Raw genomic sequence first — 144,179 nt, forward strand, 5'->3', positions numbered from 1 at the left:
ATAAACTCAAAAGGAGATATTTCCTACTAAAATACTCCGAATACCTATTGACTAGCAATACATGCCAGCATATTCTCACTCCATATCTCATGCCAGGATAATTCCCTGCTTTGTATTCTGCCTGCTACATTCACCAAAAAGATGGATGATTAATATTTATAGATGTCCTGTAAAAGTAAGAATCCCAAGTGGATGAGTTCATTATTTGCTGTCAGCTGCACCAAGGCTGGTCCTGCCCCCTAGCAACATCTCTGCTTTGCCCCCCCTTCCCCTCATACAGCACTCTGTACACTACAGATGCTGAGTGGCATTTTTAGCTGCTGCCTTCCTTGAGGACACACATTTGCTTTTTGGGAGCAGTGAGGAGCCAAGCTCTGCTGTTTGGCATCTTTGCTGCCACCTCCTTGCAGCAGCTTCAGTGACTTCAGCTCTTTGTTCACGTGACGTAGCTACAGACTCTGCCTCCTCTGGAGATGGCTTGTGCAAAACAGGAGGGGTTTGGCTCATGGTCAGAGGGAGGGCATTCCTTGTTCTCCAGAGGTTTTCAAGACATGACTGGACAGGGTCCTAATCTCATGGAGGCTCAATGTCCCATGAAAGACTGGACCAGATGATCTTTGAAAGAGACTTCCAAATTCTGTGGTTGTTGTAGGATGCAAAGTCAAGAGTCTGCGCTCACTTTTAGGATTTTCTTCTTTTTCTTTCAGTCCCCTTATTTTTTTCCTTACAGGCTGCTGTTCTGTAGTTTTCCACGCAAGATTTTAACCTTGCTGTTGGAGATGAGAAGTAAGCTTTCTGTTTTAACATAAGCAGTGAAAGGTTTGTGAGCACAGCTTCCTTACAGGGATCAAATTCATGGAGGTAATAGAAGAATTCCATGTTCAGATTTATTTTTTTCAATCTCAGCTCTGAAGATCCTATAGTGACTTTTGAAGAAACCAACAATATTTGAGTAACTGAGTTTACTGAAGTTACTCTGAAAAGTTATGCAAAGTTACTTAGAAAAAGTCTGAGAATGTGGGTTAATTTCTAACATTATTCTACTGCAGACAAGGTTCTTACTTGTTCAGTACCTTAATAAAAAAAAAATCTGAATAAACTGTTTGGTGCATGGATGCAGCCACTAGATGGGAGGCAAGAGCTGGTTAGGAACTGGGAGCATGAGCTGGGGCTGCACTTAGGGAGCTCCTATCAGCTGCCACTGCCGGCTGTGACATGCCACCCTGGAGCTGCACACTAACACATCTGGCACCACTTTGATCAGTGTACACAGGGAGGTTATTCACTGAACTGCAATTTTTAAAATTAATTGATAGCAGTGGTGATGAACTGTTGAGGAGTGGGATATTTTAAAATAACTGTATTAATTCTTTGCCTCTAAATGGCTTTGCCATAGGAAATTCTCCTCTTTAATCTGCAGTGCTGATGGAAATGAACACTGTCCACATTAACTGATCTATGTGTGGTCTGTTACAAATAAAACTGCCAAAGGCTTTTATTGGGCAGGAATGGTATTAACCTATGTGCTAGGAAGATGGAATTCAAGTCCTTCCAATGTTGCAGAATTTCTGTGTAGCTTTAGGCAAGCTGATTTTTTTCCTCTGTACTTCAGTTCTTCCTCAGCTTCTCTTTTTTTCCCTATTGAAATGGCATATAATGGAATTTCCTGTCTTTCCCAGTGGAGATTAATACTGTGTTAATAATAAGACTGTGCCATCATAATACTACACAATACAGAAGTGTCTTCCAGCAATTTGTGGATACATTTTTTAATAAGAAAAAGTCACAATTTTTCAAAGCTTTGTTTGGCTTCTTATATTTAACTTTAGCCAGGATAACAGGAATCTGATCCAGCCAGTTACATAAAACTATTTGTAGAAGCTAAAATATTTTGACAAAGTAAAATATTAAGAAATGGAGTAATTTGAAACAAAGAGACATACTAATATTAGCCAAAAAGGGTGTGGTTTGAGTAACCAGAGGACTAAGCTCGTAAGGTAAGAAATTAAGAGCTCAGATGAAGAAAGTAGGAAAAAACTCAGTTTAACCCTAGACCCTTTGCTGAAGCTTTTAATATAGTGACAGAAACAGTAAAATTTGGACTTGTGACAAATGACTTCTGTAACATCCTGGTGGGATGTGGAGTGCAATCCAGTATGAGTGCACTGGCACATCCTATCTTGGGAGTTAGAATAACTTTCCTGAGACAGACAGAGGGAACCAAAAGATCCCTCATCTCCACCTTTACCAGCTTTGGCAGTGTCTTAATATTAGATCTGGTGCTCCTTTTGCCTTTTTTTTTCCTCCTTTAGCCAAGAAAGTGTGTTTAGTAATGCTGCGGACAGAGTTGGTCTGTGCACAGAGCAGCTGACTAGCATTGTTCAAAGAAAGAACAAATAAGAACACCAAAATCAGAACTATACACCAAGTCCTTGTTGGAGTCTGGCTGCCTGTGCTCAAGGGCAGCTCTGACGTGGCCTCATCATGCTCAGGGCCTTGCCCTTGGCTTTTTGTGGATCCTGCCCTGCTGACTTGCTGGCCCTGCTCAGCTCTTCTGGCTGGATGCTGTGAGATGAGGCCATGTCAGGGGGGCACTGTCCTGTCCCTCACTGTCACCTGTACCTTATGTCTCACCTGCTCCTGCTGCTCCCTGACACTGTATTTTCCATCCTTGCTGCTTCCCTTGCTACTTCTTTTTTCTTTTGAAAATTTGTCTTGCTTTATCCTCAAGAAAACAGGACAGCAACACTAACAACTTCAGACCATCTCCCAGTGAAATAGTCATTCATCTTCTCCCTACAAAAGATGATCTAAATGATGGCCAAATGTGGAAAGCTTCCATAAAAAAACCCTCTGTTTTACAAAAGAGAAAGACATTAACACCTGTTGTCAAAATTAAAACTTAGTCAATATTGTCACTATTTCTCCTTCAAGAAGTTTTAATAATGTTTACCATGAGAAAAAGCAAGCACAGATCTCAAATCTTGGCTCAGATCGTCCTATAATTTAATATTCTAATATTAGCCTCGGGCTGAATCTTACCAATGCTTTTAACTTCTGTACCCATTTGGTCCACCAAAAATACCATAAAACTGATTATTTATCAAAAAAAGCCCCAAGCACTAAGCACTTTTCCCTGTGTGAGGAGGTACTTTAACTTTTTCACACTGAAAAGATTGGTAATGGATCTTGCATACCTGTTGCTGAAATTGTGCTTTAAATATGCTACATGGAGAAGGTGGATTTTGCTTGGGAGATGTAGGAGCATATTCTGGCATACATAAATTTGAGCTTCCAAAGTTTAATCCCTGACATGTACAGTGTAGTCCTCCACTCCAGATATTTTAACAGTTGCCCAGGTGCAGTCCAGTATTAAGAGTAAGGGTTGGCATCCCTGAGATCACCCCTTCCACCCCTGCTGTTCAGTGCCATTCATTATTTGCTGCTGCCCAAATTCAGACAGGTGTGTCTGCACCCCCAAAAGGAGTAAGTGCCTTGTCTGACCCTGGAGCTCCAAACTCAAATAATGCTGTAGAGGTTAGAGCCTGATTAAGGATATATGGAGATGTCCCAAAGGAGATGCTGTCCCCTGTTGTACCTGTGATACCTAGGAAGGATGAGGCAGACACTTCTGTTACATGACCCACTGTGCTGCTAACACAGGAGCATCAGCCTGTGTTAAAAAACCTTCTGTGTCCTCAGCACAGAATTTTAAAATCTTCATGGAGGACTAAATAGCATTTTAAGCCCATGTACTCTTTGACTAGGCATTCAGATATCCTTTCTCTCTCCTTCCAGATTCTTAAACCAGCTTTATTATACAGTGAAGGGAGGATTTGTCCAGGATAGTTTCCTATCCCAGCAATATTTGGTCTGCTCCTCTGCTTCTGCCTCCTCTTTCCTACATTAACAGCCTTTCATTAGCAAAATGTTAGAATCATAGAGTGGTTTGGGCTGAAAGAGACTTAAAGATCATCTAGTTTCAATCCTACTTCTGGCTAAAATTTGACAAACTACCACATACCTAGAATACAGATACATAAATAGACATTGCTCATTTGCTTCTCTCCCCTCCACTCTGCAAGAAGTGATAGTCTTTCTCCATGGAGTCTCAGGGTGTTCCTTGGCCTGGATTATCCCTTAAGAGTAGAAGTGTTGTGCTGAATATGGGAACAATTTACAAACACTTTAATTTGTGAAATGCAATTGAACTGGTACTAATTATAGTGCTGTAGTGTACAGAGGGGAAGTTGACTCAGACTGAGTGAACTGAGCAGAAATCACATCCAAACTTTCCTTCAAGCATCCCACTGCAGTGCCACCAGAACCAGCTGGTAAATGTCAGCAGTTAATATTTCTGTTTTCATACCGTCTTAATTTGTCTGAATAAGCCAAGGAAAAAATAACTATGTCTCATTTTCATCACTGGCTATGATGCTGTGGAGCAAGCTGTGACTGAAAAAGGATATTGCAGGCATTTTTATTCAGAGTGGCAGGGAGAACTGGACTCAAGAAGATTCTGGCATTCATTTCTGTGCCCATTGGCTACACCAGACATGGTTGATTCACAACATTGCTTTACACAGGAAAGAAGCACCTTGCACAGCAAACATCTGCTTTCTCTCTCCCCCTTGCCCATGCTCTGCTCTTGTTCCAGCTACAGACAAGGGAGATTCTGCAACTTCTTGGCTCCATCAGGAACCAGATGCTTGTTGACCCCCTCTTCAATGCATCTACACCACAGAACAAATCTGTACTTGCAACCAAAACAGGGCATGATCCTTTTTTTTTGAGCATGAGGTAGGATCCCATATACTTAAGGTTTACCACCCTCCAAAATGAGATTTCCACATCCAACCTTGTTGGGAATAGTATGTGTGCCAGTTGTGCCTAGGAAAGTGAAAGCTCAGCTCTGAATTATACTAGGTTTTGGATTGTAATTTAATATAGATTATCACAGAACACTGATTTTACTCACCATCTAACAAGCTTACTGGTATAGTCAGTCTATATGCCTATTTTCTGGGATATTCAGCTTACCCACAAACCAGGACTGGCACACATGCATCAGGATATCACCTTTTGAATTTTGAAGTCATGCTTGCCCTTTGCTAATCAATAGTAGTCTCCACCAAAATTTTCCTATTTAGAATATAATTTGGTGATGCAAATTGGTGGATTTCCAAACATATATATATACACACACACATACACACACAAACTCACACACACACACACACATATACATATATTAATTATTTCCAGACTATATGTAATCCTTTGATAAAGAATGCAGTGTCTCTACACTCTTACCAGAAGCAGAGATCTTACTATGAGCAGCCATGGCTTCCATGAAGCAGCTCTTTGTCCCCTCAGTCCCTCTTTGTAGTCACACCTTTATTTAACTGTTAAATGCTTTGCTATTTTTGCTGCTGACATCACGCTTATCTCAGACTTTTCAGCTGAGAAAGGAGGAAGAAGGAATAATGAAAAGGGTTAGCAAAAAGGGAAAAAGGGATAAAGTTAATGGTGTAATTTCTTTTTATGCTACATACAGAGCTGTAGCTGTAAATGGGTACCAGTACCCATTCTATTGTTAGAAGTCCACAGCCAAATATAATACTCAACATTAAATCAATATGAATTATTATTTACCTCAGTCTAAATGTGCAGCACTTGTAAAAGATGGATATGCTGATTATTTTGAAAATGTCTTTGTGAAATAAAGAGCAGAATGAACTTCTGTGTAGAAGGGGAGGTGTTCACGGTATTGATAAGTACCATTCAAAGTCAGTACTCCAGAAAAAGACAACGTTGTCAATGCATCCTTTAGTTCTGGTAAATGCTTTATTTATGGGGTTTAGGATGGAGTTTTATGCAACTGACAATTCAAAAGCAAACATGGCAGTTAACAAAGAGTTAGATCTTTAAGGAGAAAACTGTTTTTTCAGGTTGTATTAAGATTGGCTTCTAATTACAGTGTAGCAGAACTTCTCCATGAATGGAAGACACTATTCATTGTGTTTAAACAGAAAGATGAAACAATGGCTGATAATTTGTGACACTGACACTCCATGAATGGAAGTAAGTGAATTTTTTACTCCTCTCCTTTACCCTTGTCCTGGGAGTTGAGTGCAGGAAAAAATGAAGGCTGGGAGAAAGGTGGTTTTAGATTTTTTTTTCCTTATTTCTCATTATCCTGCTCTGTTTCATTTGCATTAATTAAATTAATTTCCCCAAGCTGAGTCTATTTAACATGTGATGGTAAAAATTGAGAGCTCTCTTCCTGTCCTTATCTCAACTCACAGACCTCTCATCATATTTTCTCTCCCCTGTCCAGGTGAGGAGGGTAGTGATAAAGTGGCTTTGGTGGGCATCTGGTGGACAGCAAAGGTCAACCCACCACAGTGGGCTGAGCATTACCTCCAACGTGTGAAGCAGAGCAGCTCAGAAGAGGGGCAGAACCTGAAACCATGCTTATGCAGCTCCAGTGGGCAGGAGGCTGCATGCAGGGGGGGAAATGGCGCTGCTCTCAAGCACAGCAGCCAAAGTGCAGCTGTCCAGATGGACGATTGCTCACTTGCACATTGAATACATGAGACAGACAGAAACAGGCCATCAATTATTTTCTAAACTACTCACATTGGGTCTGGCTATAAAGAGAGTGTGTGTCATTGATTTTATGCTGCTCTACAGGGTGGCTCCTGTGGATGAAAGGACAGCTTCTAAATGCTTCCTGAATATGAGTGGCTGACCTGAGTTTCTAAGATAAATGCCAAATGGTACACTTTGTTTTCACAGACATTAAATAAAGCTCAGAGCAGATGAGAAAGAGCTTGATTACCATGTTTACTGAATAAATTATTACCAATCTAGGTACTTGTATGTATACAGCAGTTGCAAATTTCAGAGTAAGAAACTGATCCTAGGAAAATCCTACAGATGTCCTTACTCCAGTGCTCAATTGTCTGAATGATCATAGATTTTCTAACATCTCATGCTTTCTAACCCTTTCCAGGAGGCTTCTTTTTTTTTAATTGGATGTGATTCATCCTCTGAAGTAAATTGAAATTAGCTAGGCAGCTATTTTTAAATTCCTATAGTTAATATTACCTACAGCTTTAAAAAGTATTTGCAGTTATCACCTTTTAATCACTAACTGGCCATGGTTTTATGGTGTCCTACAACTTCTTTTACCTCAGGAAGCTCAAGCAGGCAGATGATCATCCTCCTCTTCACACTCCTCTTTGAACTGCTTCATAGGAATACAAGGGCTGTACAAGCCTTGCAGCTGGTAGAGGGAGAATCCTCCCAAGACACATGAAAGAAGTCCCTGCAGTGCATGCTGCAATGTGGATTTTCAGGGCTCTGAGCTGTGGTTCTCTGGAGTTTTCTCCTGAATTAGAGCAGACTTGGGAGTAATGCTTTGTGCCATGGGCTGTACTAGTTTCCAAAGCAGATGTGAATCATAGGAGTGGGAGGGTGGCTGACAGCTACCTCAGGGCTCTGCTGGTGGGCCATGACTTTTTGTGATATTACAGCTATGGGCACCAAAAGACCTATGCCAATGGATTATATCCAGCTGTGAAAAACTATGAATGGTAGAATTTTTAAAACAGGAATGGTTTGTCTTACACCATCAAAGTTCTTCTCCCCTCTCCTGTCATCTGTTTTCAGTTCTTGTGAGTATACTAAATGCCCTAGAAATGTTACATGAGGATACATGAGCTGTTTGAAGGTGTAAAGACTGCTGGAATACTGTGGGGGGACTGTGGAAATGGAGGAAGACAGATTTTATACATTCTTGTCCACAGTGCTTTTTGGGAGCTGATTGAAGAGGCCTGTTTCCTGATAGTTCTGGGATATAGTCTTGGAGAAATCTGACTAGAAGTCCAGAACAGGGCCATGACTAAAACCTCCCTGATCCTTTCATTTGAGAATACTCCAGGACAAGACACAGCTGACCATAAGCTGGAGTGAGATATCAAGATTTGACAGTGTCTCTGGTCATGAGCAGAACTACAGACATCTACCTAATTTCACAAGCATCAGGGTATGTCTATGCAGATGCTTAAGAGCATATGGAGAGTTGTATTTCTTGGACACCCTCAGAATTCAAGCACTATTTTTCAGATTGTAGGACTCGTGAAGTTAGGAGGACAATATGGAAAAGTGTTGTGAATCTGAGGCACTGCCCAAAATTATCATATGATCTCCTTTAGTGCAACTTGGTATGTTTATCATGCAGTACATCTGTTTTTTTATTTATAGATAAATAAGAGCAGACAAAGATTCACAAGTATCTGAACATTTGTGACATTTTCTCAAGTGACCTACTTATTGAAGGGATACTGTACTTTGACTTTGAAATGTACTGAAAGAAAGTTGACACTGGCAGCCCACCAAATTAAACAACAAAAGCAAACCTTGATGTTGGCAATGCTTGAATGATAAGTCCCAGCACATGCAGATCTATATGCAAATAAAGATATTTTATTTTCATTAAGTGACAGATAAAATATTTTACTTTACTGACATGATAATGATTCATGTTGGGAAAAATCCTGTCGGCTTTCTCAAATGTTTCTGGTATTTTAAATGTGCTGATAATTTCTATTTGAAGTATGAACCACCACCAGCACTTTTGACAGCTGCAGTATCTTTTATAATCATACTTACTCTTCATCAAAGCTTAGGGAGAGTCAACACACCCCAAGCTTTTAACATTTTGTTACTAAACAGCTATGTTTTATGAATTCCTGTGGGGGCCATCCAACATTTCTGTGTTACAGCTGTAGCAATCAAACTTCTGAGCAGCAGTTTTGGAGGTTGAAGCATATTTGTTGAACACAATGGGCCTTTTATGATCTGTGTTCTTAACTGGTGACACTGACAACATGCCTGCTGTCTTCAGCCACACACCTCCTGAACAACTACAGGCACCAGGGGATGCTGGGGGCCACCCAGCTGGAAAGCAGCTTGGCAAGAGGGGAGTGGGCACCTGGCTGGACACCAAGCTGAATGGGAGACAGCAGGGAATTCTTGATGAAAGGAGGCCGGTGGCATCCTGGGCTGTACTGGGCAAAGTACTGACACCATGGCAAGGGGGGTGACCAGTCTTTCCCTCTGCTCAGCACCAGTGTGGCCTCTCCTGCAGTGCTGTTTTCAGTGCTGGGCTCCTCAGAGCAAGAGAGAAGTACACAGACTGTAGAGAGTCCAACCAAGGGCCACAAGAATGAAGTGAGTGGAGCATCTCTTCCATGAGAAAAGACTGAAAGAGCTGGGACTGTTCAGCTGGGAGAAGAGAAGGCTCAGACAGATCCCATCAGTGTCTACAAATAACTGAAGGGAAGTTGCAAAGAGGATGGAGCCAGGCTCTCTTAACTAGCATTTAGTGCCAGAACCAGAGGCAATGGGCACAAACTGAAACACAGGAGATTTTCTCTGAATATCAGGAAACACTATTCTGATGTGAGGGTCACCAGGCACTGGCACAGGCTCTCCAGAGGCATTGTGGAGTCTCCTTTGTGAAAATATTTAAAAGCTGCCTGGATAGATACACATGGCCATGCTTTGCCAGGGTGGTGGGACCAAATAATTTTCAAAGATCCCTTCTAATCTCATCCATTCTGTGATTCTAGGAAATACAATGGAAATCAAAATCTGGACCTCCTTCACAGCAATTTTTTCACAGCAAAGAAAGGCGAGCATCGCATGAAACTTCATATCAAGATATTACAAAAGAGTTCCCCATTTGATATACATCAAACCAAGTCCTTCTAAAAGCTTGAGTCTCCTTCTGTCAACTGCAATTCTTTAAAGCAGCATTACAACACTGAGTTTTTAACCACAATTTTTGTACCAAGAAAAAGAAGGAAAATAAGAACCCTTGGGAATGGGCTGTTACAGACCAGCATACGGATCGTAAGGAACTGCTGCGAAAGGAAGCACACACTTGTAACTAAGGAAATGAAAAGAGATAAAGAAATATATACATGTTTTCAGGTTGCATAATCATAGACTCATAGAATGGTTTGGGTTGGAAGGGACCTCAAAGTTCCAACCAAAGCAGTGATATAAATCTTAGAGGAATGTCAATCATTTGCCAATCAGATAGAATTATAGTCTACAGGCAGTTGGATGGCAACATAATTGAGGCCTACCAATGGCTCATTAAAATATCATGCAGAGTAATCACCTTGCAAGGTACTACCTGAGTAAAAGTTAAAATACAAATTGTTACAAAAAACAGGAGTGAAAACCCCTCAGACGTAGGCAGAAGGGTTTTAGTGCCTTTGTATGGCTGCACTTTTGGCGTCCTCAACTGCAGCTGAACATGGGGGATCCAGAACTCACAGAAGAAGGGAACAGGAATTAAGGAAAGATGGAATGGCATCTCTATGAAGGGAGATTTAAATAAATTAGGACTCTTCAGCCTGGAAAAGAGACAGGAGAGAGTATGGCAGCGATCTGTCAAGAATGACTTAGACAAGGTAAATGCAATAATTATTTTTATGCTGCAAGACTAGAGATTATCACGTAGCAGGCTAAAAAGGCACATTTTTTTGTACCATGCATGAGCAAATTATGGAATTCACTGCCAATGGAGGGTCTGGAAGCCAAATATATAGCATCACAAAAGGAAGATTCCATGAAGAAATGGAAGTCCCTCAAGACTTTAGCAGCCCCAAAGCTAAAGCCCACAGGCATCTGTATAGTTGGATTGTATATTGAAAATGTATTTCTGTATATTTAATTGGTCCTTGTATTTTTTTCCCTAAAAAAGTGTGGAAATTTAGCTAGAGTATAATTTGGGTTCAGATAGACCTAGCAGAACATCTATTCTAACAAGGGGGATTTAAGCAGACAAAAAAAAACATTACTGAAAATGGCCCTTAAAGATTTTGGGGTTAGCTTTTAATTAAAAAAATTAAAAATGGAAGAAGTTGGGTATTGTACTCCATCTAGCCTTGTTGATCTGAAACAACAGAAACAACATGAGTTGAATTCATGATTTCTAAGAGAGATGCTGTAAATGCTATTCAGAAAAGGAGGCCTATGGTAAACAAGTGTTTGGTGTCTGCAATATTCTCATCATAAAGTCATTTTGCTTTGATGGATGGATGCCTAGAATTTAACCAGATGCAGACATTACAGCAAATCCTTCTATTCTTACCAAAGAGAAACAAAATGCAGATTACAAAATCACTAATTTCTATCACATTACAGTATCTCCCATGTGTTTTTGAATATTCATTGGTCACCACTGGTTACTCACATGCTAGATATAACTTTTGGAGCATATTAGAAAAATCTCTCTAAGCACACAACAAACTTGCTCCCAGAAAAAATAATTTTTATGGAAGTAGCAGCAAGTAGTAGAAACAAAGTTTTCCATTGGGTAGGATGTGAAATAAACATGTATCATGTCCTTAACATCTCTTCAATGTCTACACAGGATTTAGTGAGTCAAGTCCTGAGATGCAATGACAAGGTAGAAAGAATGAACACTCAACTCAATACAACTTTAAAGATCTGGTAATTTTATATTTTCTTGAACAAAGTTTGGCATTGTTATAAACAAAGTAGAATATTGCATAAATGCTCGACACAAATATTGTAATTAGTGAGTCAGTTCCTTAAATCAATAACCTGCAGTCATGGATAGCCTACTGGGAACCCTTTTCTAAAATAAATTTGATGATAATAGCTCATGCACATGGCTCATTTTTTTAATGAAACTTTGGAGGAGTATTTGGAATACACATAGATTTGACAATTGAAAATGGATGCTTTCCCCACTGGAAATTCTTCATAGTAGATAAATTAATTAATGATGTATGTCTAAAGATGACTGAAGTTTATGAGAAGCATCAGAAGACTGCATTTCGCATTTCTCTTGGGTAGAAAAAAAAAATCAAATTACTTTATCCTATATTCTCCCTAAAAAAAAAAAAAAGTTGTTGTAGGAAAGCAGCAGCTGGAAACGTTATTACTTTAGTCAAATCAGCCATAGATATAGGTAGTTCTGCTGAAGAAATAGTGGCAGGAAAGAAGAAATACTGGAAAGCAACTAGCAAAACAGGTTAAGGTGGGGAGGTTAGTGGTTAATCTCCTAGAGTTCCAGATGCCCAGCTCTGCTGAACTCTTCACACTAATCCCTGTTTGCCGTCTTTGCCGATTAATTATGGCTCGAAGCTTGCAGTGCCCCATCCAAAGCCGGGCTCTCCATCCCTGCCAGGGGCACCGCTATATGAGGCCAGCACAGCTGGGCCGCAGCAAAGCCAAAGAGCATCCCTAAGGATGGCAATGATGTCATGGTTAGGGAGCGTCTGGACACTGCTCTTAGTCACACGCTTTGGCTTCAGGTGCTCCTACATGGAGCAGGGCTTTGAAGATCCTGATGGGCCCCTCCCAAGTTGAGACACTTCGCGACTCCATGGGCTGGTGCTGCCGCGGGGCAGGAGGCCGAGGCAGACGGCGGCCCCGTACCGGGAGCGGCACCGCCTCCCTCAGCCCGCGCAGGGCCCGCCTGCCCGCCCGCCGCCCTCGATGGTTCGCTCCCGCCGGGCGCATGCGCCGCGCCGGCCGGCTCCACATCGGCGGAAGGGCGAGCGGAGCCCGGTGGGGCGATGGCCGGCGCGGGCAGGGAGGAGCTGGGTGAGGCGACCCGAGCCGTGCTGCCCGGCGGCGGCGGGGGGGCGGCTGGCTGCGGGGCGGGGAGGAGGGGGCTTGAGCGCCGGGACCGGCCGGCCGGTCCTTACCCCCCCTCCGCTTCGGGAGAGATGGTTCGGCCCACCGGGGATGCGCTGCGGCGCTCGGCGCGCCGAGGCGGGCGGGATGAACCATCCCACCTGGAGTGGGGGTGGCTGCTGCGCTGCGATGTCTCCGCCTCGCTGGGGCCGCGGCGGCGAGGGCTGAGTTGCCGGGACCGGACCGGCGGGACCGGACCGGCGGGATCGGGACCGGGACCGGGGCCGGGCGGGCTGAGGGCAGCGCAGCCCTCAGAGGCTCTGCGGGACGGCAGGGGCCGCTCCCCAGGGCGTCAGTCGCACCTGGCTGGCGCTCGATTTCTTGGTGAAGTCACGGCTTCCGTAGAAGTTCATGGAAATACGTTCTCTTTGCATCGGTGATGCATTTATCTGCCCTGCAAGCTGGGTTGGGGTTTTTCGGGGCATATGTGTATGTGTTAGCGGTATTTATCGCATTTACAGTCTATTACTCTTACCACCTTTAAATCTAATTGATGGAGGACACCTAGATGTTCATCTCTTAGTTTTTCTGCCCATGGGTGGACAAGTTAGCTCGTAGTAGGCTTATTTATAAAGTATAGTTGTGGCTGGGCTAGACACATGGAAGATCTCATCTCAGAGCTGTGTTTTCAGAATCACAGAGTGGGTCCGGTTGGAAGGGACCACAGTGGGTTCATGTGGTCCGACCTCCCTGCTCGAGCAGGGCCATTCTAGAGCTCATGGCACAGGATTGCATCCAAATGGGTTTTGAGTATTTCCAGAGAGGGACAATCCACAGCCTCTCTGGGTTACCTGTTCCAGTGCACGGTCACCCACACTGTAAAGAAGTTCTTCCTCGTGTTCAGAGGGATCGTCCTGTGCATCAGTTTCTGCCCACTGCCTCGTGTCCTAGTGGTTGGCACCACTGAGCAGAGCCTGGCTCCATCCTCCCGGCACCCCTCTTTAAATGCTTACATGTATTGGTGAGGTCTCCTCTAAGCTGCTGCTTCTTGAGGCTGAATGAGCCCAGCTCCCTCAGCCTTTCTTCATTAGAGAGATGCTTCAGTCCCCCAGACATCCTTGTTCCCCTGCTAGGAATCTGAGGATTAATCTGCAGATTTTGTCCTGTCCCATGGCAATGATAGGACTTGGAAGACATGCTTCAAATTTTGTTGTCCCCAAGGCTGATCCATCTTGCATCGAGAGATTTTCACTTTGGAGGAACGGTTGCTGAAAGAAATTTTAGAGCTTTTTTCTTATTTTTTCCCCCAGAAGTTCACATATAAGACAGTTTTTCCTGTCAGAAGCCCTAGAAGCTGGATTTTCTGTGTTATTAATGATTTAAAAATGCAATTCCACACCTGATAAGAATTCCAAAATCTTTTGCATGGTTCAGTGCTATTTAATACTTAATAAAGCTGAAGTCTTGCCAATGTGTTGTCACTTAAGAGTGTGTTAATTTTAGAAATGTGTGGCTTGGTCTAGACAGGTTAGTGGATTATTTAAGACTAGTGTCTGTCTGGATAAATGATCCATTGTGGGTTGGGGTAAAATTGCTCCTCGGTAAGTGTGCAATAGCTATGCAGACCTGTGTGCACTTTGGTTTAATAACTGCAAGTGTGCCCATTTTATGAGCCTTCTGGATCCAACAGTTATGATGCAAAAGCAAACACTTCCTCCTGCTTATTGTGAGGCGTTATTGACTTTCAACATTTGCTTAGAAATAACCATTCTCAAGATTAATACAGTCTACCACAAAGCTGAATAAATCTACTTTATTAAGTTACGGTCTGTAATGGAGAGAAATAAATGATCCGAGATTTATTTTCCAAAGAGAAATAAAAAGGGATGCAAATAACTGCATGAGGCATAGCTTGGAGTTCTTGACAAACAAACACAACAAAAGCTGATGCTCACTTTTACTGTTTTGGAAAATGTAATTATTAGTATTTAATAGTAATTTTTAAACCAGATGAGATTTTCCTTTTCAGTTTTCAAACTGAATAATATATTTTATTTTGAGCATTTTGTTTGTTTATTTTTATCTCTCTTATATTCAACAGGAGTAGCTGTAGTGGAAAATAAAAAGGCAGCTGGCTTGTCTATGGTTTAATGGTGTTATCTGTTACTTCCCCCTTGAGCTAGGAAAATTTACCAAGGTTTATCCGTCTGGGCCAGCATGCCTCTAGCAGTACCATTCATAGTCGCTTTGTCTTGCTCTGTAATTTCTTTGGAGGTGGTGGAAGCATGTGACTTAGCTGATCATGAGTGCTTTGTGGACAAAGCTGTACTGTGCAGTGAGATGTCTTCTGGAGAAGTGCTGGGAGGGTTATTTGTAGGCTAAAGTACCTAAATACCTAGGCAGCTATTTCCTTCTGTGGTTGAGGGAGTAACTGAGCGTTACTTTGAAAATAATTAGTCACAATGTTTCCTTTGTAATTAAATTGTCTTGAGAGCCCTGGTTCTGAGTGTTGGATTGAAAAGCCTCTCTGCAGAACAGAGGTAATACATGGATCATCTGGCAACTGAATGCACTTGCTGGGAACACTGAGCCTCTCCTGTTGTCACAGGTGTGGCTGCTGCCAGATATAAATGTTTATTCTGTGTTAACACTGCAGTGAAGACTCCTTGAATGTGTCTGCTTGTTCATAATTCAGTCACTAACTTTGTCCCATAAGAGCAGCCAGCCCTGGTTGGTGACAGAAGGTCTGGGTATGTCCCCAGGATCATGAATATGACTTTTCATAGCCTGTGGGAAAATATTAGCATAAACCTGCATTTTAGGCTTGTGTAAAGATGATGTGGTGCTGATTTTCTCTTTTATGGAGCATGCTGGCCTAGTCAAAATAGCTGCTTGTTAAATTGAATCTTTATCCCAATTACAGAGGCACTGGGTCACCCTCTGTTTAATAAACACAGTTCACAGTTTGTGAATCTTGGGCAGTTTCTGGCCCTGTGGGCATGTTCTTGTGTAGAAGCTGACTGAGCAGTGAAGTGTGTGCAGGACCTCCTCTGCCTACTGCTTTTTGCTAAGCACTTAATATACGTGTGAAGTGTTGCTCCAACAAGACCTGTGTGTTTCTCTCCCATAAATGAGTAAAACCAGCTGATGCAAACAATGTTATGCTACATCCTGTCCCCCAGATCTTTACAAGCTTGTATGTCAAATCCACTTCATTCCATTTGCTGACACTGACTTCAAAAACCTGAAGGGACAAAAACCCCAAGCAAATGAAAACCAGACCATATTGCTAAATTGGATTTGGAAAAGGGGTTTTAGACATGAATTTGTCTGGTGCGTGACCTTCTCCAAAGGAATATTAGAGGATCAAACTTGGCTTTTATTTTTAATATCTCCTTTAGCTTGCTATGCCTGCCTGGCAAACTCCTTTATTCTTTTGTCACTGTTTCTTCCATAAAATGAAAATGATGGAGATCAGTTTTATCTCCTATGGTGCTGAGTGGTTCAGTTAAATTTGGAAGTGTTAATTGCTTGAGTAACATAGAAAAACTAACTAAAGTTCTTGGTGAAAATTAATTTCTTTGGTGAACTTTTGAACTAGAGGATTTCTTCAGTGTGCTCGAAAAGCTTGAGAATTAAGTAAATTTAGTAATAGTTCAAAGGTTTCTTTGGCAGTATGTCCATAAGTGTTGGCAAGATGCTGGCAAATTCTAGGGGATAGAAAAGTACGTGTGAAGACACAAAATTGGGAGTAATAGTTGTTACAATTTTAACACTATGGATTTACTCTCTCTGTGTTACTGCCAGCTGATTAATGATTGAAATTTGGGTCTTTGAGGATAGAGTGTTGACATTTATGCATGATTATAGTGTGATGTGCAGCTGTAATGGATCAGAGATTTATCTCTCCAGTGGCTTAAGGAATTAGTTTCAACATTGCTGTGATAAGGCTGGAGAAGATGAAATGCACTTTGTGTTGCCTTGGTTGATAGCGGTAGATGCAGAGCTTTTTGGCACCCTGCTTGCATGGATGTTCACAGAAGAAAGCAGAAACAGTGTCAGTTTAATTAACTGTTAAAGACAATCAGAAGACAGCATTTGATCTGAAAAGATTTTTGTGGTGGAACGAGGAGGAAAGAAATTCATATTGGGTGATGGAAGGGCAGGGCTGAAAATTGTCTGGTTCTTCGTCTAAGTGAAAACAAAAGGGTGTGCAGAAATGAATTTCCTTATTTTTAGTTGTGCTGAATGATGATAATGCAAAATTTTCAGGGGCTTCTGTGGCTGATCACTGGGTTGGATTATTCATAGTGTGTTTGGGTGCAGCCAGGATAGTTTGGTGGAGCATGGATCTAATGTTGGCTGAGGTGTGCTCTGTACCATGTGCTTTGTGAGAGCAGCAAGACACCTTCATCTCTGATTCAGGTATGACATGCATATGCTGTTCTTGTGCTGCAGTTTGAGATTGTGTTTAAATTGCACATATTGGACCTTTGTAGGAAGGAATCAAAGTAAATGTGGGGGTATTCAGTGCCAGTTTTCTGGCAATGACTGTGGATGTTCCAGAATAATTAATTTCAAGCTAGATCCAAGTATGGAAAGCTAAAGCTTTTTTTGTCTCGTGCTACAAGTTTGGACCCATTCAGTGTGGATGTTACACAAACCTGGATGTCGCTGTGGGTATGGACTGTGGGACACAGCCACACTATTCCAACAGAGATCTGTTATCAAATGAAAACCTGTGCTTAGAAAGTTGCTTGATCCACACCTCCCATTAATGTCTCAGTACCATTACTGTTAATGGGTTCACATTTTTAGGCCAAAGCTGTACATCATGGGATGAAGGAGGAGTGATGAGGAAAAGAAGCAATTCAAGAGCATTTTTATGACTAGGATAGAGACCAGATAGCATTCTTGGAATGTTTTATATAATGCAGTATTGCAGAGGAAACTGTACTAAGTCATAATCTGTATAGTTATGACAGTGTGAGTTGATGATGTTGCTGTAGCCTGTGTTTTGAAACTTCTAATGGAACTTATTCTCAAATGCATTGTTACATTAGAATAGGAACAGCGAACTCCAAGCCTTAGTGTGCATATTGGAAATGGATATTCTTGGGTCTAATTTAAGCCATTTCTGAGAAGGTGGGTGAATGGGGCAGTGGGACAGTGATAACAATAACCCTGAGATGACTAGATGGCTTTATGCATGGGGACGTGACTTTTCAGAAGAAAAATAGCTTGTGTTAGGAAAAATTTAATTACTTGAAAGATGAGGGGAGTGCTTGAGTATATCTAAATCTATTCTTTAAGGACTACCTTTGTGATCATAAGATGGGTCAGGAAGTTCTGAGAGAAAGTAAAATGGGATGTCTAAATAAAGTTCAGAGTCTTCTGTGTGTCATCTAGCTACATGGTAAACAGTGTAGATGTATGTATATGCCAGACGTTCCAGTCTCAGGTTGCAATGAAAGAAGAAAATTTTACTTTTCTCCCTTGATTGAGCAGTTGCTGATACTCACCAAAGCTGTTGGTTCTGTGGGTCATGCTGGTCCTGTGCTACTGCTAAATAAGAGCCTGACTTGCTGCTTCTTGTCATTATTGTTTAGCATTATGAAGAGTATCCTACAAAATGTGATGGAGATAAAACTGGAAAATTAATTTAAGTATTATTTCTTTTATATGTTGTTGAATTTCATGTGATCACAGACTTGCATGCTTGTAGTTTGGCTTGTTCCTTCAGATTGTTAGTTTAGAATCAATACTTTAAAGAATGAAAATCAGCCTAATCAATTGCTCACTGGGTGAAACTTCCTGCTCCCTGTGATTCCTGAGGAGGCAAACTTTTACTCCAGAGTATGCAGGTCTTTGTGAGCATCAAATGTGCCCAGCAGGGACTCAGAGCTGAAGGGGAGGATGGTGGTGGCATCCTCAAGAACTAGTGAGCACAATGCTGTGGGAACAGAGGGAGGGAACTCTGGTGATCCATCTTTTGATCAATTCATAGACTATGTGCCACGTACAGAAATGTGGTGAAGTCCACCCTGACTTGTATAATTAGAATATTGCTGAGTATAAATTTGCTTTACAGTGTACTTTCTGGTTGAGTCTCTGACCTCTGATTTTTGCTCTTGACTGGACATCTTTGCTTCTGTCAAGTGCTTTCATTACTGGCTTTCAGCTTTTCAGACATGAAATTTTGACAACCTTTTGGTGTTTTCAGGAGAGTTTGAGCTATATGATTTAATGTTAATACTTGGATAAGCTGCTTTCTGCTTTGTGGGATTTTTACAGTTGTTCTACAATTTATCTTTAGAAGTTATTTAGCATTGGCTTCAGTGCTCTGCTGGTGGGTTAGACATCTCCAAGACTTCATAAAAACCTTAATGATTTGTTTAATGGCTGTGGTGGGTTGACCCTGGCTGGATTCTGCGTGTCCACAAAAGCTATACTCTATCACTCCCCTCCTTAGCTGGAGAAAATATAACAAAATGCTTGTGTGTGGGTTGAGAAAAAGACAGGGAGAGATTGTTCGCCATTTACTCACCATGGGCAAAATAGACTGAATTAGTTGAATTTCTTATCAGTCAAATAAGAGCAGGGTAATGAGAAATAAGAATAAATCTTAAAAAACCTTCTGCCCATCTCTCCATTCTTCCCAGGTTCAACTTCACTCAGAATTTCTCTATTTCCTCCCCTCCAGTGGAGGTGCAGGGAGATGGTGCATAGGGACTGTGGTCAGTTCACCACATTGTTTCTTCTGCTTCTTTGATGGGAAAACTCCTCACACTCTTTCCATGTTCCAGTGTGGAACATGTTTCCATGTTCCTCTCCCATGGGAGAAAGTCTTCTGGAAAATGCTCCAATGTGGGTCCCCATGGGGTCACAAACATGCCAGCAAACCTGCTCCAGACTTAGACTCTTCTCTCCATGGGCCCACATGTCCTCTGCCAGGAAGTCTGCTCCAGTGGGCTTCCCTTGAGGTCACAGCCTTCTTTGAACATCCTGCTCCACTGTGGGGTCCTTCAGGAGCTGCAGGTGGATCTCTGCTCCTGCACCATGGCCTGCAGGGGAATCTCACCTTTGGTGCCTGGAGCACCTCCTGCCCCTCCTTCTGTGCTGCAGGACTGTTCCTCTCACATATTCTCAGTCCACTCTCCAGCTGTAGCTACTTGGCAGATTTTTTTTTTTTCCTTCTTAACTCTGTTATTGCAGAGGTGCTGCCACTATCGCTCATGGGCTTGGACATGTCCCACAGCAGATCTGTCCTGGAAGCAGCTGGCATTGCCTCTGTTAACATGGGAGATGCTTCCTGCAGCTTCTCACTGAAGCCACTCTGGTAGCCCCATTACCACCAAAACCCTGACACACAATGCCTGCTTTGTAACATAAATGTTACTGTAGTGTGGTTTGTTTGGTTGGTTTTTTTTTAATACAAAATGTTAACATTACAGGGAACTTGAGACTTATTCAACATATTTTATGAATGGATACTGTGGTAGGCAAGTGTAGGGTAAATAATCTTTTTGCTCTTGGCAGGATTTGCTTTGCTTAACTGTAGTAATTTAAAATGGTTATAATTTCCTCAACATTAAACTGGCATAAGATGTTAGTTTTGCCTGAAAGGCAATTTTGTTCACTACTGACTGCTTGCTGTTACTTGGTGCTGTTACTTAGCTGGAATTTTATGCCAGTTTAAAAGGTTCAGGAAATTGCAGCTTTCAAAGCATGCAACCTGATTCCTGTATTTTGGTTCTTTCTTCAATGAATGGAGATACTTTCTGTGGTATCTGTCTTGCCTCTCTGAGGGCAAACTTAGTGTTTAATTCTGAAGTAGCTACCAGCGTTTAAGATGAATCTCACCCTTTTGTAATGATGGATGACTTTTCTGTTTTGCTTTATGTTGCATTAGCTTGCAAAGTGATTTAAACTAGTGACATTTTCATGATAGAAATTTGCTTTTCTTAATGAAAAACTATAGTGTTTAGCAATAATAATAATAGTAATGAGATGGTATGTCACTTTAAAGAGAGAGACTATCCTGTGCAAACTCGTGCTCTATATATCTGATTAAATAATCTTTGTATTTAGGAACATGTTAGAACCTCATTGTATGGGAAGTTTGAATCCTGTCTTACTTCTGAACTGTAAACTTGTTTCTAATGCTAATGTAGTGTTACCTCTGTTGTACAGGCATGGAAGTAATGAAGCCTTTAATTGATGAAGAAGACTCAGATGGCATCTCAGATGAAGAGCATGAAAATACTTTCCTGCCAGTTAAGACGCACTACCAGCTTGATAATGAAGAAGGCATTACGTATGTGTTCATCTTAAGCTTGTTTAGATTTCTTGCCTCTGTCTTGTTTCTTATGAGCAGTTTTCTGAACTCTGAAAGGGTCTTCTTGGACCTGCAGAACAGTTTTGTGGTTATACATTAGGACTTTGCATAATTCTCCCAAAAAACAGACCATATTGAGTAGGTTCTCACTTCTTTTGAAGCTAACAATGTACTGGCTGTAAAATATTTCAAGGTTCCTATTTGTAAAGTGATTAGAACTATGAAAAGAACTATGAAATGGCTGAGAAATTAGCATTTCACAAGCTGGAGTAAGGAACTGAAGATCAAACTTCTATTTGAGTGTTCTATTTGAGGGTGCTCGTGTGTAAGGATGAATAGAAACATTATTTGAATGTGTTGCACTTCTTTAAAATAGCTGGACCACTGTAAATTTTAAGTTGAAACTTGAAATTTTTAATTTTATTATAGAGAAAGGGTGAGGTTTTGTTTTTGCCCTCTACCCCATCAGTGTGTACTTCTAATGTGACATTTTATCCTCAGGTTTATACAAACACTGACTCACCTCCTCAAAGGAAACATTGGAACTGGGCTTCTTGGTCTTCCGCTTGCAATAAAAAACGCTGGCATTGTGGTAAGAATTCTTTTTTCATAGACTAGAAAAATCATCTAGAAAGATTTTCAGATATATGTCCTGAAAAACTAAAATCTCAATGCTTCTTATTTGTCACTGCCATATTGATAGAGTTGTGTCATTTCTTCTCTATAATTTGGGGAAATCAGTACTGAAGATGAAGATTTTTTTTTTGTTTTATAGGAAGTTACTGCTTCACCCTGAAGACTTCATTGCATGAGTTGCATTTTTGCTTAGCCAAAGTATTTTTCTGGTCCAAACAAAAAGTTTGTCAGAAAAAAAGAAATATCTTCATTTACTCAGACTCCTGTGATGTCTCATGGGAATTGTTTCTATGGGGCTGTCTTATCTTTGTACAGACTTCTCTAGAGACAGATTGTATGTCTTAAGATGAAGCATCAGTTTGTTAAATCAATCTAGTTTTTCTGCAAAAATAGGGTATAGCCAAGGTTGTTTATACTTGGTAACATACAATGCATTTCCTAGGGCAGGGTAAATTTAATCAAATGAAATTTTCACCTTATGACTAAATAATCCTGTAATTCCATAGTACAGGTTGTTCAGTTTGAGAGTGAAAATTACATGGGTGTAAGGCAAGTTCCTTCTGTGAAAACTTGTGGTCAAGCATTTATTCTGAAGCAAATGATTTAATTTCATAGTTGTCTGGAGCTTGTAACTTTTGCTGTCATTGCAATTCAAGTGGTTCAAACTGCTGAATTGTGCAGTCTATGCAGTCTTCTTTCTTGAAAAACTTTTTGGCAAGTGAAACAGTTAAAGGAGTGAAGTACTCATTTGGTACTTAAGGCTTGATCACCCCTGAATAGCCTTCTCTTAAGTAGTGAACTGAAAATAAGGGATGCCATGAAACATGAGCAGCAGCATCCTCCTGACAGTGAAAAATTTTTAATTATTACTTTGTTTGCTACAATGTGAAATTTTTTCTTGTAAAGATTTTTCCCCAGCATATTTCCATGAAAATTTCTGTATTTCCTGTGTCATCCCTTTTTTTTTCCCCATACCAGGTTGGACCAATCAGCCTTGTGTTCATAGGAGTTATATCTGTTCACTGTATGCACATCTTGGTACGTTGCAGCCACTCTCTATGTCAGAGGTAAATGTGGAACTATTCATTCAGTTGCTGAGTTTGAAGTAATTTTTTTAATTCCTCTTTTCTTTTTGTGATCTTTGGTCTACAAATACTCTGGTACTGTAGCAGTTTCTTCTGTCAGTTTAGAATCTTCTCAAATTCTTGAGAATTTGTGTGTACCTAGTAATGATAGCTGTGCTTTGTGCAACGCATTGAAAAAACATATTTGTTCTCTGCTCAAACACAAAATGAGGTTGGTTTAACTTGTTTTTCCCAGTACCTTCTTCCCTGCTGGCAAATAATCAGGTCTTTCTCTTGGCAGTTTTAAATGCTTATTTTAAGTCCTTCTTTATATTCATAGAGCTTCTGAGTCTTCATAGCTTTGAAAAATGTAAATAATCTATGAATGCCCAGTTTATAAGTATTTTATAGGAGTAAAAGATAAAGTAAGAAATACTGTTAATGTCTTTCATGATTATATGTGAGCTCTGTCTCTGAATTGTGGCAACTTGATTCTTTGAATATGTAATGCTGAAGGAATGTGTTAAAATGATGCTATTGAGCAGATAAGTATTGAATATTCCTCCAAGTGACATGTGCAGTACTGTGGGCAAGCAGTTACTCAGGTTTGACTGACAGAGAATTTTGATTAATAGTGACTTTCATTAAATATTTTTATTGTACTGTCAAGTGTTAAAGAGAAGCAGTGGGAGGGTCTCATGTTGCAGAGTGCAATGAACTTTTGAACTGAGTAGAATCACAAAACTATTAATGTCCCTGTAGCTGGAAAATCTATTTTACCAGATTAATATGATATTGTACTGTGAACAGACCCTGTCATTCCTGAATTTTTCCTGTGTAGTTTTGAATGGTCTTTAAAGTTGATGACTGAAATAAGATCATCCAATCAATTGTGATTTACTGCTTGTGCATCAAGAGTTGAATTCTGTTTAAGTTCTTTGTAATTTTAGATTTGAGATTAATTTCTTAAGCTCATATAACAAGAATATGATTTTGGAGTAGTTTATCAAAAAAACCCCTTGTTTTGTAAGAAACTCATTTAGTACTGTTGAACTGGGGGGAAGCAGCACTGTGTTTCATGTGCTTGCAGAGTGCTAAATAGCCCTTGCTGGGGTAAAGAAGCCCAAACCATACCTCTGAAATTCAGCAGCAGAGTGATGCCACAGGTGACAACCTGGTATAATCATGGAAGACCAACAGCATTTTCAAAGTAGGGTTCTGGGTCATCATAGTTTCTGGTAACTCTGTGTTTTCTTCACTTTTTGATTTCAGGATGAAGAAGTCCTCCCTGGGATATAGTGATACAGTCAGCTGTGCCATGGAAGTGGGGCCCCTGACTGCTCTTCAGAAACGAGCTTCTTGGGGCCGGTAAGTTTAAACTAGAATTTAATTGAGTAAATTAATTTTTAGAAGTTAATGGCTGCACTTGGAATGATTAGGAGATGTCTATTTTACTAAGATTTTACCTTCCTTAGAAATGCTCTTATGCAGTGTTATTTGGTATTTCCTGCTGCCAGTGGTGATTTGGGAGGATGTCTGACTTTATTAGGTACATCAATTTTCAGTTCTACAAGAGCTCTGAAAAAAATGAATTCCGTTTAGTAATATAGGAAGAGATGTGTTATAACCAGAAATGCATTCTGTGTTGTCTAATGCAATGAAGTAGTTTAAGTTTTCATTCTCTTTTCCCAACATTTCTCTGCATTGCAGGTTTATCCTGCAAATGTTAATTACTTTGATGTATGTATTCTGAGACAAAGCAAAACAATTCTTTGGTTCCTGTTTAAATACAGCATACAAATAATGGAGAAATACTTACTGTTTTTGCAATAATGACATGAAGATATAAATGGCTTGTTGTGTCTGTTAAATTTTTTATCTCTCTTTTACCAAAAAACCACATTATTTTTTCTTTACCATCTGTTGCTGTTTGTAGAGTTTATGTTATGACTGCACAGTAGTGAAATTGTGAATCTTAAACAGACACATTGCTCAGCGTTAATTTAAAATGGTTTTTACCTCACTTGTGGAAGAATTTTTTAAATTCCTGTTACTTTCAAGGATGCAGCATCTTGCTAGTGAGCTAGTGTTTTAAGGTATGTTGTGATGACTTCATAGGGATGAAGTAGAGCTCAATTAGAGGGAAAATTGGTTTGTTCTGATATATAATTCTGATAGATTTTTTAATATCCTGATATATAATTTTCTATTGCACCAAAGAATTACAAGCCTCAAATGGGCAATGGGGTCTCCAGAGACTCTGTGCTGCAGCAAATCCATTCTCTGGGGCAGGTCTCTGCTCCTAGCAGAGTTTCATTGCAGTCTGTCTTCACGCCACCATTGTGTATCACTTTTTACAAAAACAGTCTGAGCCACAGTGTTCTTTCAATGATCACCACCCTGTTTTGACAGGGGAGGAACCTGCACTGCACTGCTTGTGAGATTACTGTGGCACTTGAGTCTAGCATTTTGACTACTCTAAAAAGGAGCAGTAATTGCATATTAGGTAGCAATGGGATAATTGTTTGGCTCTTAAGTATAATGTATGTTTGTTTTTTCTTCCTCAGGTATATTGTGGACTTTTTCCTAGTGATAACACAGCTGGGATTTTGTGGCGTTTATGTTGTGTTCTTGGCAGAAAATGTGAAACAAGTGAGTAATGCTGACATATGAAAGTAGATATGGGTTTAGATTCATTTTCCCTCACTTTTATTTCCTATAAAGCTTTTGGTTAAAAGGGGCAGTGGGCAAGGTGAACTAAATTCAGCTCTTGTGAAAGTGTATATTTCCTTCTGACTTTTTTGTTGAGTTTAAAAATCAATTGTGGAAATGATGGAAAATAAGGCATAAAATGGTGTAGGAGCCAGTTGTCCCAGAAATATTTTTTTTTCTAGGCTTTCTGCTGACTTCCTTTTTTCTCTCCAAACTCCTGGGCATATTTTATCCTTTTCATATAACTGGAATTTTTTTTTAGGTTCTTGTTTAGTCCCTTCTATTCACAGAATCCACTGTATCTAAATGAATCCTGATTTTTGTTCCAAAAAATGCCTGACATTGACATTTCTACAGCTTCCTCAGTAGTCAGTTCCAATGCTTTCTTTATCTGTTAGACAGCTGCTTCTTTAGAGAAGCCTCAGATTTCTTACTGATATTGTAAGTTCTTTTTTTTTTCATGTTCTAGCTATAAGTAATTTATTCTTTTCTATTTGTGGACATCTTTTATATTTTTGAATATTTTTATCCTGTCTCCCCTCGATCTAATAGAGGGGAGACATGATATAATCTTAAAATTGTTCTTGCTCTTCGATGAATGCTTTGCATTTGGTCACATCTCTTTCTTTCAAGTTTTATGCCTGAAGTTGCTGAAGTCAACTAAACAAATGCAAATGGATCCCCACAACCACAAACACCTTTACACATTGCAAGCAACCCCAAACCTTTGAATAAAACCCAGCTACCCCTTTTCTTCCCTGCTCCCATCCATCACTGACAAAAGCAAACAAAACCATGCCTGGCACTTTTGTGATGCTGCTCCTGCTTTCATTTACCTGCTTTGTCTCTTGCTCTCCAGTCCTTCCAAGCTCTTTCTCATAGGGAGATTCTCTTGATGGGGTCCTGGTGGGTGTTGGTCCTTCCTCGGGGCACACTTGGCAGTTGCAGTCAGCAGTTTGTGTGTCTGAGCACGTGGTCCATGGAGGGTCAGCCAGCACAGGATGGATGCTCAAACACAGGCGCGTTGAGCTTGTGGTGCTCTCCCTTCTTTTCATAATTCCAGGACACTACCAATGTGCTCTGCTGTGTTTTCTGCTCAGGGGGCTATGGTAAATCAGTTATCATAAAGCTTGATGAGTCTGAATCTCATTGGGCCTGTATCTATACATGCACTGGTGAGGAGGCACCTTGAGTTCTGTGTCCAGGTCTGAGCCCCTCACTTCAAGAAAGACATTGAGATGCTGGAGTGAGTCCTGGCAAGGGCAGTGAAGCTGGGGAAGAGACTAGAGAGGAAGTGCTATGAGGAGTGACTGAGGGAGCTGGGGGTGTTAAACATGGAGAAAAGGAGGCTCACGAGTGACCTCATCACTCACAGCAACTGCCTGACAGGAGGTTGTAGCCGGGTTGTTGTTTTCTCTCAGGCAGCCAGTGACAGGATGAAAGGACATAGTCTGAACTTGTGCCAGGGAGGGTCCAGGTTGGACATCAGGAAGAATTTCTTCATGGGAAGGTTTGTTAAACATTAGAACAGACTATGTGGGGAGGTGGTGAAGTCCTGGAGTTGTTTCTGAAGTTCAAGAAACAACTGGATGAGGCACACAGTGCCATGGTGTAGTTGACAAGATGATGATTGGTCAAAGGTTGGACTTGGTGATCTTGGGGATCTTCCAACCCAAACGTTTCTGTGACTCTCTGATTCTGTGTATGCTCCTGTGAGTAATGAAGTGAGGAATAAGGTGTGGTAGGTTGCTGAGCATTAATTGTCCATATAGATTCTTACTCTACCCATAAGGTAGGTAACAGGTGGCTTGGCATTGCTTACCTTAATTTAATTGGGAAGAAGGCTGTCCCCTTAGGCAGTTAGCACATGGAAGATAGTTTGGGTTTTTCATTCCCTTGTGGATGAGTATTTATATAGTGTTTAAGAAGTGTTCCAAGTTCTGTAGATGAAGATCTATCAGAATTAGGCAAATTTGTGTATTTGGAAGCTGTGTACTCTGTAATTTGTATGTTGTGAGGGAAAAAAAAATACTAGCCTTTAAAACTACACTCCTACCTTCAGAATCTGTCTCTAAAGCTAAGAATACTATCTGATGTCATTTTGCTGGCCTTCTGAAATGAGATCTTTAATGCATGCCTTGTAATGCAAGTTTAAATTAAAGCCTTTCTTATCAAATGCTTACCTGATCAGCTGGTTATGTATATGCTGTGGTCTTAGGCAAAAGATGAGACTGAACACTTGCTGACTTCGGCTTTTATAGAGGGGAAAAAAAATCCTAAAATGTTTTTCAGGAAAGTTTTTGCTTTCTTGAGGAAACATTGAAAGCTCTTACAGGAAGGCAGCTGCTGCAGAAGCAGTAGCTGCAGAGACCTACAACATGGACCCTATGGATGGGTGGATTAAAGTCATTAGCAATTCAGAAGTTCCACTTCCAAATGTACTTGATTTGGACTGCCCTTTGCTTGCTCTTCTCTGAGGGAGAACTCCGGTTTGTTTCTTCCTGGCAAATTTCTATCGCAGAAATCAGTCCCGTAGAGGGCACCAAAGAACAAAAATTGGTACAGCCTAAGTCTCTAATGATTTGGGGTAGTGAAAGGATGGGGAAGGTGGACAGAGGGAGTGGGGGGGCAGGAAGGGGAGAACTGAAATAAAGGAAAAGCATAGTAAAAATATTACTGATAGCACACCATGACTGATACATCTGCATTATAATCTGTACTTTGCTGATCATATTTGCACGTTGGTGTGTGCAAATTAAACCCATTGAAACTGGTGGAAACTTAATACTGAGATTTTTCTGCATTACATTATGGTTTCCCAGACACTGTGATGCAAGATCCTATCTTCAGTTATGTTGAATAGCAAGTCAGTCTTTTCCTAAGGAAAAATATTTTCCAGGAGCACCAAAGAAACTTAGACTGGTGAAAAAAGTTCTGGTTAACTCTGTCAGGATGTAATACGAGACTTATGGGTGAAAGTGTTTCAGACTGGAGAAGAACAGTAAAGCTGGAACGAAAATCTTGAGGGCTGACTACAGCAAGGCTAGGGAAGGAACACACAGGGATAGAGAAAAGAAGCTGTGCTCAAAAAAACATGGTCCCCTTTCATGCCATAGTTGCTTTGCATTTCCTGCTTGGACACCAGAGGACCCTGTGTCAAGAGTCCTGGTATTTCTTAGAGTCATGGAATTGTGAAGGTTGGTTTTTGCAGAGATTTTTATTAAGATTAACCAGTACTGCCATGTTCATCAATAAACCATGCTCCCAATTGCCACATCCACACATTTCTTGAACACTTAAAAGGGTGGTGATTCCAAGACTTTCCTGGACGACTTCTTCCAATGCCTGACCACCCTTTTTAGTGAAGGAAAATTTATTCCTTTCTTTTGCATGTTTGCTGAGTTCTCTGTATGTTTGCTGAGTTCTCTGCAAAAGTGTCCTCTTTCATTGTTTGCTGATAAAGCTAAGAAATGAAAACACGTTCTTGCTTTTTGTGAGCGTTTTTTTAGATCTTTAGCATCCTGAAGATGACCCATCAGTAGCATACTATGTAGTGGAATTCTGATTTTTTTTTAGGGAAAAACCTTACAAAACTTTGGGAATTCTGCTTAGTCATAAAACTGGATGTGTTAAAAATGCTGCAAAGTACAGTATTAAGTTTCAGGTGTGCCAAAACTAAATGAGCTGTGAAACATTTATTTGGCCTGTTCATGGAAAATTGCAGTGTTATAATATAGTCTTTATCTCTCTGATAACATACTGATTTTATCCCAGATCTGGCCTTGTGTGTTGAACTGGCTGTTGCTCTGAGCTAAGTAAGGAAGAAATTAGGAGGAACCAGTGAGTTCAAGCACTGCTGTATTAAGGTCACTAGATGTTGAAAAGTCCATAAAATTGCATGACAGAAAGAGTGTGGTTTGGGATACAGGCAAGGAAACAGTGGTCTCAGTTGAAGAGACTTAAGGACATGGAATTATTTCTTGCTTCTGAGATAGTTCCTTTAAGAAGCAAGTGTTTTGTTTTTTCAACTGATTTTTTTTTCAGCCTCTAATTGTGCATTAGTTTTCTGAGTGGAGAAGGAACTTGATATCTAGATTTGCACAATGTTTGATATTCTTGTATTCAGCTGAATGCTATGCATAGGTTGTATAAATGAGTGAAAAAAACTTTTTCAGACATCACACCAGCATGGTAAATTAATGCTTGAGTAACTGAAGTAACTCCTGATGAAATCTTTTGTCTGGGGACATCACTATGCTTAGTGACTTTAGTGTCTATGTGCTTCCTTTCTAAAACCATAATATTTCCTCATGTGGTTTGGGGAAATGTTTGATACCAGGTCATGTTGCTTTGTTCAGGACAAAGGCAGTTACATGCAGTGTTGGCTGCTCTTGGCACAGCATGACTGCCATATGCAGTAATGCACTAGCAGAGAGCAGCAGAAGATTGAAAGTGATTATTGTCCACAATAGAAATCTGAGGTAATATTAATTCTAATATTTAGGAGACTAGATTAGATAGAAAGTGCATCATAGTCCATCCTAACACAGTCAGCAGTAGATTTGCACAGAACTAAACAGCGCATGAAAATGTTTAAAAATCCAAAATTCTTCCTGCTGTTTTGTATTTTGGTACTTTTGGAACAGTTTTAAGTGTTGTCTGATAAATTTTTCAAAGCAAAATTTAGGAAAACACTTCAAAGTCATGATGATGTTAGCCTGAAAAAGTCATTATAATCTCATCTTCATTAGAGTTTTCCTTTGCTACTCTGCTGTCAGATCTCCCACAGCCATTGTTTCATTTTAAGAGAGAGAGTAGCGATCCTTACTTTCTATAACTTTTGCATTTTACTTTCCAACTCAGCTTTCTTCTACCTGTCAGTAACTCGTGCCTGTTTGTTTAGTTCTCTCACAAGATTAACCCTTGCTGGGTCTTATCTGGTGTGCCTCTTCTGAGTTAATATACAGGATCCCATTTTTGTCACATCTCAAAATCCAACTTTGCAGGATATTTTCTCTGGTCTTGCCTAAGCCCATAAGTGGTACTGCTCTGACTGATGTTGTTAAAGCTGCTCTCTTGATACAAAGTTGATTTAAAGGTGTATATATATATCCACAAAAGGGAATAAACTGTGTCCTCCTGTGCATTTTTATCAGTATAACGGTGTCCATGAATCTGAATTTGTACATGATGAGAAAGCAGTAGATGCCACTTTGAATTTAGCAAGTTTTTCCATGCTGTCACTGTCAATAAATATCCTTGTATCCAAGAAAGGTTGTTAGAGGATGGACGGATGGATGAACGGACAACTAGCTAAAGAGGGGGAAATAAAGCTGTTTGTGTCATCAGATTCAGAGGATAGTGGTCATGATCAAGAGCCAGCAATGTGCCCTGAAAGCAGCAGCATCCTGGGTTGTATGAACAGAAGAATTGCTGGTAGATGGAGAGAAGTGATTGTCATCCTTACTACCCATTTGTTAGACCATATCTGCTGAGTTCTGATATCCTCAATACGGGAATGCCATTGACAGACTGAAGTGAGTTTAGGGGAGACTGCTGAAATGATTGGGACTGAGGCACCTGTCCTTTGAGGGCTGCAGAAACTGGGCTTTTTCAACTTGGAGAAGTGGCTTTTGGAGGACTTAGGAGCAGCCAGGACTGCAAAGAGTTTAGAAAATAAAGTCAAGTTTTGTGCTTGGTGAGGTCAAATGAAGGGACAAGGGAAAGTTATAAAAAAACATACAGGTAGGTGCTGTTCCTATCTCAGGCTAAAGACAGCTGTGACTGCAAATCTGGTTAATGCAGAATAGTAATCTGTACTGAGCAGGTCAGGAATTTCATCATTTGTATATTTTTTATTTTTTCTCCCCTTACAGCTAGAATGTCTTTGATGCCCTGACTTCTTTCTTTAAACTATATTTCAAGGAACAGGACCTGCTACAGGCTTCTGCAAGTCATGAAGTTTTTGAGAATCTGTTTGGCCTCCATTTCCTTCTCCAGAGAATTCTGGAGCAGGGAACAATGTAGGGAGAATGGTTACCACACTTATTGTATTTTAAAGCAGGTTATAGTGTTGTGATGTATTGCAGGAATGTAACTCATTCTGAAACTGCAAATGGGAGGTGGGAAGGTAGGGCTAGGGAGGCACTGAGAATTTTAGTCAGCTGTGTTTTGCTGATTGTGCATCAGTATCCATTCACCTGATGAAGGTTGTGGAGAGTTTGTGTGTAGCTGTAGTATGTTCTTTCTCTGTGCTTCCCTCAGTACTCTTGTGAATGTAAAAGGCAGATAATTATAAAGGCTATTTTGTATGACCACACTTACCTAACACAATGTGGAGATGTGATCTTATCACACCCATCATCAGGGCAGCTGATCACAGTAGGCCAAAATTTGGATACGATTTTATAGGTTATTGTGTACTGCATTTTCCAACAGTGTTAGCCTGTAAACTCCAGTTGAATGGAATTTGTGGTGCTAATAGGAAAAAAATATTTCTGACTTCAGGCACTTTCTAATGGGGTTTATGTGTACTAAGGGAATGCCTCTGTCTGTAAGAGAAGACTGAAGTGTTTGGATACTTGAAATTATTTGAGTAGAAGCTGGTTTATACTGTGGTATTGTAAAAATGTATTTTAGAACCTGAACTGTATCTTGCCTGCTAGTTTTTTGTTTGGTTTGGGTTTTTTAAGGAATGAATGTTTTATTTATTTTTTTTTCTAATAGCTCATCAGGCTACAGATATTTGTATGAATTGAAGACATGCTGGGCTAAATATTTATTGTAGCAGAGAGTTTCTGTGCTCAAATCACTTTGTGATTCTTAGAAGCTCTTTTACATGTCCTTGTGTGCAGAGCAGCTCTGGCTACCTGCAAGTGCATGCAAGCAAGTAAACACACAAGACCTGTTAAAGTGAAAGACCTAAAGTGCTTGTTCTGCATTTCTGTTTTAAGTGTAGTGGGAAAGCAGGAAGCTTCCACAGAGAGCTTTACTTCATGTGGCATCAGGGAAATAATTTGGTTAAGTGTTTGACTTACAGCTTGGCAAAGTCAAGTTATTGTAGCTGTGTGAATTAAATTCTAAGTGTAATTAGAACTTCTTTGTAGTTTTCTAAAAATGGTACTCTTAATGAAAACTACCAGATGTTAAATGTCTTGCAAGTGACACTTTAGATTCTTGCAAGGTAGAAACCATCAGTGTTTCCATAATGACCAGTGATGTTTTCATATAATTGAGATTTCTGGAAAGCATGCAATTGCAGAATTATATCATTTAGCTTTTTCATTGTGGAAAAAAAAGTACAGTGCTTTTGGTTACAGAAGAATAGTTTTAAGTTAATTCACTCTTTCTGAATTTGTGGATTGTTCGAAACAATGGAAATCAAGCAAGTTATTTCAGTTATATATCAGTTTAGCATTTTTGTTTGTCTCTGTGGGAGATTAGGATTTTTTTTTCACTGTCTAAGTGTGTTTTTGTAGCCATCAAGCCAAAGGCTCTATGCAGCATGAATAGATTAAGTACAGTCATAGGCTCATTTGTAAGATGCTGAATGCAATGGTAGAGAAGAAAAGGATACCTAAGGGAAACAGCATGAGGAGATCTAAAACAAATAAAACGGTTCTTGTTTTGCAGCAAGCAGAATAACCAGCAGCTCTGAATGTTTTGATTGTGGTGTGCACAGCACAGATGGCTGTGTAAATTTCCACAAAACAAATTTTTGGCAGTTGCAGCCACGCTGAGTTTTTCCGAAAAGAAGCAGTGAGAGTCATAAATAGTTCCAAACTCAATCTTCTGATTTGCACTACATGCAGCTATTATAATGTTATGTACAAAAAAAACCTAATGCACTTTCACATTGTGTACTACTTTTAATTTATAGGCATTAATTTGTATCAGTTTATTAGATACAGAACTCTCAATTCTGTCATGGTTTTTAAAGTTGAGTTAATATTCATTAATAAAAAAGTGAAGAATGAAAAAAAATTCATTTGAATTAAAGGAAAGACAGGCATGTTCATATTCTAACATTATTTTGTATGTATGCTGCTGTGATGCGTATGATGAAGACATAAGGTTGTTAGGCACTGAACTCAAGTGCAATAGCATTTTTTTATCTAACCCACTTACTCTCCCCAGGAAAATTCAAACTTTTAAGATTTAGGCCCAGATCTGTCTGGCTTGCTTCCAGTTTACCAAACTCCCTTTCTGAAAGGACTCTGATCTAAACTGCATGTGTGAATTTCCTCAGTGGTGGGATAACGATGCTTTCAAGCCCTCATTTCATCATTTGCCTTAAGTATGAAACACTTGCTGGAAGTGCCTTGTCTTCCCCTCTGCACTGAGTACACGTACAGGGATCTCAGAATTCCTGTCCCTCACCAGGTGGAGCAGAGAGACAAACTTCCCTGTAGGAAAACAGCAATGTGACCATATACTCACTTCTACCTCTGTTTACCGTGTTGGTTTTGTTTGTTTCAATAAAGGTCCATGAAGGATTCTTGGAAAGTAAGATTGCTCCCATGAACGTTAGTGCCACTGGCAGCTCCTCTGAGAAAAGGAATACTGATTTACGAATATACATGCTGTGCTTCCTGCCATTCCTGGTCCTCCTGGTCTTCATTCGGGACCTTAAGAGCCTGTCCTTGCTTTCATTGCTTGCCAATCTGTCCATGGCTGTCAGCCTGGTGATTATTTACCAGTATATTGTTAGAGTGAGTATAAAAAAGTTTATTATCTGTTCTTTTCAGTGTGGCAAATTATGTTTGATGAATGTGGCAGTTGGTTTCTGATAGATATATACTGACTGACAATTTCTGAAAGGCAACACTAACTTTATTTGAGGCATCTTAATTTAAGATAATAAAAATATTTTATTTTCTTGAGTGGGAAGTGGAGCATGGGAAGAGAGGCAATGAGAATATGGACTGGGCAAGGAGGCAGGAGAAATTATGAAAAAAAATTGGATAATTGATAGTAATAGTAATTAATCATTCTGCAGAACTTTGTCTTGTGTTAAAGAGATGTTCTTTTAGTGCCCCTTATGGTTTTAAAGAATATCTGTGCAGTATGAAAGCAGGTTAGAAAGAGCAGTACACTAAGAAGTTTGCAGAAGATAAGACTTGAGATGTGCACTTTCCCTTCTGTTTTAAGAGATGCTCCCTTATGCACACCAATGTGTTACTTTAAATGTGAAAATTTCTAGTGACAGTGATGGAATTTAGAATAAATACATCTGCAAGTTTCCATATGGGAAGGTGGCTATAAATGTGTATAGAGGACTAGGTTTGGGAGGAAAATCAGGGATTGTTAATAGCAACATGTACACCACTGTCAACATGTACTGAGTTTTCTTTTGTATAACATAATGCATCAGTCAAAATTGTAGGAAGAGGTAATGCACTGTTTTGCTTTGTTTTCTTCAGGATCTAGCAGATCCTCGAAAACTGCCACCTGTGGTTGGCTGGAAGAAATACCCACTGTTTTTTGGGACTGCAGTATTTGCTTTTGAAGGAATTGGTGTGGTAAGTGCTTTTCACTGTCTCTTCAAAATCACTGGTTTTGTGCTGGGGATACAGGCAGTTTTACTCCTGTTGTTATTTTTTTGGTTTTGTGAAGCACTAATCTCCTGTGTTTGTGTGAAAAGGATTAATTTGTCTGGTCAAATAAGGTGAAAGTTGTGGACACAACATCCCCATGGCTTGGATGCTTAGCCCTGTCCCAAATTGCAAAAATGCATTTAGTCCCAAATAGTTAGTGTCAGGAAAATCCACAAACACCTGAGGTTTATGTCCAAAAAGGAGACAGAGGAGTCCTGCAACTTTATTTAAACAAAGGCAGAGAGTCCTCTGGGGCACACACACCTGCGGGGTTTTCTCTCTCGAGGTTTCAGAGGGCGCAGCCTCCTTTTATCCCAAACTCCCTTCTGCATGTTGCCCTCTTCCTTTCCCCATTGCTGAGGTACTTGGAGGGTACAGCCTTCCTGAACTGCCTACCACATATTCCCCCCTTGAACCTAGTGTTTTACCCCAAAGTTCAGAAGTTCAGGGGTGCAGGCCCACTTGGCTGTTTCAGGAGTCAAACTGTTGGGGCTCTGTAATGAACCTGCTGCCCAAAGCCAGTAGAGACATTAAGACCCATTTCAAAGATGTTAACACCCATCCTTTCATCCATCAAATTATTTGCAAAGACATTAGCTTTCCTCTCATTAGTTAACCACTTTTATTCCATGTGATATATTTTAAAAGGTAGCTAAAGAGGCCTCTTGGAATGGTAGGTCATAAATTGTTGGGGAAATTAGTGTATATACTTTATTTTTTCTATATTTACATATTTAAGTAAGTGTTATGCTTAAAGTGTATGTTTAAAATTAAAAAACAGCCAACCAACCCCTCCTTCTGTCCCTACCCCGTCCCCCCAAAAAACTCCGAACAAACCCAAACTACAACAACTCCAAAGCAGCATGCAGTTAATCTGAGATGATTGTCTGTCACTCATATAACACAGAAGATTTTCAAGTCTGTTTTCTTTTTTAGATTTGTCAATTCTGACTTAAACCAGAGTATTTTACCTTGCTGCTGTGTTGTCAGAATACCTCAATAGGAAAACTTTTTACCTTAGTTTGAAAACATACTTTTGTAACATATTTTCCACTGTTTCTCACATATGAACTGATTGATCCAGAGGTTTACCTACCCTAAATCTGTGTGTATCTGAACATATTTTGTCATGTGGAAATTTTGTTATAGGAAATCAGCTGTTTGTCTGAGATTATTTGATACCTACAGGTCTTGGGCAAAAAAACCTCCCCAGCCTCAGAGAATCAGACTGGACTACACCAAGCTTGTTACTTTTTGGTTATGTAGTCTGCCTGGGACAGACTACACTTGCTGTGTGTGTCATGCACAGTAGATCTGATGCATGCCCCAGTTTTATCAGGTTTGCTCACGTACTGCATAGCACACAGGTATTTGTAGCCAGGGAATCCCAAGTGAGAGCTCTGTAAGCCTTGGGAAGGTGGTCAAGGCTTATCATTTGGTAGCAGTAGTTTATTGAATTATAGGTAGGGAATTGGTTTATTGTAATTATTTTCTGGCACATTGGATCCCAAATTAGACAGCTCCTTAAGTTTACATCAACAGTAGCAGCATTGACTTCTGATGTAAACCTCTTAAAGAACTTCCCAGAGCATTGTTTGACTCCCTGGTTGTTACTAAGGACATCTTTAAGAACATGAATTTTTTATCTCTCTTTTATTCCAGAGCTTAATGATGTAGGGTTTATTCTATGTGTACCTTTAAAATGTAAAAATGCTACTTTCTATTATTAGATATTAGTGTTATGTATGTATTGCATGTATTTCTGCATAGGCTGTCTCTCTTTTTTACTTGGTCATAATTTACTCCCTCTTCAAAGCAAATTGAAAGCATGGTTAAGTTTTCACCTTGTTATTAGTATTTACAAACTAATTAAATGTTTATGTGTATTACGGTTCAATACACTTTCTGTGTGTGCTTACATTACAAAAAACCATTAATATAACATGGCTACCTTTATAAACTGAAATGAAAGTGAAAATCTATAGCTTAATGTCTGTTCATTATATGCAGCATGATATTAAGATGTCCCTGCCTCTCAGGAATATTTTGGGCATGCAACATGTTTGCTGTGCATGCTTATGCTGTATTTGCATTCACTATAGAGAAGATCTGAAGAAAAGATTATTTCATATATTTGAATAATCAGAACTAAACAAAGTTGTTGAAGCATGAAATAAAAAAAAGATAAGTGAAGCAAAGCAAGACAAGACATTTCCTCTTTACATAATTAGTATTTCATGTAATTCTTGGTGAATTATTTAATTGATAAGTAGTTATTATAGCTCAGGAAGTTGCCATCATAAACCTGTTGTGTAGCTGGTGTGTGGTAACTTTGTTACCCCCCGTCTTACTGTCCTTCCTAGGTCCACATGGTTGAGTTGTTCTGGTAAGGAAAAAAAAAAGCTCCATTTAATTCAATTGGCTCCTTAGTCTACTCTTGTCTGACTGCAGGCACATAAAATGGATTTATGTAATCTTGGTCTTGTTTTTAGAGACTTGATTTTAGGTTCTGTTCTGGAATGTCTTGCAAATATCTAATATTACTGTGAAGCTGTCTGAACATGGCATTATAAACAGACGCCTTAAGGTCTTAATTCTCAGAAAAGTTGATTTTGATTGCTTAATTTTATACAATAAGTTGGCATACCAGTTATGGTATGTTATGAGGTCCCATTTTTCCTTTTCCTTGCATCTGAATGTGTGTTATGCCAATTCTCATCTTGAGAGCTGCCAGATTACTGGTGTTATGTAAAGGGACAATGAAATTCTGAGGTTTTGGGCTGGTGAAGTCATCTTAAGCAGAACCTGACAAGAGAGGAAAACTGCCCTCAGTGTGTTTGCTTGGGTTTTTTTTCATCCCGTTGATCCAAAATACATATATCTTAATTTTTTTTTCTTTTGGTTTAGCACTTGTCATCACTTAAAATATTACTATAGTTCATTAGTAACTAATAAAAATTAGTGACACTAATAAAACAGAGGACCTATTCACTAAATGGAACATGTTTCAGAGAGCTGCAATGATTCAGCAGATTCCTACTAGAACTTTCCTCTTGATCTTGAGAGATCATGTTTGCCTCACAGATGATGAGTGTATGAACATGGGTTTTGGTTAAAATCTGTCGTTATCTTAGGGCTGATTAGCTGTCATAGTGTTGTAAGAAAATTAGCAGTATGGATTTTGGAATATTGTTGCTTTGGCTATAGTTGATCCCTAAATAAATATACTTGAAGAACCTCAATTTTACTGACTTTAGTCTGTAATAACGAAAATGTGGACTATTTATATTTGAAATACAGGATCTCAAAGAAACCAAGGTAGTGCCTAGAAAGTGGCACTTGGGTGGTACTAAGAGCTAGTTTAAACATTTCATCAGCCAGTATTATAAAACTATTTTGAGACATATTTCATTAAAATAAAAACAATTAATATGATGAATTGATGATATTAATGTGATGAATTGAGCTGTTCATACTTGCCTGTGATCCATCTAGACTCTTACTTGATGGCAGGTTTGAGCAATTTTGGTAATTTGCTAAAGTCTAGGCAAGTTGTTTTTTGTTGCAATTGCTGTAGCAGGAATAAGGTTAGTGCTATTGAAGAGCTGATTAATGTTAATTCATGCTGTACTCTGAGTGATGCTTGTAACAGGATTAAGAAGTGCTGCAGTCAGTTGCTTGTGCTGTTCATTTAGTTGCTGCCACTTAGAGATGTCTGTAAAAATGGGCTTACTCCAGATTGGTCTAAGGTTGCTGCTGCAAATGGTGGCTGTCTTGACAGCTGGGTGGGGATCATTACTGTGTGGGAACAGGAGAAGTTGGCAGCAGGGGCACCCAGTGACCCCGAGGTAGCAAACAGCAGCTGAGAGCTCAGTACTGTCAGTCTCAGGGTTACCATTCATAGTGTTGAGGGTTGCTTTGGGATTTCATCACTTGTAAGTTTAGACTTTAACATGATCAGGGTGACCTTGTGAAAATCCTACTGACTGGTGACATCAGTTCAGTTTGTGGAACAGCAGTGGCAACAGAAATGCAGTACTCCTAAGTGGATGTGTTAAGAAAATTAATCCACAAATACCAGAGGTTTGTGTCCAAAAAGGAGACAGAGGAGTCCTTTCTGGCTTTATTCGAATAAAGGAAGAGACCATGGGGCATTCTGGGATCTCTCAAATTTTTGGAGGGTGCAGCCTCCTTTTTATCCTAATTTCCTGGCCACATTTCCCTTCTCTCTTTCCCCATTGGCTGAGGTACTTGAGAGGTACAGACTCCCCGATAGGCCTGATACTAAAGATTTCCCTCTAATGAATAACCCTCCCTTTTAATTTTTAATTGATATGGAATTTAGAGGTTTTTCTTCCCCACTGTTTCTTTCATCTGTCAATGTCTAATTTCGTTTGTCAGCAAACCTAAAGTTTATTTGTAAAAGCAAATATCTTTTTCCATTCATCAATCAGTGGAATCCTTCCCATTGTTTCTTTTATCTCCCAGTGCTAGTTTTATCTAGCAGCAGACCCACAGCTTCTTTGTAAAGAAAAATCCACTATTCCTCTCAGATGCAACAAACCACATAAGATATTTGGTTTTGTTTAAACCTTCCAATGAAGATTTTGGCTCAGGGACAGAATGTTGATTTCAAAGTGGAGAAAATATATCTTCTGCCCTCAGTGAACCTTTTTGAGTACAGGACTGTGCTGGGGCTGGGAGATTTGGCAGCTGCTGCTTTGCCTCTGTAGTTTGGTTCTCTCTGGCTGTAGGTTCCCTGTGCCAGATGATGCTGCCTGGCAAAGCACGGGGCTGGTGTTCAGGCCACAGAACAGAAGAGAGAACCAATGCTACTCCTTGAATACAGGAGCTGTGGCTGATGTAGTGGAGTGAAGATGTCTTTCACAGAACATGAAACATTATTTTGTAAGAACCATGTTAGAATGCTTCTTTCATATTCCAGAGGTGAGTAGGCCTGATTTTAAAATTAATGTGAGATTTTGTTACTGAATTAAAAGTAACTTCAGACTGAGTTTGTCCAAAATGAAATTAAGAGTGTTGAATGCCCTTTTTAGAAGGGTGTAAACCAGCGCCTTCAGGCTTGGCTCTGTCTGCAGCATTGCCATGTGCAGGTAACAGCTTTGCATAATGTTGTTTATGTAATAGCAGTTACACTTAATAAATATTTTGCGTCAAAAGTCTGCTTGGGTTTCTTGTTCTAGATATGAAAAACCAAATCCAAATGTGAAAGTGATACTTTATAATAAGCTTCAGGAGGAAGAAGGATGCAATAGAATCATAATATTTAAACAAGAAATATAATTTTCCTTCTCCATTACATATAAATATGCTAAATTAACTGCAGTTTTTACAATTGAGTGTGATTTTTTCCCTCCTGTTGAGTGCTGCAGACTGATTAGCTTAGTGAAGAGAAAAACATTACTTTCCAACATTAATTTCAGGTTTGGAAAATAAGACTTCTTATATTTTGGCCTATTACTTGAAGATGTCTATTCAAACTGCTTTTGAACTTGGATATCACAGCTTTGCAGCCGAAGATAGGGTAGTATTTGTATACCAGAAGACAGGCTCTGGAATCACATTAGGCAGCAGCTAACCAATTCCAGAAGATTTAAAAAGAGAAAACTAAGTGGATTATCATTTTAAAATGTCATTATTTGGATTTGGAAAGTAATGCAGATGAGCTTGTTAGGCCTGTGGCTTTGAGATAAAAGCCTCTCATTGTCAAAAACTCTTTTGACAGATTAGTATTGTCCTTACAAAAAAAAAAAAAAAGAAACCCAGTGGCATGCTTCCCTTGTCCTTAAGACCAGACTGTATTTATCAGAAGCAGACATTTAACAGGTAACCTGACATCATCTGAATCTACTTGAGGCATCAGCTCTTTGGACCAAGGTATATCAATTCCATTGGTGTTCTTTTTGATGATGCAAAGGCTTGTATCCTCAAAATGTGAAAGGTGAGAATTCTCTGAGGATCTTTTTGTGTTTGGACAAGCATGTCTTTATATTTGGACTGGGTTTGATGACTTGTGGCAATGACCTACTACTAAACATACATGGTAAATATGGACTTCAGATGTGTCAGCAAGAAGTGTGTTGTAGCTACTGTGCAAAATCAGGAAACGATGAGCAAATGTATTAGAAACAGAGAATGTTGTTAGGTGCAGCAGATAAAAAGATGTTGTATCAGAAACTGTTAAAAATATGCATCTGCCCAATTCAGATGAATGTTGATAAAGTATCAGACAACTTGATATCACCTCTTTATCAAGTTAAATATTCCTTACCAGTAATCTGCACTTCCTGAGAATGGAGAAACTTGCTTTCACCCTGGAGAACCATTGTTTTTTACATAAGCTACTTTTATTACTTCTTATTTTAAAGGCAATTCTTAATAACACAAACAGTCCCTAGGATAACATTCTTTCAGGCAGCATCCCACACACATGCTTGCAGAATTCAAATGTTTCTTTTTGCATTTACGCAATCGTAGAACAAAGGCATTTTAAGTTTACTGCTTACTTGCCTGAAACTTGATGACTTTGAAGAAGGGGGCAAAGAGCAAGTGACAGAGTGCCAAGTTGTCGTGCTCTGCCTTGCCAGCTTACGGCAGGTGGGTTTTGGGGTCTGAGACCCAGCTTCAGTGAGGTACAAAAGCTAATTTTCCTTTTAGATGTCACCCTGTCTTAGATGGAAGATGTGTTTGCCTTAATGATACATGCTGTAGAGGCAGAGTGATGCACATACTACTTATGCTGATGTATAACTAAGAAACATAGTTAAATAATTTCAGGCAGGAATATTCACCCAAATTATTTTGCTTTTTTGGAGCCAGATTTTTTGTTCCCCTGGCCCATCATTCTGTAAGTCCTCTAAACTGCAGCTTTTTTGAACTTAGTTGTGACAGTTGGAAAAGATTTCCTTTCTGTTATGTTCTGAGTGAGCACTTACCTGCAGTGTATGGAATTCTCCAAGTTGTATTTAAATGTAAGTCTTCATGATGTGAGAAAGATCTTGAATATAACCCTGAAGATGCAGAAATGTTAATAACTTTTTCTGGAGAGTGTAGCTAGCTAGAACAAATACTTGCATCCTTGGTTTTAGACTTTCATGTCTGTCATTTAATCAGCAGCATCTTAACTTTACCATCTATAATAGGCTCTGTGCAGGCTTTTCATTGATGAAAGTAGCATTGCAGTGTGTGCACATGCTTGTGTATATATGTAACAATAAATAAAGTTTAAGTTCTAGTTTGCCTCTTAAATATTTTACCAACATGTTTATTTTTTAAGTTAAATATGTTGTAAATCATGAATCATTTACATTTATTGAATAAGGAATGATGGAGACAGCAGCTGGAAAAAAAGTTATTTTATTATATGGCTGAATATACTAGGTATTAATAAATCCATCATTTTGTCAAAAGAATTTTTAACTCAGTAATGTTCTTGAATGTTCACTGAAGAATACCTTTCCTAAACCTAAAATTTTTTATTAATACATGTTCTCCCAGAGCTGAGAGCCCTAGTAATGTACTGCTGAACACTTCTGCAGGCATCAGTAATGGCTCCCTAATAAACATTGTGGTTGAAAAATTATACTGATTTCTCAGGAGCAGCAGAAGAAAGAATCCGAAAAGAAATGGGAGAGGTGGAAAGGGAAAATATTGTAATGGGGAAGATATTTGGAGCGAGAAGATTATAGCAGGAAGTGATGTGGTGTGTGTCCTTCAACTTGTCTTGGTGTATTCTTTGTGTGGTGCTTGAGCTGTGTGAGTGTGTCATGGGAAAGGTGATGAGTAGTGCAGCTGTCAAGGTGCCATGCTCTCAGGGCAAGCTGAATTGTATGGAACTGTTCTAAGGAAAGTAAAATTGTCAGTGTCTGCTCTTCCTTCTGTTTGGATTGGTTGGGGTTTCTTTTCAGAATTGGGTGGTTATTTCTTTCAATGATGGCCTTGTAAAATGTAAGATGTGACATGCAAAACACTTTCTGTGTTGGGGTCCTGTTGTTTTTTAACTGTTGATCCAGGAGTGAATATGTCTGTATTTTCAAGGCTCCTTATCCCAGGGCAGAGAAATTTCTGTATTTAAAGTTATAAAATTTTGTAGGTATCTAATCCCATTTATTTCCTGTCATACTCATTAATCCTCAGTGGAAACCATTGTAATTTATTTTTTCACTTCTGCAGTAATGAAATTTGCACAGCCCCATGCAGGACCTTGCAATATGTGTATACTTTGTTCTGTGTCCCCTTAGAAACTAAAGCAATGTATGGGTGAAGGAGCATTTCACATAAAAGACAAAGACCTTTTGGGAAGACATTTTATTTTAAACCATTTGCATTGAAACAGATTGAAGCTTGTAAATTTTTTCTCTTGCTTACAAAGGAACAGGTAGGGATAGGTGAGAACTTAGTAATCATTATCACTTATTTTGAGGGGACTTAAATTCAATGTGGGTTTGATCATTGGCTGGCATAAAAATTTAAGTGCCATTACAGCTTTGGGAAATTTCATTTTTACCTCCTGAGCCAGAAAGAGTCCAGAAATACACAATCATATACTACATCTTTATGTATTATTGCAGTAGATTGAAATATACCCTTCAGCAACACTTGCATTTCTAAGTAGTTTTTTCTTTTATCACTTACCTTGTGGAAATTTTGAGAGTAGCATAATTTATGCAGAACGTGTTAGACCATAATGCTGTATAGTCTGTAGGCTGCAGTCCAAGTGGCTGGGGGCTGGAACTGTCTGATAAATTAGAAACGTAATTTTCTATTAGCATTTATCTTTTGCTGGATAAAACCACATACTATTGTAAAGGCCAGCAAAGCATATAACACTTCAGTGATTTTGACAGGACAGATATTTAAAAATATTTTAAAATATTGATGACTGAACTAAAATGCTGCTTTATCATTTTCAGTTTTCATTGGAGAGAAATTTTTTGGATTTGGTTCACAAAGTCACATAGGACACGATAATACACAAACTTGCAGAACTTCTGTTAAATTTCAGAGCAAGGTAAAGATTAAATAAATGTAATAATAAAGTGATAAATAAATTCTTGAATATAATAAAAGACAAAAAAGAACCCTTGGAGAATGCAAAGTTTGGACGGCAAGCTAGGTAAGATTTACACAATTCCTTCAAGCATTGTTAAATCAAGGCCATCAGAATAGGGCAGTAGATTGGGTTTGGTTTTTTTGTGTAGGTGAGTAATTCTTTTTCCTGGTGAAACAAGTCGAAAGGGGCTTTACTGGAGTCTGAGGAGATTGGTTTTTGGAGTGATTGGCATTGCTCAGCAGGTTTCAGAAGGCAGTGTGTTCTGTAGTAAGAACTTGTCTTCTGGATTTATTTATTTCATATAAAACTTTTACTATAAAAATTGATGTACAGTCACCATTTGGCTTGCATTTTTCCTTGGGTAATAGTAGCTGCCCTTTTGTTTGCAGTCATGAGGGATCTGTTAAGGAAAATTGGATTGTTTATTGTACGTGTTCTAAATAGTGATGTTCTGTAGCTTAGTAAAGAGAGTGAGCTTTAAAAGTGTACCTAAAAGTGATGGAATAGAAGCCTGTTGCTCAAAATATTGCATGACCTTTTTCTGTGCAGTGCAAGAGGAGATGCACTAGGACAGAAAAGCAAACATGGTAATATAATAATGATGTGTGTTGTTACTGATATTTTACTTGAGGTAACTGTACTTTGTCTGCAGCTCCCCCATAGGCTGTGTGGTTGTAAATCCACCTTTCAGTGAGCAGATGAATTCGTTGGTACCTTCTGCAGACAAAAAAGGAATGGGCCAGGCTTGCACTGCATTTGTCTGCTGAGGATTTAATATTTGTCTTTGGAGGTTAAGTAGTAGAATTTAGGTTTACATATCTTGAATACCTTTGATGTCAGATTTTTTTGCTTTGAACAGGGCTTTATTTTGCTGCTGTAGAGCATGATTAGAGACTTTTTTTTCCCGGAGTAAATTGATAAATATATTGGTTTTAATTTTCCAAAAGTCTTGAGTTGTCTCTAGCTTAAGCCAGTCAAAACTTCTATATAGCTGTCTACCTGATATACTTACTTTAAAAGTGCAAGGGATAAAGGATGGCCATTTTAGTGGGATTTCCTGAGAAGTAGAAAGGTGACTTTATGTATTTAAACATTAAGCACATCTGCTCTTAAGCTATCCATTCCAAGATTAGCTTTCAGTGGCTATGAAAATTAAATAAAAGTTTATCTGATTGTCTGCAGGTCAAATTCTCTTGTGGGTTTTTATTTTTTTTTTTTTTTTTTTAGTGCAGTTATATGAAAAGTACAGTAGAGATTTCTGATTAAAATTAGGCAATCCCCTGCAGCTTATTTGCAGGAAGACTGTGAGTGTAGCAGGATATTCAAGGCAAGGGATGAGGAGGCAATGGTATTACTGGGAATATTTATACCTACTTCAAGCAGCTTGAAATGAAGGGGAAAGCACTTTGCATAATGGATGATATCAGATTAGCCAGGTTATTTCAAACATTCAGTTACGATTCTTTGCCAGTTAATTATGGCTAGTTTTGAATTTATTTGGTGGGTGAAAGCAAGACGTACTGTGCTTGTTTTGCAATTTTAAGAAGCCAAAGGTTGATTGTAACTAAAAGAATCTATAAAAGAATCTAGTATTAAGTTTCAAGGAGTATAATAGTAGTGATGTGTGCAAATGTCTCAAAAATTGTAGGAAAAACTCTGTGAAGCAGCTGACAGAGAAAAATTAGATAGAGAGTTTACTCAGTGAGGAGGAAAAAAAGAATGGAAATTGAGAAATTATGAAAAGAATAAGCTTAGTCTAAAATATCTGATTTCGTAGGTGTTTAAGGCTATGACAGGGACTAGTGTGAAGTGAAGGGGAAAGAGCTTGAAGGAAGCACAGCAAGGAAATCAGAAGCACAGAAGAGAGTCATTAAATAAAAAGGTTAAAAATGTATATTTGAAACTGAATCTTAACTCATCTCCCTTCCTGGTTCCAGGAAGGAAGCAGTAAAACCAGAACTAAAAAGCATTTGTGAGAAGAACCTTGTCTCTTTCATTCAGATGAAATGTTAGGTTTTCTGAAGTCATTGCAAGAGGAGCTGTGCAGGGACTGGAAAGAAATTTTACAGTGAAGATCTATCCAGTAGCTGCCCACCAGTGACTCAGTGTCAGAACAAGCACTGGCTCACATCATATCTCCTGGCAGCCTCTGTCTCCTTGTGGATGCTCCAATGATCTTTTAGATCCTGATGGGCTTCAACAGCTTAGAGAGCCGGGTGATTTTGGTAAAATACATGTAATTGGTTGTTACTCAGTGTCGTGCTAATCCCATCAGTTACAGAAGTTTTTAGCTTGTCTGGAGTGGGTGATATTGGATACTCTCTAAAACCTGGCTCAAGTTCTTTGCATGATTTCTTTGGGGATCAGTTTTACTGAGGGAAGCATCTCCTGCAGTGATGACTGTCTTGAGATTGCTGCTGCTCAGAGAGGGTACTTGAACCTGGGAAGGCTCATTCTGAGCTGGGCAGGGACACTTTCACCTGGACTGAGTGATGCACAAAAGGCTGCATTAGCATTCTCATCTGTTCAGCCTGGAGGCACATGTAGTCCTGATACTAACTCAAGGATAAGCTGGGAGGAGTTAGAGTTTTTAAATACAATTTCAAGGTCTACATATGTTGATGTGTCTCTCACCACCAGTCTTATTATCCTGTATTTCTTTTAGTGTCTCATTTCCTTACACTCACCAAAAATGAAAGTTGTAATGTTAAAGAGGGGATGATGATATGAGAACATGAGTTTAAATGGATATGTTTTATTCTGATTTACTCAAAAGTATACAGGAGATTATATATATTATATATATATATATATACACACATATATATACATATATACATATATATATATTATATAATTGCATTTTATGAGTAAACTTGGTTTTGTGGATAGTTAGAAAGCAGAGTGTGTATGCTTAAGAGCATTCTCCCCTAATGGTTTTAAATTGCTTTTAATTTTTTTATGCTTTTGTTTTCTTGGAGAAACATGGGTCTTCTGGTTTAAATGCTAAACTGTTTGGGTTTAAATGCTAAAGATAAAAAATGTCTGCATAGTTATAAATTTAAAAAGAAAATTTCATTGCTTCCTTTGGAATCAAGAACACTGAACATAGTGTGTGCCACTAGTCCTTTACTTAATTTATGAACTAATTTTCAGAGAAACAATTCTATGATAATCTTGTCTCCCTGTGGAAAGAACTTTGTTAAAATATAAAAAGATTTAAAAGGCAGATATCCTGGTTAGAGTCCGTTACGGACCATGTCTCTTTTTGCATTCTTCCTGCTGCTCGACACTCATTTAAAAATTGATTTAATTTCTGAAACTCTCCTTTGTTTAAATTCTGCATTCCCCACCAGATCAAGTTACAGTCTAAGTTCAGGTTCTTTTCTGGTGGAACAACATCAGCAGTGGAGGCTCTGAAATATATAGAGAAGTTAACATGTATAATGCATTTTAATTGAATAGGAATAAAAAATACTGATTTAATTGAATAGGAATAAAAATCACTCTAAATGTGTACCTTTTTAGGGACATCTCGGTTCCCAAGTGTAAAATTACTTTTTGGGATTTGAAATATAGGAGAAATAGGGCCATGTGCTATAGACTGGCAGTGGTGTTATGCTACTACAAGTAAGTAAGTAAATTTCAGTGGGTGATTAGGAGGAAAGGAGTAATTACCATATGGAAAATAATATGCCAGAAATTCAGATATAGCAATTTGTTAGTTAATTAGTGGATGAAATCTGTTTTTTTTCATAACTCATATTGCTTAAATAATAAATATTCAGTCAATTGAAAAGCAATTTTGTATGATGAACACTAGCTTTTACAGGGCAACCTTATTGCACTGGGACTGTTTTTCTGTATTAGATATGACATAAGTGCTAACCAGGGATGACAAGCTTCTTTAGTTAACTGTGCCATCATCAAATATAACCTGCATGTCTACTGAAAGAGAAGCTGAACTGTGAACTTTATTCCACTGTCTGTATTGTCTAGATCTTCATTACCTAATTTCATCCTAGTGATGCCTTTTTGGTACTACCTAAAAACAAAGACCAGAAAAAATCAAGAGAATAAAAAGTGGTGATATTTATTAAAGGGCCTTCAGGTAGTTTTAGGGCAGATGAAGCCCCCCACAGGGGCTACATCCAAAAATGGATGATGGGTCATGGATTTCCATACTTTTATAAGTATGATCCATTTGCATATTGGGGATTAATCTTCCAATTACGGCTTCAGGTAATGAAGTCATTTTACCCCAAGTTTGCTGCCCCCCAAATCACTTTTGTTTACATCTCTTGGGGCTGAGACAGTAAGATGTCCTTGATTCTGAGACCTAGAGAGGAATTGTTTTGTCTGACCAAAATAGGAAAACAGTAGCTAACACTATATGGAGTTTAGAGATATACTCTAAAGAATTGCAGGATTACAGATATATGAAAAATAGAAAAGCTAAAATCCTAAGGCATCAACAGAGCTTGGATGTTTTACTTAGATGTAGACATACAGTATTATGTGTCTTAATCTTGGACTATATCCCATATTCAGAATTTGAGATGACTGTACAGCTCTCCTGAAAGAGGTGGGGAAAGTGTGCTTGTCTAGGAGTATCCATGTACCGTCAGCTGATGTTTTAATGATCTGTTTTGCTGGTGAAATGGAAGGTAGGAAGAGCAATATGTGAGCTTGTCACTGGGTTTTACTGTCTTGCCTGGAAATTTTGTCTGTGTGTCTAAAAGCTTAAATTGGAACTTACTGAGAGTATTTTTCTGAATGCTGTAGAGTAGTAAAAGTAAAAGGCAATTCCCAGCAAACTCCATGCAGTAACAGTTGAAACGCCTGTGTCTTCACTTTGAAGTGATGGCAGGCCCAGTGAGATGGCTTGACTAAGTGAGGCTCAAAGCACTATGGTTAGGAAAAGCAGGGCTTGGTGTACCTGGCCCTGCTTCTGTTAGAGAGATGAAAAAGAGCATGGGACTGCTGAAAAGTCATGGACTGTGAAGGCAATCACAGGGGTTCTTGAATGAGGGAAGAGACGAGAACGTTGACTCCATGTTTCAGAAGGCTTGATTTATTATTTTATGATATATATTACATTAAAACTATACTAAAAGAATAGAAGAAAAGGTTTCATCAGAAGGCTAGCTAAGCTAAGAATAGAAAAGAATGATAACAAGGGTTTGTGGCTTGGACAGAGAACCCGAGCCAGCTGGGCTGTGATTGGCCATTAATTACAAACAACTCTGTGAGACCAGTCACAGATCCACCTGTTGCATTCCACAGCAGCAGATAACCATTGTTTACATTTTGTTCCTGAGGCCTCTCAGCTTCTCAGGAGGAAAAATCCTAAGGAAAGGATTTTTTATGAAAGTTGTGACAGTGGACTCCAGATTCTTTGCTGGGAGGGCTGAGGCTGTGTGCTGAGGCTGAGCTTGTGTGTCAGTAGGTTTGTCTGTGATGGAGGCTGACAGTGCAGTCATACCTTACAGGAATTGGAGAAATATCCTTGGATTCTGAAAAATTTTGTTGCCAAAAAAAATTTCATGTTACTCTCTCATTGCTTATGTATTTTCATCTCCATGCCATAAGTTTCTCTTGGCAGTTTTTCTAACCTATAAATATTGCTTTATGATTCCACACTGATGCTTTTTCCCAACCAAAATATGTGCTTTTCAATATCCAAGTTTTTCTATTGGGTACAGAAGACATTGTGACCATCTGGGCGGTAAAACATTATTGTAGAATAATCTTACTTATAAAATAATCTGAATTTTGGAAGTTGGCATTGAAAGAGGGGAGACAAGTAGTTTTACTCTGAGAACATCAGATGTGATTGATTCTCCCTGTATTTCCAGGTGCTGCCATTGGAAAACAGAATGAAGGACAGCACACGTTTCCCCCAGGCACTGAACATTGGGATGGCAATAGTCATGGCACTGTACATCTCACTGGCCACCCTGGGGTATATGCGCTTTGGGGATGAAGTCAAAGGCAGCATAACTTTAAACCTGCCACAGGATAAGTGGTAAGTGCCTCTGTGATTGAAAAGCAGTAACCTAGAAGTCAGAAATGTTGGAAAGGTTGTCCCATGCCTCAGTGCCCTCAGGGTGCTCAGACTTTTAATGTATCCACAATAGAGCTGTGGTCCTCACCAGTCATTTCTTCCATATTAAAAAGACTTGCATAGGGAGGGTGATCAATGATATTATAAATGCTGATCAATGATATTATAAATCATTTAATCTCAAGAAGGAGCTAGTTCCAGGACTGTTGAGGGAGGGAATATACAGTTTGTGAGAAGCTGTCACACGGTTCTGAAATTAGCGCCTTTTACCTTGGATATCCTGGTAATATGGTGCCCTTTTTTAGTGTAATCACTGAGTTTAGCAAGTGGCCAAATGGAATAGAAGACATCAAAGATGCATAGGTTTGTAGTTCAAGTACAAGTCCATGGATAGTGTATATGATGACTTCCTATCAGGAGAATGAAGCTTATGTTTGCTAGTGTCTCGAGGATACTACAATTTTTTATTTAGCTAATTTTTTTTAATGCTATGAGGGATGCACGTCACATGCTGAATATGCACTGAAGATGATTTCAACTGCTGTATAGTTAGTTTTTTATCTGTCTGTGGATGGATATACTCTAGCTATTCTCTAATGTAATTTATTTTTTTAATACTTTTGTCTAATAGGCCTAAAATTAGGTATATCAGTAGTGCATAAGTGCTAAAACTAAAAAGTATTTTAATGTTTTCATTCTGATCAAGTAATGTTTTACAGGTTATATACTTGCATCTACTTCAATGTCTATTGTAGTAGTTTATTAAAGTAGTGAAATCTCAAATTACTGGCAAAAAACTCCCTGCTTAGATGAAATGAATGCTGACTTTTTTATTTTTTGAAAAAGAGAACACATGTAAAGAATGTTCTCAATCTTTAAGTGTTACTTTTTCACTTCCTTTTCTTCCTTTTCATTCCTTGGGGTCAATATGAACTATGCATTTTTAATATTCCGAAGAAGTTTTGTTTAATTGCCAGACTGATTCCAATGTTTAATACATGAGAGTATAAAAATGTGTCTTGAAGGATGAATGATTTTTCATTGCTAGAACCTTCATCTCTTTCTTACTGCTTGTGTGCTTGCTTTGTTCTTATATTGCTGTTGTAACAACTGAGATTTGGTCCTTCCCTTCCCTTCCCTTCCCTTCCCTTCCCTTCCCTTCCCTTCCCTTCCCTTCCCTTCCCTTCCCTTCCCTTCCCTTCCCTTCCCTTCCCTTCCCTTCCCTTCCCTTCCCTTCCCTTCCCTTCCCTTCCCTTCCCTTCCCTTCCCTTCCCTTCCCTTCCCTTCCCTTCCCTTCCCTTCCCTTCCCTTCCCTTCCCTTCCCTTCCCTTCCCTTCCCTTCCCTTCCCTTCCCTTCCCTTCCCTTCCCTTCCCTTCCCTTCCCTTCCCTTCCCTTCCCTTCCCTTCCCCCTTAAGTTAAAGGAGGGCAGGTTTCAATTACAAATTAAGAAAAAATTCTGTAGTGTGAGGGTAGTGAGGCACTGGAACAGGTTGCCCAGAGAGGTTGTGGACTCCCCATTCCTGGAAGTGTTAAAGACCAAGCTGAATGGGGTTCTGAGTAACCTGAGCTAGTGAAAGGTACTACCCATGGCAGGAGAGTTGGAACTGGATGATCTTTGAGGTTCCTTTCAACCAAACCATTCTGTGATTATCTGACATTAAAAAAAAAAAAAAAAAAAGCCAGAAATCTGCAAATGTTTACTGTGTCTATTCTGTGTGATGCAGCTGAAAGGAAAAATACTTCTATTTCTAATAAACCATGGCAGCCCTTGTTGTTTATAAGATTAGTGAAAAGCTTGTTTTAAATGGTAGCTTTGGGTTTATTTGTGCCTTAAGAGAGGTGTTAATAAAAAACACGGAGTGAGAGGAATGTGGAATAAGCTAAGGTTGCTACCCACTGTTGTTTTTTATTGTGCTCATGCAAGCAACAGAATAAACTTTATTCTGCATCCCTGCTGTCTAACAGAGCTGTTCACATAGGAGTTTTCAAATAGCTCTTGGCTACAGTGCAGATGTGATGATGATAATATTTGTGCTGATGGCTTTGCAGGCCTAATGCAAGGAAACAGATAATAAAAGAGATGGAAACTGGTGCTCTATAGGGTTGGAAATTGGCATCATAAGCATAATAACCTCAAAGCTACTTAGGGCACATATCCACAGTTAACAAAGTCATCTGTTTTTGTCTTACCCTGGAGAGTACCCCAGAGCACCAAACAAAATTAGGAGAAGCAGTTTGGTGGTGTGCAGGGATTGTGATGTATGATGCTGTTGCTGTGCAGGACTATCAGGCTCTACCTGATACAGTACTGAGGGACAAATGGTTGCAATTAACTGGGCTAGCAAAACAAATTTCCAGTGAACCACAGGACACTATTTTGCTATTTGGTCCTCACATAAAAAGCCAGTAAGTTGCCAGTTTGAACCAGAGAAATTGCAAGGAGCAGAGGAATTTTTTCATAAGAAGACAGACAGGCGAAAGACCTGGAGTGTATCTAAGCAGTGAGACTTGGCTTGTGTGTTTAATTCCAGTTGGACAATCTCTGTCTTAAAAATAAGCTTTTCCTGATAAAGAAAATTAAATTAAAATTCTGCTGCTTTTTGAGATTTATTTGATGTTCTCACTGAATTGACTGGAAGGCATACCCAGGCCCTAGACTAGTTAAGTTCTTAAGTTTAATTTAAATAGAGGACTACTTGTATTTAAAATATCCTGCTAGATTGGTGCTTTTGGATAAATAGCTTGATGCTGTTCTATTTAGATGGTGTTTGGGAGTACAAATTGTCATTCAGCATAATGCATTACTTAGAATATGTTGAAAATTGACTTAAAGAGTAGTTTTCTGTATTTGCAGATGTAAATTACAGAAAATTCTGCTTTAGTATTTATTAGAGTCCTTGGTCTGGGTCTTGTTTTTTCATAAAATGGTTTCAGTTGGAGAGGACCTTTAAAGATCATCTGTTGTGATCCCTGTGCCATGAGCAGAGAAATCTGTTATAAGACCAGGTTGCTCCAAACTCCATCCAACCTGGCCATGAGCACTTCCAGAGATGGGGCATCCACAGCTTCGCTATCCTCATTGTCAAAAATTTCTTCTTGGTTCTTGTTTGGGTTCTTGTCTTCTTGAGGCCAAATATGAAGGTTCTTTCCACCACCTCTTCTTTGTTAAGGTATAAGTGAGTCTTTGTGCAACAGTTCCCTTACTGTGGATCCCAAAAGTTAATGACCATACATACAAACATTGGTGTATTGAAGTTCGACAAGACTACACATGCAGCTTAGTTCAAGTGAAAGCTTCACATAATTATTGCTCTGTTTGGTCTAGCTGTGTTGTTCTGCAAGTTTTGTTGCACTGCTTGCCGATGTTTCTACTCTTCAGATGGGTATAATGAAATCTAAAATGATGAATTGAAAAGCGGTTTAGCACATATGAATGATTTAGATTTTTATTAAGTGGTAGCCTAAGGAGTCATCTTTTTCTGATTGGAATATAATATTAAATTACTAGTAAAATCAAGTTAGTAATATAATTTTTTTTTAATTTGGAAAGTTATAATTGTCATAGAGCTGTAGAAAAAATAGTGTAATGGAGATGCTTACCAATCCTGTTTTTGAATATATTTTAGAAATTACTTTTGTAAAGGCTTGGGGTAGTCTGAAGCCTGAGGAGTAGAGGTGAATTCTGGGTATCTGGTCAGCTAAAATTTAACCAGCTAAAATCTATCTATATCTTAATCTAAAATCTAATCTATATCTTCTGGAATAAGGACAGTCTTGCAGAACTGTTTTTCCCTCTAAATTTCTAAAAGCTACTCAGCAGTCAAAAAGATGTGTGTCACAAAAGCAGCAGCTTCTAAACTAGCTACACCATTATGTCAGCCTGTAAATTGATGCAATAACATTTCTGTCCATTTGAATGTGCCTTTGGAGATACCTTGACCTGTGTACAGTGATGGCCAAACCTTTGATACAGATAATTTCAAACCTATTAGTCAAAATGTAATTTTAGTTGAAGCTTATTTTTCTTTTCTTCCTCATATAGAGGAATAGAATTATAGAAAGTATGGTGGAAAAGAGCTGAGCTGTACAGATAAAAGTTTTGCCATGCCATTTGGCCACAGGATAAAGGGCCAAAAGCAATCCTGGCTAGATTTTATTTACTAATGCAGATACAGACTGTGATATTCAAAGAGAGAATGTTCAAGTGACCCCTGCCAGGCTTTGAGAGATACAGAGATCAAGGTCCTATTGTTCTTTCCCTACTCTTGCTGGTGCTTTTTATTTTCTTACTTAACTTATGCATTCACAGAATCACTAGGCTGGAAGAGTCCTTCAAGATCACTGAGTCCAACTCCTGCCCAAACACCTCAACTAAACCATGGCACTGAGTGCCACATCCAGTCTTTTCTTAAACACATCCAGGGATGGTGACTTTACCACCTCCCAAGGCCGACCATTCCAGAACTTTATCACTCTTTCTGTAAAGCACTTTTTCCTAATATCCAATCCATATTTCCCTTGACACAGTTTGAGACTGTTTCCTCTGGTTCTGTCAGTTGCTGCCTGGTGAAAGAGACCAACCCCACCTGGCTACAGCCACCTTATCACTCTCTACAACTCCACAGGGAGTTGTAGAGAGTGATAAGGTCACCCTAAGGTCTCCTTTTCTCCAGGCTAAACACCCCCAGCTCCCTCAGTCGTTCCTCACAGGGTTTGTGTTCCCAGCCCCTCCCCAGCCTCGTTGCCTCCTCTGGATGTGCTCGAGTGTCTCAAGGTCCTTCCCAAACTGAGGGCCCAGAACTGGACACAGCACTCAAGGTGCTGGGTACAGGGGAAGGGTGCCCTCCCTGCTCCTGCTGGCCACACTGTTCCTGACACAGGCCAGGATGCCCTTGGCCTTCTTGGCCACCAGGGCACTCTGCTGGCTCATGTTCAGCCGGCTGTCACCAGTGCCCCCAGGTCCCTTTCTGCCTGGGCACTGTCCAGCCACACTGTCCCCAGCCTGTAACGCTGGAGGGGGTTATTGTGGCCAAAATGCAGGATCAGCACTTGGATTTATTAAACTTCATCCTATTGGACAGACCTGTTCCAGGTCTGTCTGCAGAGCCCTCCTACCTTCCAACAGATTGACACATGCTCCCAGCTTAGTGTTGTCTGCAAATTTGCTAATGAAGGACTCAATCACCTCATCCATGTCATCAAGGAAGATACTGAACAGAGCTGGCCCCAGCACAGAGCCCTGAGGGTTTGCTTCAGATGAACATCTTTTTAAGGACTGAAGCAATGAACCAAGCCCTCACCGAAGATTTTTATAATGTCCATAGAAACAAAATCATACAAAGACTCAATTTCTGTTAGTTCACTGCAAGTAATGACAAATTCTTGTAATTAATGCAGCACGAATTAAAAATATACGTAAATTTAAACCTGTTGGAGGCATGGATAGCTCTTTGTCATTTGTTTACTCAGCCACAAGTAACAGTGGTAAGGATGTCTGCCCTTTCTTGGAAGATTTACTCTAGTTGGCTTATCTTCTGCAATTTCTTAGGCAGTTAAAATATATTAATGTTTACTGGGAAAAAAGAATTCATATATATATATATGTATTTCCTTAGGGCCGTTATCAAGTGAATTTTTTATGAAGAATTTGCAACTTACATGACTGTATATGTTTTCAACAGGTTGTATCAGTCTGTAAAAATTCTGTACTCCTTTGGGATTTTTGTGACATACTCGATTCAGTTCTACGTCCCTGCAGAGATTCTGACTCCAGTTGTCACCTCCAGAGTGAGGCAGAAGTGGAAGTTACTCAGTGAGCTTGTGGTGAGAGCACTATTAGTCTGCTCAACCTGTAAGTATGTGCAGAACATCCATTAAAAAACTTGCTATTACATTTTTTGGACCTGCTTATTTAAATATATGTTTTGTTGTTTAGTTTTCTGGAGGCTAGCAAACCTGACATTTTGACTTTTACGAACAAATGAAACTAATGTTGTATTTGTATTTTAACTGCATTTGTTTTAGTAGGTTTGACCGATTATTTGACAGCAATATATTTTGCTGGTAATACCCTAAAGCTGCCAACTGGAAAATAAACCTTTCTCAAACAAAATTTTTTAAGTGAGATGCACATTGCTGAGATTTGTCAGCATTTATCTATGTGATCTTCAGTACATGCTTGTCATGGAGAAATCGTTTCTGTTTTGTTGATCTGAGGATTAAGCCTTAAGATATGCTGGGTCTGTAGCCAAAAAGTAGCATTGGCAAACATGGATGCCTGGTCATGGAGTTCATGAAGTGCCACTTATTTTAGAATAATGCTCCAAAGTAGTTTTTGGAGGCAGGCATCTCTACCTTCACTCCCTGTTACTCTTGTTGTTTTTCTTGCTTGTCCCCTAATTTTCCCTCCTGCTGTGTCCCTGCTTTCTCACAGCTGCTTGAGATGTGCTAGTAGGAGTCAGCAGAGCTGACATTGAATGGTGAGTGTGGTCTCATCCAGGAATCAATACTCCTGAAGATAATGAACTGTGGGGGAAGTTCAGCTTTGCCTTTACAGCTCCTAGCCAAAGTGCTCAATAACACAGCGACCTTTTCTCAAAGACATTATTAAAAAAATTGTTTCTAGTACAAAGCTGGCTTATTGACTTGACCAATTGTATTGAAATAAGCTGTTAATATCTTAAAAGCAATCAAAACTGATAAATAAGCAAAAAAAATGCTAAACTTTGTGTTTTAGGGGAAAGTACTGAAGAAAGAGAAGATATTAAGTTTATTGTCTCCATTCCCTTGATGAATACAGTAGCTAATGTACTGGATGACACCTAAGGATTGTTGTAAAAGGAGACTTTGACATCCAGTGAGACCTTCTTAAGGTCAAGTCTCTTGAGAAAAACAGTTTAATGCCAGTGCAATTTAATTACTAGAGTAAGCAAAGGGAAATACCATTAATCTAATAACTTGCAGCTCTGAAAATACATCTGTTTTGTGAAACCAACAAAATAAAAAGAAAACACAAATTTTTCTTGAATTATGAAGTACATGTCTCCTGAAGCATCATATAGCCTGTGTTCTATTTCAGGTGATCAAGGCATTAAGATTTTAAGATTGAGAACAGATGAATAGCTCTTGTAATACTTGAGAGACATCTAGATCAAAAAGCTTCAAGGTTCAAAACACTTCTTAGTATCTCTCCAGGACACTAAAAGGTCACCAGTTAGCTCTCCAGTCCTAACCACACCTTGCTGTCATGACACCTTTGACTTCTTCTCAATCTCTGTTGCTCTTTATGTGCTCCTTATCATCTGCCCTGGTAATGATATCACAATAGATTTGAAAAGCTAAAAGTCTTGTATATCCAAACTGTTGCTTACAGCCAAAGGCTTCAAGGATTTATAGGTGAAAGATAGTTCCATGTATGTGTCTGATGAGAATAGCCAGTGGTGAACAGGCTTAAAGACACACTTCCCTAATTGACTTGGGAAAATTTTAAATTACTTCATAATATTCAGCCACAGGTTTTTTTCTTAATTTTATCATTAACTTTTGTAATTTCTGGGTAGTCTGAAAAGGGAAAACAGGGAAATAATGTCCAAGAAAAGAAAGTAGAAAAAGAAAGGAAATTAGTTATATATATGTAAAGATACATATATACAAAAGATACAGCTATATATACAAAGATGTAGCATTAGAATGCTCTGCCTTTATGTCTTTGAAAAAAATGTGTATAGTAAAATTGTACCTAGTGTATGACATTGCAACTTACCTGTGATATGAATCTCTGAAATGGAGCTGCTGAAGTGTTATGGGTCTTACTGGGATATTTGAGGATATTAAATTGTTTGCTGCAAGGCACAAAAAAGTAACATTAAAAATTTGCTCTTAAAGGTTTGATATTTGCCAAGCTGTTGTGTGATGTGTTGTATTAACCTAATGGCATTTCAGGTTTTTCCCCAGTGGTTTCTACAACTTGTATGCATGCAGTAGCTGTAATACTTTTTCACCAACAATTGTGTAAGCTCCCATGCTTACATTCATCTTCATTTTTCATTGAAGCACTGGTTTTAAACAGAATTAATTTAAATAGCGTCACTTTTCACTTAGCTGCACTTTGTCTGACTGCTGAACATTGTTCCTAAAATGATTCAGAAAGTGTTTCTTTAATAGAAAGTAAAAATCCAAAACCTTTTAAATTAAATTTTAGAAATTAAATGGTTTTGATATCAGTGACGGAGTATGTTGTAATGTCTGGACCATTCAGAGGTCATACACTGATTAAAGGAAATCTGCTTGCTTGAAAGTAGCTCTTTGAGAAGAGGAACTTCAGCTGTGGTGCTAGTAGCACATTAGCTTCTTAAGACAAGACATGAAAAATCACTTATTACTAATTCTTGGGGCTTTTGCATTACTCAAAAGTTATGTCATTGTTTTATTGTTGGAGTATATGAGAGACTGTTTTTGGAAGAAGCAGACCAGGAGTCTATTTTATTGTCATTTTTTTCTTGTCTGATAAGGTTTGTTTTAAGTAAGGATTTGGCAACTGACTGGGGATGTAACACATACCTAAGAGCCATCTGTGTTGCTTAGGGCTTTTCATTACTTACTTGCTCACTTTTGGACACTTAGCATTGCAGGAGAATGATCACAAGAATCTTCTGCATTTTTAGATTTCCCTGTTCTTCTTCAGCTTTTTTCTATTTTTTTTGCAAGAGACAAGCATCTCTTCATCTTTGCTTGGATTTCACTGTAGATGGTGTAGCAAGTTGGAAGATCCCACCATACTTCATAAATCCTGACATAAACCATTATTTTATAAACTAGGTGAGCACCTGGTGCACTGAGTGGAGCGGTGAGCTAAGCTTGTGCTGAAAGTCCAGCCTAGAGCTGGAGCCCAGGTTTAGTGGATGCTGAAAGGAGGTGGGAGCTGGATGTCTAGCAAGCTAGGCAGAAATAGGATTGAAAGTTGGACTAAGCATCACTGTGGTGGGCTAAGTTAGAAATTAGGAACACAGGAAAATAGAAGGAATAGGACAAGAGTCCTCATGGGATTTGGAAAATGCTAGAAGAGATATGCAGGTGCAATTTTGTGTGGGTACTGCCTTGGTATTTTTGGTATTTGAATGTCAGATAACCTCAGTGCTTTGAAATATTTGTCAGGGTGGAATTTTGAAACAGTTTAAAGTCTTTACCCTGATTTTACATATTTAAAACACATGTCACAAATATAGTTAGGATCTGTGTTTGTGACATCTACCTGGGTGAAGGCTGGGCATCATGCCCAAGGTTCAGCTCTTAGCCAAGCCTGTTACATAATGGGATTGTATGTCCAGCACATTGGGATAAACTGTTAAAGTGTGAAGCTTTTTTAGTTTGCTTCTGAAGCATCCTGGACGATTTGTTAAAAGTTCACTGTATTTGTTTAGGTTTAGAGTAAACTTGGGAGAGAATTTTTTAAAGGAGCTTTAGTAGGAAAGCAGATTTAATCGGCCCCTCCCCTTAATTGGTTTGGGAGAAAATACTTTTTTGGAGAAAGGTGGAAAAAACTGTTTATTAAACAATAAAACTTAAACAATGTTAAACAATAAAATTTTTTGCTACTTTAAAAGAGATGACAAACTGAGAAAGTTTTTTTTCTGGGTTGTGGTTTAGTTTACTCAGTCTCTGATTAGTATTTTTGGTGTTGAAAATGTTGCAGGCTAGGTCCGGCCCGGTGGGCTATAGATGCAGCTGCTGGTGCTTTTCTGGGTGTTTAGTTTAGAGCAGGTTTTAAGAGGTTTAAGGAAAAGGGAAAAAAACAAAAGTTTAGGGAACCTTTTTGTTTTAGCTGGCTAAAATTAACTAAAAGCAAAAGAGAGTTTTGTTTTGCTGTTTGTTTATTTGCAGACAACGATAGTTTAGGAGTAGGAATGTGGAGGAGTGAGTACAGTGTTTGAAAAAAAAATTGCTGCTTTTTTTTTCTTCTTTTTTTCATTCTTTGGAACACTTTTAAAGGTGTAAAATTTATTATTTAACATAAATAGAATGAGACGATTGGGAATAAAAGCATTATATAGTCAATTTAAGACATTTTACTTTTTATTTTTATATCGTTTGCTTTCTACTAAAACTAATATAAATTTTAACTCTATAAACACATACATTATACATTTATTATACAGCTATACACAGACAATGGTAACAACATTTAGCAAACAGTGATATTTATATATAGGTTTTATTTAACAGTTAGATTTTTTTGAGGTACATATTGTGTTCTTTTTTTTTTTTTGCATTATTTAATATGTGTAACTTGATTTTTGAGCAAAAACAACTTTACGAATGGGTTTGTTTGTATTTGAGGTAGAATTAATTTAAACTGTCTTTTTTAACAAACTTTTGATATGCACTACTGGGACTTTGTTTTTATTTAGTCTATGCAAAGGCTCATATTGGGCAGGGCTTATTTGGTTAGTAGAGCTTTGGGTGTTAACTAATTAGGTGGATTTTGTTAGATGTTGCTTTCAGTTTTTGAAAGATTTTTTACTTAATGCTTTTAATGTGGTTTTTAACAGTTTGTTGTATTTTTTTACTTTGTTTGCTGCTGGTATATGGTAGGGGATATGGTATATTTACTTAATGTTATGTTTTTTAGCTTAGGTGTTGATAAGGCTGTTTTTGAAATGAGTTTTGTTGTTTGACTTCATTTTTTTAGGGGTATTATGTTTTTACAGAACTTGCTTTTCAAGGCTTAGGATGGTGTTCTGGGCTGTAGCATGAGACACAGGGTAGGTTTCTAACTATCTAGTGGTGGCTTTCACTATGGTCAGCACGTAGCGCTTGCCCTGGTGTGTTTGGGGCAGTGTGATGTAGTCAATCTGCTAGGCTTCTTCATACTTTTACTTGGACTACTGCTTACTGTACTCTAGGGGCTTTACTTGTTTGGCTTGTTTGATGGCAGCATATGTCTTACAGTTATGGATGACTTGAGAAATGCTGTTCATGGTTAAATTCACTCTTTGGTCTCGTGCTTACTTATAGGTGGTATTTTTGCTCCGATGGCTTGAGGCATCATGGGCTCATTGAGCTAGGAATAACTCTTTTTTATGTTGCTAATTTAAGTCTATCTTTGACACTTCTATTTTTGCAGCTTGATCTACTTGCTCATTGTTTTGGTGCTTTTCATTAGCTCTACTCTTGGGAACATGAGCATCTACATGGCGGACTTTCACAGGCAGCTTTTCTACTTTCGTAGCAATGTCTTTCTACTCATCAGCAGCTCAAATTGGTTTTCTTTTATGCTGCTAGTTAGCTTTTTTTCTACTTCTTTAGCTATTTCTACAGAGCATTGGCTACTATTTATGAATCAGTATAAAGGTAGAGCTTTGGCTACTTCTCTTTCTCAGCAATGTCTAGGGCCAGTTGAACAGCTTTAAGTTCAGCAAGTTGGTTTGATCTACTTTCTCTTTCAGTGGCTTCTGCGACTTGTGTGGGGCTCTATATGGCTGCTTTCTACTTCTGGTTTGTTCTTACAATGCGGCAAGAACTATCCGTGTTCTTGAGCGTATCGTGTATCTTCTGCTGGCGGTTGTATGGTGGAGCTTCTTTAGCTCGTGTCACTTCTTGTTCTCTTTCATTAGCGAGACTAAAGTTTTTACTTTCTGGCTAGTTTGTAATTATTTCTAGAATCTTAGGGTGATTCAGTTTTCTGATATGGGCGCGCTGTGTGATAACAGCAATCTGTTTGCTCTATGTAGTATTGGTGGCATGGTGCATGGAGGGAACTTTTGTTTTGAACATCTACTTCAGTACTGGTAGTTGGAGTGCTAGGAGGAGTTGTGCTTCAGTGCTTATTACTTCTGAGGCAGCTTGGACTCTTTCATAGGCAGCTAAGATTTCCTTTTCTGTTGGAGTATAGTTGGCCTCAGACTTTCTGTAGCTTTGACTCTAAAATCTTAGTGGTCGGCCTTGAGTCTCCCCAAGCACTTTCTGCTAAAGGCTCTAGGACAAGCTATGGTTCTCGGCTGCAGAGTAGAGTATGTTCTTCACTTCTGGTCTTGTCTTGACTGGGCTAAGGGCTACTGCATGAGCAGTCTCCTGCTCTTGCAAAGGCTTGTTGCTGCTCAGGGTTTCAGTGGAAAGTGTTCTTTTTACGGGTGACTAGGTAGAGACAGCTTACAATCTGACTGTATTCAGGAATGTGCATCTTCTAAAAACTTATGGCGCTTAGGAAAGCTTGTGTTTCTTTCTTGCTGGATGGTGGAGACGTTGCTGTGATTTTGTTGATGACATCGGTGGGGATCTGATGTTGTCTGTCTTGCCACTTCACTCTTAGAAACTGGATCTCTTGAGCAGGTCTCTTGACTTTGCTCTTCTTGATGGCGAAGCCAGCTTTTAGGAGAATCTGCATGATTTTCTTTTCTTTTTCGAACACTTCTGCTGCTATCTTGTCTTACACAATGACGTCATCAATATATTGCAGATGTTCTGGAGCTTCACTCTTTTTTAGTGCAGCTTGGATCAGTCTATGGCAGATAGTGGGGCTGTGCTTCCACCCCTGGGGCAGTCGTTTCCAGGTGTACTGCACGCTTCTTTAGGTGAAGGCAAACTGAGGCTTGCATTCTGCTGCCAGAGGAATGGAGAAAAATGCATTGGCAATGTCTATAGTGGCATACTACTTGGCTGCTTTGGACTCAAGCTCGTACTGGAGTTCTGGCATGTCCGGCACAGCAGCACTCAGTGGTGGAGTCACTTCATTCAATGCACGATAGTCTACTGTCAATCTCTATTTTCTTTCAGATTTACACACAGGCTAAATGGGGCTGTTGAAGGGTGAGTGGGTCTTGCTGACTACTTTATTGCTTTCTAGCTCACGGATCATTTTGTGGATGGGGATCACACCATCTCATTTGTTCGATACTGTTGGCAGTGCACTGTTGAGGTGGCAATTGGTACTTGTTGCTCTTCTACTTTCAGGAGACTTACTGCAGATGGGTTTTCTGACAGTCTAGGCAAGCTGTTCAACTGCTTGACACCTTGTGTCTCTACAGCAGCTATTCTAAATACCTATCTGAGTCCCAGCTTATTGCAATTAGCCTTTTCTCTTTAGAATCGTCATGGCACTTCTCTTTTAGGTATTTCCCCACCTCAGCTGGGTTCTGAATTTGTTCCTGTGGAAAATCTCAGTCTACAGGATCAGAAAATTATTTCAGGGTTTGGCTTATATTTTCTTATTCTCCACACCACTCAGGATTTTTCACGCCTGCATCTGCTTCTGGGTCAGGGGTCTCACTAACTCCTCTGGATGTCTCAGCCCTCATTCTAGAGAAGCTGCAGACCATATAGAGGAAGCTTACCAGATTAAATACCAGAAAGATGGTCTCTTTAACATTCAGGGGAAACTGAACATTCTCAAAAAGTGACATAACAGATCCAAAGGAGAAGAAGGAAAGGAAAGGCTGGAAAGCCTTATTCCTGGCTCCTCCTCTAACAGACTGGGTGCCATTACTAATAAATTCTCAAAACATACTGCTGGAATTGGGATGCAGGGTAGGATGAAAAAGCTGTAAACCATAAATATCATAAAAAGACGCCAGTATCTTTGTAAATACTTTATAAATCATTATCACCAAGGCCAACACAACAGCTGTTCTAATCCGTACCCTTCTACTGTAAAAATTACGTGTTATGGACAATAATCTTAGTGACCAGAAAGGTATTGAAACCTCAAAAAGGTCTAGAGCTCAGAGGTACATGAAGGCTTCTACTCTAAGAGACATTAGGAATTTAAGCAGCATGGCTACTGACTGCTTTAACTCACTAAAGAGCGAGCACAACCAACACACAATCAATAGAGCTTTTTTCCACCTTTTTGAGCCGCACGTTGGGCGCCAATAGATGTATTTGTTTCGGTTTAGAGCAAATTTGGGAGAGAATCTTCTAAAGGAGCTCTGGTAGGAAAGCAGGTCTAATCGGCCCCTCCCCCTAACTGGTCTGGGAAAAAATACTTCTTTGGAGAAAGGTGGAAAAAACTGTTTATTAAACAATAAAACTTAAACAATATCGAACAATAAAATCTTTTGCTACTCTAAAAGAGATGACAAACTGAGGAAGTCTTTTTCTGGGTTGCGACTCAGCTCACTCAGTCTCTGATCAGCCCCTCCGGTGCTGGAGATGTCGCAGGCCAGGCCCGGCCTGGTGGGCCACAGATGCAGCTGCCGGTGCTATTCTGAGTGTTTAGTTTAGAGCAGGTTTCAAGAGGTCTAAGAAAAAGGAAAAAAAACAAAAGTCAAGGGAACTTCTTTGCTTCAGCTAGCTAAAATTAACTAAAAGCAAAAGAGAGCTCTGTCCCGCTGTCTGTCCATCCGCAGACAACAGCAGTCCAGGAGCAGGAATGTGGAGGAGTGAGTGCAGTGTCTGAAAAAAACTGCTGCTTCTTCTCTCCCCCCCCTTCACTCTCTGGAACACTCTTAAAGGTGCAAAACTTATTATTCAACATAAACAGAATGAGACGATTGGGGATAAAAGCATCATATGGTCAACCCAGGTTCAGCTCTTAGCCAAGCCTGTTACATGATGGGATTGTATGTCCAGCATATTGGGATTAACTGTTAAAGTGTGAAGCTTTTCAGTTTGCTTCTGAAGCATCCTGGATGAATTGTTAAAAGATCATTTAATATTTTTATGTAGATAGCTGTAAATTTTATCTTTCCAGAGGTCAGCTTGTGTCGAAGAGCAAGAAAAAACCCCTTTTTATGCAAATCAGTTCTCTTATGCCCATTTCTTGAAATAAACTGCGCTTTCATCATGAGTGTTCTTTACTCTCTCTTGCTTACTTGGTACTGAGATCATGGTGATTCTGGGAGCGGAAAATTTGGAGAGGTTTTGTTCAGTTTAAGCAATTAATTCGTCCTGTATTAAAATCTTCAAAGTATGCTGGGAACTTAGAGACTGAGAGATGATCTGCTAAGCTTTAGTCAGTGTTGATGCTAAATGGCATCAGACGTATTCACTTCTGATGCATCACAGTAGGAATTGTGGTAAAAAATTTAGGATGGGGCAAGACAATAAAAAATACTTCTTTGGAGAAAGGTGGAAAAAACTGTTTATTAAACAATAAAACTTAAACAATCTCAAACAATATAAATTTCCTCTAGAATGAAAATGTAAATATCTCACTGTGTAGCAAAGCCTCCTCATGTCTTCTTACTGAAGGACACTGAAATTAAATCTGCTTGCTGGATGTGTTGAAAGAAGTATGGGAAAAAAAAAGTAGTATTGAGAAAATAGTTTATCTGAAAAGGTGGCAGCAAATCCATGAAGTAAGGGAATAAAATAGAAAGGAACAATTCTAGCATTACTTTCATTTTTAAAGAAAAAGTTATGTTTGATTTATTAAAGATAGTAGGGAAAGAAATTTTTTTTTGTGAATTGGCTACTGAAGAATATCAGCAAGTATAATGGAGAAAACTGGAGTTGAGCAGTAATAGTAACTTTCATCCACACAAGAAGTTTAGAATATTATTCTTTTAATAGCTTAATTTAGGGCTGTGTTCCTGCAGCCACGGTTTTCCTGTTAAAAGGTAAATTAAGAAATACTGCATTTGCATGTGGATGTGGAGATATCACTTGAATTGTCAGCTGTTTTGATTATTACCTTGAAATGAAAGAAATTTAATTGAAGGGCTGATCCAGCTGAGTATGAACGGAGCTGTTACTGAGCTGCTTGCCATTAAGTCTGAGCTTAGTGTGTAATTTTACCAAGAAGAGAATAAATGCATTGTTCACTTGAGCTTATCAGTTACGTTTTCTAAATATTTCCCTACTTGAACTGTACCTGGTTTTAAAGAAAGAACAGTTCTTCATGCTGAACAATTAGACACAAGATAAAATTATGTTTACCAGATGTCTTACACTGTTTATTGACATTGTGCCAAAAAAATACCTGCTTAGAGTAGCTGCAGAAGAGGTAACAAGAGTTTTAAGGTCTAATAATGCATACTCTTAGGATAAACTAATAATCATTTATATAGAAGAGGCTTGTGTATCAGTTATTAGACATAGATTTTTTTTTAAATAAGAATTTGTTAATTTCAGAGAGTAATATTAATGACAGAAAAGTGGAATAGTTAAATTAGTGATTTAGGAAAATTCCAGATGGGATATAAAATATTTGTGTGGACTGCTTACAGGTCCATCAAAGTGGTCTTTAACACAAAATAATTGTTTATGAATTGTCAAAGGAATAAAATCAAATATTTGATTAATTCAGTTCATTTTTCCCCACTGTTGTATTGGGGTTTTATCTGGGGCTTTTTTGGATATGGGGTGCTGTGAGCATAATTCTTGCTTCCAAGTAGAAGATCCTGTACTGTGGTTTTAAGTTGAGGATCATTGAGAGATGATCATTGGGTGATTTTTTGGCATATGCTTGGGCATGAGAAATAGATATATGAAATCAGATTTTTTCAACCTTTTTGAGTATCTTTGCAAGAAGAATTAAGCTCTTAATTTCAGGGTTATGAGTCCTTCCTATTTATATGCCATTATGAATTGTCTTATCTTATGAATTGCCATTGGTGTAGGCATCAATTTATGGACGTACAGTAACTTAACGTTCTTTTTAACAGTGCAAACATTAAAATCTTTTTTTACCCAACTTTAATATATGGATACCAGATGTCTGTGGTTTATGATTAATGGTTAAATGTTATGGTTTATTTGAATAAACCACAGAAGTGTTTCGTACTGCTCATTGTTCTAGAGACATTAAGGTGTGAATACATTTTCAAAATAAAGCCGTAAAGACTAGCAGAATGGTCTAATGTTAGTATTCATCATTGCAAAATTTTATATTTTAAAAGCTGTATACAGAAAGTTCAGGTTGTAAAGTAAATTCCTGAAAAGCTAAAACAAGTCCTGCTTTATCTCTTTGGGGTTTTTTTTAATTACTTTGGTGTATGTTGGATTTCTTCTGTTCAGGTGTTAGGTTTCTGAATGAATTTCGATTTTTTGCTTCAGATTTTGGAGTACAGTTCTTTTCCAAAAATACTTTGTGGGAAAGAAAGAAAAGTATGAGTTTGAATATTGGGCACTCAATATATTCAAGAACTGTCTGGACACAATCCTGTGCCATGTGCTCTGGGATGGCCCTGCTTGAGCAGGGAGGTTGGATCAGATGACCCACTGTGGTCCTTTCCAGCCTTACTCATTCTGGGACTCTGATTCTGTGATTTGTGATTGAGGTGAAAAATGGACAAATTTGAAAGATTTGTAATTAGAAAATGAAAAAGTAATTTATGGCTTGACATGAAATTTGCTTGATTTTTGTTCTGCAACATTTGTTCCATAATTTACAAAACAAATGAAGAACAAGTAGTTTAGCAATTAATTAATGTATTCTGAAGCACTTGATCATATTCTGGAGCAATAATTATTTTAATTCTTAAATCATTTGCATTAACTTTTTAATTATTAATCTTTTTTGAAAAACATTTTATGATTCATTTTTGAAGACTCCTTTGTAAATTGTATTCACTTATGGTGAAGTGCAAGTAGAAGATTCCTAATCCTATTAACAGTGTAAACTGACCTGTCAGTTGCTGCTCTGGAGATTTGAGGTCATCCCTGGCATAGATTGCAAAGTGCTTCAAGCGTTAATGCTTGTTTTACTTAGCATGGAGAACTCTGTTGTCTGCACCTCTACACCTGCAGTGGTTATCCAGGCTAGACTCTCTGGAAGCAAGAGAGAGGAGCAGGTGCTTGGAATGGCACAATTTGTCTGATCTGGTTTACATATTTGCTTCTGGACAAGTTGAACTGGACCACAGAAGTGCTTATTCCCTTCTTTGGCATGTTTGAAGGAATATAGGTGAGAAATATATCCAGCATTTGGTATGATGAATTCTTCTCAGGAGGAGTGAGAAGTGATGCTGAATATCATGCTCAGTTGGGTGCAGTTAAATCCCATTTTCCCTTTCTAACAATAATTTTAAAACTAATCAAGCCTGCTTTTATTTTTTAGTTCCACTATTTTCCATCTGTGTGCTTACAAATATAGTGAAGTGGTGATGTGAAAATTCTTTGTCCAAATAACAAAAAATATATATATATTCTCTAGCTCATAGAAAGTGAACTTTATTTGTAATATTTCAATAATTCATAAATTTGTGTTTCTCCATTATTTTAGCCCATTATATTTCTATGCATGAACTGACTTAGAAGAGAAGGTCATTTATCAGGTTTCTTCTTAAATGTCATACACGAGCCAGTGATTTTCTGTCATGCTTATTGAGTGGAGCAGCTATTTTTGTATGTACCCCTTATGCATTTTACATCTATCCAGTGCTTCATAGACTTGAAATTTCTTTTAAGATCCAGAGTTTCCTAAGGCGAAAGTAAAGGATTCAGCAGATGGAAAAACATCACTTTCTTAGTGCACAGGTAAGAGGAAATAGATAACAGTGCTTGGCATTTTAAAAATCTCCCCATTTTTTTCCAGGACATTGGCATATGTCTTCCTTCCAACACAGAATTGAAAAGTATTTTGAGTTCATGGAAATACCAAAAGTAATAACATGTGCTTTGCATAGTTGGTTAATCTGAGTTGAGTAGTGTTGAATATTAATCTGTACGTTTTCACTTGATAAGGTACCTCAGTGTAGAAGTTGTGATTATGAGCAACGTTAATTTACTGCTGCAGAAAGTCTAAGGAACCTGTAGCACAAATGATGGCATCCCATTCACTTTTAAATCCTTTTGTTTTCAACCTCATCTTCAAAGATTCAGTAGTTTGTTCCTTCCTGTTGTATCCTGCAAACCTTATTCTATCTAGATTTTTTTTTTAACCTGGAAGTTTTCCTAGAGCTGACTTGCAATATCAGGCACAAACAGAAAAGCTGTTTTCTAGAGTTTAGGGGATGGGGAGAGAAAGAGGAATACTTTAACAATATACTTTTATGATATGTGAGGCATATCATAAAATTAACATCTTACTGCTTACAAATGTAGAATATATTCTCTCTTATCTTTGGTTTTCTTTATCCCACCACAGCACATAATTCCATATTCTTCATCATGCTAGCTCTAGCATTCAGTCAGAAAAGAGCAGATTGGCTTCACTGATCAGCACAACCCCCCTGTTCTCTGTTCAACTATTTTGTGTATTTTTTCCTTCAGCAAGAAATGGAACATACTGTGTTTTGACTTGCAGTAATGCTCACTGATAAAACTGTTCTGTTGTCACAACAATGTTGTGATGTCAAAAATTCTATGTCTTGTTCTTTGAGGTTGAATGATGTTCTTATTGAACATGTGGTGTTGTGGTAAGGTTATCTCAGCTGAAGTTCTTCCTTCAGTAAAAGATACCTTGGATCATGTTGCTGTCCTACTAAACTGGTGTGAACCTCCTTGCTGAAGACTCCTTCATTCAAAGTCAGATCTCCAAAGGAATTATGTGTTTACAATTATTCAGTCAACGTTTCCCCCCACAAGTGTCTTTGTCTTTGCTGGAATAAGATCAGATGCCATATTTTTGTTCTTACTGCTTTTTTATTCCCCTCACTGGTGCCTCACGATGATCTTGCTGGTTACATCTTCTGTGACCTTTCAGATTTCAACCTCCCATTTCTGCTCTTTTTGTAAAGCCTCTCTTGTGTTCTGTGTTTATCCACTACTTATTCAGTAACCATAAACTTTATATTTTATAACTTTACTGCATTTATTTTTCCATTTTTATTTCTATGCCTTTCCCTTTATTTTATATTTTAATTATTGGACATAATTCATCTGTGATATCAGACAAGAAGCCAGAGGATTATTAGTATAAATGCATCAAATGAGCCATTACTATTATGTGACAAGTAATCAACTTGACACAATGTATTCCAGATCTAAAGTCTATGTGGTGAAGGAAGCTTTTATGTGGTTTTTGCAATTATGTGGTTTATGTTTACTTTAATTATCCCTATTTCATAGCTACACACTATATTTCTTGCTGGAAGGCAAAATTATTGCAAATGCTTGCTGCAAAGTACACCACTGAGAATATGGCAGGAGTTTAATTTTAAGACCTGGTACTTAAGCATATAGACTAGGCTAGAAGAATTTACGGTTCAGTTAAATGTACATTTTAAGTGTATGTGGATTGTGATTTAATATTTTGATCCTGTTTCAAGATGGCCATTTAGAAGTTACTTACTTTGTGGAAGTGTCCAGTAGAATTAGCATGCAGCTCAGAGACATGAATAACTTTTGATTACAGAAGCACAGATTCTAGATTTATCACTTTTAGAAAAAAGAGGTAGTAATTTTGGACTTCATTGCATTAATTAAAGTCCTGTCTGTTCAGTTAGCTAATTTTTAAAAAATTCAAGTCAAAATAATGTTTAATGAGCTAGAAAAAAATTGCAAGATAGCTAGCTGGGGTTAAGGAAAGGTTAAAGTATCATGAATGAAAACGAAAATTATTCATTTTTGTGGCTCTGTTGAGCTGGATATCTAAGATATAATTCCTATTCGTCTTTGTGCCAAATAAACTGTGGAGTAGTAATAAATTAACCTGCCTTTTGAGGATATGAGAGTCTGCTGTGGAATTAGGAGAAACTATGAATTATTTGGCAGTGTTCACATTTATTCATTTAGGAGAAAAGTAACCAGAATCCTTTATGTTTTGGGTTATCCCAGGTACGTTTCCATGTGTCACTGTTTTAGAAACGACTTTATATCTTTTTTTAATTGCTGAAAGGAACTACTGTCCCATGTAGCTCTGGTGGTGTCTACTTCAAAGCAGAGAAGACTACCTGAAGTGTTGGGCATATCCATCTTGATTGTAAAGATGAATCCAGCAAGTTACTATCCTTGCTCTTTTATCTATGTATTTAAAATTTGCTTTTTTCTGTCTTGCCTTTATCAAGCTGGAGCTTTTAGGTATCATTCTTTTGTCTGCTAGTTTTAGGGATCCTTTCCTGCACATATTTTATTCCACCTGTTAGTATAAGCAGGCCATAATAAACTTGCAGTTGGTGTACTCTTTCATAAGCTAGAAAGACTGATCTTAGGAGGCATTTTCCAATACTTCGTGTTCAAGGTAATTTTTTTTATACCTGGTATAAAAGATTGTTAGTATTCATACAATTCTTTATATATGTCTTTAAAAGCCATTCCTCGCTAAAAGAAAAAAAATATATATCTGATAGTTCCATGCAAAAATAAATAATACAGTAGCTATTTTCCCATGTTACTCTTACAATTTTCATTGGCAATTGTCAGGGGAGTAAGAAGATGACTTATTATTTTCATTTACTTTTTCATTCTATGCATAGCTGTTGTGTTTTGTTTTTTCATCAGTAGTTGGTTGAACCCCAAGGAAAAGAACAACTTAGTTACTAAATGGTGCATATGCATAACTCTTGCTCCGCTCTTGCCGTGAGGGAGCTGGAATGACAATAATCACAATAAAAATAAACACACATATTATTGTGAGCAATTGTTTTAGCTCAAATAACTGTCATTCTATATTACATAAAATTACAGGGGATAAGCACAATAGAAATAATGGCTATGATTGAATATAAAAAAAGTGCTTGATAGCAAAATATAAGGCAAGAATACAGTATTACTGATTCAGTTACCAAAGTGCAGGGTAACATTTTAAATTCACCAGAGATAATCAGTCTTCAACTAGTTTGGAACAAAGGACTGTGTATAATAAAAACCATGAGAAGCTTTCTCAAAAGGATCTTGGGTCCTGTGGTTCTTGATTTTCCAACTTAAATTTAAAAGCTATGAATGTAGCACAAGTTCATGGAGCAAGTTCAAAATCAATTCTCAGGGCTGAGTATTGCCCCTTTCACTTGCCAGCACATGGGACGTAATATCAAGTCCTTAGGCAGTCAAGGTTTTATTTCTACTTGTTATTGAAGGTTCATTCTTAGATAAAAGGGAACAAAGAGAAGTTATGGCTAACTTTTTTTGTAACTTATTTATTCAGCTCTGTCACTTGGAAGAGCTACACTTTGCAAATGAAGATCCTAGAAAAACTGATATGGTTACTTTCAGAATAGTTCATCTAAAGCTGGTTTTCTGTGTGTTGTGTTTGCAAACACTAGACATGCTGAACCTCCTTTGAAGATTTAGAGGAGACTGGAGAAGGAGTTTTGATGTAGGATGTCATTAATATTTGCTGTTCTGTGTTTCGGAAAGGCTTAGCATTTCCATAAAGCTGCCTGCTGGTTTATGTACAGCTATAAAGTTATCCCACAAGTTGACAATCAAAATAATTTTTTCTAATAATATCACAGAAAAAACATTGCAAAATGCATTATGCAACAAAATGGACTGTTATGTATATTCAGATATATGCCTGTGTTTTTATTATGCAGACCACAAAACATTACAGAGAAAATTTATGAGGCAGACCCTGACCATTCTGGTATAAAGTCAGGTTCATTGAGTCTCTCACAGCAGTAGAGAGTAGGTGAGCATTCCTTATACTATAGGCTACAATATATGGAGTAAGGCTAGAAATGACCAAAATAATAGCTGGGATCAAAAAGCCATGTATAATAGCCAAAATCCTAGTTAGCCTTTTTCCCTCAGTGGTGGTGAGTCGCACAGCAGCTTTTCAGGCACTAAAGCCCCAAGGCACTTTCTGCATTTCTCTTCCAGTAAATGTATTTCTCCTACCTGCACACTACTTTCCTGTGATCTGTTTAAAATATCTGTTGTGTTTATATCAATAAATTTCAAGAAAACCACTTGCTAGATGCCTCTAACAATATTTTTATCTGACACTGGAGAATTTTGATGGTGTGTGTACTAATATTATGTATGTATAAAAGAGAAAAAAATTGACGTTAGATATTAGGGAGTAAAGACATCAAACATATTTGAAGTCATGAACAAAACCCCATGTAATTTCAGTTTTGTCACTGTCATCTGAAGGAATGACCCATGGCTTTTCTTTTTTTCAACCAAAAGCAGTTTAGCATACCTCTCTCCTTCCACAAATTTCTTGTACTTGAAAATGGTACAGCATGAATGGATATTGGGCAGTGGGTACTGGACTAGATAGTCTAAGTTAAAGAAAAAATTGTAAATAGTAAAATACTGGCACAAATAAGTTAGTACTGTATTTTACTAACTGAAGGGGTTATAGCTTAGTCAGTTCATTGAGAATTTCCTAGCTATTGGGCATGTAGATGATGCAGGAAATATTTTGAGCAAAATTGGCTGAGAAGTTTATGTTCTGCTTCTTTAGTCTTCACAGTTCAGAGTGCAGCTCTGCTGCAAGCCAGTGGCTGGTGACAGAGCTTCTGCAAAGGTGGTATATAAAGTTAAAGTGAAATTCTAAAATTGACTTTAAAAAATCTGCAAGCGACAGAGTCCTGATACTTATGCTTATGGAGAGAATCTATAAAATACATCCCTTGCTGGTGTCAATTCCTTGGCTGAATCAGGAAAGCCATGGTACCGTGTTTCTCACTGATGCACTTCAGGTAACTATGAAATTAGAGGACCTTGAAGAGACTTTATAGAAGCCAGTGGTTGACAGTATTACCAAAGAGGGATATGCATATTTTAGAGAGTTGGATAATGCACAAGGTGTCAGTAATCGCTTCAAGAATCACTTCACTCTTCTTTGTTTGTGAAAGCATAAATCCTGCATGGGATACTGAACATTAGGAAAGTATTACCTGGGTTTTGATGCAATTCACTGGACCACAGGAAATGAAAAGATAAGAATTATCTATTGTTGAAAACACCTGCTCTTTTAAAAAAAACTTTTATACTTCTGTTGTCCTTTATTTGGAACTCATGCTGTGATCTTCAGTACTGCCTGGGCTATTTAAAATTTCAACTGGGTAGTTGTCTGTGTTGAGAGGGCCTGAGAGAGATTGTGCTTGCATGTCCTTTCAAGGTCTCTTTTTATTACTAACTTCCCAGTTTCTTTTGCCATTTTCTCATCACGAAGTTAATTTGTTTGGAATCCCTACACTGTGCAGCAGTATTAAATATTTAATTTCTTTCATGTGCATAGAACCATGGAAAATGGGAGTTTCACAGGAATGAAATAATTTCCTAAGGTAAAATTTCAGTTTCCTAATATAAAAAATCAATGTTTTTGAAAATACTCTGTCATAAATACTGTTAAAATAAAGCATAGGAAAAAGTAATTTTGAAGGAGAAAGACTGCTAATATTTATAAGTGTTTCACTTGCAGAAATATTTACAGAATTATTGGTAATAATAACACATTTTGAGAGCATAAGAATTTATAAAACCGGACATAATTTTCAGCTTTTATATCTGAACAATTCCTCCAACCTTAGTACCAGTAGGTTTACAAAACAAAACTTAAATATTTTTTGCTTTTCTCCATTTTGATAGAAGTTCTGTCAAATCAAGTGCTGATTTACTCCTGCATTGGAGTACTTTTGAGCATGGTGTACTGTTTAAATTTTGGAGCAAAGGAATTGATTAGAATATTTAAGCTTTTATTTATAGATGAACATGAACTTTTTGAAGTTAATAATTTCATTATCTAGTTAGTTACTTTTTGAACCCCAAAGTTGCACTAGAATCTTGTGACTTGTTCAAAGACCAGTGAGTTATTTAAAATGTAATTTAGTTTGACCTTAAATTGATCTAGTATGTACAATGAAGTAATTTACTACAGCTCGTGATTTAGAATTCAGTTTCTTAAACGGCAGCTTTTTAAAATAACAGTATTGGGTAATTGAGTATATAATTCTAGTTCCCTTAGTTTCATAATTCCATAGCCTTTTCAGAAGGTTGCAATTTGGTTTTCATCACAGCTTTTTTAGTCAGTGTGGAACTGTAATGGTTCAAACTATGACGCAAAGGAGCGAGATACTATTTGTTCTCCAGTGCTGGGTGCTGGGGTTGGCTGCAGCACCACTGCAGAGAGCTGCAGAGTAGGTGATGTGTCTGCCTGACCTCTAACTCAGTGAGGAGGGATGATGGCAAAGGTTAAAACTATCCACTGGGAATATGGGAAGTCCTGGACCTCGTGCAGGATAGTCATGTTTTGCAGGGAAAGGTTACAGAAAGTAGGGCCAAACAGCTGAATGGCAGGAGAAAGACGGTACCATCATATTTTCCTGGAGACCATTGCCTCCAGGAATGAGAGAGTGCCAATGGTGCTGGAAATGTTTCTTTCTGATCCCAAGGAAGTTCCAGTCAACAACATTCACACAGATGAAGAGACTAGAGCAGTTTGATATAGCTGTTAGTAGTTTATGTGCTAAGCCGGTCAATGCATGCACTGATGATCTCAGATGGATTTAGCTTCTTTCTTTACAGGTTCAAATCTTTTGTGGTTCTGAACAAAAATTGATTTTTGTGTGTGCTTCTACATTCCAAATTTTAATTGCATTGTCTCCTATGTTTATTTGGAAATTAAGAGACAAATTGCACAGTCTGTTTCAATGTTGTACTTATGCTTTTGGGAACAAACAAATTTGGACCTTTAATTTTAAACTGTATATCTCATTTACAAGTGTAGCAGTCAGGATCTGAGATTTCCATAAGTAGGAAACAAATATTCTACAGCAGTGTAAATGGCAAGTAAACTTCTATGATCTTTTCCAATAACTTGTTTTACAGATACAGGCAATAGCTTCTCATCCTTCTAAGAGGCAGCAGAGAATTCAAAACCAAGCAAAACTTTTCCCTTTAATGGGCATTTGATTTTTCAATTGTTCATGTTGGGAATGTGATTGGATTTCCTTTCCAAAGCCTTTAAAGGAGAGGCTTTCTGTTATCAGAGCCATCAAGTCCCATCCATTCCAGGATTTTCATGGGGTATGCATGGTGGTTTTCAACCTGGATTTTGAAATGTCAAGCACTGCTGCAGTGTTGTACTAAAGAAACTCCGTGTATTTCTAGGGAATGACTCCCAACCGTTAAGGTCCTCCACAGTATTGTTCGCATCTCCATCTTCGTAGTGCGGGGATTTGCTCTCTCCTGAAGTTTGTCTGTAAGTGGTGGGGTACTCCTACAGTCCAGGACATGGGAGAATATTTTTTTAAATGATAAGGAGATTTTTTTTTTTTTTTGTAAAAAGTATATTTCAATATAAAATGCAGAGTCCTGTTAAAGACAGTGCCTTCACAGCACAGAAAGAAGACAGAGACCCTAGTCAAGACCAGGCTAACACTGCACATTGCTGGGAGTGGCAGACGTGCTGCGGCATCTCAATTAAGTCTAGTTTAATTACCCTGCTATATAATCAGGTAGTAATTATGTCTTATGGATCAAATTGCAATTATTTATCCATTTCCATTTTATTCCAGTGACCTTCATGTGAGAAAGCTGAAAACTATAATGTAATTGTAGGGATTTTTCTGTTCTATAAATGCTGATAAATCAATATGTAGTAAAAAAACCCCTTAAATAACTGAAAATTTTAATTAGAGGTTTAGTAAGAAAAAAAAAAAAAAAGGAGAATCTTCCTAGCCATTGACCCAATCCCAAACCAGTGAACTGAGTAAGTGTTTGGTACTGAGCCTTCAAATGTGTGGTTTTTATAGATCCTGAGGGATAAAATGTGTGAACAAATCTGGGATCTGTAGCAGTTTCCTGAAAATGAATGGGAAAAGATGAATCCTTGCTTTAGAGAAGTGAAAGACATTCATGGTTGTGAAGGGAGAAGAGACATAGTGTAGGTGAGATGGTGTGTCAGGAGGAAAAGTGTTTAACAGCTACGAGAGAAGGTGTGGAAGTGGATTAGTACAAATGACAAAAGGCTGGGAATGAGTATCAAATAATCTGATGGTTTCTTCTGAAATTGGCAGTATTGTAACTTTGTTAAAGAAACAGTGTATTAAGTATAAACAGTGTATTAAGACTGAAGTTCTATGATCAACATCTTTATTATGATACAGGAACAGAGCACATAAGAATACATATGTTTGGCTAAAATCTCAATTACAACTTTTCCTAAGTTTGTTGTTTGGGGTTTTTTTAGACAGAATTTTGCTATGGGCTAAGACAGAACACAATACACAGATGCAAGGTTTTATTAATAAAGCCTAATATTATATGAGTATAATTCAAGTACAATGCAGTTGTTAGTAGTCCAGTTACAATGACACTAACGCTCATAGCCCAAGTTAATTATGATAGAAAAGCTATATGCAATGTGAATTTGCTGTACAAAATAGAAGGTTGCTCAGTGGGTACATGAACTTGATAGATTGTTAAGAGGTACCTTAATCTCAGAACTAAGTCAGTTTGACTGTTTGATGGCTGAAGAGTTGGTCTCACAGTTAAAACAAGCTAAAATCAGCTCAGGCTAATACAGGTCCAGACAAATCCAGAGACCCTGCGCTCTGAGAGTGTACAAAGCTGTGGACTTTTTCTGATTCCAGCAAAATAATATTTAATAGCTTATATGTTTAATTAAGTTGCATTTTAAAATATTGCTATGGAAGCTGACAAATTGCATGCAAAACTGTTGGAAAAGTTTACTTGAAGGATATCAGATATTTTAAAGACTACATACTCTGTTTACAACACAATTCTGTACCAACTTTTTGTACCAACAGAATCTTCCCTTTGCTTGGATAAGAAACCTTCATTCTTCTTCATTTTTGCAAGTTGGGAACATGTCAGTTCCCAACTTGCAAAATGTTCTCCCATGTCCTCATATTACCATGTGCTCTTGGGATATGATGTATTCATGGAAGAACTGAATATTACATTCTACTCTTAGAAACCAGATGTTAAATTTGAGGCTTCATCAATGTTAAATCTAATTTTCTTTTTTTTTTTTTCTGTTGTTTTCAATGTGGACAAAGAGTTATTTCGGTTTTCCTTGTTCTACATCAACAGCATCTTTTCTGCCTGAAGTAGCAATGCTAGTGTGTATGTTTTTGTCTTGTAGAGCTGTAAAACATGGTACTTATACTGTCTGCATTGTGCCTTATCTTCTCTGTAGAGGATGGCCACTGAGCTTGTGATGCATATACATACTAGGATAATTAGATGTTCCTTTGTTACCATCGTATATTCTTGCCACCTACTTGCTTGTCCAAGTGCTCTCAAGAGATGTCCTAATCATTAGGTACTTCGGAGTACTGGAGAATTGGTGCCATTTAACACATATGTGACTCATTGCAAATACTTTGGTTTTGTGTGGGGTTCTCACAATGCAGTTAATGACCCTGGAAGGTTCAGGCTCTAGAGAAAAAGAAACACTCTTTGGTCATTTACAAAGAATCTCAGTATTGAGATAATTAGACACAGGATATCTAGGACAGTATAAAATACAGACTTCTGTGTTGTTAAAAATGCTGGTATTCACAGTGCCTGTCTTTGAGAATTGCACATAATTTACAGTCATACAAGCTTGGAAAGTCTTCTAGTTCTTCTTGTGTGGTGTAAAATCCATTACATTGATGGATTAAATTGTTTCACTCTTTATAAGTACACAAAAATCAGATTAGTGAAAATATGCAGTCCCTTAAACCTTCATTAGCTATAATGTCACACTGAAAAAGGTAAATGCTTTTATTACCAAGTTCATGCAAGTACTTATTCAGTTTAGACTTTATGAAGTCAACCTTTATTCTGTTGTACTTTATGCTCAGTATTGCCATTTAAATTAGTCATGTTCTTCTAATCTGTCTGTGCAACTCTATGTCCTTTATGTGGTCAAATTTTATTTATTTATACAGTTTATCAGCTGCAAATAAAAACACATAAAAGCATATTTTTATTTTTATTTGAGGCTGATATGGGTTTCTTTTACTTTTGAAAAATACTGAACTTTTGAATTGTTCATATATCTATTTATGTATACAGTATGTGTGTTACTTAATTCACCTTTCCAGGCATTACTTCCAATAACAACAAAAAAAGAAAAAAAAAACAACTGGAAAAAATTAGATAAATAGTACCTGTATATAAGCAGTTCCATTATACAAATAAACAACAAAACAGTCTTTTCATGAAGACAGGAAAGCAAATCTAGAGTCATAGGACAGTGGAGGTAGGGAGGAAGGTACCCTGGAGGAGCTTGTGAGCCCTGTTGTCCTGCTCAGGTGGCTTTTGAGTACCTCCAAGGATGGAGACTACACAGCCTCTCTGAGTGACTAGCTCTGGTGTTGACCACTGTCACAGTGACATTGTTTCTCATGTTCAGGAAGAAATTCTTGTATTTCAGTTTGTGCCTGCTGCCTCTTGTCCTCTGACTGGGCAGCACTGTGAAGATTCTGAGTCTGTATTCTTTGCTTACTCCCATGAGGTAAGTGTACACAATGACAAGGTCTTCCTGAGACATCTCTTCTCCAGGGTGAAGAGTCCCTGCTCTCTCAGCTCTCTCATGAATAATACTCAATCTTTGAGTCATCTTTGTGGCTCTTGTCAAATATGCACCAATCAGTATCTTCATGAGCTATGCAGGTATAGATCCTTTTAGTTTAAAAATACAATTTTAAAATGCATTTAAGCATTTTAAGAGCAAATTTTCTTTATATCTCAGTTCTCCTTGTTCTTAAAGCTAATGCAATACTTTAAAAAATTCAGCTTAACTCTTGGAGACATTTGAAATAAAGAAGAGCATATGTTCAGAAGAGTAAATATGAGATTAGTTGAAAAAGCAGTACATTTTAAAATCCCAGTATTTCCTGTATAAGATTATGAGTCACAACTCCGTGGAACATTTGATAGATAGAGCGACGTAGAAGCCCTTAAAGCATCGTTATTAGTGAAAGAGGTGTAGGACACAAGATAGCCAGTTCCTTAAAACTCCTCATATAAACATAAAAGGTTTTTATATTTAGGGCCAGTCAAATAGTAAGGTATATATGGTAGAGTGTGACTAAATGATAATTCTCCTTATTTATTGCCCAGGTTTGTAAGATGACAGCATTTTAAGGAATGAAAGCCTGCAATTAATATAGCCTAGATCTAGACATTTATCTCTTTTGCTGAAGTGCTGAGCCACACAACAAATGTAACTGAAGAAAAGTGGTGATTGCAAGTGGTGATTGACATTTCTGACAGCCAGTAGATGTTTGAATATTGTTTTCACAGTTTAGTTCCTGATACCTGTCAGTGAGGAGCATTACCAGTGTGAGGTTATTCAGCAAATTTGGAGCATCCATCCATAGCTAACTAGATAAGATTTGATCCTTCAGCTTTGCAGTAATTTGGAAATGTTTTCAAAATCAATACATGACTGAACAGCAGAGATAATAAAAGGATTTAGCTCTCACAGAGTGGTTGCAGGTGTTGGACTCATGTCTATCATGCTTTACAAGTGCTTGTAGTTTCTGAGTGGTTCCTGCTAGTGAAGAGTGGATACACACTGCTTGTATGTTCCTGTGCCATAAGATCTGGAGCTCCATAGCACTGGTCTGCTCTAGGCTGCTCTTTCTCTTTCTCCCAGCCTCTTAAAGAGGGTAATGCTTTGCCCTTTCCATAGCATATTTTTCCTTTAACTGCTGGTTCCTGTTGCCTTGAGACCTCCATAGGCAAAAATGAGTTCTGGAGCTGAATCCATTAGTTGCTATTTATGTAGGCAGTAGAGATGCTGTTGCAAGAGTGAACTAGGAATATTTTGCTACCAGAGAATGTTACAGCTTCCTGATGAGTTGCTTGTTATCTCTCAGAAAAGAGTCAAAATTGCATACATAAAAACTTTTAAAATTTGCTGTTTCGGTATATGTTAGAACTCCTTAGCATTTTAGCTTAATTTTTTCTGAGTCACACAGATCTACCCTATCTAGCTTAAATCATAAGACCAGACTCATCCAGTTCAACACTAGATACTTCCCTGTTATGCTAAAATTAGGAGCATCTCTGCCATCAGCATCCTTTGGAGGGGACAAATGCAATTTCAAATCCACTTTGAGGGATGTGACCTCTCACACAGGCAAAGCGGTGGTTACAGCAGAAAGTTGGAGAAACAAGATAATAAGTACCAAACTGAAATACATGACTGCAGATAGAAAAATATGCAAACATTTCATTTTAAAAATACACCTAAAACATGCTCAAGGTTGTTTTGTTTACATAAGCATATTTCATGAAATATCTGATGGTGACGCAAATGGAATATAGAGGTGCTTCTTGTGAGTGAATCAGTCTTCCAAATTCAGCCCACTTAAACTTAGTACAGGAATGTACTCTCAGGCATATGAAAACTCCTTTCATTTTCTAGTGGTGTAACTAGATCTTAATGTGGTCTGCTTTTCATTGCATGAAGAGTCAATACTGCTATTTTCTCTTTTCTGGTAAAGTGTCTGGATTTTAATTCTTTTGACAGTTACTGGGTTTTGTCAGATGGTCATGACAAACAACAAAGAGGATAGTTGGTCTTGTTAAAATGGTGAGGGTTGAAGTGCCTCAGTCACAGATTACTGAGTTCTCTCTACTTTTGCAATACTGTGATGAAATTACATTACAATTGCAATTTTCCAAAGGCAATTCCAGTGCGGAAAATTGATGCTGGTACTTCACATGCATTATGATTGTAGAGCACCTTGCAAACATGAGTTAGGTAAACATCACTTTTACAATAGATAAAAGATTTCTAAAATACTATTGGGTTTGCAAATTAGCCTGCTCTCAGAAAATAGCAGCAACAAATTTCTTTAACCCAAAATAATTTACAGTACATTATTTAGTAGTTAGGAGAACAAAACGTGATGCAAAAATTGAAGGATGGTGATGATTTACATCTGATTGCTCAATTTGTAGGAACACAAAGAGGAGAAGAAACCACGGAAGCGAGGTGTCCCATAGTGTGCTGAAGCAGAGCTGTATTGTGAGTTTTAGGAGCAGAATGAATTATCAATAGAAGTTCTCTGGGGAGAGATTTTCAGCAATTCTGTGAAACTGTTCATTGAAAACCCTTGTTCTCCAAATGGTTTTGTAGTATTTCATACTGTGATTTTTTTAATGTTGCAAAAGTCTTCATTGGCCTCACTTATGCCATAAACAAGTTAGAAAAGACATTTATTAGAGATTATTTGTGAGAACTTTCATTTCACTCAAGTTAGGAATTATTATGCTGCAAGAAACATATTATGTACTGAGATCTATGGCATCATTACTGCATTTTTTAATTCAGGCTTTTTAAACCAATAAATGAAACTGAAAACCTTCCCAGGGATTTCTTACACATAATCAATCATGATTTCTAAGCATATCAACTTTAGCTGATAAAGGATACCTTGGACATTGAAATAATCATAGACAGATCTTTCCTGCACAAAAACAAACAAACAAACAAACAAACAAACAAAAAAACCTATAATCAAAACAAAATAATTTTCCTACCTTATCCTATTCCAGAGGAACTAAAAAACTGATTCTGTGAAGTTCTGTGTCTTGGTAGATGAAATGAGCAAATAAAGGGATGAGAGAGAAACAGGTGATATGTATCTGTAAGACACATATCACCCCAGTTCTTACTAACTATAGTGCTTCTAAAAGCAGAGATGTTTCTTGAGTTGCTTTGGTAAAAAAACTTAATAATAAACAGAAATAGATTTAGTATTTAGTAGCCATCACATTCCTGTTGAGAGAAAATCCCAGAACTGTATCATTTGCATTTTAATTATGACGGCATTGATTTAAATTGAGTTATTCGGGAGGCTTCCATTTACGTTGGAACATGTGGTGGAAACTTCATTCTTATACTCAGATGGGAAGGAAATCCATGATAGCCCATGGCACTGGCTTTTTAAGGTACCTATGGAAAACAGAACTTAGTGCAAATACCTGTGAAGGACTAAACTTTCTAAGCTTGATAAAGAAGGTATTTAAAGCTTGTGTGAGTAGTGTGATGATGGGAACTGTCAGTATAGATGCTTACTCAAGTTGGAAATGGGGCATGAGATTTTAGGTTTTTTTGATTGAAGCAAAGGGGAAGGAAAATTATAAATATGCTACACTTCAGTGTTTTACATTTTAATCAAATCCTGCAGCTAGAAAATGAGCATTTACCAAATCGCCCTCAAATAAAACTTAGGAATCATGATTTTTCTTAGTGTTTCTTCCAGCCTTTTATTCCTGTTGATTAAATACATTTTTGTCAATATGCTCGTGTGAATGCTGAAAAATTGCATGGATTTTGACCTGGAAAATTTGGTATTATTTGAAAACAGTCAAGCACATTCAAAATGCAGCATGCAGTTTTGTATTCAAGTCTGGTCTCAAATTGTGTTATTTTGTATTCTGTAGTTTTGCTATGAAGCTTTGACATTATGAAATCATGAAACCAAGATTGTCTGTACAGTCTTGCCCTTCCTGTTATCAAAAGAGCAAATGATATTCTATATATACAAATATATACATTGCCTACATACTCTACTGGTTGTCAAAGATTTGTGAAAAGCACTTACATTAAAGATTTAACATAAGAGCTCCCACTCTCACAAATAGATCACTAAGGCAGTGAAAAGCATGAGTTTGTCCATATTATGATTTCAAGAGCAGGCCCTTTAACATTCATCTATACAATGAGGATGCATAATGCATTCCTTACTTTATTTTGAACTTCTGCAGTTTGGAGTCCTTTCATCTGTCCCTGTTACAGCTAACATAGGAAGGTGGGGTTTGTCTTCCTATAACAGTATTGCATATTTATTGAAATACCTTTCATGGAATGGGACTAATACCTTTACCCAAGTCAAAATCACAAAAGTCTATTGGAGTAAGAAGCAATATTCTTTCATTTTAAGCAAATGCTTATAAGCCAAATAAATAGGCTTATCAAGCTTTATTTTTCATTTCCTGCCCAATTCTGTCAGGATTTTAGTCACTGAATTTTTGAAACATCATCCTCCAGAAAATCTAACTGTATTTCTACATTTTCTTTTCTCCCAGTGCAGACTAATCACTTTTCATAATGTTCTCATCACCTGTCTGATCTGCATGTTAATTAACTCTGTTGTTTAAATGTTCACTATCTCTACTTCAGCATTTCAAGTTTTGACTTCATTACTGCTGAATGAAGTGTTCCAGTTCCTTCATTTGTCTACTCAGCCAAAGATTCAACTCTCTAGAATTGGGAAAATATACCTTTGAATTTGATCTCCATAAGTAGGCCGAATGTAAAAATTTCAAATATTAAACATACAATTGAGAAAGTTTAGATGTGTATGAGACAGGTTTTTTTCTAGTGCTTTTCTCTTGCTATCCTTGGATATTGCAGATCTTGGAGGATTTATTTTTGTTCTTCAAGTCACGCTGCTGTGTGTCTGACACTTATGTTAAATGCTGTCATTCAGACACTTGTCGTGAATTATCCTTGTGCTGATACATGTAAGTCATCTTTAATTTCAGTTTATCCATAGGAAGCAATTTAGGGTTTGATGAGGTGCCTAAGGAGTATTTAGCTTTGACTGTATGAAAACATAGGGATGTTCAGATTTTACAGCCTGATACTTTGGTGCATCATGCCAGCAAGGCTTGTCTCATTAGTTTGTCCTATACAACTGCAGGTGGTCAGGCTGTGAGGAAAGAAGTCAGATCATTTAGATGCTATAACACCCAGATACAATATTGGGGAGGTTTAATACTGACTATTTTTGAAGACCTGTGTTGGAAAAATTTGGCCACAGCAAATCAGTTGGATAAAATTGTTTTGCACTGATTTCAGTCTTTCTGCAGTTGAGGATACATCTGGGCCAACTGTGAAGTAACTTTAATCGAATTTCTTTGGAAGTTCCTAGAATTTCAAATTTTTTTATTTAAATGATCCGTTAAAACAATTATCAGTGCAAACTGCTATGTTCTAAGGTCATACTCTAATGCTTTTGATTTTGTTCCACACTCTGGGGTTTTTTGTTAGCAAAACTGAATAAGTTCAACCATAAATATTCCAATCTGCACAGTAATGTGGTAACATGAAACTAGGTAAGGTTTAGACTATTTAATATCCAGTACCATAAAGTATTTGGTTAATTAACATTAACCAAATGTTAATCTATGGATGTTAAATGAACATCCATAGAGCATAAAGAATATACATGATTATGAAGGGCCACAGCCTCTAAGTTTATTTGAATTATTTTTATTTGTTTATTTGAAATAGGTGCAAGTATTTGATAAAAACAACTACAAAGCTTTTATAACTTTTGAATATGAACCTGTTGAGAAAACAAACGAATTGTGTCTCTTAATGTGCAGAAAGACTTCTCTGTTGGATGTGTGTGACAGCATTAGGGCTATTGGCAATTGTGCTTAGACAGACTTCTTTAAGGTACAGACTAGATAGTTACTTGAGTTGAAATTTAGTGTGATCTATAAGGGAACAGAAAAAGCAGGATCAGTCTCATCCCTAAAGTAATTCTCAAGCTGATACCTAAATATTGAATTGGATTTTGGAAGAAAATTAAACAACCTCATTGAGCTTTACCTTTTTTCCTGTCTTTAACACGGTAAAAGCTTGAAAGATGACCAGAACTTCCAAGTTCTATTCCACTAGATTTATAAAGAGTTACTGTGTCAACGCTTAGGATGTAAGAAGTGTGTTTATTTGGAGAGTGTTTGTGAGAGTTCTGCAGCTGCTACGTCACACATTGCATAGTCAAGCCTCAACTAAGCAGTGCTACAAAGTTGATTGTAGCTTGTCAAGCATTGCAGGCTGCTCCTCTCTACTTATTGAAGTAGATATTTTCTAAAACTCTGGGTTTCCAGCAACATCACTAGATTTCAGAAGTTTCTATTTTATACAATTTTAAAATGTATTGTTATACAGGAAAAGCCTTTCTTTAAATTGAATTTTGTTTTCTTGAATGGAGAGATGAAATAATTTTGGATCCTTTTCAATATCATTTCTGAAAGGCTTCATTTTTAATGTACAGTTTTACAGGCAGTTGAACAGTAATGTAGAGTAGGCTGCCTTTTTATTTCTGACACTATATTTTCTTAGACTTGTACTAGAAAAACAGTTCATGTTGAAGTAGGTAGCCATTTTTGTCCTGATGTGCAACTGCTGCCTCTTATATGTAGCTTTTTATTTGATTATAAATTCTGCATGGCAGAGACTTCTAGGTATAAAGGAACCTATGCAAAATAACACAATTCTGCGTCAATTTTATTACATGGTAGAATTAAAAATAAAATTATGTCCTCCTCACAGTATTTCCATGTTTCTCTGTTGATACCTAGTTACAAAAAAATTGTCTGAAGTTAAAAGTGAGATTTTTGTTCACTGAAGGCATGAGAAATTTTCTGTAAGGAAATAGACCTGTGTGAAATCAAATTGAAAGGTTTTTTTTTGGCATTTTCATAATAAACTCTTTCCACAGCTATATTGTATTACCAAATATTTACCATCACAGTATCTTACCTTATTACATTTATAATCACTCTGGCATTTTCCTTCCTTGAGAATCATTACTTTTCCTTTTGTTTCACCTCTTTCCATCTCCATTTCTTTTAGTGTACCTAATTCAGGGTTTTCAGAAGAGCATTAGTATGGCAACAACTGAATCAGCTGATGTGCTGTTTTCAACTACTCATCCTGATGCAGCTTTGTAACTGTTTGACACTCATTGAATTGAAAGTGACAAGCCTGCCAGTAATGAAAGTGTCTGTTGAGATCAAAAAGTGTGCTATGTTTCTCCCAGGAAGCCATTTAAACTGCAGTAGGACTATATGATCCAGCGCTCTTGATGGCCTCCATCTGGGTACACACATTTGAATGGTCTGGGTTGGAAGGGACCTTAAAGACCATCTAGTTTCAATCCCCTGCCATGGGCAGGGACACTTTCCACTTGAACAGGTTGCTCAGAGCCCCATCCATCCTGGCCTTGAACACTCCAGGGGTGGAACCTGTGCCAGTCTCACATTAAAGAATTTATTCTTGGCATCTAATGTAAGCCCACACTCATTCCATTTAAAACCATTACTCCTTGTTCTTGTCCTTGTTCATTACATGCCATTGTGGAAAGTCCCTCTCCAGCTCTTTTGTAAGCCCCTTTTAGGTACTGGAAGGTGCTAGAAGGTCTCCTCAGAGCCTTCTCTTCTCCAGGCTGAACAACCCCAACTCTCTCACCAGTGTCTTGGCTTTTCATCGTAGGAGAGGTGTTCCATCCTTCTGATCATCTCTGTGGCCTTTTCTTGGACTTGTTCAAATAGGCTCACATCCTTCTTGTGTGGGGGGTTCCAGAGCTGGACACAGCCCTGCAGGTGGGGTCTCAGCAGAGCAGAGCAGAGGGGCAGATTCCCCTCCCTGGCCCTGCTGCCCACACTGCTTTGGATGCAGCCCAGGACACGTGTGGCTTTCTGGGCTGGGAGTGCCCATGGCTGGGCCATGTCCAGCTTCTCACCCACCAGCATTCCCAAGTCCTTCTCAGCAGGGCTGCTCTGATCTGTTCATCCCCCAGCCTTTGTTGGTACCAGAGATTGCCCCAAGCCAGGTGCAGCACCCTTAACAAGACCTCCTGAGATTCCCATGGACCCATTTCTTGAGCTTTTCCAGGTCCCTCTGGATGGCACCCCATCCTTCAGGAGCATCAGCTGTACCGCTCAGCTTGGTGTCATCTGTAGACTTCCTGAGTATGTGTTCAATCCCTTTGTCAATGTCGTCATCAATTAAGGAAAACATCTTAAACATTGTAGCAAATATTAAAGACATATATTCTGGGACAAAAATTTTTTGTGGTGTTTAGCAGAGCTAAAGCACAAAGCTCAGGAATAAGTTGTGCTGAACTGATTTTGGTATTAAAGAGGAAAAAACTTCAGTTTTCTGATGGAGAGGTTTTGATGCAAATTGAACTAACATGTTTGAACTAGAATTAAGTATAAAATGACCATAACAACAGAGGTAAAACCTATGAAAGAATAAAAGAACTGTTTTCTAAAGATAAGGCTATCATAGTTGTAGCATAATTTGCATAGTGATCTTTTAGTAGTCTCTTACTGGAGCAGCCAGCTGAAATTATTGCTTTTATCATAGCCAAAGCCCTCCTGTAGGTTGGGTATGGGTTTGCATTGTTACTAATTCTCAACATATTGGTATTTCATTGTCCTTTCAGTGGTAGGTTGCAGCTTGCACTTCAGAAATTCTTTAAAAATCATTTACTCTTCCTGATCTCTTGCTTTTCTAGCTTAATCCTAGCCTACACAGCCCAGGATAAACTCTAATCAACAGTGAATTAGTAACATAAAAATGAAACTGAGCTACTTTCAGGGCAGGGGTGAGTCAGCAAAGAGAAAACAAACTTCTGAAAGTGTTATGCAGGCAGTGTCTGATGGCCAAGGGAAATGAACTCTCCCTAACATTTGAAAACCAGATTGGATGGCTTCTATGAAGAGCAGGAAGTTGGGACTCGGTGGTCCATATGGATCCTTTCCAACTTGACATATTTTGTGATTCTGTAGCTCAAAACAGGTTTTCACACAATGTGCCTGTCTTTTTGTGGAAGCCACTTTAGAGCAAAAGAACAAATGGGTCCATTACCCAGGGAATGACTTCTCTGGTTTGCAGCACTGAATAAATAAGCTTACTTATGTGAGCCATTTCATTAAAGAAAACATACAGTTCTGAAGTTTATATTTATTTCTTTATATTTCTCCGCATAGCAGAAAATGAAGTCTGAAGAATTTACTCAGTAAAATCTTGGGAATTTTAGGCATTAGAACTCTGTCTGAGGCAGTCGTATCTTGTAATCTTTACTCTGTCCCATGGTTGTGTTGCTGAATTGATCTTTATTTCTTACAAGTATGGGTTAAGGAAAGGCATTATATATAGGCAAATGTTCATACAACTGCCTTATTTTATTGTTTAGCACAAATTGTTTTCCCTTTCTTATAAAGCTCTGTCTGTATCTTTAGTGGTATCAATCAGCCCAGAGTGATGTGAGTGTTTGGTCAAGTGGTCTTCCCTGTGGCTGTGGCTTAAAAGAAGAATGGGATAGTCAGTTAATACCTTTATTGATTTTGCTCTTTGCAGACAGGGTATTTATGTTGCCAGTAAAGATAAGCAGGCTCATTAGTAAGTTGGGAGATGCTGAACACTGTCCTCTCCAGAGGAGCCAGCTCAGTAAATATTTTAGTTAGGGAGTGGTGCAGCTTTGCGGAAGAATAGATACAAAAATGTTGAGCAAAACCAGCTAAGCACTATTTGCTCAATGATATTCCTCTGACTGATTGACAGTGAAGTCTGAGTACTTAATGGGGAGACTTAAAATCTTACTTAGAATACTTTTGAAAGTCATTTAGATACAATTCCAAGCCATTCTCAGATACACATTATAATTAAGACCTATCAAACATTCTACTGAGCAAAGGAGGGAATATGATTGTGGAGCTAGGTAATTCTATGGGAAAAGGAAGATGAAAGTTATTGTCAAATTCCCTTCAGGAGCATATGTAAAATATGGAGCAAAATGCTAAGAGAGGTTGTTACCAATCAGGTTGTTACCAGTCTTTGCAACTTAGACACAGAAGCTATTTCTCCCTTGGAGTATGACTTTGTAACTCAAACTAGAAAACCAGACAAGAACCCTGGCTCAGCCGTGGCCTATGGGATTCCATTTCTCTTTGGAAATGCTGTGCTTATAATAAGCTGGTAGAAGAAAATGGTCCAACTAGTTCAGCTAACTGATCAGGGACCTGTTTAAAGCAATGATGGGCACACTTTCATGTTTTAGCCACAAATGCAGCACACAGAAAGATTTGACTGCTGAGCAAGAAGGAAATAATTCATCTAAACATCTCCAGGTCCATTTTACATTTACACATTGCAGACATTTTGTGTTTATTTTCTTGTGGTAATTATTTTAATGCCTCTAAGCAGACCAGCAAGATACTGGCTCTAGTGACAAACTGTGGTCCAGTGAATTCCTTGCTAAGGACTCTGTCCATGTGGAGAATTCACTGGAGAACTGACACGTACTTCTGTGTGCTATGTTTATGGCATTCTGGAGATCACTCAACTGACAGAGGGCATTTAGGTAGGATTTTATGTAAATTTAAGAGTGACAGGAAGACTGATTACTTTTCTGTTGCAGCACTTGTTGAAGAGCAACCTTTGCTTCCTCAGGGGAGGCAGGGGAAGTGCAGTCAACATCACACAAAAGGTATAAGCTCATATAAAAGATGAGAAAACTGATCTTACCCATTTGCATTTCTAGGTTAGGATGAGAGAGCATTTAAAATTTGAATAGATAAATACCACATGTTCACTGTTAATGTTCACTGAGTGAAAAAGAAAATCAAAAATTGATTGTAAGTCTGTTAAAATGAGATCCGGCAGAACACTGCTGCAAAGTTGGGTTACAACTTATTTTCAAAATACTTTCCTAGTTTATTGATGAGGAAATGCATTTTTCCTCAAGCATAGATAGATTGCTGTGCAGAGCGCCAAATGTACGGAGTTTTTCAAGATACCACAAATGATAAGCAGGTTGCAAGTAAGCGTTTTGAAAATTGCCAAGTAGCGAAAGTATTCCTTGAAAATGTTTGAGAGGTTTCCACTGCATATTGAAAACAGAAATAAATCAGATACTCAGGGCCATCAAAGTATAACTTTTGTGCTGGTTTGTATATCTGCATCCTAGTGCCTCTTTTTCTTTTCAATAAAGGGTGAAACATTGCTTTGCTTTCAATTGTCTCTTAAAAATTACTTCATAGCTGGAATTAGTCACTCCAGGCATTTTCTTTGCTAGTGCTTCAAATAAGCATAAAAGCTAGAATATTAATGATGCCTGAGTGTTACTCATGATTTGTTGCTGATCTCACAAAGGTTTTCAAATTTTTGCCTTGTTTTTAAAGGATTGGAAAGAGGTTTATGAGTGGTAGCAGCTTGTTGTGCTTTCTGAACTTCATTCGGTCAAAATTAGCAATTTTTTAATCTTTGTTTTGTTTCATCCACCCTTACCATGTGTAATAAGCAGCAAACTCCTAGTCTTGAGGAACCAATGGAACTATATGAGAATTAAGTCCTCTGTGGATTGATTATAATGACTGCACCAGACTGCAGAGCTAGTACTTCAAAGATTGCTTGTCAGAATAAAGGCAGCTTTAAAGTGTTAGAGCAAAAATAAGGAAAAATTTATAGCACATTTAAATTAATTAAATCCTTGTAGTGTTATGGTTTTGGCATTATTGCTTTATTTTGGTTTTTTATGTGTTTTTCCTTTCCCTGGCTTACTGAAATACAGCAACTCACTCCAAAGAGGAGGATGCTTAGAAATGGCTGTATGACCTGCTTGTAGGATATAGTTGTAAACTCATGCCATGAAAAGGAGGGATGGATAAAACCTTGTCATTTTCTCTTTCTTCTTGTTGAAGGACTTTCTTTTTTACACTGTAATTATTGAGTGATTTGTGTCATCAAAAAAGAATCCCTTTTCTTTACAGTGTATGAAATACCTTGTGATAACAAAGGCAGGGGATAAAATCAGAATGTTCCTTAGCACAAAAACTGTTTTTCATTTAGTTTGTAGTAGATCCTTCAAGGTCTTTGGGAAGGGATGTCATAGACCTGTTCCTAATCTGTCAACATTTGGTGCTGTTAAATACAGAATTTCTTCCTTTACCTTTTGGTTTTTCATACAGTATCTGAAGTGTTATTTTTATAATGAACTGTAATCAATATTATGTAATGCATGCAAATACATATCCACATTTTATAAAATTTAACTATTAAAAATTATTTTGCTAATTAAGTATAATTACCCAGTAAACATGCTGAGTATTTCCGTCCATGGGATATAACACTAAACTTGCATTAAAACAAATACAGAGCATTATCACCGAGGTATGGATATTTGTTCATGACACTGATAGCAAAATTTTGACCTGCTGTGTTGTCTGACCATGTTAACAGTTCTCCAGATTCTCCATGGTGTTTAGCTATGCCTAACCCATAAAATAGAGTTGCTTTCTGTGACTTGATGTTTACATTCAAGATGATCCAGCCATCAGTTTTTGTTTATGCCCAGAAACCAAGAGTCAGTACTTACGTATCTTATCATAAGCCCCCTTTTACTTAAATGCAGATCTACTATAGTTTTTTGTCCTTTTATTTATGTTGGAAATCCTCCCAGTCCATTCTGATACCATTTGATGATACCATTCTCTTGTGAGTATTTTCATTGTTCCCTTTTCTTGTTTCTTTCATCAATTTTTTTCCCAGAGGGAAACTAATTAAATTATTGCTCATCTGATTTATAAACAGCAGTATTATCTCTTCTAATTGAAAAAACTCATGGCAATTTTGTGTTTCACTTGTTTTCTAAATTGATTCTTACACTGAAAATGGGTAGATCAATATTCTAACTCCATGGTTATAATCACATCCTTAAATCAATATTTACAAAGCTCTTAGCAATGAATAAAGTGGTTTAGGTTCAGGCCTGTTTAGGTTGAGAGTAAAATATTGCTCCAACATTCAGATCAGTGTTTTGGGAACACCAAAGTAATGTAAGATCTTGCCTATACTTAACCCTCAAGGTGAATTTTGTTTTACGAAATTACTCTAGATTTGAATATTACATTATGAATAACAGTGTGGTCCAGAGCTAACAATGAAATCATTATAGGAATTTTTTGGACAGTAAAAAGTTAGGGGTTTAATGAAGTTCAAACATACTGGAATTTGCCTTTTTTCTTTGCTAGTTTACAAGTAAATTTTTTACACTGGTTTGCAACTAATTGCAAATCATTTTTTAGTAATATGAGGACCACAGACAGCAAATATACATAATAATTTCCACAAGAATGTTCCAATAAATTTTAATTAAGGCCAGTATTTTTATCAAAGTATGGAGGTAGTATTACATACTGTGATTGTTTTTTTTAGTTGGCTTTATTATTTGATATGGTGGCTGTAATGTCTGCTAGTTAAAAAATTACATTATTACAAAGTAGTATCTTATGCTTGATATTTAGTATTGCCTTTTATTCTGCAGGAGTTCATACTGCTTTATAAAGTATATTCACATATAATCATTTCACTCTCCACTTAAAAGCATTACCAAAGATAGAGTTGGTATGGAGAAAAAAAAAACCACCCCTAAAACAGAATGCAAAGCATTTGAAGATAACCAGAAAAAAAGTTTCTGCTCACACAAGACAAGCCCAGTTCCTTATTTAGAAAAAAATAATGGAATGGTAATTTTGCAGGTGAAAACCCAGTATTTGGGACTTAAGCCTCAGTCCTTTGAGGAACATGTACAACCTGAGTTCCCCTATTCCTGTGTAACTGCTGTAAGCACTAGATCATTTTTTCTCTTTTCCCATCAAGGTGAAAAGATGATGGTGAGCTCTTTGAAAATTACAGATACGGGATAATATGAGTTGATACAGGCTTCTGATATGCAATCATGTATTTTTGTTGGGTATTGTTCTACTTGGGTCACAAAAAACTAAGAAAGAGTGCCTAGGAGGGTGCCTCTTCCCTTGGGTGTGCCTGGCATGCAGTGAGTGTTCCCTGACAGTGGCAAAGTGTGATCCCTGCTCGGCTGATGGGATGCTGGGAGAGGACAGGAGCTCTGCCTGAATTTCCCTGTGCTGAGCTGGAGATGAGTTCACCCATGTGATGAAGCAAGCTGCTCTCTTTGAACTTCATTTTGTGAGGTGAAATACCCACAAATTAAGACTAAAAAAACATCTGCAGATGACTGCATTTTTTGATGGATTTGGACTGCAGGCCATAATTCAGTACTGTCAACACAAGGAGCTGAACCTCAACCACATGATCCTCCCCAGGAAGCCAAGGCTCTTGGCAGCTTCTTGTTTCTATATCATTAATCACCACAGCAGGCTTTAACTAGCCTGTGCCTCTGACACCAGCTGTTGCAAAGCATTGTTTTGGAAATGCACTGGTCATCCCACTGCAGTCTGGTTGTTGGTGATTGTTATCTTTTAAAGGGAATTATTTTTTAATTTACTTTTGATACGTTGCAGCAAGTTCGCAAGTTATTTATTACCATGTCAGTAATAATAGAGTACATGCCACATGCTATAGCTACTAATCATACCCAATACCTCTGTTTTTCACAGCCCAAAATAAGTAGGCCAATTCAGATACTTAAAAACAACATGAGAATCCATGTATTTGCTTTTTATGAAAAACTTTTTAACATTGTGTGTGAAATCAGAGTGTGGCTTCTGATTTGAAAATGGCTAAAATTTCTCTGTGAAATAAACCATTTTGTGTAGTAAAGTACTTAGCACTGCTATTACTTAAATAATATGATGTGTAATCTGAAGTTATCAATAAGCAGGAATTAATATGTTTTTAAGCCATTTTCATAAAAGTACTCTGAAATATCACTGTTAAAATATCAAATTTGATCCAGTTTTGAATCAGGATTAAAAATTAATGATGTAAATAAATGTAAATTAATCACTTAAATGTGATGTCAGCTCACTTTCAACACTGGTACTTTGTGATAGAGGGACATATTTAGATATTAGTGTTATGGTGAGCGCATTATTATTTTCTAGGTTTAAAGAACATAATTCATGTCATCTTAAGTGATCATTTAGTGTTTTTATAAGTTACAGGAAGTTTTTACTTTCCCTACTAGCTGTAGGATTTCTGCCAGCCTCCAGGTAGAGCACAACCCATTACCAGCTATTGTTTGATCCATTAAGGTTCTTTGCTTCTCTGTTTTCCCTCCATTCAGACACAAGAATATTGTGGCAGACAGTGTCAAAGACCTCAAATTGAGGTAAATAACATCTGCTGCTCTCCTCTCATCCATAAATCCAGACATTGTATCAAAGAAGGCTGTCAGGATGGTCAGACATGATTTCTCCTACATAAATCCCTTAATTTTCTGTTCCCAGATACCCTTTTCTCCTTCATGAGCCCTGCAATATGCTCCAAGATGACTTTGCTCCATGATTTTTCCAAGGACCAAATTTGCCTGTATTTCCCTCTTCTTTTAGCCTTTCTTGACAACATTTAATTTCCCTTGTCACCAGGGATTTCCCCCAGATTCTATGACTTGTAAAAGACAATACAGAGTAGTGTTAGAAGGACATTGGCCAGTTCTCTTCAACATTCTTAAATTCAACTCTTCATGTTCTGTATATTGTTGTGGTTTGAGTTGTCTCAAATAATCCCTGATTCAATCTTCATCTCCCAAAGTAAATTCTTCTTATTGAGTTCTTGTGCTGACACCAGGGACTGGGAGGCTGACTGAGGCCAAGGCAGCACTGGATACCTCAGCCTTTGCTGGGTGTGCTCTCCCTAAATCCCACACTCCATCCAGGAGCAGGCTCACTTTCCTCCTTCCAGCCTTTTGTTGTCAGTGTGGTTGTAAAAGCTTTTCTTATTCCCTGTAACATCTCTTAAATGTGTCTGTTTAGTAGAATTTTCTGAACATCCAGACTTCTCCATGTGATTTTTCTAAATTTCTCTTTTATGGCATGTCCTCGCTTAAATCTCTTCTTTGTGGTTTTTCTTGGTACAGAGCTCTGTGATGAATTCTCTGATTAATCAAACTGGTCTGGTACACTTCCTTCTTTGGAAATTCTGCAAATTAATGTGTTCCTGCTGGTGGAAGCTGTAGCACGTATAAACAATCCCTGGTCCCCAAAAACAGGGGTTAGAGACTTAGAAGTTTCTTAAAGGCTATTTAGAGCATAATCTCCTTGTTATGTTGATTTTTTTAATACTTGGTGAGAGGAGAGAGGGCTAACTTACTCTATTACTTAATATATTGTTTAATCCTTAGATGGTGATTAGAGAAGATAATTTACCTGACATGATTGTTACAATTTATGGCACCCTGATGGACTCTATTACTACAAAAGGATTCCAAAATAACAGATGCTTCTTGTCATCTTAATCATCTGTTTCTTCAATTATCTTTATTAAAGAAATGTAAAATTTTATTATGAAACAGGAAAAGAAGCCTGAAGGATAAAGATAAGTAATTTTTACTATTCCTGAAGGTGTCTTTGTTGATGTTTCTCCTTCATATTTGTGTGTTTATGGAGCAAAGTATATTAGCTTGAGATTAAGTATGTTCAATTTCATCTTCACCACATTATTTCTTGCTTTATGTAGTAATCAAAAGGCATATAATGAAAATTTTATTTTCAAGGGTAATGGCAAGACAAACTTTTTAATATAAAATTTTAATACAAAATTATTTGAATTTATTATTGCTTTTGTTATGAAACTGCAAAGTAGCAGCCATGTATCCCTGCTTACTTTCCTGTGGGATAGCTTGATATATACAGTGCATCCAAGAGAAGGATTGGGGAGTATGGAGTGGTGATGGTGAATATTGGAAAGTACCATTCTTTAGCATCATTGGAAGCAGTATGCCTGGCTCTTCAAGGCTTAGTCACTCCTCCTGACTCTTTTCTTCACCTCTGCTCTCTGTAGCAAAAACAGTCTTGTCCTTGGATAAGCAAACATTAATTTTGCTTGCGTGGTTCAAAACCTTTCAGCTGTCTCAGAGCCACAAATTATTTTGAGAGAGTGAGACAAAGAGGACAAAAGTTCAATTGTGGACTCTTTTCTGGTGAGCCTGTAGAATCAGGAGACTGCCAGTGGGAAGTGCCAGTACTTTTATGGTCTAGGATCATCCATTTGGTGCTTAGTATTTCTGAGTTTTGCTGTATGCTTTACATTCATTCCTTGAATCCAGAAATGCATGTTAACAGCTGGCTGCATTATATCACTGGAGCATGTCTTAAAAAATTTTTTATGATAAAGTATCAGCAGCAAAGCTCAAATAAATTTACTGCAGAGACAAATTAATAAATAAAATGCTTCAGATCTGACAGCCTGAAACAGGTGACATTTCTGACCACATGGATTGTAGTTAACTAAATGGTCAAATACATTTACACCTAATCTGGTGTGTGCTGTGCCAAGCATGTCTGCTTGCTGGTTTTGTGAAGACCACTTGGTACTGCAGCTCTGGACAAACTACAGCATGAGGATGTTCCTTGGCCTCTCACAGTCTGGTTTTCTTGGTGTGTTGCCATCTAAGGGGGGTGCTTAGTAAAAATACATTAATTCTGAAGATCTGATGGGGACAGGCAGAACAGGATGAAGAGGCCAAGCTACCACTGGCTGCCACTTGGGCATTTGGCTCAGAGAGAGAAGTCAGTCTGGGGGTCCCAAGGAGGAGAATAGGGGGAACAATTGCATTGTAGCTGTGTCACTGCTGCTTCATCCCTGTCCCTGTGAAGCCACACCTGCTCACACAGCCTCCTTCTGCACTGGATTGTTGTGACACTGGATTTTGCTTAAAATGGGTGCAGGTTGTGGAAGCTGAAATCTGAACTAATTGCGCTGCCTGAATTTTGGGGTTATATAGAGCACAGACAGCTTAAGGGGAGTGATTTTATTAGTGGAGCAAGGGGGGAATGCTGCCTTGAAACAGGTGTCTCATAGCAGTGGTATGTGCCAGTCCTTTGCCCTGGCTGTAGGTATTTTAAGTAGCCTGGTAAGAAGACTGGACTCAATGCTGCTGTTAAATTGCTCTTTGGTCTGGTGTCATTCTTCATGTGTCTTTCTGCTTAAGGAATAAAAATAATAAAAACCCTTCTGATAACAGTTTTGACATCTTGGATGCAAAGTGCTGTAAAACCTGAATTTATTTACATGTTTGAGAAGAGTGGGGGGCTCTGGGGAAGGGATGGATCTGCCCATTCCCTGCTGTGTGTCAGGGCAGTGTCCTTTATCACCTCTCCTTGTGAAGGATTAGGATATTGAAACCATCTTCTCCTGTGTGAGTCTGGTCTTTCCTACTAGCACAGGACAAAGCAATCAAAAATGTGGTGGTGTAGTGTGAGGGCAAGTGATGTGAAGTATGTGAACATACTTTATGTTTCTGTCTCTCATACTGTGTGTTGCACGAAGATAATGATGAAGAAGTTTTTCATTCCAAAGGGAACAAAGCCAAACTAGATGATGTGTGTGGTTGTCCTGTGTGCAAGCTGTCCCTCTTTCTCTCCAATGTGCAAGTAGAATTTGTGACTTCATATATAACTGCAACATGTCTTCTGCTTTGTTCCTTTTCCCATTTAGTTTTGGTTTTGAGATTGAGCAAATTTAAAAGTATGCCTTTTAGAAAATTGGATTAAGAAAATTACTTTTTGTGAAGACAATCTAAATATATTTTTAAGAAATTACCTTCTATATGTATCTTAGAGTCTTAATGTCTCAACTGCTGAGACAAACACCACCTAAAACCCTATGTTAATTATCATTTTTAACAAAAAATAAAGTAAAATTATGCCAGAATCTTTAACTAAAATCCTTTTTTTAAACTGCAGGTATCAACATGTAAATTATTCACAAATGTTCTTAAGTTATTATTTGCATTGGTTTATCTGCAGATAGATAACAGTTTTTACTTGATCTCATATTCCTTTGTACACATGTATCAAAACAGTTTGGTGTCCACTGTGGAAGGCATTCTTTTTTATTAATTTACATGAGCAACTTCTCATGGAAACATTAGATTTTGTTAGACTTTGACATTTATTTTTAAAAGGTGAATAGTTTTAATTGTGATGTAGGACTTGAGAAGATGATGTTATCTTGACTTGCCAGTTGTCCAGCCTGCACGTGTATGCTCCTTGCAGACAAACTGGCTGAGCCTTCTGGGGCAGTCCATATCAGAGAAATGTTCTTCCATTCTCACAAAAGATAAAGGAAAAAAACCTTGGGCAAAGTGGAGGGAAATGTTGCAGAAAAGGAGGAGGGAGTTGGAAGGAAATATGCAGGTGCTGCATTAAGGAAGGGGATCCAGGAAACACTGCAGTAGGGGGAGGGAAGAAAAGGATGCCAGATTGAGTGGCTGAGCACTACTGCAGTAGAGAAAGATGGACAGAGGGGGCAGCCTGGGATATTAGATAGGAAAGAGCATTCAGGCTGAAATTTTGAATTGCTGTTTTACCTACAGGCAGAATTTTTGGCAATTTTAACTCATGGAAGGGATCCTTTCCTTACCATATCATAGACATCTATGTATGCTAAGAATACAATTTTGTTTTGTGTTTTTTGGAGGTCTTATGGATGTCAGACACCCATCAGTGTTGTAGTCTGCTCTCTGGTCCCGGAAAAGTGGTACAAAGAGAAAGTTTGGTGTATGCTGGCTTCCTGCAGGACAGGGGCCTCCCCAGCACTGTCACTTCCCTTTGAAGAGAACTGGTTGTATATCACTTGAGACAATTACTTTACTTTTCAATTGTATGAACTTACCACTCCCTAGTAATATCCAACATTTTTTGTACTTAAGAGGCCCCCAGTCTTTTTGACTATGCCTATTTATAAAACCTACTGTTAGGACAATTTTTTTGTGCCATACTACTGATCTGGTAGTGTATGTACTACTTCTTTTTTTCAGATGCAACATTTGAATACCACTAACCTGGTTTTCTTTGTCAGAATTATGTTTGAATACCTGGATAAAATCTAAAATCTGGTATTATCAGAAAAATAATTTCTTTTAATAATTTTAGTGAAGAAGTATTAAATAGCTTTATTATTGAGGAAAAGGAAAATATAGTAGAAATTATTATTATTAGCATTTTAAATTTCAAAATTGGTTTCTAGGGTCCTAAAGATGCTTATAAATTAATTAAGTCCTACTAGAAGTATGGGAATAAAGGCTTTTTAAGTGAGTTCTGTGATTAAAGTGTCCTGATGAAGTCATAGTATGCTTTGCTTTTGAACTATCTATGGATAGGACCAAAGTTATATTCAATCTTTACTTACATCCATGGATCCTGATTACAGCTGTGCCCATCCTGTTTACAGATTTAGCATGGCATATGCATTACTTTCTGATATAAGTAAGGGAGCTCAATATTTGATTACTGGTGGAAGTATTGGAATATGGTAATCACCTATTTGACTTCATCAGCAGGTATAATGCATTTAGGTTGGGTGGAAATGGCAAAACTTTGTTCCTCCCCAGAAATCTCACTGGAATTGTCTCCCAAGAAGCAAGTTTGGCAACTAATACACTGATTCTGTAACAAAAAGTTGTAAAAGAAGCAGCACTACAAAATAAAGATAATAAAATTAAGAGTATCATCCCACTGGGGTGTTACGTCCCTTAAGAGAATCTAAACATTGCACTATAGCATTCCTCCCCGTAAAAAGTCTCAGCTGACCCAAATGTGGAACCACATAGCTGAGAGAGGCTGGAGAAACCATGAGTTGTAGTTTTTGAGATTAGACTGCAGAGTTTTAGAAGCAATATGATTATACCTTTTTTTATCTCTGCAGAATGTTTTGTTCATATGGCCCACACTCTGTTATTCAAGCCTAAAGACAATTTAACTGTTGACCAAAAAAAAGTATCTTATTACTAATACAGAACTTACTTCTTCAGCTGAGCTTCCAAACCAGAAGGTTTCATAACTGCTGCTGAAGGATCAGAATTTCTTCTTTACATTGTATTTTTGAAACCTACAAATGGCTGGGAAAATCAGGCTTCCTATTGTAGGAATGCCCCTTATTTGCTTCTGGAAAAAGGAGCCCTTTCTTAACTCTTGAATACATTCTTTGGTAGGTAATAAACATGCATTGTATTTCTCTTGGCTTGTTAGGGAATAAATAAGACACTAATTAAAACCTTGAAACACTTTTCTAAACTTCCTCCCACAGCAATATCCAGATTCATACAAATTTGTATGAGTCAGACAAACGTTTGATGAGATTCAAATCAACACACTGCATTTTGTTTTTCTGTAACTTGAAGCAATTACAAACTAGAGTTGGATTTTTTTCCAATTAAAAAATATGAAACATAGTCTCATTATTTTAATAAGTGTTGGAATCAAAACTATGAACTATAAATTAATGAGTGCCTTCTAAACTCTGGACACATGTGGAACTGAAAGAGGTCTATTATAGAAGTTGAAAATCTATATTTAATGAATACACCCACTACATCTATTGAATTGGCAAGATAATAAAGTGTGCAGCCCTCTCTTTTACTTTAGAACAACACATTCAACATAGTCATTAGCTGGGAGTTTTACCAGACACTGCAATACACTTCAGCTGCACTTTTCAGTTACTTTTGGACTCTGTATGGCTGTGTAAGTATCACACATAGCAATCTGGTCTGAGTGCTCATCTTGTATTGTTTGTACGTTTATGGTGCCTACTCTTGTGGCTTGAACATTTATGGCTGCAGAAGTTACAGTGGTGGGTATTTAGTGACTTTTATTAACTTTGGCATAATTCCTTTTGCCTTTCATTCAGCTTTGTCCTGGATAATGCATAAACATGTGACATTTCCAGTCTTCAAATGTCACATCATGTAACGGAAGAAATTGTTTGGCATTGAGTAGGTCCATCCTAACAGTGGGATAAATAAAACTGTCTTACCTTTTTTTGAGTGCCAGGGTGTTTTTAAGGTTTCCACTTCTGTCTCTGCCAAGTTTTTCTTTGACTAAGCAGTGCCTCTCATATCTCTGTAGAATCCCAAAGTTTTAATAAACTACAGTCATCTCAAGCAGGAACAAGTTAATAGATTTTTTTTTCCGGCAAATCTGTGCATTATATGTTCCTTTCAAATAGGATGAGCTAGTGAATCCACTTTCCCTCTGCAGTTTTGTACATTTTAGTCTTCGCTCCTTTTTATGTGAGAACTCTATAGGTACAAGTTTCATTAAGATGTGTAGCCAAGTTGCCAGGCAGCAGTGGACAACTCTTGTGTTCCTTAAGTGAATTTTGAGTGTATTTTCCAGTGCAGTTTTCCCAAAGTTATCCTCAATGGAGAGCATCAACAGGAACATCATTTGAGTATGCTGCCTTTCATAATCACAGTGTGTCAGAATTGATGCAGCTGGTGCCATTCAGCCCACAGCAAAGACACTCTACAAATAGAAAGCACAACTTCATGGTTATGCATAATAAAGCTAATACACACCTTTTGGTTTCCATCCTCACATATTTTGTGGAGATCTCCTTCCTGCCTGTTCCATTTGTTCATTACCATAAACACTGAATAACATATGGTCAGTGAAATTGCTCTAAAACCAAACATGCTTTTATTTTGGCTTCAGAGTGAAGAAGGGAGTTAGGGAAAAACCAAAACATATTACATGGTATTTTTGTGTGTGTTAATGCATGGTATTAATGCTGGTGGCATTTACACCTCTTTTCCACTTCCCCTTTCTTTATTATTGCTTCTTTGTCTTGATGAGATGTGGTGGAAGGGTGCAAACAGTCTGATGCTCTTTACACTAATGTCTGATAGTTAAAAGGCAGTATATTCATGGAAGGGAATAAAGACATTTCTGCCACATACAGGGGTCATACAGAGGCTTTTGAAAGCTGTTTTCTCATCCAGGACTGAAAACATGACACAGCTGATATATCTGAGTTAATACTAGGGGACCTTGCCAGCCAAAGCAGTTAAAACCAGAAGTGTTTCTGGTCCAACATGAAGGATTCTGTTTCTGTAACTGTTGTAGTTTCAGGAGGTGACACTGGCCAAGCTTAAAAGGATTACTGGGCCTTGTGTTCAGACTCCTCTTTGCAGGGCCAAGTTCTCATTTAGTTAACTAGGCAACTATTACAGTGACATTTTACAGACTGAAAGCAGTTTTACAAACCAAGATTGTTCAAGTGTGTAGGTAAAAGTCACTTAAGTGACTGTGACTGCCAAGCCACACAGGTTTGTTCATTTTGAATAATTTTATGTGATTTTTAAATTATTAATTATACAAATTAATAGACAGTGATATATTTTTGCCCCCTGTCTCCTGAGCAGCATGCAACAGACCCTTCTACTCTTCCTCAGCTTTTTTTCCTTCATCCTAAAAATCTATCGACAACCAAAAACTAAAACATTTCCTTGCAATTTCATATCATTGATTTCTCTGTGATTTGCAGGCCAAATCTCTTTACCCTGTAGGTACAAGAATACTTTAACTTGATGCTCTGCCAGCTCATGCAGAAATTCAGAATTGAAGCTGGGTCTCTCAGATGAGCATGAAGATGTGGGTTACTGACAAATATGTGCATTAATCTATAGTTCACATACACACACTATATAGTGCTATATAGGAGCTGGAAAAATACAGAATGATGGAACTTTGTAAAAAGCCTGAACCACTTGATGATGTGTTTGTTACAGTTTTGTTTCTCCTGAGGACATTGAATCTGAAGCCACCATTTCTCCTGTTGTGCTTTAGGTGCTGTAGCAGTTCTGATCCCTCGCCTAGACTTGGTGATTTCTTTCGTCGGAGCCGTCAGCAGCAGCACTCTGGGACTGATTCTGCCACCTCTGGTTGAAATCCTCACTTTCTACAAGGAAAACCTAAGTTTATTGACAATATTTAAAGATGTTTTTATAGCTGTGGTTGGATTTGTTGGATTTTTAACAGGGACATACGTAACGGTTGAAGAAATCATTTATCCAGCATCCACAGTTCTTGCTAATGCAACAGGGAGCTTTCCTGAAGATGTAAATGCTACAGATTTGGTGGTTGGGTTAAAGTAATTAACCAGGCACTGTGAACTGTTTCAATCCTTAACAAGAAATTCTTGACTCAGGACCTGCTTTCAACTACTGGTACTGTGTAAAGAGGTACAATTTGTAAGATGTAGGATATACATGTGAAAATACATTATTTTTTTAGAAAGTAATTATATATCTCTTCTGGACTTTGAATGAAAAGTTACAAGATTTTTTTTTGTTTATCAAAGCAATATTACTTTCATGCAAAAACATTCAACATCACACACGATAAGCAGTTTATTTTTGTACATTTTGGTAACTGTTACCCTGACCCATTTTTTACACAATTTCTTTATCCTTTATTTCAACTATACAAAAGTATGAAATGCTGTATTTTTTATTGCCTGTGGCTTGAAGTCTGTAGACTACATATCTATATTTCTATTGGAACATATAATAATTATTTTTGCATTTTTATGTTCTGCCTTAAGTAGTATCTAACATGCTCTTTACGTATTTTTGCTTCTTTTGTCTTTTTTGGAAAAAAAAAATAGTAAGTTCATAAGTTGGTATCTGGCTGGAAGTTAGTTTTGTTTAGCAAGCCTGCTGGCTGAGTTCCTATGAACAATCCCAATTTTCAGGGTTCATATTTGACTTTCTGTCTCACACTTCATAGATGACTTTCACTCCAAATGTTGAAGCACTATTTTTGGTCTTATTTTCTAAAAACCCTATAGTTTGTGCAATAACATAACTATTTATCATACTCATTCCTGTTATGAAGAAACAATTTTTTCTACAGAATATTTTTAATCATAACATTCCCCCAAGAAATATGTTATGCCAAAACCTCTCCACTGTAGTCATACAAATTAAGATAGAAATATATGTAATATTTTGCCTGCCTTCAGTATATTCCTCATAAATTTACCATTTGGTAATCTACCATTTGGCATTACAGTGCTAGAGTAATATACTACTAAATATATCTATATTTATATTTTCTCTGAAGAATATTTCCACTGTCATCTTCCAGCTGGTGACTGTAATGTGCACTTTTATCTCCATGTGGATGAGGGCATTTCTGATAGGGATTTGTTACAGCATGTAGTTTAAACTGCATGTATTTGTTCAAGCAATAGTTCTGAGTAATCCTCTAATTTTGATTTTAGCATGGACAAAATTAGATACTTGGCAGGCACTTGGAAGGGATGAGTCTGCCTGTGTGATACCACAGATTAACCTTTCTTATGGAAGTGCCACAGCAGAGCAAATGCAGGTAGTTAGCAGAGAAGAAAAAGGTAACTTCAGCTTTTCATCTTGAAGGATTTTTAGTCTTTAAGCTGTTTTAAAAGACATTAAATCTCAGTGTTTCTGTCTGTTTCATAGTGAATCTGTTACTTACCTGACCCATACACCTATAGAATATATTTCTGTGCGGCATATTTTACTTGACATGAAATACTTCTGCAAGAAACATCTTTAGTAGGACTGAGAGGATTTAAATGCAAGTTACTTTTCCTCTTGGTTTTTCATCTTTCTACTTGTGTATTGGGAGAATAAAGGGCTTTGAAGTCCATTCATATCTGTTCTACTTCAGTTGTGTCCTGGTGAGCAGCCCTGAGAAGTTGCTTCTACCAGGGTGCAGAAGGACTGGTCCAGTTCAGAGTTTGGTGGTGATTTTGTCAGGTGCAAGTGAATACTGCCATGCTTCTATCAATGAATATTTGCTGAGCTGGATACTTACAGCCTACAGAGGTGACCCTGATACCCAGTGAATGTAACATATCCTTGTGAAACTCACATAACTTGTTCAGAAGCTTGATGGGTTTGAGGATTCTGATCTTAGCCATCAGACCTTGGAAAGGCTGGCCCAAATACAAAGCCATGCCCATCTTCCTGCTCTGACTGCAGTGCAGCCTGTCAAGGCACAGGTTTCCAGAGCAGTGAATGGCCACCGACTGACCAGGTATGAAGTAGTGCTTTTATGCAGTTGGCCAGTGTAGCCAAGTCTAACAATGTTATATCTTTTGAATCTTTAAAATGTTTATTAATGTATTTTGCACAATGTCAATTTTCTCCTACAGTGTAGGATTTTTATAATTTTAACACTCATACATTTGCATGGCCTGCTCTTTCAGACAGAAGGAGTCAGGAACCAGAGTGTCCTGCTTTGGATAAGATTAAAATGTCATGTGGTAAAAAACTAAGTCTGACTAATGAGAGTGTCCTGTAAAGCATTGCCAAAGATTTAAGAGAGAGGAAATTCTGACAGAAACCTCTTCTGAATAAGAGTGTACATTCAGCTTTTAAAGTGCTGTAATATTAGTTGCAAGTTAAGAGGCGGGGAATGAAACTGAGAGATTTCATAGGTATGGTTTACATTAAGGTATATATTTAAGATGGAAATGTACTTTAGCACAAGCTAAATTAAACTGCAAAATGTGTGATTAGCTTATGTTCCTGACAAGGAGCAGAAAGCCTTTGTATTTATATACTGTATATGAACTTATATTTTACAATATAATATTGTTAACAGTTTTAATGTAATTTAATCATTAGCTGCACTACAGGTAACTGGATAATTTTCTTGTCTGTAACTGTTCATCCTCAAGTATTGGGCGAATAAGAGGATGGGTTTGCCTGATGTTCTGTAAAACTTTAATCTTCTGTATCAATAAAACTACAAATTACCCTGCAAACTCAGTGTTATCCTGCCTGTTTCCACTACTGGATCACTAGAAGAAATAGCTGTCCTACTGCAGAATTTACCTTTGAAGTTGTCCAAGGAATGGAGACTGATGTGAGACTCACATGCAAGCTCTAGAACTGATTTTTCATTGATAACAAATCTCATTTTAATGTCACATAGGCAGTCATGAAAAATCCCACCCTCACTCCAAGGGTTTTCATGAGGGCACAGTTAAAGTTAGGCTTCTGCATCTTTTTAGAGGTGCTGTAGGAAGTTAATTTTTAAATGTAAAAAGAGATGCAGGTGTTCCCACTGAAATTCCAGTTCTTGTTTAGAAAACCACAAAGAAAAATCCAGCCATTTTAAAATGGGACAAGCCTACAGATTTGCTGTGGACTTGGCCTTATCTGTAAGGATGGAGTGCTGTCTCAACATGTTGACAGAGAAGGGAAAGTGTTAACTTGGAAAACTCTTGACTAGAAGTGAGGAATGAGATTAGTTGATGGACAACCTAAGAGATTGCACTCAGTTCATCTCAGGGAGAGTAAAAGGCAAGAGGGACATAATAGAAAAGTGATTATTTTATTAATTATATATTAAAATATTTCCTGATGAAGGACTAGAGAAGCTGTATACATCACTCACTACCATTCTATAATTGCAGGAATGTATTATGAGCCTTGTCAGACCTCCCATTCTTCTGCTTTAATTTATTTGGTTCTGTAAGGATTAATCAGTATTTCTGCTGCTGATTTCTCAATTTAATAATTCTGATTTCTCAAGTGACAAAGTGTTCTCTAGCAGAAAACAATCAATACAGCTTCAACACCAGCTGAAGTTCATTTTTCACATGCTGTCCATGGGAGAAACGATTGCAACATCTTGGTGGGGTTTCAGGAAGGGAAGAGAACCTTCTCCATGATTTTGTGTGTTATCCACAGATGTTTTGGTCATCCTGGACCTTCTTAACATGACATGAGAAGTCTGAATCTTGCCCACAGTTAGCCGAGTTATCCTCCAGACTCCTACATAGTTCTTCTGATTAGTGCAATGTAGGTCTGTGAGCTGACTAAATGCCTGGATGTATATACTGAGACTGGTCTAATATTAGTTTGTACTCAATATTAGTAGCTCAGTGGTTTCATCTCCAAGTTCTAGAATGCTTGGATGAGTAGCATCTGATAGCAGTATTTTTTTTTTACTCTTGGTTTAATTTGTTTTTTCTTAAAATGCTTTTATTAACAATTACAAATTGATCCCAATTTACAGTTCCATAGATTCACTCCAGACAGGCAGTGGCTGGGGTGTAGAAAGCAGCATCTAAGTAGACATTCAGATTGAGTTGAGCAAAAGTTTCTCTGCATCCAAAAGGAGGTGCCTCTCAAATTGCAGAAAAAGAATCTGCAAGATTATGTCACAAAGCACTCATCTGGGTGCTTTGCAACATAACACAAAGAAGCACAGAGGCTCAACTGTGAGTGGATGAACCCCACTTCAAATAAATTCACCTTGTTTTCTTGTCTTACAGAATAAGGGTTGGTTTCAAAAGAGCAAGTTTCAGAGGTTGCACCAAATGATTAGGAGCTTGTCTTGGAGCACAGAAGAAAGGGAAGAGGGGCCACTGATGTGCTTAAAGACCAATCTCTGTCAATGCAAAGAAATGGGGGAGCCAAAATATCCTCATCAGAGAAATGGAGCCCTAACCTGGTTTCTTCTAGGGTTTTCACAGCACAGCAATCAGTCCATGGTCCAGGTTAGAAAATCATCAAAGAGGTTGACTGGGGAGCATCTCTCAGGATAACTCTATAAACTGAGAGAGTTACTGCTTAAAGGGGCAAGGGAACACCCTGTAGGACCTATGGAAAGTGTATTTTGGGCATGTACAGGACTTGTAATGGAAATTTGGAATAGCAACCAAAAGTGGGAGAAGTGATGAATCAAAGTGTATTGGGAAAAATGGAATTTTATGTAGGGATAAAAGGGTCCAGTCAATCCCATGTGAGCGGGGAATGGTCAATACAGGTGTCAGTCTGTCCATGCCCTGTGCCTGACCAATGCAGTCTCTCTTGCCTTCTCACTAAACTAGGACTGAATCCAGCTGTGCCTGGGCTCCTCTCTCTGAAAAGGAGTTTGGAAAGCAAGGGGGTCCTTTCTGCACTTTGTGACTCAATGGTAGGGCTCCTTCAGTAAACATTTTCTGAAGCTTCTGCTCCCACCCATGACAATGTCCCAATACCTCCCCTGGAGGGCAGTTTCCACACTTGAGCCAGTTGTGTAAGGGAGAACATTGGCATGATAAAAAACCTTATCCCACCTTGTTGGATCCACTTCTTATTGGCCTCTTCCCTTACCTGGCTTACACCTGCTTGAGGTGTGTATACACATGTTCATGTGCTTATCAGGAATATGTGCTCAGCCTCACTGTGTGCTGGACATGGAGCTGTGGCAACCTCACTCCCTTCCTGCTACCAGCTTTGGCAGCTCCAACACACCCCCCACCTCGTATTTCCTGGGAAAACTGGTTTCTCTGGGGCTCAGCAGCATTGCCTCGTACTGCTGAGCTTTGGGCTTTCCGTCATCCTCCAGGTAAAAGGTACGTGCGCCCCCCCCCAGCACTCCTTTTCCTTAGGTAATAGTTTCTTTGGTGGTTTTTAAACAGCTCAATTGCTTCTTAGAATTTGTGGATGTGGCATTTTGTGAGGTGTTTTTCATGATGTCTCTGGACAATTTATGCTGTACAGTATTTGTCTCTTGACCTGATGGATTTATTTGACTTTGGATGAGTGAACTCAAACTACTGAAGCCAGTGAAGTCCTTTCAGTTTTGTTGTTACAAATGCACTCAGAAACAAAGTTTTATTTTGGGACCATTTCCATTTGTATCTTAGATACTTAGGGAGAATTGATTGTTCTATATTTTTGTTTTCAGCAACTTTCCAAAATTTAAATAACCTTTAATGTATCCAGCCCTCTAAATGTTGACATATAAATGCCATTGGAAGTTTCAGAGTTTATTGATTTTTTGGACCATCTTCATATCTAATATAATCTCTTTGTAGAACACATTTTTTTTTTTGGTTTCAGTTGCCAGCCCAGAGACCAAAGTCCTGGGAAACCAAGCCCTGTGGTCTTTTTTCATACTTCCCCAAGGTTAATAAAATCATTGTGAGGATTTGTTAGTCTTTCAGCATAATTTGTGCTACAGCATCTCCTCCAAAGCCTATGACATTGTTACTGTTAATGGATTCATATTGAATAATAAATTATTGGAGCAATTCTTGCCCACAAGATAGAGAATCCATTTGTTCCTACTGCTGGGTAGGCTCCAGAGGGTGTCAGCCTAAGGCTCAGCAAACTTATTATTACTAAATATGACCCAACTATATACAGGAATAAGTCTGTCAATGGGAACTTAAATCTTTTACCTGGTCAGCCTTACAAGCTGCCCTTCACAGAGTACACAGCTTTTACAACACAGGTACAACTTTAATCTCCAAAACTTTGCTGAGACTATTTGCATGGATAGTCGAATCAGATTCATCTCCTTGCTTTCCCCTCACTTGGCAACTCTGCTGTTTCAAGTTTCTGTTAGAACCCATGGTGCATATGCTACCTCTGCAGGGTTATTACATCTGAGTGCTCTCTCTCCTGAGTCTCATCAGTCCATGGATAATTTTGTGTCTTCCCAACCTGATGTTTCACCCTATCTGTCACTGGGGGATTCCTTACTTTTCTATTTTTTAGTGAATTCTCTGCCATTTTAAGTTCTATATTTCTATTTAAATTGCTGAACTCGTGTCAGCTTGGTTGAAAGGATCTTTTTATATGTAAAAATAAATCCATTTCATATACATGTTTATTAAAATTACTCATTCTCTTCCTACCTAAAGCATTTTTGTGGAAGTCACTGCTATGCCTTGCATCCAATGATCTTTCCTGGCTCAGAATGCAAGGCTAGCCCTGTCCCTGGCTCTCAATTTTAGACAAAGTCATGCTGCTCATCATCGTGCTGTGAGCTGTTGTTTATGCTCTGACTTGTTCATTCAAAACACCTGTATATCATAAATGCATATCTGAATTATATTTATTGTGAATCTCAAATTTCTGCTTGTTTTATTGAACCCAGGTGTCACAGCTGATTTTAAAAGGTGAGAATATGGGAAGTTCAAGGATTCAGTTGACAATGATTCTAATAAGCAAATGTGCCTGTATCCAGTGGAGTTATCCAAGAAACAAAATGAGATATATTCAATTCAATTCAACTCCATGAAAGAAGCCTCTCAGGTCTGCCCTCGATAAAATCTCCTTAAAATAGCCATGGTCTTGTGACTGCAGCACAGACCCTCAGGTAAGCTCCAGAGGGTGTTCACTCGGGGCACTCGGGCTGTATCTCAAATATCCAGAGGTGCCCTCCAGTCTCCAGTCCCCCAGGTCAAGGACCTGGCCAGGGTGGGCCTTGGCTCTCTTGGGGCAAACACAGCATTTGGGCTGTGGTGGTGGGATGAGAGCAGCACTGGTGAGGACCATGTCCGAGCAGAAATGCAGCTGAAAAAGCTGAGATGAACATCCAGGCTGGAAGCTGGGGGACCCTTCTGGATATAGTCCATGTGCATGGGGACAGCCCAGGGAGATGGTAGCTAACAAGACCTGATCCACTGTTGGGAAAACCACCAGCAGCAAGCAGTGGCCTCAGCTCTTTCCTCAGGCCTTTATATGTGACTTTGGGACTCACCATCAGTCCTGCCTATCTTCTACAGCCTCACTGAGGGTGTGCTTTGTTCACAAAAGTCTGCACCATTCAAGCTTTGTTCTTCCAGATATTTCCTTCCCCCTCTATTCATCAGACAGTTTCTGTTTCCATCAGATTCAGCCAGCTCAGCTGATCATCTCTCCTTTTTGCAATCACATTTCTGCCATGTTACATTTTATTTCAGTAACATGCCTCACCTAGCACTGTCACATGCAGTGCCAGTTGTTATCACAGTTTCTGTGGTTTTGTCCTGTAAAGGTTGGCATCTTCTTCTGGAGGTAAAGCTAGAGTTCATAAGAAGCTTGTCAAATATTTTATAAGAGAACTTTTTTCTTTGTTAAATCCTAAGTGCTACATTTCTTAATTAAAATGGAGCAGAGTGACCCTTCTCAATGTCCTAAATTATAATGCTCTCTTTTTATATAGAACAGGGCTATGGATCTTGTGACTGCCAGAGGCCAGGCTGGCATCACAATTCTCCTACAACAGTCATGTTGTTCAATTCAATGACAAATGATCCCTTACAGACACTGCAATGCCAGCAAAAATTGCTGCAACAACATTATTTTCCCAGTGTAGTTTGTTTCTTTTGGGGCTTAGGGGATGAAATGTGCAGTTTGTCCTGCAGTGAGGTTAGCTACCCTGTGGCAGCAAACAAGTCTCTGGCTTGCCTGGAGACTTTACTTTAAAATGTGTAACTTCTGGCTTTGCAGTGGTTGTTGGCTGCCATTTTTCAGCCCTTACTCTCACATCTCTGTATTTGTGGGAGAAATTGGGGGGATTTATTTTTTTTTTTGTTGGGACTGTATGGTTTATCTCTCCCTTTCCATGTTATTTTAGAGTTAGCTGAAGTGATATGGCAAGAGCAGTAGTGATGTTCAACAAAAAAAGTATGAATCAAAAGAGAGAAATGCATAAAGCATCACAGTATTCTGAAATCAAACAGAGAGTGAAGTTCTTACTAGCACTGAAGACAGGGTGCTGGGCTTGACAAGCAAACATAGCAAATAAATCTGTTTCCCTCAAGAAAGTACCTGCCATAAAGTCTGCAGTGTTCTGACTTTCAGACAGCTCTAGCTCACTGTGAATTGCCTCAGAAGCGTCTCTGTAAAATAATCTCCAGGGTGCTGTGCTTTGAGGAAACCAGTCAGGTTTGTATCAGCATCAGCAAGGGTTTAGCTCACCATGGTAGTTAAGCAGGTGAGAATAACTGATACCTGTTTTCCCGTTTTCATTCTTCTTTCCCTTCTTTGCTGCTGAAGGATGACACTTCAAAGAGCAATAATACAATGTATTCCTATCAAAAGATCAGAACTGGAGGGGCAGTTACCCAGAACTGTCTGCAATACAAGTTATTTTTTTGCAATATCTCAAGTCAGGCATGCAGGTGAGATTCCCATGTCTGATAGCTACTTCAGAGAATCTTGGTTTATATAATTCATACTTAGGAAGGGACCATTCATCAGGGAGTTATGGCAGATGTTCAGTGCTCTGCACAGAACACAGATATGGATATGGGTGGCTCACTTTGGGCAATATTTGCTGAAAGTTACAGGTATTTATTAGCTGCTGCCTTACTCATGCAACACATGCTCCCCTATAGTGTATATATATATAAGTTATGAGGGTATTGTCATCTCATGTTCAATTACCTCCATCAAAGTTTGGCACAAAACAGGATTTTCTTTTTGACTGATCCATGTCATGAGCAAATGTCATTTCTCTGCATTATGAAGCACCTCTCCCTAGCATTTATTTTTATCTTCCTCTTCAGTTGTTTGTGGGTTTTGTTTGTTTATTTTGGTTTGGTTTTTGTTTTGGTTGTTGTTTTGGTTTGTTTGTTTATTTTGGTTTGGCTCTTTTACTAGAAAATTACATCATAGAAACTTTTGTTAAGATTCTCCTAATTTTTTCCTAAACTCTGTTACTAATATGGGGTGACTGCCATTAGGATTCTGGAGGATTTATAACTAGCAAAGAACAGTGTGCATCTCAAACCTCTCTGTCTCTTTTTCTATATCATCTACAAGTGTAGTTTCACTCTTCCTTTGCTGAATTAATGAATAATTCCTACTCCCTGCAGCCATGTGAGGAGCTGGGATTAACTGATTTGAGATTTCTAAGAATGCTTCAGCTTGTACAGCAAAACCAGTGCCATGCAACAAAAAGGGCTCTGTGCACAGCCCTCAGCTCTGTTGGACAAACACCTACAGCTCTTGTCCTGCCATTTCCTCTTTCTTCCTTGCCAAAATAGCATGGCAGGCACACATACATGCATTAGGAAACAGATCTTGCTGCCAGAGCATCTTGAGGAGCTGTCACCTCATGCTTGCTTGTCTCAAACATCCCGTTCCAATGGCTCTGTTGCTTTTTATAACCCAGCTATGAGTCTCAGAATTTTCATTCTTGTTTTATTTCACTGAATGGAGATAATAGAAGAAGGTATCTATTTGTTTCTGGCTATGGGTAGATGAAGAAGTAGGTACCATTTTTATATGACACAGGCTTCAAAACATTTTAATTTAAAGAATTTCTCCTTTCGCACATTGCAGGACATTCCAGACCCTGATGTACTGGCCAAATGCTGAAACACTTTAAAATGTAGACTTTGTAATGTCTCACTTCTTGGTCTTTCTGTTCTGGAGAGACACGAGGATAAGACTCTGAAACTGAAAGGTGAGATTTAATGATAGAAAAGAGTAAATTTCACAGTCAGTTGTAGTGTCTATTCAACACACAAAGGAACAAATTATGACTTCTATCTGACTTTTTAAAATATTTTCTTCCTCCTTTCTCATAAATATTTATGGTCTTCCTGGCTATTACTTTTGAGGAAGGTAAATTTATTACCTTGGGGTGAGTTTAATTTTCATTTATTTTGCAGTTATCTATGAGTAATACCTGTGTAAATGCACCCACCAGGTTCTCAAAGGCTGGCTTTCCATGAGGTTGCTCCTGGCAAGCCAGAAACACCTTTACACTTTTTCCTACATCATCAAGTGCCTCCAACAAGATCTTCACAGCTCTGCTCCCAAGATACTGGATCCACAGCCTCTCTGGGCAGCCTGTGCCACCAGTGCCTCACCACCCTCATAGTGAACAGTGCCCTGTTTCTGGTTAAAGCCATCCCCCCTTGTTCTATCACTTGGACCCTGCTAAAAAATGTTTGTCCTCAACCTATGGGTCCCCTTTAGGTACTGGAAGGTGCTATGAGGTCTCCCTGGAGCCTTCTCTTCTCCAGGCTTGGGAGTTGTAACCCAGTCCAACACCTCTTTCTGCCAGCAGATCCTGATTAAGGGTGGTTAATTGTTCATTGGAAATATATTTCTCTTTTGAGCTGAACTTTCTTTGCTCCTTCTGATCTTGTGAATCTCCTGCAGCTTCACTGAACACTGCAGTTATCATGTGCCTTTTAAATGGTGTTTTAATTAGACCCTGATAAAGGTAAATGAGTTCCAACTTTCCTGTAATAACTGCATTGCCTAAAGCGCACAAATCTGAGAATTTAATTTTTTTTCCTATTCAATCGATTTTTATTGGACCTATAATATATATAGAGACAAATATCTACAAGAAATTATGCCATTTGGGATAATGACATGCTGCTGAAAAGCCTCACAGGCAACAGAAGAAGAAACTAGCAGAATATATTTTGCAAAATGCTGTATAAATACACCGAAAATACTTCTACATTGCTGGTTTCACTTCATACTTCACAGTGCTTAACTGGCATTTGGAAAAAAAATATGAGAACATGTATAGCCCAGGAGTATAAGTCTGGGACTTAGGCCTTCTTCAGCTTCCTCTCCTCTTCCAGCTGTTGGAACAAAAATGGATATGTATTAATAAAACATGGACTGATTCTAGTTAGGCTAAGCAAAAGATTTTATATTCCTTCTCAATTTGGCTAGAAACTGAAACAAAAAAAAGGAACAGCTGTGGAAGTGCAAAGTCAATATTTACATATATTCATAGATTTTACAAATGAAAAAAGAGCATCAGGAGATCACCAAACCTGAGTCAAATGCATTGCAGACAGTTACTTTGCATCCGGAATCTCAGCCCTGACACAAAAAGTCATCAGGTCATTATGCAACATCAAGAGGCTGAAAATCCAACATTTTCTCTGGTGTTTTGCTCAGGAGTTTAGTCTCTCTCATGGCTAGAATTTTGTCTGTAGTTTCCAATTTAGATTTCCTTTTTGCTTCTAGACATCTTGTTAAATTTTTTGGTTTTATTCCCCACCAGATTAGAGCCCCATTCAAGACATAGGACACTGTGTTTTCTCCCATAAAAGTATTCTAGCATTTGAATGACATAACTGATTATCTTTGAAAACTAATTCAACTTAATTCTGTCACTGAAAAATAATCTTTCATCATCTTTTTCTACTCTTTCCTGACAGTTCTCCAGTGTGTGCTCACTGCCCAAGATAACCCTTATTTTACTGTTGATAAAATCCCTTGATACATAAATATTGGATTTCTTTTCCCCAGAAATATGAATTTTCACTTATTTCGATGAAATAATTTCCTCAACACCAGCCAGCTCTTAATAATGTTCTGTCTCTGGTACTATTTTTCTCTCCACTCTTTTTTACATCATCAGCTCTACAAAACTTATGCAGTGATTTTATATTTACTCCTAGTTCATTGATGAAAATGTTAAACAGTGTCAGGTCTTGCATTTATCTCATTGGTCTCAGCTCCAACAGCTAAAACATTTTCAAGCTGACAAGGCAGTGAGCTCTGAAGGTCCAGGCCAGGAGATCTTTGGGGTGAATGTGAAGATGCTGGTGGGAGACAGCCTGGGGCAGTGTCACTTGGCAATACTGCTACCAGAAAAATATCTTTGTAACAGTACTTATTATTGTTTCAAAGCTTATTTAGGGACTTCACCTTCTCAGCACCTCATCTACTCTGATTGCTGCATCAGTTGCTGGTTTTAAGTTGCTCCTCACCTCTTAAAAACTGCATTTTGTTTCCAGTCTTATAGACCTGGATTTAGTCTACAATCTTTGTGCCTTTTTATGGCGTTTCTCTATCACAGAGGGAATCCTATTCAGCCACACCTCAAGGAGGTGTGAAACAATCATATCTGAATTATCACTTCATTTTCTCTTTGGTAGAAAAACATGTCAAGTTTCTATTCTCTCCCTGCAAAGCAGATTGCATACGGATCTCACTGTTTTCTCCTTGGTAATATTTTGTTCTGGGAAATTTGAGATTTTTAGCCTGATATGCCAAGGCAGTGAATTATGTAGTTGCATATTAGGATCTTTGCCTGTCATATCACCTTTTAATGACTTTGACACATTCAGGGCTATTCACCAGTCTGGCAGAGGGCATAGATATCACCTTGAAAATGTTGTCAAAGATACTCTTTAAAGTTTTCTCAAAACTGTGACTTGAGGAAATGCATTCAAATGAACCCTGTGGAGCTGTCAGCTCCTCTGATTATCACACTTACTCATGGAGCTGCTGCTCCAGCAGCAGCACTCCCAACACTTGCAAGCAACCACAGCTTGCTCCAGCTTTTAGCCCTTCAGTTCCTGGGAGATGGATGGGGAGTTTTGCTACAGAAGAAAAGGAAACAAGAGGCTCTAAGCATCATTAAGCAGAGATCTGTGTGATTCATTAGATTTATTCTTCATGGAGGAACATACTTACACAGGGGACACACTGTATTTGATTTGATTTGAGTTTGGAAGACTTCTTTGTAGTTTTGAAGTCTAAGAGCCATTCACAATTGAGGAGGAGAATTCAGAAGACCTGTGATGGCTGGTTGAAATGGAAGAAAAAGCACCAGATATGATATCAACTTCTGATCCCATTGAGTATAAACTAACAATCACATCTATTACTGGGTACATTTTACCCTTCTACATGACCTGCATGGCACCAAAGTGTATTTCATGTTTTGGGTCAGCTTTGTATTGCAGAAACCTGATCTTGCTCACGTTCCTCATTTCAGTGATTTCCCCTGGGACAACAACTCATCCCGAGTCTGTGAAGGACAAAGTACAGAAGGATAAAAAATGCTATTTTATCTGTTAGTACAAGTAATATAACCACAGCTGAAGTGTAGAACTTTTCAATAATGTAAGGAGAAGAAAGAAAGAATTAGTTCATGTCTAGGGAGCTGTTTACCTGTATTTGCTTCATTATTTGCTGTTCTCCTTATTTGCTCACAGTATCTGAGATCTTAGGTTACAGTGACATATTTTTCCTCATAATATGCCTGCAAGATAGAGAAACTATCTCTTGCATTTCATGGACAGTGGGAATGGAGAAATGTTAGTGGTTTTAAATTTGCTAATACTTCTGGGTGTCTAACAAACAAAGGTGTCTGTGCGATTTCAAATGGGATCCAAGAAGTCTCAAAATGAGCAGGCAGCTCCAAACCAAGAAAAAGTCTATATGATATTTTTGAAAATTTTAGTTAAGGTCAGTATCCAGAACTCCGTGCCTCTAAAGAAGAGAAATAAACTCTGATAAAAAGCCCAGTATGAAGCTGGCATAATGTTATTTACTTTTATGGAGTTTTTCCAGCTTAGCAGAGAGATAGATAACCAGCCTACTGGTGAAAAGGATTTGGTCTTCAGAAGCATGAGGAAAAGAAATTACTATGTCTATATAGAATAAATCTTGCCAGATTTTTTTTCATGGAATAGCTAAGACAGTCACTGAAAGCAAAGCAGTTGATCTAGTTTATTATGCTTTTGGATTAGAACACATCATTTCCTTAAGCAGTGAGCAGGAACTGCAGTGGTTGAAAAACTCACACTCAGAAAGAATTCAGATGAGCCTGAATACAAGCTCTCCTGGGACTGAAAATGAAATTAAGAACATATAAGGTTAGCACTAAGGGTAATATTTTTGGCAGAGTGAGGTGGCAAACCAGGGATCTTTGTAATTACTGTTGTCAAGTAACTCCTTCAGTAATGATGCAGAAGAAAAAGAAGATTGTGTGTTAATGCAGTTGAATGCCCTACTCTGAGAGGAGTCAGGCAAAGACAGAGATGTTGGGGGTGGGAGAAGAAAAGGAAAACTAGGGACAAATTGTGGAGGAGAAGGAAAGGGAGAAAAAGTAACCCTGGAAATAAAAACTACTCAATGTTAAAGATCCAGTGTGAGGTGGTTTGGGTCCCTGACATCCAAATCTAACTACTAAAATATAAAGATACATAAAAAATGGAACTAGAGACACTAAAAGAGCAATATTTGGCTTAAATTTGCTAGGTTCAGAGGTCATCTGCCAGTCTGGAGAAGCTCTTGGTTATCCTTGAGGCATAAAGTAGCAAGTTTTGGTGTTTTGGGAAAATCCATTGGGAAAATAAGGATTTAGGAATACTGGATTAAATTATCTGGAATTTACAGGTGTGAAGTATCCAGTAAAAATGCAGGTATTAACAGTAGGTATCTCAAAAAGAGAACTCTAGGGAAGATGTGTAATGATACAGTGTAAAACTTTAAAAATGGTGTTCATAATCCACAGATAATTTTATAGTAGGAGCATTTTCAAAAAAATTGAGTCTCAAATCAAATTATAATTGAAGTATCTAGTAAATTGTGAATGTTTCCCATTTGCTCTCAATATTTGGGAGGGGTTTTTTTAATAGATCTTAATAAAATTAATGTTTACATAAGGGAATTTAAAATATTTTAAATATGAGCTCTTATCTGCATGAATTCTGACCTGTCATCTCTGAATGTGTCAGTGAGCTGTGATCTGAATACAGGAAAAAAGAAACAGGGTGCCATGACGTGTGCCAGCCATTGCAAGATCCTGAGAAGGAAAACAAAATATCCACTCCCAAAACTGCAGAGAGCCTTCTGGAGGGAGAAAAGAGTGTGAGGAGTCCTGAGGAGTGTGGGGAGGAAGGAGCAGCAAAGACAGTGTGTGATGAACTGACTGCAGCCACCATTCCCCATCCCCCTGTGCCACTGTGGGAGATGAGGCAGAGAAATCACCACTGAAGCAGAGCCCAAGAAGGGAGGAACATGTGTTTTCAGTTTTGTTCTTATTTCTCATTGTCCCACTCTGATTGGATTTGCAATAAATTAAACTGTTTTCCTCAAGGCAAGCCTGTTTTGCCCACGATGGTAACTGGTGAGTGATCTCTCCTTGCCCTTATCTCAACCCATGAGCCTTTTGCTGTATTTTCTGTCCCCTGTCCAGCTGAGGGGAGTGACAGAGCAGCTTTGGTGGGCACCTGGCATGCAGTCAGGGCAAGGCCCTGGTACACATGCACAAGTTCCCCAGTCTGCCCTCTACCACTTTGCAAAAGAACAGAGTTCTCCTAAAAACCCACAAAGGCTGTTATAAGCATTCCCTCTTTATTTTTCCTAATTTCTTTTTTATTTCTTCCTTTTTTTTTCCCCTCTTGTTTTCTAGACCCTTAAAATTCGAAGTTTATCACTGCCAGAATTTTCTCTCATCATTTCAAGGCATCATCAGGTTCTTCAAGAAAAGGGCTATTGTTTAGAGAAAGTGCTCCTAATTTGCTTGTTTTGTGTGGACCTGATTCTTGTACCACTTTGTGATGCAGGTGGGAAACTTGGTTACACTGCCTTTATGGAGTGAAGTGCCCCTTGAAGTCTTTCAAAAATAACACAGATTTGGATCCTCCCATCCTACATTTAATAAATGTAGCTATAGATAGGTCTTGGAATAATAGCTAGTTATTAAAAACAAAACAAAGCAAAACAAATAAAAACAAACAAACAAACAAAATTTAAAAAGTAATAATAAAGCCCTGTCTTGCCACTGAAAAAGCTACATTAGATACGTAAAGCACCTTCCATGACCATTTCTGGGATGAGTTTGGATTACTCTAAATCCAGTTCTAATGATTTCACAGCAAAACTGCCCTTTTGCAGTGGTGTGCAAATGTTTTGTGTATTTCCTAGTCTTTTCTGACATCCTTTCTTGAAGAATTACTTTCAGTGGACTGCATTCTTGTTCAGATATTGTAGAGGTGTAATTTCTCATTAGCTAAGAAAAAGTAATTCTTTATTACCTGGGGGCTTGTGGCCAAGTAATATTGTTTCTTTTAACTAAAGTAATTAATCATTTCCTGTTCCTCCTCTTTAGATCCCTTCTAGCTGCAGTCTTTTGGTCTCACTCTCAAGTGTGATATTCACTGCAGCAGGGAGAAACAAGAAGCTGATCAGACCCACTCCTGCCAGTACTGCCTACACCTTTCTCCTCACTGAAACCTTCTTGTCATTGCAAAGGTATTTGTGCATAAAATATCTTCAGTGTTATCCTGCATGAAATACTGCATACTTGGTATTGACACCTCAGCAAATCTCTCCAGACCTGTCAGAAGGCATGGAGAAGTACAGTGTGGTCTGTGGTGCTTTCAAGGGGCAGTCAGTGGCAGAATCTTAGGAGTCACAATCTTGAGCCTAAATTGAGAACAACTTCCTCACAGGCAGCACGTGTTCCTGGCAGAGCAAAGATTCCATCTGTGTCCCAAAGCACAGCCTGGGATGGATGTGGCACTTTGAGACAACCCTAGAGGCAGTGGGAGAAGAGTAAGAGCAGAGAAAAACTCAAAGAAACAGATGACTTGGCAGCAGGTCAGGGAGTTGGAGTGAGCTGGTCATACTGATCTCTGTAGTGTAAGTGAAGAGAATGAAGGGCACATGCTATCAGCTGGACAGTGTAAAGGGTTTGTGAGTAATATTTTCCCCAAGAAGCTCCTCCCAATATTTGTGCAGAGGATTTGGATGTCCTTTGGATTGCTGCAATGAAATGGTGACGTGATCTGCTGCGGAATTACTGCTCTGAGCAGGAGGGGAATTCAGGAGGGGAAACAAGATGTGGCAACGTAGTTCTGGCTCTGATGGAGGCACCCAGGCTTCCCTCAGCACTGCTCTTGGAGATCCAGCCTGGTGCCAAGGGAAATGGGTCTGGGGTGCCCTGCCTGTTTTACATACCTGAATTGCAACATAGGCATGGGTTATCGACCCCAAAACTGCTTAACACTGAGAAAACAGGACAATTGGAGATTTTTTCCCCCCTTAGATATCTGCCACATGACTGTTTTGTGCCCCACAAATGGAAAAGATATAGTGAAAGGTTTCATGGGATGATTATAAATTTTGCAACATGCCACCTCATTTTGTAGATGGACTCAGACTGGCTGCTAGAAAAGGTTTCAGTGAGGAATGGTGGAGGAGTTAATATGAAGGAGCCCTGACAGCCCAGATCATTGCCCTCTGCTGGGAACAGCTCTTTGGACGCCAGGAAGTGGCAGAGATATTGGCAGCACAAAGGGGAAACAAACTGCACATGAAAATTAGAGTGTGCCTGTAAGTCATGTCACTTTTTGTGTCTGGGTTAAGCCCTTAATTTTAGCTTCTATGGCACAATATTAAATGTATTTTTTGTCTGACTTTGACATGACTATCTTTGTTTTCCAATCTCTGCTTATGGAATAAAAGGTCTCCCTTGGCAGAGGAAATGGAAGATGTCATCCTGAAAAAAAGCAGTCAGAGTGGCACATGCAGTGTTTCTTGTTATAAACTTGCATAAAAATCCAATGTGACAGTCAATCCTGTGTAATATGCAGATTATAGTGATTAGTTAATTCTAATTTGACATAGCCTGTTATCCATGAAGTAGAGATTGCTCCAGAGCATTCCTTAGTCCTGTTTCAAAGACTAATCTCGATAATATGATGGAGGTCATTGGAACAAAAGAAGAAACATACCTAAAATTAACTGCAATTTTAACAGATAAACCATGTTTTCACTAAATGTTTGTCACCCTGTCCTCAAGAAAACCTGCAATCTTTTTGTGTTCACTTATTTTCAGCCTTAGACAACTGTGCTGTGCCCTGCTAATAGCAACAGTTTGGCTCCAGTTGTGCAACTGTGCACTAATTGCCTGCAAATCAGAATTAGATGTGAAGATGCCAATGAGTTTCCTTCTAGAAAAAAAAAAAAAAAGTAATGAGAGTCATTCTCTTTCCCCCAAAATTACTGTCATTCATTTTGACTGAAATATTCCCTCCTCCACCATGCATTATGCCCAACCAAGCAGGAGTTAATAGCATTCCACTGATATAGCAAATTACTTTTTACTGGGGATGACACAGCATGCTTAAAAAAATTTGCCCCCACTTTAATTTTTTCCTATTCTTCCAACATGATTCACCCTCCTACACCTTTCTTTCCATTGCCTCATGAGTAATTTCTCTTTATCTGCATCAAGTAAATGTAATGCTGTATAAAAGCTGGAAACAGCTGCTTTTGTACTGTAGTTACTATTAATAAGTCTCTGGTGTTAACAGTTCTCTGATCAACGCATCCTGATTTTTCCCTTGTGAAATGTAACATTCAATTTGTAGAAAAATGGAAAAATACACAGATCAGACATTAATATTTGAGCAGGATCTCAGATATGTGATTTCCTTTAGTCCAGCGTTAGTAAAAGTAGATTGCAAGTGCCCACCCTTTTCAAGGTAAACATCATTCCTGCTCTTAAGTGACATTGCCCATGTGGTAGAAGCAGTGTGAGAAAACCTCCCAGCTGACACAGCATGTATATTGTCAGCTTTCTCCACAGTTCAGGACATGAAAAGGATGTTCCATGGAACAAGGGGGTGCAGAAGACTGGGATGATCACAAGGAAAAGACATTTGAGGTGTGTTCAATGAAGGCTGGCAATGTGGGAGCTGTGGCAAAGGAAAGGGAAGCCACTTATGGGCTATTTTCACTTCATACAATGGCAGACATAGAAAAATAAATCAGTGATCTCCCTTTGTTGTCAATGTTGTCAAAGCAAATCATGAAACCCCTGGGTAAGACCATCTGTGGAGGTGACTCTCAGGGTGGACAACTGTAGGAATATGCACAAAGTCAGACAAAAGGAATTGCACTTTGCACTGTACTAAAGTGAGAAACATCTGTGGGAATTTCTAGACCACAGTCCTGACAGAGAATAGTTTATGTAAATGCTCTACCTTTGCTCGACTAACTGGACGAATCTGTGTGCTTCAGCAGCTCTGAGGGGAGCACTATCCCCCTAAAGTTTCCCTTTTAAACAATGCTGATGGGAGACAGGGAAAGCTGGCAAGTATATGCAGCTCACATTGCAAAGCTTTTTATGCAATAGCCAAATGCTTTGAGTGATACAGATGTACATGCCTTGGACTGAAGGCCTTCATGATGAGTTGGAAAGGAACATTTAATTACTCTCTATAAAAATGAATAATTGAGTGCATTTAAATTTGTGATTCGAAGACCTTTGTACTGAGATAACAATGTGGAAGGGCAGTCAAATCAGAAGAGCAAGTCAACAGTTGCCATTCCCTGTTGTTGCCGTGCCCTTCTACCAAGGAATGTTCCTTGTATGCAGGAATAATCCTGCATACCCTCCAGAAGTCTTCCACCACTTGTTTATTTGGCAAGCAAGGGAGGTAAACAAGTGCTGCATGCATGTTTTAGGCTGTTTTCACTGACTCGAAGATGACTATCTTCAAAAACAGCTCAATGTTTCCTCTGTGGAATAGAGGACTAGTCCAGTGGGAGGCAGCAGTCTGAGAAAAGTCAGCAATGGTTTTGTGGAACCACACCAGTTCCACCAGTGCCCAGGAACACACATTGCAGGCATGGGAGAGAAGAGTAGCTCCAGCACGCTTCAAATTCGGGTCCTTTGCAGCACTTGGAAAATGGTTCTGATGCTCCTAGAAAAGCCTTGCAAGCAGTTATGAAGTTGCAGAAGATTTCTACCTTGTTAATGAATATAAAAACAACAGGAGGATTGTAAATGTCATAAGATTGGGTTATTAGGAGGGATTAAACTTCTTCATGAGCCTTAGATTTTTTTCTGATTCATACTCAGCTGGCTTATTGAAGCAACTACAGAAAGATCAAAGGTCCACCAAGTAACTCTGAAGATGTGGAAAGGCCATCTGCTGCTGGAAGTCCCAGAGTACAGCAGTGGGGATTGCAAGCAAAAACCCTTTTATTTATTGCTCTGGAAAGTTTTCAGAAGAAGCCAGGTTGTGGCTGCCAGACTGAATGAGGGATGTATGAAATCACCGCTGTGCCACAATGCTACTTCTGCTACATATAAAAACATAGAATGGTTAGGGTTGGAAGGGACCTTAAAGATCATCTAGTTACAACCCCCTGCCATGGACAGGGACACCTTCCGCAGGTTGCTCCAAGCCCTGTCCATCTTGGCCTTGAACAATTCCAGAGATGGAGCATTCACAGCTTCTCTGGGTAACCCGTTCCTATGCCTCACTGCCTTCCTGGTAAAGAATTTCTTCCTCACATCTAATCTAATCTAACCCTGGCCTCTTTCAGTTAAAAGCCATTCACCCTTGTACTATCACTACACACCCTTGTAAGAAGTTCCTCTCCAGCTTTGTTGTAGGACCCTTTAGGAACTGGCTGGAAGGCTCCTAGAATGCCTCCCCAGAGCTTTCTCCTCTCCAGGCTGAACAGCTCCAGCTCTCTCAGCCTGTCTTCACATTAGTGCAAAGGAAAGAGCCAGAGGGCTGGTTAGAGAGATCTGAGCTGGCACTGAGTGAGCTCCTGTATCTTCATGGAAAAACCCAGGGTGTGCATTTCTCCCAGAAGCAGAAGAGTTCTGCTGACTTGTTCACACACCTTCCTGAAATTTGCTTAGGGGTCTTCTGCAGTGTAGGATGTGGAGAGCTCCCCAGCATCCTAATGTCCCAGTCCCTAGCTTTAATTAGCCAGGAGCATCTTGTCCTGCATTCTATACTGCATACAGAAATCTAAGCATTGCTTTTAACCCCACTGTAGATGAAACATATTTCCAAATTTTACGGTCTTGCAGCTGGTTTGCAAGCACAGATAAGAGGTAAGCAGCAATTAACATGCCAGATGGACTTCTATTGGTTGTATTTAGGGCTGATATGCATGGTTCTGAAGATTGAAAAGCAATTTTTGAGGCTGCTTCTTCCGTTGAATTCCTGTTCCTTATGCAGGATAGAGACTAAACATGGTGGGCGTGATTTCTGAGAGCTTTGAGTGACTGAGCTGAGCTGTATCACAAAAATAATTGAGGAAAGTGTGAACATGACTAAGGAAATAGAAGTTAAGTGATAGAAGCGATACAGGGTAATAATTTATTATCCCATAAATGTGTGTAGTCTTCGGAAAGATTTTACATTTACGTGAAAATAGTCTGAATGTAAATTTTTTTCTTTTGTTTTTACACTCATGTATTACACTATTTAGAAATACAACGTGTATTAACACACTAAACAGATGTTTTGCAGAAGCAGCAGAATGGAATTTATTTTCTCTTCCAAAGTTTTTGGAAAGTATAAGTGTAAGAAGTGTATTGAAGAGATGATTTGTTGATAAAAACCAATAAATAATGGCATTATATAAAAGCAGTAAAAAGGAAAAATAGAATACAGGATGGCGAGGAAGATAAGACTGAAAAATGCAGATGAAAATAGAGAAAAATGAGGAGGTGAAGTGATATGAGAAAAAACAAAAGAAAAGTGAAAGTTCAGGAAAAATATAGCATGTAGAAACTAGCAGTGTACTTTATACTATTGCGGGGAGTATAACAAAGAGGAAATGTCTTCCTGTGGCTTGACTACAGGACACTGCTTATTTCAAGGGTGACATACTGTGATGCAATATGCACTTTCAGGACTGAAGTCTCCAAAACTGTTTAACCTCACCAGAATGCATTGCTGACCTCTCAGCCAGACCCCACTGAGCCAATGCAAAGACTGGGTGGAACACATTTGACTAAGGAACACGTTGACCACGTCTGGCTGGCCACAGGACAGTGCCTCTGTATGCCACAGACAGGAATGGGTCCTGCCAGCTGGAGCCACGCATCTCGAGCTAGAGCTGATGACCAAAATAGGCCTGAGGAAACATGATGTAAAAGACATCTGGCTGGAAATCTAGATATAGGTAAGGTGAACTTCATCACCCTGACTTCAGCAGGCCCTGGCATGGTTTGAAGGAAAAGCTGTGTGTGACATTTTGTTAAAGCATTGCTAGTCATCACTGCCTTCTGCCAGGGCTAGTGTAAATGAGCTACTACTGCATATAATCAAACCACAATTAAGCCTCTGGGGAGCATGCATCTGTAAAGAAATGATGAATGGCTTACATTCTCTGTCTCTTTTCTTCTCATATGCCCCAGTATAAGCATTGCAATCAATTTCTGTAATAGATTTTTTTTTTAATGGAAATGCACTTGTTCAGTCAAAATGGCTTTTCCATTAAGTGCAAAGCTCAGTTTCACTGACTTGTCTTAAGAGGATCACTGGCACTTCATAGGAGACTTTGGCTAACATTTAGGAGAGACACAGTCCACATTGGCAAATATTGAGGAAGAGGGAGTTTCTTTCTTCCATTTCTGCTTCTCTGTAATTCTTTAGTGAGATCAAGTTATTGGCTGCTTTTTTTTTTTTGTTCTTGTAAATCTGGAGATAGATCTGCTGGAGGCAGATGGACCTCTGACAGGCTCAGAAGCTCCTTGGCCCCTTCCAAAGAATGTCAGCAAGCCAGAGGCTGCAAGCAGACTCCCTCAGTTGGTCCATGCTGACTATGAAGCTGGTATTGTTGGCAAGCCTGTGTTACTAAAACTCGGACTTATGAGGATGATAAACTGATGTGGGGATGAGAACAAGGGGTTGCTAACTCCAGCACAGCACAGGGCTAACTCTGCTTTGCTCTGTGTTTTCATGGGCCTGTGTGCCTGCTGACTTGCAGCTTTCCTGGGTTAGCTATCCCTATCACTTTGCTTTTCAGAGGGTGGACAAAACCCTTAGGCATAACTTGAGGCAACCATCAAACTGTCCAGTCTCTGTCAAACCGTGTTGGGTGGGCACTGCATTTTGCATCTGAAGTTACATTAATAATTTATTACCTGACTTCAGACAAAGAAAACACAGACAGGTGTTGAAGACAAATGAAAATCTCTGGGTAAGAAGTACTGTACTGTGAAAAAGCAAGAGGTATTTCAGTTCATCTTCAGCAGCTCATGTCTGTCAGCTGGCAAAGTGACATCAGTGAGGGGACCTGCAGTGATCTGAGTTTCAGGAACAGGGAGTGATTAGCAAACCTTTTAAAAACACCTTCTCATGCAATCAGTACTGGTAATGGTCACTGATTTTTGAATAGCCAGCTGAAGGCATGCTGCTACTATTTGAAGTTTCCTCCTAAGACTGAATTAAAAATTGTGCTGATGCCAGAGTTGTGCCCCAGTAGCCATTGCTAAATTCAACAGGAACTGATGAACCTGGATCATTCTGAGAGCCAAGCTGAGCCCAAGCACAGGTGGGAAGCAGTGTTCTTACCTAGAGAACAGAGAAGATTTAAAGCAAAATCAGTCTATACTACCCTAAAATGAAAGTAGTTTAGCCCATGCTCTCTTACATTGAATAGCTCCATAACCTGGTAGAAAAGTAGCTTTGAAACCTCTATCAGAGTTTCAGAGATTGATTTGCAGTGTTTCCTAACCACTGAGCATCTCTGGCTCTGGGGTGAATTTACAGAGCTGAGGGACAGACAATGCAGAGAAGAAAAATGTGTTTGCAATCCCACTTACACCTTGAACATCAGGTTTCTTGAATGTATCAGTGTATTTTAGGGAGACTGAATGTATCCTGTAATGTTTTTAGGTCTAAGCAACCACCAACCTTTTAATTATGGATAGTACACCATCGCTTCCCTTTCAGGAAGGTTAGAGCAGTATTTGCACTATCAACCTTTTATGTAATATCTTAATCAGACATGAGGGATTTTTACTTAATAACACCTGGTCATGGCAAACCCCTATTTTATAATGGATAAACTATTCCCTAGAGGGTGGAAGAAGGAAAAAGAAATAGGAATAAAAATCATGTTGGCCTATCTCTGGTATTTGAACCAAATTATTGTTTTTTAAGTAATGTGCTCATTAGAGTGTCACAGATTTTCAAACAACATTGGTTTTGTCCCAAAACTTATCTCACATTTATTTGCAAGTATCACATTAATGCATTAAGGAACTGTTTCATTTTGTGCTCGCATGGTGAAAAAATAAGATTTGTAATTCCCTCTGCAGTCCTTTATAATGAAAAATACTTCAGGAATAGGCAATTTTAAAGAACTTTAATTGCTTCTCCCTCTAGCAAAAATCTGCAATCACTGATGAAAGGGCCCTCCTTTACTGTTAATGAACAGTCAGCAGTGCAAGCTTCTCTAGCCATCCAGTGTAGAGGCCATTGACTCATGCCAATATTCTGGTACTCTTACCTACCTTTTGAGAGAAGAACAACCCCAGAAACAGACACTGTCTCCATTCCTGAAACTTTGAATTATTCCAAATCAGATTTCTCACATTGGTCCCTTGTAGTGGGTTTGCTTGGCAAGCTTTTGGTAGCAGGGGATCTACAGGGGTGGCTTCTCTGAGAAGCTGCTGGAAGCTTCCCCCACATGCAACAGAGACAATGTCAGGCTCCAAGAGAGGCTCCAAGAGAGGCCAACTGCTGGCCAAGGACAAGCCCAAGGGAAACAGTGGTAGTGCTTCTGGGATATTGTATTCAAGAAGAGGGGAAAAACACATTGTGCAGGAGTGATTGTGGCCAGAGAAAGAGTCAGAAACAGCCAAAGGAGAGGAGTGAGAACATGTGAGAGGAACAGCCCTGCAGACACCAAGGTCAGGGCAGAAGGAGGGGCAGGGGGTGCTCCAGGCACTGGAGCTGAGATTCCCCTGCAGTCCCTGGTGCAGCCCATGGTGGAACAGATATCCACCTGCAGCCCTTGGAGGATCCCATTGCAGAGCAGGGGGATGCCCAAAGGAAGGTGTGACTCCATGGGAAGCCCACACTGGAGCAGGGTCCTGGCAGGACCTGTGGGACTTAGGAGAGAGAAGCTCGCACTGGAGCAGGTTTGCTGGCAGGACTTGTGATCCTGTGGGGGATCCATGCTGGGGCAGCCTGTTCCTGAAGGAGTGCAGCCCATGAAGGGAGCCATGCTGGAGCAGTTTGTGAAGAGCTGCAGCCAGTGGGCAGGACTCACATTGGGGAAGTTTGTGGAGGACTGTTGCCAATGGGAGGGACCCACATTGGAGCAGGGGAAGGACTTTTCCCCATGAGGAGGAAGCAGTGGCAAAAACAAGGTGTGATGAACTGACCAGAGCCCCCATTTGCAGTCCCTGCACTGCTGTCAGGGAGGAGGTGGAGAATAGGGATAAAAGTTAAGCATGGGAAGGAGGAAGGGATGGGGGAAAGCTGTTTTCAAGATTTGTTATTGTCTGTCCTTATCTCAGCCCACGAACCTTTCACTGTATTTTCTCTCCCATGTCCAGCTGAGGAGGGCAGTGACAGTAGCTTTGGTGGGCACCTGGTGTACAGTCAGGGTCAACCCACCACACTCTTCACCAGGAGAAACTCCTCCCAGAGGAGATGACATTGCAATCAGTCAGCCAGATGCTGGGGCTAGTTTTAAATTTTATATGTGGGAATGTGAAACAGGAGAGATCTTCCTGTTGGCGTGGAACAAGAATTACCTGCCTAAATACACTCTGCAACAAGGATGTGGTACCTTTGCTTTGATTTTATATTGAGTTACTTTATGCTGCTACTTAAAGGGATAAGAGAAGGAAAAACTTATAGGAAATTATCACAGAATGGTTTTTGCTCATTACAGCTGAGTCATACTGGGTACGACACCAGACATGAATCAATCATCCCCTGAAAAGAGATGTCAAAAAATACATCCAAAATCCTTCCCACCCTTCCTCATGCAGCTTTGACTTTGACCCATGTTGGCAATATTTGCAAATAAGGACTTTGTAGAGAGAAAGTTATAAGAATACATGTCTTTTCTTTACCAGAAAGAGGTGCTGGATCCTTTATTTTATTATCAACCTTTCTGAGAGACCAAGAATTCCCTGCATTATGTTTGCAGACTTTTTTCTTCAGCTCTTTCAATTCTGTAGCCCGATGGAATAGGTTACCTCAGTGTTATAAATTATCTTGCACTGTACTCCAACCTTTTTATGAAATTTACATCCCTCTGAGCAGTGTTCATTTGCCAACCTGTTATCTTCTTTCTCTGGCCCAATTAATTTAGAGGCAATCAATTTAATCCTTGAATAGTTTGAACAGATGCTTGCCTCCCTCCAGATCCTGTCCATCTTTCTCTGAAAGATTTTCTGTTGGTGATACATGCTGTGTGCCAGACCACGTTGCACATTCAGGGGTAACATTTTGGAAGAATGGAAGTTCATGTACTGGAAGAAGAATCTGTGACAGCATCTCAAATAGCAAATAAGAATTGTCTTAATTTATGCAAACTTAAGCCAGGGTTAAATTCAACCTGTCCAACAGGATTGACACAGGACTTGTACAAAACCAATGCAATAGGATTCATTTTGCTTAAATAATTTTGTTTACAGAATGGCTTTTCACACATCTTGCTACGTGTTTGGGTGGCTGAATCATTGAGGAGAGAGGAAAGGAGCCAAGACAGTTTTTTTCCTTGAGTCATTAAAAAAACCCTATGAGGCATTTCATCAAGGGAAGTTGGTGAGTTCCTGTGCTCTGCAGCAGAACTTCTGAAAGTATGAACCTACTGTCAGTACTTAAATGAAGTGTTCTCAAGCTGAACCTTTCAAAAGGAATTTTAAAGAAGGAATTGGTCCAGAGCCAGAAGGAGAGCAGAAAAAAAGGAAAAGAGCCACAGAGTAAAAAAGCAGCACAAGGCTCTGCAGTGGGTAGTATTGTGGGCAGCACTGGAACTGGTGACATTTATACAGCAGTAGCATTTAAAGGATGTAGTCAAAGGAAAGGGCACCTTACACTGTCCTTGTGGGTATGTGAAGAGCTGAGTGGCTGACAGGGGCTGATAGAAGAGTGCAGAGGGCTGCACCTGGAGTAGGAAGGACAGTATCAGTATCAGTATCAATATCAGTATCAGCTGGACTATCTGATCATAGCCCAGCCCACCTTGGCCCTCCCATGATCAGAACATGGGTGTAAATTGTGGAACAAAGCATCAGCACTCCCAGAGCAGTGGCAGTCTTAGCAGCTGGTTTAGAACTTGGCTGGTTACTACTGGTTACAATCCCTGTCCTATGATTGGATCCCATCTTCTAAAATCCTGTCCATTCATAGAATCACTGTTAAAGATATGGACAGGAAGATGACTCCTCAACTAGCATTGCATCCAAAATAGACTGGACATGGGACAATTAGTTTAATTTAGTTAGTAAAAGAGAAGGATAATGAGAAAAAAGAGCTTTAAAAGCCTTCTCTGTATCTCTCCCTTCTTCCCAGGGTCAACTTCACTCTTGATTTCTCTACTTCCTCCCCCAGAGTGGCACAGGGAGATGGGGAATGGGGGCTGCAGCCAGTTCATCACACTCTTCTTCATCATCACGTCTCTGCCACTCCTTTCTCTTCAAGGACAGGATTCCTCACACCCTTCCCCTGCTCCAGTGTGGGGTCCTTCTCATGGGAGGAAATCCTCCACAAACTTTTCCAACTTGAGTCTTTCCCATGGGACACAGCTCTTCATGAGCTGCTCCAGTGTGGGTCCCTGCTTCAGTATGAACTTCCCATGGGGTCACAGCCTCCTTCAGGCATCCCCCTGCTCAGGCATGGGATCCTCCAGTGGCTGCAGGTGGATCTCTGCTCCACCATGGACCTCCATGGGCTGCAGGGGCACAGCTGCCTCCCCATGGGCTGCACCAGGGGCTGCAGGGGGATCTCAGCTCTGGTGCTTGGAGCACCCCCTGCCCCTCCTTCTGCCCTGACCTTGTTGTCTGTGGGGCTGTTCCTGGCCCATATTCTCACTCCTCTCCTCTGGCTGCTGTTCAGCATTTATTAATTTTTCTTTGGCATTTTATCCCCACAGCTTGCTCAGTGGCAGGTCACTCTGGGAGCCAGCTGGCATTGGCTCTGTCAGACATGGGGGGAAGCTTCTGGCAGATTCTCACAGAAACCACCTCTGTAGATCCTCTGCTACCAAAAGCTTGCCATGCAAACCCAGTACACCCACACAGACATAGATATGTGCATGCCTGTTTGATTAGTGTCTGGGAAAGTTCCTTGGACTGTCTTTGTTCTCACCTCTGATTTTGCTGCAGGACTCTCTTTTGGGTATTGCATCTTCATTTTTAGCAGTTACACTCACTCACTTCTACACTTACCCTAAGTATGTGACAGCTGCTTTGCTCACTGGCCTGAATAAAATTCAATACAAACTATGTCATTATTTTCTATTTGTGTTGCTTTTAGGTCTAATAGCACAAAGCCTGGGCCTGATAGAGTCAGGTGCTGGAAAAATGTTTAATACTGTTCTTGCATCCTAATAAGGTCCAATACCAAAAAAACCCCAAACTATAATTTGAAGAGATGGACCACTTAAAGTGTGGGATTCAGAAGAGTTGAGAAAGATACAGCAGTAGAGGGCAGAGATTAATGGCTAAATTTTCCAAGATTTTAAATTCTGTCTTTGGGACCTGAAGGAAGTGGCAGGGCTATTTAAACTTATTGAGAACCAGCTGCCTTAAAAATTAGGTTTTAAGTGACATACTAACATCTATGCAGAAATCAATATTCCACTGAGGAGCTGAATCCAGATTCTCTGACTCCTAGATAAATACCAAACTATAAATCCTCTGGCCAGAATCTAAGCCCCAGTCAAAATTCCTATTATCTTCAATGGGAAAGTTTCCATTCTCATTTTTTCCCCACATCTCACACAATACACCACAAATATCCCAGGTATAATGTATACAAGATAGGAAAGAAAATCTCTCTTGGAAGTCATCCTGTGCCTTAGAGTGCAAAATCCCTCACAATGAGAGCACTGTTCTGGTGAACCACCCCCATTCATATTAACACAATATCAACTTTAAAGCTGCTTTCTTGCCTCCTTGCCTGTGTTTCTGTGCATCCATCAGGAAGCCACATAAAGCATACAGGTGACATCCTCAACAAAAGCAAGATACCAAATTATTTAATCTTACAGCTTTGGCTTACCTCTGTTGGGGAATGTGGTTTATCCTGGATAGTGCGCAATAGTTTTGTTGTTTGTCAGAAAGCTGAGAAATTTCTTTAGATGAGGAATCACTGGCAAAAAGCAATTTTACTTCCCCAGCCCAGAAAACTTCAAAATGTCATATTTTGCTGAGAGAAGAACATGACAAAGAGGAAAACTGAATAAAAACCAAATATAGGACATCTTTGTCATGAAGATTAGAAAGAAGAAAAACTTTCCCCAAAGAAAAAGCAGGAAGACAAGAAAGAACCTTCACCTTTCTTCCCCAAAAGCATCTAACATTTTGGAAATGTGCTGAACACAGGCCGGACAAAACAGTTTCTTGATAGCTTTTAATAAACTTTTAAAACATCTTTTTCTGGTATGGGGAATATTCTTATCATCCAATGCTTGCAGTCAAGATTTTGCTAGTCTTGTCCAGCCTCCCATTATCTTAAAACAAAATGTTGCACGCCCTCCCATCCCAGATTAGCATTGCACATGCTCTGAAACAACCTCTCTGCATCTTTGGATTTTACCCTTTTTTTATTCTGCCTCAGATTGCCACTGCTGCCAAAATTTGTTCTGATTTCATCTGAAGGCATCAGCTGAACCTGAACTGGGATTTTTAAATGATTGGTGAGATTGAGTGAACTGAGTGTGCTAATTTAAACTCATAGTCCATAAAATTTTAGCTGTCCTTGTGGACAACTTTCTTCCTGATGAAGGCATTCTGCAATGGCCAGCACAGGCTTCCTCATCATCATCATCCCAGTCAGTAATAAGAAAAGCTTGAACATCATTATTTTATTGGCCTCTTGTATCTTGTGTTTTATTTCTGGGAGTTTATTGATGTCTTCAAGCTGCAGTCATTTCTCCTAGGTAATTCCAGCTTTCAAATTAAATGGTACCATACTTACAGCAAAGTGATAATCACAGTATTTTTAGTCATCATTGGATAGGAAATCTTACGCTGTTATGATAATCTTATGTTAAGTCAGATAAATATTGCTCTGATAAATTATTCTTAAATTTCAAATAAATTAATGCATAATAAGAATGAATTTAACTGCACCTAAAATTGAAAACAAGGATATAATAAAAAGGGAGTAATAATAATTTTTAAAAAAGCAGCAGCTATCCATTTAACTGTATTGGTTTTATATCTCATTGGTCATGATATGATCTTCACTCTTTCTTGAAACATCTCAGATCTGACTTGTGCATTCTCAGAGATTTTTCTCTTTTGAAGTAAATAACCGGAGCAATTGCCAGAGGGGAGCTTCAAGTACTGTCTGTATGGAATTCTGTTCAAATGAGCTGCACCTTTGTGTTTCCATTGTGATTATTTGAGGTGGTGTCCCAGAGAATCTGCACCATCTTGGGTATCCTCAGGCTGTCCTTGGGGAAGGGGCCAAGCTCACTTGTAGAGGACAAACACAAGTGGACATGAGGCATTGTTCTGGACTGTGAATTGGGAGTTGCAAGAAGTGGTTATGTGAGTTTCTACCCACTTTTTGAACCTCAAGGTCCTTTTTGTAGGATACCTGACACTGTAGGTTTTGCCCATGGGCTGTAGCTGCCACTTCAGCATGCACTGGCATCTGGAGGTGCTGCAACCCTCTGGTTTCAGTGGGTGGGACACACTGCTGTGCTGTTTGGGACACACTGCTGAGCTGTTTGGTGCCAGTGCACGTAATGCTGACTACTCTGTTCTTTCACCAGCATCCTGCCTTCACTGTGCATTTTCTCCACTTTGCTGCTTCCTTTTTTGCTCTGTCCCTTTTTTTTGCAGCAGGGCTCCAATTTAGCTACCACTGCAGAAGTTATCAAGAGACACTCAAGCTCATGAAAGCTCAAGAGTCTCCAGTAAATTCTTGTTGCCTTTCATAGCATGCACATGATTATACATGATGATATACATAATGATTTATTTATACCTTATCAAATCAATTTGCCACAGAAACCTGAACTATTAAATAGGAAAATATTTTAAAGGGGTTTCCAGGGCAAACAAACAAACTAAAATCCCCAACCACACAGAAGGGTGCAATATATGTCACTTATTTTTTCTTATGAGCAGTGCAGATATCTATACCTAAGCTGTCACCTTAGACATGATTATTTATTGATGTTGTTTTGAACCATGCTCAGTATAATCATGACTCCCCATAATACATACAGAAAGTGTGTGTATCATTACAGAAGAGATAAAATTAGTGGCTAATTCACTGAACATTTTTTTCTAGAAATCTGAGTTCAAATACTATGTTTTCACAGAGGAGGCAAAGGATGTACATTACAAAACTCACGTGTCTGCTTAGCATGGTGACAAATGCCTGGCATGTATTTAAAGAGGAGATAGGCAAAATGATTCAGTGGTCAGAAAAGTGAACTGCAGTGAGATTTAATAGTTCTATACTGAGGATTCCCAAGGGATGTTTTAAAATCTAAATGCCATCTCCATATCTGCAGTGAAGAGGACATCCCAGAAAACTGGGCATTAATCATTTGATTCCACTACAGTTACTCGGCAGCCATAAGTGTTGCCATGAAAGTGAAAAATGGATAGGCAAATCAATGTAACTTTTAATTACATCTTCTCAAGGCACTTACTTCACTATTATTAATAACATTTCTGAAAATGTATATGTCCTGCAATGTCTTTTCATGTGAGGATGGTGAACCTAATGTATGCTTCTCCTCTCTAAATTCTCCCCTGCACAGCAATCAATATCAGGGGTTATATTTACATCTTTCATTTTCAAATCTTGCTCACTTAGCAACTTAGTCAATTAGTGCATATCATTGTACACCAAGGCCAAGGAGATGCTTTTTTTAAAATGCAACATAGAAAATCATTAACCTTCTTTCTTTCTTGCTACACTTTAAAATTTCACATATTTTCACTGCACATTCAATTAGACAACAGTAAGTTTCCCAAGGAAAAGTTTAGCTATGGCACACTGCCAAGCTAATTGTTTGGCCAAATACAGGAACAAGATGAACAAGCCAAGTAATCATCCTAGAACACAGTGGTCCCAAAGAAAGCTCTGTGTTTACAGGGACCTGCATCTTCCAAAGGTAATTTGGAAAGGCTTCCTACTGAGTATTTCAATGAAAGGAAGAAAACAAAATGCAGTTTCTAATTGACTTTCCCTGAATAAGAGTCTTAAAATGTTGACAAGTGCTGTAAATGTCATCTGCTTGGGATGTGTCCTGTATACAGCGATAATATGGGAAATTTCTCGCAGAAAATTCAAAAAATTGTAAACATTAGTCCAAAATCAATGGAACTCCCTCTGCAGAACTGGGTGGTTTGAGGGTTTTTTTGTCCACCCAAAATGTGCTATTGTGTCAATTTTTTTGCTAATTAAACAATACTGGAAAGAAGACAGAAGTAGCAAGAAGACTGGCACACACCCAAGTGTGAGCAGAGCAGGGATTCCATTTACTAACCTCCCCATCACACTTAGGGCTTAGGAAATAACTCATTGTTTCCAAACAAGTTTACATTTTTTATTTTATGGAGATCTCAGTTGTGGAAAATCTGCATGAAAATTCCATAACATTATATTGCTAAGCATCTGGAAAATAGAGTATTCCTCTACACCAATTTCTCTTATAGATAAGGCTCATAGCTTGGTACACTGAATGATGGGCCAAACCTGACAGCCTTCTTAAATATGTCTGACTCTTCCTATTCTTTCAAAACTTCTTCACTCATAAAGCCAAAAATCTTTTTGCAACCATCTTCCCTCCCTGACAAAACCCTGGTACACACACCTCTCTTTTCTGTGGTGATTTTGCTGTCTCTCTCTTTGTCTCTGTGCTTATTCCACATATTTATGGCATTCTGCTTCCAGCTTCAGGTAGCTTTCATTCTGCAGAATATAGATTTATGTAGATATATAAACGTATATATATAAAGCATATTTTCCTCCATTGTCTCTAATTATGTCACTTTGTAGACACAAATAAATGGTCACAGGTGCAGGGTTATGACATTTACTTGAAACTGGGCCAAGCAGTGTGCTAGGCAGATGGAGCTCAACTTTTGTCACTGGAAGGCTTCTTTTGCTTTTTCTTAAGGATTTTGCAGATGTAAAAGAAGTCTCAATTTTAATAGTAGTCCTGAAGAGATTTGGGTTAAAATGTGATGGGTTCAGATATGAGGGCAGAACTTGGTCTGCTGTCTTCAGTGGCCTTAAGGAAAAAAGGACTTTGGTGCCTACTGCTCAGATTGGCACTTAACAGAGTAAGAAACATTGCCAATAAGACATTTGGCCAGAGGATGTAACAATTCTTCAGAAACACTGATAATTAGTCTCATGGTACTCTTCTGTGTAGTTGGTGCAAGCTTTTTTATGCTTATTTTACAAAATACAGTGAAACGCAGAGGGTTAACCTGTCACTCCAAGACCCTTCAAATCAGAAGGCAGAAATGGAAATGGTGTTGCCCTGACCCTTACCTAATGTCAGGGCCCATTGCAGGAAGGAAATTTTGAGTTTTTGAGTGATTCAGAGTATGAGTGTGGCAGTGTCATCATTCCAAAGGTCCTGCTGAAAACAAAGGGAATACAAAGAATGGACTGTCTACAGGTGTCTCACCAAAATCAGCAAGGAACCAGCCTAATGCCATCTGATTCTTTCTCCCTGAGAAGCCCTTGTTTTGTTTCCTGTGAAGCCTGAGCAAGATTTTTTAAAAAACCATTCAGTGCAGGTCAGTATTATATTATATATTAATGTACTCAGTTATGAAAGGATGAAGTCAAAGCAGTAAGAGTATTCTCTAGGTTTGACCTGAAAATTCCCCTTTCAAAAAACCAAACCAAAACAAAAAAAGCATCCCCAAAATAAATTAAAAGAACCTAAAGCAAGAGCAGTAAGGTACTCTAGGGAAAGTTTTATAAGTCCATTACTGTACATGCTTCAAGGCCTTAAGGGGAAAAAGACCTTGTTGATGTGCTTGGAATAGCTATGGAAAATATGCCCACTTGTGCTTTACTGCGTAATTAAATGCTCTATAAATTATTGATGTACCATGATGGCACAAGAGAGAATACAAAAAAAAGAGTATTACATGGAACAATTGCTTCAAACCAGTTGTTTCCTTCCTCAGATTAGCTGATGTTTTCACCTCCTAAAAGGAAGCTAAATGATGTATGAATGAGGGAAGGAGCAGACAGCCAAAAGCATTACAGTTAGTATTTTGCTGCCGTGTTTTTTAAAGCATAAAATTGCCATGGATGGTGCAGCTTGGGGGGAAAAGTTTATTGTCTAAACTCAGTCTCAGTGAGAGGATATTTTGAAGTTTAAGATGTCACAGTCTTATCCTGAACTTTATTTTTTTTTTTCTTTTCTCTTTCTGGAAATCATTTGACTTCTGAGAAGTACAGGGATGGACAAGAAAGTGTTGCAGCCATTTGTGCTCAGAAAACTTTCATCATAAAGGATTTGGTGGAACAGATCTTGCTGCCTTCCACAGAATACAATCAGAATTGTCCACTTGTTATCCATGGCCTCTGACATAAATAGCCAAGAGATTCAGATCACCATGTTATTTCTTTCCCTTAAGTTTGTAATAAAAAAACTTAAATTTTTATATAATTTGTTTCAAAAGGAAATAAAAATAAATTTCTTTTCAGACTGCTTTTAGCTAAAATGTCCTTCTAATGGCTAAAAACAGTAGTATTGTTTTCTGAAGCATTGACTTTTGAATCACAGACAATGGAGTGCCTTTCTCTGTAGCACATTTCCTCTGGGGATCTCTGTTACCAGGGATCTGTTTTGTTTACTTCTGCATATGGGTCCCTGGAGACTCACGGATCATGTGTTGATTATTGTCTGTCTATGAGGTTTTTCAAGGACACTGGGGATATTTTGACAGTAGTCCAGGGAATATGGTCAGGCAAGGCAATGAAGACAGATGAACTGCTTATGCATTGTGATAGCTGAAAGAACAGTGTTATTAAAATTGGAAAGGCTTCTAACAATCATTCTAACAATTATTTACCTGTGCCCTATGAAACAAACAAATAGGTACGTGCCAATACTGTGAATTTCATAATTTTTTATTTTGAGGATGCACCTCCAAATAAAAAGTCAACATTTCCAAATGCATTCAATGAGAAACAAAAAAACCCCAACACTCTCACACACAAACACACAGAAAAAAACCTGATGAAAAAAGAGAGGGTAACTTTGTCTTGTTTTTATAAACCACATGTAGAAATGACAGAATTTCCCTAAACTGTTCAGATCTTTCTATGTTTTACTCCTCTCTGTAACAGATGCTGACTGTACACATCGCAGGGGACAGACACTTGGCTTTCAACACTGAAAGCATGGGGACCTATCCTGCTCTCACAAACACTTTTAAATACTCACCGTGCTTGCTGTGGCCATCTGTCAGTGATACCCACGGTATTCTTTCTGTTCAGGCATTTTTAAAAATCCCATCCTTTTCTGAAAATAAATAATCATCTGCATTTGGTGTTGGACAAAAACTAAATGGACAAAATATATATTGCATAGTGAAAAATGGAGGGTCCTTCTAGATGACAGCTTGTAAGAATTTCATTTCAGGGACAGAGAGGAAAATTGAAATTATAAATTAAAAAAAACCCCACAACATTTACTTATTGTAATCGTAACACCCCCCTTTGTTATTTTAACAGTGATTTGGGAGAAAGAGGGGTGATTTGTGTTCTTCAGGTGAGTTGGCAATAAGATTACTGTAGTGCCAAATGTTCAAAGCCCAAGGAGAGGAGGGAGGGAGGGAGTGAGGACTGCAGCAGTGCTGAGCAGCCAGAGGGTTTCATGGATCAGTGGTTCATTCAGCACAAAGGAGCACAAAGAAGATAAGCAGAGATGAAACTGAGATAATAGCGGTTTTCCATATGTATGTCACAGGGAAAATGAATTATCCTGGAGACATTTTTGAGGATGGGGGGACAAAGCAGTGGAGATAACATCCTGACTGGAGTTTGATCTCATGGGTGCAGGGCTGAAGGAGGGCAGAGCCTTAGTGTCTGGATTCAGGAGGCTGCAGGCAGCAAAACTGAGATGAACTTTCAGTAATACCCATGTAGGCTTTGAATTGTCAGAGGCTAAACCAGTGACCTGTTCTTGAGTAGGAGAGCTGAGAAATTTTACAGTATCAAGTCATACACAACCTCATGGAAGAAGTGGATGGGCTTTTCCTTGCGTTAATTCATAGTAAATATTTCAGTAGTATTTTAAACATTCTTACTCCTGTGTAAAGGAGTCATCATATCATTTCATGCCATGAGTAGCAAAAACATCCTTTGGATATGACAAAATCCATTTGAGGGCAATTTCTTGTGCACAATTTTTCCTGACTTCATAGTTTGCAAAGGAGGGTTTTTGTGAATTGATTCACCAATAGTTTCACAATGCCATTGTCTTTCACAATATCATTGACAGGCCATCTAGGTGTGGGTCAAGAATTATAAAGCAGTGTTGAGTTAGTGTAGTTTTATTAGTAGTAAGCTGAAAGTAAGTCCAAAAGAGTAGATCAACAAGTTCTGGAGTGTCAACTCTGCCAAAAACTTTACTGAATGCTTAAATGGATGAAAATACAAGTTTAGGTGATGTCTTGCCAATAGAAAGTCTGAAGATTAGTAACTAACTTAAAACTCAGCAAACAGCAAATTATTTATTATATCAAGAGTTATTTTTCCCTGTCTCTTTGCTGATTCTTGCCTTTGGCTGCCTAGTGGGGTTTTCTGGGTAAGAGATGAAAACTAAGTGAAATAACTCACTCCTAATGAGCTACAGGTAATTGCAGAAATAAGTTATTACAATGAGATCACTTCTTACTGGAGAAGTACAGAATTTTGTCCTTCTCAACAGGTTAGAAGACTGAAGTCAATCCAAAATAGCTTTTAGATGCCTAAACTTTCACTGACTTCACTCCGTGTGGGAGAGCTGAAATTAGATGACAAACACTTATTCAGTTCCTGACTTAACAGTTTAAAGGAATTATTTCACTTCTTGTTTGGAGAAGGTGATTTTATAGAGACCTCTCTATTATGGCCTTCACCACAGTGTCAGAAGCAGGTCCTATATAAGAATATACTTGTTCCTAAAACAAAGAGGCAAAGCCCAGATTAAGCCTAGGAACGTTGTGTAAAGGAGTGATATGCCAAACCATCTCTCCTTGTCACAGAAAACCCTCATGCCCAGGGCTCTTCAGGTGATCTTGGATGTGATCTTGGTTATGTTCCACAGTCCTGACAGTTTTAGGGTGTCTTGTGTTCTGTGTACAGCTGCTCCTGACCACAGGATGAGTTTAATCCCTTGCCTGCCCTGTGCCTACATCCTTATCTGCTCCCAGGTTATTCTGACAATCTGGAAAAATTGTCAGAATAACTCATCTTTGGCAGACCCATGGTGAAAAATCCAGCAGACATAGTGATGAGGAGAGATGAATTGCCTTGATGGGCTCAGGTACTGCCAGAATGTGGCAGGATGCTTTTTTTAAAGAATACATATGAGGAGCAGTTTGGATTTTCTTTTTCTCTAGGGCCATGGATAATTTTGCTATGAGATTGAACTGGGGTCAGATGAAGAATTTGCACTAACCCAGCACTTCATCTGTCTTGAGCAGTACTTGGGTTGCTCAGAACCATAAAGTGCTGGTGAGCCATAGAAAATACAACACTCAAAGCCAGAAACATATTTATAAAAACATATGACCTTGACAAATGATTACTTGCTCTGGTTCTGAAAATCCAACACCTACCCTTAAAAACTGCTTTAAATGCCCAATTCCTACACTTTGCCAATACAGAAGTTATTAAAAAGGAAAGAGCAGCCAAAATTGGGGTTGCAGATTTAGGATTGTATTTTTTCCAGAAAATGTAATCCCAGACTGAGGACAAAAATGTTCTAAATATTACAGAAGGAAGAAATTAATGCCTTAAGCTGTAGGAAATTTGGACATAAATATCTTGGCTTGTGTGTAGCATTCATCTGCATTGGATCCAGGTTTCTGTAGCCTCAACTGGAACTGGAACACTACAGAGATGTGAAGCTTCAGCATGACCGTATGCTTTGGGATAATCACTGGCATCATGTGCAAGGCTGCAGCCTTCTTTAGTCCAGAATAAACCAAAAGCTCAGGATAAGACTGATTTAGAGCATAAAGAGCTATGAAATATTTGCTTGTCCTGTGGTGACTGTGGTTATAAGAAGGCTTTAATTGATTAAGACCTCTTTAATTGCTGAATAAGCAAAGAACAAAAATGTTATATCTTCCCGGAGGAGTGCACAGCTGTTGCCTGCATACCTTTAATTCTTTACTTATTTTGAGGTAGATGTTTTTAAAATTTAGCCTGCACAAATATTTCAGACTTCTCTTAAATTTTCTGCTTAAATGACTAATCTATTGCAAATCATCTCATACATTAGTTTATCTTGGTAGATTTCCTACACCCTTCACCTTTCCTTTCTGGGAACATGCATCAAGAAAAATAGTACTGAATATCTGAATATTTGGGCTAGAATTAGCTTGTATGGTATGCTGCAGAAATATGCTTTAGATAAGGGAAAAATATTTAATTAATTAATAATTAATTCTGTGTTTCTGTATATATGGTATTTAATCTCCATCCTGCCCTAAACACTGAGGTATGAGAACTCAAAGAATGGTAATTTTTAAGAAAGTCTACATTGAAAATACAATTTTCATTTCAATCACTGTCCTGCTCCAGATATAATCGGCTTTAAAATTCTTGTTTCCTGGAATGTGGCTGGTTTTATAGTTAAAATAATCAGGAAAATGCATATATATAATAAGAAGGAATAAATAAGAGTAGGGAAAAACCGCTGCTGCTGTACTGCTGTCAGGACATAGCCATAGAAATTTCACAGGTAGTTATTATTGCATTTTATATTCTGTTGGAATGAGATAGTTTTGAAATTATAATGACGCTCAGATAGTAAAACTGTGTAGAGCTCCAGCTTTTTAAAAGCAGGTAGTAATCTTCCCTTCACTCTGATGGTGTTTGCAAAGTTGATCAACCCTCCCAGAACAAATCACTGGGAAAAAACCTGTCTTTCACATTGGTTCATTTTCAGTGTGGCCACCACTCTGGATGGTGCAATGGGAGGAGCAAAGGATAAAGAAGGGATAGGGAGTGCATAGGACAGAGGAAATTTCAGAAGAAATCTATATAAAACAAGAATGTATTGCTGGTGTGATTGAAATATTAACAATCTAATCCAAGAAGCAAATAATAGTTCAGACCAAATAATTATATAAGAAAGAAAAATGCTTCAATGCAGAAAAACTTCAATAATAATATAATAATGATAACTATACAATTACAATTATTAGTCTCACCCTGTTTAGTTTCTTGACCCCTTCTGCCTCACTCTTTCCCTGCTCCTCTGAGTCCTCGGGTTGATGGTTTTGTTTGGTGGTTGATGGTAAAGGGGGAGCTGTAGCCCACTACCAGCATCTGGAAGTGCAGATGGTGGTGTTTTCCTCTCCCCCATTTCAAGACACACATGGGGCCACATTTATGTATTTGCTAACATATATTTTGCACCTTACTCTTTTTTGATTGCTCTGCAGCTCCACATTACATGTGAATATACAATATATGATGCATTTTACATCAGTGTTAGAAGCATTCACTCTTTGTTCTCTTCATTACCCCTAAAGCCAGGTTTGGCTGGCTTCTGCTTGCCTACCTTGTGCAGGTTGTACAGGTCAAGGAAAGCTTGTCTAGGGCAAGCCCTTCCTCTGAGGCTTAAAGAGCTCAGTACAAATCTTTGGCTTTCTTAGTGACAATGGCAATAGTGTATTACAGGTTTGCATGGTAATAACCTGTCCATTTTCTGCAGTCCATTTCCCTTGTGCAGCATTCAGTTGTTGAATTAGGGATGTTTGAAGGCACACCCTGACCACCCTTTTAGTATCTCCCTGTGGGTCTGTTGTGAATTTCCTTTGTAAGAAACCTTTGTATCGGACATAATTCCAGGGAAGAAAAAAAGTCATTCAGAGAAAGTGGACTTAAACCAGTCTTTATCTTTGTTCTTTAAATCTCCCAAATTAACTGTGTGCTCTGTCTCTTAAGGACCAACTGGAAAAAAAGGAAGAAAGGGAATTCACTGTGTTTGTCACATATGACAAAAATCCATAGAAAGGACAATCTTC

The 144,179-nt window shown here is 38.6% G+C and overlaps 1 protein-coding gene across 1 annotated transcript; it reads left to right on the forward strand.

Moving 5' to 3' along the window:
* The first annotated feature begins 12,552 nt into the window (after positions 1-12,552).
* On the forward strand, positions 12,553-106,251 carry SLC36A4 (solute carrier family 36 member 4). The gene is given in 12 exon segments (XM_054627685.2): positions 12,553-12,574; positions 12,577-12,660; positions 20,887-21,010; positions 21,533-21,623; positions 22,646-22,734; positions 24,004-24,099; positions 25,299-25,383; positions 33,927-34,154; positions 34,866-34,964; positions 49,971-50,140; positions 55,862-56,031; positions 103,284-106,251. Coding segments are annotated over 12 exon segments (1,566 nt in total). The 3' UTR covers positions 103,592-106,251.
* The last annotated feature ends 37,928 nt before the right edge of the window (positions 106,252-144,179 follow it).

This window comes from Agelaius phoeniceus, chromosome 2 (genome assembly GCF_051311805.1).
Source record: "Agelaius phoeniceus isolate bAgePho1 chromosome 2, bAgePho1.hap1, whole genome shotgun sequence".
Classification (NCBI taxonomy): Eukaryota; Metazoa; Chordata; class Aves; order Passeriformes; family Icteridae; genus Agelaius; species Agelaius phoeniceus.